This window comes from Crotalus tigris, unplaced genomic scaffold (genome assembly GCF_016545835.1).
Source record: "Crotalus tigris isolate CLP2741 ecotype Arizona unplaced genomic scaffold, ASM1654583v1 scf7180000024361.1375286210:1436186, whole genome shotgun sequence".
NCBI classification, from domain to species: Eukaryota; Metazoa; Chordata; class Lepidosauria; order Squamata; family Viperidae; genus Crotalus; species Crotalus tigris.
Window position 1 is genome coordinate 1,244,157 of NW_024100529.1, and position 128,344 is coordinate 1,372,500.

A 128,344-nucleotide genomic window follows, 5' to 3' on the forward strand; every position below is an offset into this window, starting at 1 on the left:
GTCGTAGGTTGAGGACTACCTGTCGTATATTAGTATGTTATAGTATAATATTATTTGTTATTGTTGTTAAATGCGAAGTCGCATTAATATTATTAACAATAATATTATAGCAGATTCCAAAAGACACTGGCCTGGCGCTAGGGGAGATGCCTCAATAGGACCAGAAGGATTCTGGGAGTTGAAGTCCACAAGTCTTATAGTTGCCAAGATTGAGGACCGCTGCGTTAGAGGAAGCCAGCAAGGCTGAACTTATGTTTGAGTGATCAGGGTAACGAATTCTGACTCATCATGACTCCGGCTGCCGTTTTCAAAGTTAACTATTTGGCTGACAACAAAAGTGATGTTTGATTTGAATTCTCTGAGCTCCAGGCTAACTTTGAGGCCGTGTTTGATCAAAACACTTAACCACATCAGGAAAAGACTTAAAGAGACATGTTCACACAACATGCTAGGCTTGGCTTATCTTGATTTGGTGGCTGGGGTGGCGTAGTGTGCAGTGCGAAGCCAGCCTGTTGAAATAACATAAGGTTCCCTATTTCATGTGTGGGAAGTCAGCCCCCCCGAAAAAGAAATATTTTTGGAAATATTTAAAAGGCAGAATATATTTCCCTGACGGATTTTAAAAGCAGAAACCAACCCCGCCCCCAAGTCTCTCTGTCCCAAACAGAAACCAAGTCAGCAGAATTGCAGATGTGATAATCTTGTCAGAAAGACTGGAGTCAGGAAACTGGGATTAGGAAGAAAGATCCCTAGAATCAACACACTAAAAATCTAAGAGTCATCAGCCCCAGCCCCAGGGAAGCAGGGTATGACCCTTAGGACATAATAGGATTAACCCACAGATGCCAAAGGGCACACCCAGACTCAGGTCAAAGTTCATACCACAGGAACAATTCCAAACAAAAGGCTCCAGAGGGTATAAAAACCCACTCCCTACATGTGCTCTCTCTCTCTTTTCTTCCAGAGCCATCTTTCTGTCTGGCTCTCCTCTTCAATAAACTGCGACCTTCTTTCTAAAGCAGTCTCCATTTCGTTTGGACTGGACCCTGATGAAGACTTTGCCTTCAACCCATGCAAATCTTGGAAATGGGTTAATGCAGAAACTGGGTTTAGTGGGTTGTGTGAACGCAGTCATCAGCTCCTGGGTTCAGTGCTAGGTTGCTGTTTTCTGCTGCTCTTAGGGGAGGTATCATCCTGCCGTTGCCACACTCCACCTAGCAACGGCTGCCTTACAGGGAATCGGAGAGAAGCCGCCTGTGTGTACAAAACAGCAGCTCTTTCCCTTGGAGACCAGGAGAGCTTTTCACAGGAGCAAAGCTTCAAGTGATCTGGCCAGCATCCAGACAGTTGCCAAGCGCACACCTTCCCTCTGGTGTCAGGAGGAATTCGGGAGATGGGTGTGCTGTGTGTGAATCAAGCGCACCATCTGCTGGCCTCTCTCGAAATAACTCCCAACTGTTTCTCACGTCTTCATAAGGCAACCATCATCTGCTCTGTTCACACAGGATTTTTAACAGAGGAAATAAAGGCCTGGTTACCTAGTAGATGCCACGTAGTGTGGATCCAGAATAGTGGTTAATTCAGGAACTGGGATAGGAATGATGGATGAATGCAGGAATGTACTAACCATAGTTGGTTAGAGCCATTCAGAGAGGTAGGGAAAGGTGTCTTCCTATCCAGGATGATTCAAATAATGGCTTGAGAAAATTCCATTAGGCCCACCAATTTTTTGCTTTGGAGGAGGAGGAGGAGGAGTGGTGTGTGGTCTGGACCAGATCTAGCAAAGTGCTTCTCAAACTTACAGTAGCAACTATAAGATATATGGAGTGCCATTCCCAGAATTCCCTAGCCAATGCGCTGCCTGGAGAATTCTGGGACCTGAAGTCCACACATGCTGGCTGAGGAATTCTGGGAGTTGAAGTCCACCCATCTTAAAGTGGAATTAAGGAGAAACTTCCTGACAGTGAGGACAATTAACCAGTGGAACAGCCTGCCACTAGAAATCATGGGCATTCCATCACTGGAGATTTTTAAGAAGAGACTGCACAGTTACTTGTCTGAGATGGTATAGGTTCTCCTGCTGGAGCAGGGGGCTGGACTAGAAGACCTCCAAGGTTCCTTCCAGCTCTATTCTATTCTAAAGTAGTCAAGTTTGGGCAACCTAGCAGGTTTATTTTCGCAGGAGGTTCATCCTGGTTAGTGATGACCTCAGTTATTGGTTTCTGTAGTTTGATGAAAGTAGAAAATGTTTCAATTGAATAAAATAGATTCAGGGCATTGGAAAAAAATGGCCCAGAAGGTGAATGAAAAACAAAATTCAAATAAAAAATAAGAACAAGATTATGTTAAAAAATATATATTTTTTTAAAGGCAAAGGCAGCTTTTCTCAGCCAGGCTCACCATGGCTGACTTTGTCAAGTTAAGCAGATTGGGCTGAGACATACAAGACCTCAACTTACAACGACTCATTTAGTGACTGAACTGGCAATGGCTCTGAAAAAGTGACTTATGGCCATTTTTCACACAACATCCCTGTAGCCAAATTTGGATGCTTGTCAACTGGCATGTATTTATGACAGTTGCGGTGTCCCAGAGTCACATTATCCCCTTCTGCGACCTGACAAGCAAACTCAACGGGGGGAAGCCAGATTCACTTAACAACCGTGTTACTATCTTAACAACTGCAGTGATTCGCTTTACAACGGTGGCAAGAACAGTCACAAAATGGGGCAAAACTTGCTTAACAACTATCTTGCTTAAATTAATGTGGGGTGAGTTGTGGTCGTAAGTTGAGGTCGTAACTCTAATTGGATAGGAGACCACCAGGAAACTCCAGGACTCAGCAGCAGAATCACCTCTTGGAAAAGGCAGTTCCCAGCTAGGCCTGATCGCCTTGTTAATCACAAGTGGATTCCCATAAGTCTTACTTCCATGTAAGCCTGCTGTCCTCCAGAGAGGCTGGGAGTCCCAGAATCCTGAACCCACATAACGGGGACGGCTGTGGATTATGGTATGCACCAGGGTTTGGGAGCACCAATTTCTACAGTTTCTGCCACATCCAGACTGGATCCTTGCAATGAAAAAAGTTAGCCCAGAATAAGAAGTTCCTGGAGTTACAATTAAGGATCATGGATGACCAGGAACCACCTCAGATGCTGGGCAGTTTCCCAGAAAATTGTATATTTGCCTAAAACACATTTTAAGATAGGTGGACTTCAGCTCCCAGAATTCCCCAGCCAGCATGACTGGGGAATTCTGGGAGTTGAAGTCCACCGATCTGGAAGGGGACCCAGGTTTCGAAAGGATGTCATTTCTTAATAATACAATTATTATAATAAATTTCATTTGATTACACCAAAATATTTTATAACAACCTATTTCATTTTCCTAGAATAATTATTATGCCACAGATAATAACGATTGAATATTAATTATCTTCAAAGGGCAAAAGGGATATAATACTTCTGAAGGACACTGCAAAGTTTGTTGTGGTAAACCAGAGTTTCTCAACCCTGGCAATCTGAAGTTGTGTGGACTTCAAGTCCCAGAATTCCCTAGCCAGCATGACCAGTGCTGAGAATTCTGGGAATTGAAGTCCGCCTATCTGGAAAGGGGACTCTGATTTCAAATGGGTGTTATTTCTTAGTAATAGAATTATTGTAATAAAATAAATATATTTTATACTTTATTTTACTAGAATAATTATTATAGATAATGATTGAATATTATCTACGAAGAGCAAAAGGGATTTAATACTTCTGAAGGACCCTGCAAAGTTTGCTGTGGTAAACCAGAGTTTCTCAACCCTGGCAAACTGAGGTGTGGACTTCAATTCCCAGAATTCCTCAGCCAGCAGAGCTGGCTGGGGAATTCTGGGAATTGAAGTCCACAGAGTTTCAAGCGGCCAAGGTTGACACTGTTGTAAACCATCAATTTATTAATTTCGCTATTTCCTTATTGATGGAACTGCTGGGTTTGCCTCGCCTCGCCCAAGCCCAAACAGAGAAATCAGCCAAGCGGGAGCCCCGCGGGAAGCCGCCGTTGCAAACATGTTGCAACCGTTTGCGCGCGGCAGCGGCTGCCTTCCCTAGAGTCGGGGAGGAGTTTCCCGACGCGGCCTCTGCGCCAGGGATTTTATTTATGGCTCCAGCTCGGGAAAAACAACGGCTAAGCCCGCTGCGCAAAGGCGCTGAGGCATCCCTTAATGGCGACTCCCCTTGAAATTCTTCCCTTCCCCCCTTCCGGGGCCTCTCTTTGAGGGAAAATTCCCCCCCCCGTGGGATTGGCTAGGAAGGTTTGGAAGGACAGGCCGAGCAGCCATTTGGAGGCAGGTGACGTCACCGGGAGAGGCTTTCATTGGTCCGAGAGGGCAGATTTCACCCAGCAACAGCTGCGCCAACCGCTTCGCTTCCCGCCTGAACCAGCGAGCAGAAATGGCGCCTCAGCCCGAATCGGCGAGTCGTGTGGCCGAGCGGAGTCGTCCTTGTTGGGTTTCGTTGTCCGCTGGCGGAGCCGTTCCCTCGAGGCAGCAGCTGAAATGGGGAAGAAAGAGAGAGAGGAAAGGAGGGAGAGCGTCTCCGTCTGCCCGGGATGCGCCCGTGTCTTCTTGGGGTTGGCGTGTTGGCTGCTTCGCACGACGCGATAAACTAGAAAGCGGGGCGTTCCGAATCTGGCCCTCGGAGTCGGTTCAGAAGCCCTTCACCAGGGTGTCCAGGATAGTTTATTTATATGTGAAATTTGGAGATGGCCCATATTCCTCACAATCCTTTGGAAGGCCCCAACTGAGGAAATTTGCAGGCCATTTAAGGCTGGGCTGCCCAGGCAGGGCGAAGAGGAAAGGCAGAGGAAATGAAGGCCACACTCGCCATGGTTTCTGGCAGGCAATTAAGACTGGTGAAGTGGAAGTACCAGTGAACCATGTGGCAGGAATAGACCAGCTACCCTGGTATCTGATATTTGCTTGGGCACCACAGTGAGTAGGCAAGGAATATCTAGCAATCAAATGCCACAAAAGATGCGAAAGGTCCACTAAAGGAAAAGACAACATCCAAGTACCACCAAAGGATCAGGTCCTGAAGAGCCAACTCAATGAGAAGAACAAGATCCATGCCATCAACACGTATGCCTTGCCAGGCATCAGCTGCCCTGCTCAATGGGAAGAACGTTCCACACTATCAACATGTGTGCCCGTCATCAGTTACAATGCCAGTGTAGTGATCTGGCCAATGAAGGACATGGAAACTACCAATGTGAAGACCCAGAATCTCCTCACAATGTATGGAGGTTTCCATCCCAAGCCTAACATCCAGAGACTGTACACCAGCTGGAAAGAGAGGAAGGTTGGGTGTCAAAGCTAATGTCCTGGATGAAACCCAGAGCATCCAGGAGCACATCACTAAGAGGGTATCCAAAGATGAGCTGTGAAGAGGATGCTTGAGGCAGCAGCAGACGAGGAAGGTCAAACATAGGACCTGCCTTGGCAAGACAAGACGGTGCATGGGAAGTTCCATTGACAGATGGCTGACATTGGAAAATCGTACCAGTGGCTGCAAAGGCCTGGACTAAAGAGCAACTGAGGCACTGATTGTGCAGCACCAGAACAGGCACTAAGCCCCAGGTCCATAGGAGCAGGGGTCTACTGTGTTAGGCAGGAAGGATGTAAAATGCAGGCAGAAACGGCATACACTGAGCGCCACAATCAAGTACCTGGTACTTTGTATAAGAGTATGTGCACTAGGTCCTCTGAAGTCCAGATGGGAGATTCCACAGAATTATGGAGACTTAAGAGGGCTCAGATCCTGTGCGACTTCCAAATCCAGAAGGACATGCAGGTACTGGCCAATCGACCAGACATGGTAGTTGATAAGAACCAGAAGACAACAGTGGTGATGAGTACAGCAGAGCCAAGCGACAGCAGCATCATGAAATATGAGAAGCTGGAAAAGTACTAAGGCCTGAAGGAGGAACTAGAGAGAATGTCGATATAAAGGCCAAAGTGGTCCCAATAGAAGAGGTAGGGAACATTTGGAGCTATGGCTTGAAGGAGTGGGCCTGGCCCAAGTCAACCGAGGAGGATTTGAACCTGGGTCTCAATGATTTTACTCCACTCCTTTCCTGTTGTACCACCTCAGTCTATCCCTTGAGTTCCAATTATTGGAAAAATAGAAATGGGTAAAGTTGAAAGGTTAAAAGATAAAAGCGATGGTAGTGATCGGGGTGTACAGGAGGATCAAAACAGTCCTATAGTTATGACAAACTAACATGAAGTATTAAGGAAGTACTGATATATAAAATTAAAGGAAAGGGGAAAATATAAAGTGAGGACAAGTCATTTGTATAAATGAGATTATTAAAAAAAAATAAAGTCGGCATGGTGGCTACATCTGTGTGGTTGAGGTCTTGCCCTTTATGACAGGTATCGTGGTTGCAACCACTACCTTGATTTTTTGAGACCCTCTCTTTGGAGATGGCACACACAATCTGTTTTGGGGAATCTAATGTTTAACGCAATCCATGGGTGATAGCAAGTTCTAATATGCTTGAGTTATTTGGACACAACCTGTATGAACAGGTGTTGTGGTTCTTTAGATCACCAGTTTCACCATATCCAGTGAAACTGACCAATGAAAGGGTAAATAGGATGGCCTCAGATTTTCTTGGAGGTGGAAAGGAATCTTCTTTGGGTATCTTTATGGAAGTGGATTTTTTATTTCATTCCTGGAATGGATGGGTAGCCCTCTGGTGTACTAGCTGAGCGATAGAATCCCAGAAGTTTTGCCTGATGTCCCTTTCAGTATTAGCCAGAATGGGATGGGACAAGGATGCCCTCCATCTCTTCTGGTTCCCCAGAGGGAAGCTACGGAAGGGCAAAACTGGTTTGTAGTGGAGGGAGGGCAGCAAGGAGGCCTGATCCTCCAGTTGCTTCTCACCCATGGAGCTGAAGGGTCTGGTTTTCCCCTAATAGAGTGAGCGAGGCCTCAGTCCAGGCATGGACACACCAGTGGAGTATGGGCAGGGTCCTCTCTGGCCATGGCTGCCAGCTGCTCCCCCAATCTGGCAAGGGGGCCAAAACCCCTACCATTTTGCTGGCATTCAGTCAAAGCCACTTCCTTCTCATTCAGTCCCCCACAGCCACTGCTGCTAGGCCTGCATCATTTGGTCAGCAAGGGGTGGAGATGCATAACTGAGTGGGAGGGAAACGCTCTTCTGGGACATAATCCTTTGCCTGGTTCTTCATTTTAAGTCTGGGAAGGAGGTCCAAGGAGCTGGACAGCCCTGTGAGACCTCACAGCGCTTTCCTGGAGGGAGCACTGATGAGAGCAAGGCGCACGGACTTCATGCCCTCTCTATACATTTCTGAAAAGCATGTGGCCACCTCTCTTTGGGCACCCATCTGAGAAGATCACAGTGTGAGATCTGAGTCCTGCAAGATGATCTAGATAAAATTTATTATTTATTTAGTAGGCTTACATGTCATTCATCCTACCTAGATGGTCTAAATAGATAGAGCAGATGCAGGATCTATGTTGAATCCATATCTGTTAGGGGGAGGGGGACACAAGGAACCTGTTCCCATTAATTGCCCTCCATCCTCTCTTACAGGGTTCTCCAGAGATCCACAACAGGAAGAGAAAATCACACACAAGAGAGATGGTAAAATGTACATGTCCCTCTTTCTCAAGGATGCTCCAATCAGCCACAGAAATGGCTCATTTTGTCCCATTTTACCCATTATCCCAACTCCAAGGTCTCATGGCTTGCTTCATACAGCACACCCTGGTTCATGAATTAAACCATTGAAATATAAAGTAATGAACCAAAAAGGATTGTTTACATGTGGTTTATGCTACAAATGTTTGATAGGTGCAAATGGGATCGAGGTCTTTCTGGTGTTTCTAGTTCTGGCATTGATGCCCAAGAGTTCCCTGTAGGAATTCTTCTAGGGCAGATGTTTTCAGACTTTTTCAGCCTGCAGAAGTGTTAAAAAAAATAAAAATCCCCGGAAGCCTGAATTAGAGGCAGAGCTCAAGTGCTAGAAAATTGGCTGTGGTTGAGTGAACTTGGGTTTTTGTTTCTCTTAGTTTCTCATGGAACCCATCAAGTTCTCATCAAATACAATTTAAAAACTCCTGTTGTAGGGCACAGTCAGCTGGGCAATTGACCCTTCTAGTCCCAGCCCCTCTAGAGGGTGCTAGATTGGAAAGAGCAGATTGGAGAATGAGTAATTGTTTCGTTCTGAATTTCTGTAATTGAAAATAATTGAAATCGCTGCTTAAAAATAAGGAGAGTGCTTTTGAATTACAGTGCAGCTACTGACATCTAGCGGCCAATTGTGTTGTGTTTTTTTTTTTAATTATAAACCATTGATGGGTATAAACTCCCTCCCAGAATTATCCTGCTTGCATGTTTGGACTCTTAACTCTTAAAATTCCCCAGCTGGTCTATTGGCTGGATGCTAGAGAATTTTGGGAATTGAAATTCTTGCATCTTAAAGTTGCTAAGGTTGAGAAATATTGCATTAAAGGACAATTAAGGCAGCATTCAAAGCGCATCTCCGATAATTGGTGCAAGTCATTTGTCAGTGTGAACACTCTAAAAGGCAGACTGAATGCATGCAATCAGGAAAAAACTGATTGAAAGGATATTTAACTTTTTCCCTTTATGGCATTTCTTTGCTCCAAATCTTCCTCAGGCAGCTAGTCAACCATCCAAGTTTAAAGCATGTAGCTAAGTTGGGAGACAGTTCCTTGAGGCCAAATCCAAGCACAATCAATGTATACAAACTGGAAGGGTCTACAGATTACTTCATGTCATCTGAGGGCATAATTGGTGACCCGTGAAATATGGGATCTTGGTGTTCCCAACATTGCATGCTTGAACTATCCAGCTTATCTATATTTGTCATCCTTCTCAGAGAAGAGATAAGCAACCAATATTGCACTGAGGCCACTTAAAGTTGATGCCCATTTCCTGCCTGTGAGAAAACAAGGTTCTATCTACAAATTTTTAAGTCAGAATAATGAGTTCCTGGTTCCCAGAAGGGAAAAGGAAAATGTTTATGATAGTCCTTTGGAGAATGCTGCCAGCATATACAACATTCAAATTTTTTTGGGGGGGGGGGGAGAATGTAGGGTGAATTTCAGAGTGGCTAAAGTTCCCTCCAGTGCTCTGGTAGGCAACCTTGGCTCTTTTATGACTTGTGGACTTCAACTCCCAGAATTCCTGAACCAGTATGGGGGACCTATGACCCCCTTCATGACTCGTGGACTTCAACTCCCAGAATTCCTGAGCCAGCATGGGGGACCTATGACCCTCTTCATGACTCGTGGACTTCAACTCCCAGAATTCCTGAGCCAGCATGGGGGACCTATGGCCTCCTTCATGACTCGTGGACTTCAACTCCCAGAATTCCTGAGCCAGCATGGCTCAGCTTGAAAACTTCTCCCTTTCCCCTCAGCATGACTGGCTCAGGAATTCTGGGAGTTGAAGCCCACAAGTCATAAAAGAGTCAAGGTTGCCTACCCCTGCTCTAGACCCTTTATTTTTTTCTTCTAGTAATTTGTTTAGTTTTCATTTGGTACAACTCTGAAAGTTGACCCTCCCCCCCATGGTCTGAAGGAAAGTGGTCAACATACGGAGTTAGTCAACATACGAAACAACTGTACTGATATGTACATGTGCCTCATTGTACAGCTTTTATTAGAGAATGTCCTCCAGAAACACACATAATGAAAACAGGAAAATCATTCATACAATACTGTATCATACAAAATCAATACATGGAACATGGGCATAAGCACAAACATGGAACATATACAAATCACAACCTTGTCAGCTCTTTTTCGATGACTATGTTTCTTTTCGCTAGTCAGTTCAAGGATCAATATATATTAAAAATTTACAAAATGTAAAAGATTTTACCACAGATTAAAAAAATTCTAGTTTAAAAAAATTAAAGTTTCTGTAGTTCAGACATGTCAAACACAAGGCCCGGGGGCAGGATGCAGCCCACGAAGTGGTTTCATGTGGCTCGCAAACTGTCCTGGAAACAGTGAGGGAATGGCCCCCGTTGCCTTGGCCCTGGCCCAGGCGGGCCGGGAACCAATGTACAATTTTATGATGCTATCTATGCTGAAACGCATTCAGTCTTAGCTCCACAAGGCCATCTGGAAACAGTGAGGAACCAGCCCCTGCCACGTCAGCCCCACCCCCTGGGTGCATGCTGGAGAGGTGTCACCTTTGTGAGGAATGAAGAAATGCACCATCGTGCTGGCCACTTCCAGGCGATGGTGCATTTCTTCATTCCTCACGAAGAGTGACACCTCTCCAGCTGTGTTTTTTTGCCTATTTTTCTTCCTCATCTCAAATATTTTCCCACCACTCTCTACTTAGGAAAGAAGGAAAGGAGAGGGAGGGTCTGAGGGAATTCCTGCCTTCGTTCTGCCCTGCTGCCCTTTTCACCATCCCCTTGCCCCCTCCTCCTGGCCTATCCTGGGGGTCTCCCACCCTATTGCTAAGGAAGCTTTGGATACAAAGCCGGGTCTCCTTCCATGGAGAGGGAATGGGCCTCCCTCTGACTTTGCCCTCGTACCCATCATGAGCAACCTGGCTAAGGAGAGCAAGCACAGCAGCAGCAGCCTTGAGGAGGAGATAAGTGCAGCTGGGCGCCCCCTTGGGGAAGTGGGGCTCGGCTTGGTGCCACAGGTGCTCGAGGGCCAGGCTGGGCGTTTGACCTCTGCTGCCCAGGGCTCTGGGCAGCCCACAGCACCATCCAGCCTCCCCCCGCATGGCCTAAGAGGAACAGTGAGGCTCCTCCAGTGGACCATGCCTTGGCACTTGCCCTGGTCCTTCTGCCAGAGACTCTTAGATCTGTCCCACTCCTGCCCAGGCCCCCACAGGCACCCTTGATGGGAACAATGTAGAGCTGACCACGCCTACCCAGTAGGCCACACCCACTCCATCCACGCCTACCCAGTAGGCCGCACCCACCCTGGCCACACCCACCCAACCCCCAGAGGGCATCCGCAATACTGATGCGGCCCTCAATGAAATTGAGTCTGACAGCCCTGCTGTAGCTCATTTAAAAATTTAAAATTTTCAGTGATGAATAGGATTTAAATACAAGTGTGCTTGCTCTGTAGGTAAATTTATTAATCCACAGATGTATAAAATCCACATGTATAAAATGATAGATGAATATGCAAAATAACAGATGAGTAAATAGATGAAAGAAAAACAACATTCCAACTGAAAGGAATAATGGTGTCTCTGCTGAAAATAAACATATAATATCAGCTTGTAGTTAATGTGAAAAGTGCCTAACCCCAACCCCCCCATAGGGCAACCGCAATGCTGATAATACAATCCACATTTATTCAAATACAGTCATGATATCATCTGGAATATCATCATAAATCTCCAAACCCTGAATTCCATCCTGAATTTCTTGAGACGCCTTTTCTTGTAGAACCATTGGCCCCAATCTCATATTCAGCAATAGCGGTCTTCTTAAAGGACCATTTCTTGTCCATGTAGCCTGCTTGTGGAGCATTGCCAACACAGCTGTCAGTGATTCTATCCCATGAATTCTTCACCCAAGTCACAATCTATGGCAGGCCAGGCTTCACAAAGTTTCCATGCTGATTTCTCTGCATTCTATTTCCAGTGTAGTCATTGATTTTCATGCACAAATGGTCCTCGAATGGCGCAGCAGTTAGAGTGCAGTACTGCAGGCTACTTTAGCTGACTGTGTTCAGCAGGTCAGCGGTTCAAATCTCACCGGCTCAAGGTTGACTCAGCCTTCCATCCTTCCGGGGTAGGTAAAATGAGGACCCAGATTGTTGGGGGCAATGTAAATATATATATACATTGCTTACTGGTGTACACCGCTTAGAGAATGTTTGCACTTAAAGTGGTATATAAGTCTCATAAATAAATAAATAAATAAATTTTTATTGCAATATCAAGAGGGTGGAGATAGGCAGTCATTCCTGCAGGAATCATTATTTGATCTGTTCTTTCTGCAAGGAACCTCTTCATGTCTTTAACCTGGTGAGTACTGGCTGAATCCCAGACTAGCAGACCTCTTTGGCCATCTTGCAAAACAAGCGTCGATCCACTTCCTTATAACAGCTTGTGTGCACCAGGCTTTTTTTGTTTCAAGAAATAAATGCCTGAAACAGGTTTAATCTTATCTTTCTTGCCCTTAGTAGTGGTGATTAGAAGTGGGGCTTGCTTTCCCACCCTTGCAGAAGGGATGGGGAAGCTATGGAAATTGGGCCACGCGAAGAGGGTTCTACAGCCAGGAAAGGTGGTGTGCCCTAGCTGAAACAGCCTGCGTCCTTTGTCATTCTTGAAGCTGACCCTAAGAGGGGAGGCATTGGGGTGGAAGTAATCCATGAAGTGATCCCCACGAAGGTCTTGTAGCGAAATCGGGAGAATCCCACAAAGGTCTTGCAGCGAAATCGGGATAATCTTGGTTGGGGTATGAAATGTCACAAATGGGACTTTGAGGTTGAAAGACCGGATGTTGTTGGGGCAGGTAAATCTGGCCATTCCCGTCACGCCTAATTATGAAATCTAGGTCATGCCTGCAAATTACTTCAGTTCAGGATAGTTCTAGATTCTTGCAGCTAAACCAGGGGAGAATCTTGGTTGGGGTATGAAATGTCACAAACGGGTCGGATGTTGTTGACCAGGTAAGCCCGGTCACTCCCGTCACGCCTAATTATGAAATCTAGGTCATGCCTGCAAATTACTTCAGGATAGTTTCTAGCTTTTGGATACTTCTAAAAATAATTTAATCTGCATCCAAAATGGAGTTTGAATCTTCTTCTAGTTTAGGAGAAACCAGGAATGGCTATTTTTTGTTTTGTTTTTTCACACAATGGAATGAAATTTGCAGACATGCTAAAAGCTTAATGGACATATGGAATCTTTAAAATTTCATAGAAAGCACTGCAGGAAGTTTTGAACTCTGCGCCTTTAAAATCTGATTTTAAACATTTGTTTTGGGGCATAGTCAACTTGACAGCTCTCATCGCTGTCATATTCCTTGGTGGGAACACTAGGTCCATTTTTCAAATAGGCAAATTTAGAGATTTGGGAAAAATAGGATTACCGGATATCACCAAAATAAAAGAACATTCTTCTTTTGACTACCATCTAATGGTTGTCTGGCATTTTACAGTTGGTAATTCTAAATCTATGCAAAGACTAAGGAGAATGGGATGATTAACTCCACAAGTCCTTCAGAATGGTCTTTTCTATCAATCTTTTCTTAAGCTGTCCGAAAAGAGAGATACAGATCTTATATGTCATGATCTCATGCGCAGATTTCTACATTAAGAACTATATAAACGTGGACTACATATATCATTCTTCTAAATTCTAGATATTCCTTCGACTGAGTCTCAGGAGCTGGATACCTCTTAAAGCTACTGCACTGTCGGTAGTCCTCTAAATTGTGAAGGTCCGTAATTCAATTCACAGTGGAGGGTTTCAACTGCATAGAATAACATCTGGCTATTTATCTTGGATGGTTCCTAAATAGGATGAAACTAGTCATAAAAGAGCCTCCAGATGGTCAGTGTAATTGAAAATAACTCCATGAGTGGTTGCCTCTCAACTAAAGATCCCTCAGATTGGAAGACACAATTCCCTGAATTCAATACTCCTTCTCTTCTGGTGAATGCTACTTGGAGATTGGCAAAACTGAAATTGCTGTGGGAATTAACTTCTTGTTGTTAATTGCGAAGTCGTGTCCGACCCATCGCGACCCCATGGACAATGTTCCTCCAGGTCTTCCTGTCCTCTACCATCTTCTGGAGTCCATTTAAGTCCACCCCTACTGCTTCAGTGACTCCATCCAGCCAACTCATTCTCTGTCGTCCTCTTCTTCTATTGCCCTCAATCTTTCCCAGCATTAGGCCCTTCTCCAGTGAGTCCTTCCTTCTCATTAGGTGGCCAAAGTATTTGAGTTTCAACTTCAGAATCTGGCCTTCTAAAGAGCAGTCGGGGTTGATCTCTTCTAGGACTGACCGGTTTGAACCCCTTGCAGCCCAAGGGACTCGCAGGAGTCTTCTCCAGCACCAGAGCTCAAAGGCCTCCATTCTTTGGCGCTCAGCCTTTCTTATGGTCCAACTTTCACAGCCATACAGTGCAACTGGGAAAACCATGGCCTGGACTATATGCACTTTTGTTGGCAGGGTGATGTCTCTGCTTTTTAGTACGCTGTCTAGATTTGCCATAGCTTTCCTGCCCAGGAGCAAGCGTCTTTTAATTTCTTGGCTGCAGTCCCCATCTGAGGTGACCTTGGAGCCCAGAAAAATAAAATCTGTCACTACCTCCATTTCTTCCCCATCTATTTGCCAGGGATTGAGAGGGCCGGATGCCATGATTTTGGTTTTCTTAATGTTGAGTTTCAAGCCAACTTTTGCACTCTCCTTCTTCACCCGCATCAAGAGGCTCTTTAGTTCCTCTTCACTTTCTGCCATTAGAGTGGTATCATCTGAATTAACTTACCAAACCATTTTCCAAGCTCCTGTTGGAATAGTCCCACGTGAGGGAGCCAGAGTATCACCAATCATTTTCAGCAACAATGCTATATCACTCCTAAAAATAATGCACACGAGAGCATAAGCTTTGGCAAACCTAGGGATGATGTTCACAAGACATGCTGAACAACTGGGTTACATTTATCACTATATGGGATGCCTGCCCACTTATGTTCAGAACTAGGGCATAATATGAACTATTGGCTTGTTTGAATTCTTCCGGCTAAAGTTGAAGATGAAGGGCTGACACAAGTATCTGAAAACTGGCAAGCAATAAGACACCAGCAATTAAAGATCCTGACTGAATCAGTGAGATCTTGTTCAGATATGGCGGCTGATTCTGGCAGGATTTTTATTTTATTTTGTGTCCAGATCAAACTTTAAACTGCCAAAACGAAGCCACCTTTTTGGCTTTATTGTTGGCCAGAAACAATCAGCTTTAGGTGCATTCTACTGATAGTAATCGACAGACCAACAAATGGTCAGATTCTGCGTCTCTCCACATTCACACAGCATGTTATCTGCCAGTAACCCACACTTGAGCATATTCGGTTTAGGCACTTCCATCCTCAACCTATTCAGTACCCTCCCAAGTCAGGGATCCCCATCCTTCAGTCTGCGGTCCACTACCAGGCTTTGAGCCTTTGGGAACCATGGTTGTGGAAGTGGTGGGTGGGTGCGCGTGCTCATCCCCACTCGCATGAGCAGCAGGCATGCACGTGTGTGCCATTTGCATAAGTGATGGAAGTGCGTGCCCGCTGCTTGCACAAATGGAGCTGTGGGTGCACGTGCACTTGCTCATCACACATGTGGAACCATCCCCTCCCTCCCCAAGCCACTATTGTGTAGTGGATTTCGTAGGCAATGACCAGACCGGCATGGTACAACGGTGTTTATTAAGTCAAAACAGAACTGTGTAAAACTGGCAAATGCCTGCAATTTATACTTTCTGCCTCTAGGGCGTTAGCCAATCGTAACGTTAGCTCGCTCCCGCCCAAACTTGAACTTTTGAAGTTTCCCTCCAAAACAGTTGGAGGTACATTAGTTTCATAACATTAGTACTTAATACATAACAATAATGACGCAGCAATTTCTCACCTCCCGGTTTGTTGTTAAATCCAGCCTCAAGTAATCCATTTTTGGTTCTAAGGAGCGAGCATTTGCAAACAGAATAGATGGAAGAGACACTCTGTACGGTCTAGCTTTTAGCCTAGATGCTAGGCCTCCGTGTTTGCCACGTTTCCTCTTACGGTCACACCTCCTCCTTTTCTTCCGAAGATGGTCAGCAACAGAGGGAAACTTCCCAGCTGCAATGGCTGCTCCTCCACTCTGCCCCTGCAGCCCGAAACGCTGCCTTCCCTGCTCAAAACACTGAGCACGATGCTGTTTCCGCCTTCAACAATTTCCTTTTTTCTTCCCCGCTCCTCGTTGATTTTCTCCTCCATAATAATCCGAGGCCATGCAGACTCTCGCGAACAGTTTTCTCCACCGTTCCTTTCACGCTGAATTTCTTCATCTCCCATATGGACTGACGTTCATGTGAAAGTTTAGCAGCCCAACTCTGCTTAGTTGTCCCTATTTCTGAAAAGTGTTTCAGTCCGGATCGTTGATTTCCCTCCCTAACCCCCACACTTTTGAGAGCTTGAAGCAGCCGCAGCCAAGCAAGGCGCCACCATATTCTAGTATCTTATTAGCTTGGTAGTTTCTTCCTGTTGTTCTAAATTTCTTCTCATTTCGGACACATTTGCAGCATCGTGACCAAACTGCATACTTGATATTTGAATTTTTTTTCACACGTTATGATAACTTGCTACTACTTTTAAGTATGCTGCTGTGTGTGCATTTCCTGAAGTATCAATTGTTTCTGCAATTGTTTCTGTTGTTATACAAGCACATACAATAGGATCATTGTGGACATTACTCCACCTGTCAAGACTTAGGCTAACAATTTTACCTTGTGGAACATCGTCATAACTCTCCAAACCCTCAAATTCCAACCTGAATTTCTTGTGACTCCATTTCCTATAGAACCATTGGCCCTAATCTCTCATGTCCAGCAATAGAGCTCTCCTTAAATGAACACTTCTTGTCCATGTAGCCTGCTTGTAGTGCATTGCCAACACAGCTGTCAGTGATTTTATCCCATGAATTCTTCACCCAAGTCACGACCTCTGGCAGGCCAGGCTTCACAAAGTTTCCATGCTGATTTCTCTGCATTTTATTTTCAATGTAGTCATTGATTTCCATGCACAAATGGTCCTTGAATGGCTTGTTTATTGCAATGTCAAGAGGCCGGAGATAGGCAGTCATTCCTACAGGAATTATTATTTGATCGTCTCTCTGCAAGGAACTTCTTCATGTCTTTAGCACCTTATGTCATTCTTGAAGCTGACCCTAAGAGGGGAGGCATTGGGGTGGAAGTAATCCATGAAGTGATCCCCACAAAGGTCTTGTAGCGAAATCAGGAGAATCCCACAAAGGTCTTGCAGCGAAATCGGGAGAATCTTGGTTGGGGTATGAAATGTCACAAATGGGACTTTGAGGTTGAAAGACCAGGATGTTGTTGGGGCAGGTAAACCTGGCCATTCCCGTCACGCCTAATTATGAAATCTAGGTCATGCCTGCAAATTACTTCAGTTCAGGATAGTTCTAGATTCTGGATAGTTCTAGAAATAATTTAATCTGCACCCAAAATGGAGTTTGAATCTTCTAGTTTAGGAGAAACCAGAAATGGCTATGTTTTTTTTTTTTCCCACCAGAATGGAAAGAAATTTGCAGGCATGCTAAAAGCTTAATGAACATACGGAATCTTTAAAAGTTCATAGAGAACCATTGCAGGAAGTTTTGAACTCCGCTCCTTTCAGATCTGATTTTAAGTAAGTGCTGCAAAGACATAGTGCTTGGCTGATTTTTCCTTGTACAGATTCCACCACACCGCCCTACTCTGACTCCAAAAGAGGCTTGCTCAAGGAATGTCTGCTTGAGAAATGGTACGAGGGTCATAATAATTTAAAAAGCTTCCTACCAATACGCATTTTCACTTCTTCCTGTTGAGGTGCTCTGTCTTTCTAGGGCAGGAAAGGGCCAGTTCCCTAATCTTTCTGCTGTGATCAGCTGGCCATCAGGGAGCTGCAAAGCTGTCCTGCAAAAGCTGCCCCCTGCATAAAAGGTGGCAGCTTCAGGACCAGCTTCCCAGAACCTTTTGCTTGCCTAACCCCTTGCACCCTTGCCCTGGAAAGCCACATTTCTTCAATAAACAAAATTAAAAGCTGGGAGGGACTGACTTGTTGACCTCTCCCCTGCTCCCATTAAGTGTTCAAACTACACTTATTCCCTCTGCTCTCCAATCTCCTCCCTGTTAAAAACTTTCCTTGACTCCAAGCTGAAGAGTAAGGAACCCAGCAAGCAAGGAGAGAAAACCTTTCTGCAGTTTTTTTCCTTTGAACTGGAAGAGTAAAGAACCAAGCAAGCAAGGAGAGAAAATCTTTCTGCATGGCTTTCCCCCCTTGAAATAGAAGACTAGAGGATCCCAGCAAGCAAGGAGAGAAAAATCTTTCTGCAGCTTTTTTCCTTTCAACTGGAAGAGTAGAGGAAAGAACTAAGCAAGCAAGGAAAGAAAATCTTTCTGTGGCGTTTTTCCCTTTGAAATGGAAGACTAGAGGAATCCAGCAAGCAAGGAGAGAAAATCTTTGTGCAGCTTTTTTCCCTTTGAACTGGAAGAGCAGAGGAAAGAAGCAAACAACCAGAGAAAATTTCTCTGCAGTTCCTTTTTCCTTTGAACTGGAGGTGTAGAGGAAAGAACCAAGCAAACAAGGAGAGGAAATCTTTCTGTGGTTTTTTTCCCTTGAACTGAAAGAGGGAAAAAAAAATCATTTCAATATTATTATTCTTTCCAAATAGTTGTTGAGGTCTAATATGCATTTTGCTATGTCTGGATGAACCAAGAAGCCCATTCCATTCTCAGTTATGGTCCCTTCTGAATAAGAAACAAGTATCCTTCGTGAACTTTCAAACTACTACTGTATGTCCTCTGCATCTTATATTGGCTAGCCCCATTATCTTATTGCTCTTTTTTCCATTATTTCTACAATTTTTTTCTATTTTATTTCCCAAACTGGCTGTGTCCAAAGTTCCTATTTTGTAATTTGATGTTCTGTCTTGTCTTCCTTTAACAATGCCGCAGTCGTTTTTTGTTTGATCAGTCCATTTGTATCTCGCTATAATTTCTGTAGCAATATATTATCCATTGCCAGCTTGCTGGGCCTGTCGCAACTTCACCAGAACCCATTTAGCCAGGGTGTTTCTGGGTGATCCAGGTTGGCCTTCATGGCTACCATAATAATCCTGTGGCACAAGGCCTCATGTAACTTCACCTGCTCCTAGCAATCCCTTATTTTGTCCTGTTACTATCTCTCACGACATGGACGCGGGCTTGGACTGAGATTTCCAATCTCTATCTCTCTAAAAAAAATTTATCCCGACTCCAGGCTGAAGAGTAGAAGAACTAAGCAAGCAAGGAGTGAATATCTTTCTGCAGCTTTTTCCCTTGAATTGGGGGGGGGGGGAAACTTCATCTCCAAAAATTAACTGACTAGAAACTTGCATAACAAAATGGAGGACTCTGGGTCTTGAAAGTGTTAGCTGTCCATCTGACAGTCTATAAAGGGCAGTCTACGGTCTAGCCTTTAAGTCCTAGCTTGTTGGGATGTTGGGATGGAAGAAGTTTTATAAAGGATATGTTTACATGTATTTTGAAATTTTGATTTTTTTCATTTTTTCATAGTTACTGGTTTGGGTAAATTGTATTTATCACTCATTTAAGTTAAACATTGCCCCTACTATCTGCTGACCAATCAAAAAATACTTCTGGGAAGGGCAGATGACAAGATGTTCAGCATGTATCAATCAATGTCTCCTTATAGTCTTAAATCCATTCAACAGTTTTGGGGGAGGGACTACAATGTCATGCCAGTTTCGGGGGGGGGGAATGCAGAAGTGAGGTCACTGTTTGAAAGCCCTGTTTCAACAAAAGTAAGCCTTTAAACCCGGGGTGTCAAACTCAATTTCATTGAGGGCCGCATCAATATTATGGTTGCCCTCAACGGGCCGGGTGGGTGTGGCCAGGTGGGCGTGGCCAGCTCAATGCTGCTCACTCAGCGCAGCTGATTCGAGATATCTGGGTCAGGACAGAACAAGTTGCACCGGCTAACTTGATGTAGGGACAACTCGTTGCCCCACAAGCTCTTCACCTCCCCAAACTTCTGGCAGCCAAGCATGTGTGCATGCACACGCATACACACTGTATTCCAAGTTTGGGGACTTTTATCCACAGAGGATGGAAAGGGCCTTCTTCCCAAGCTCAGGCATGATTGGTAGTTTGCTAGCTCAGATGTGGATAGCCTCCTAGTCTCCAAGCTTGGAATGTGTGTGTGTGTGTGTGTGTAGAGTTTCCTTCTTCTGCCTTGACAGATCTCTGGAAAGCAAGAGGAGGCGGCAGGGGAGCAGCATTTCCCAGTCCTGCATGAGGGAGGCTGTCCCTTCTTGAAAGGGAATCCCCATTTCCAATCATGCATGGTAAGGATGCTGGCTTGTTGGAGCAGCCTTCCCTCATACAGCTTCCCTGCCACCTCCTGCTCCTTTCCAGAGATCTTTCAAGGCAGAAGAAGTTGGACTTGGAGGAAACGGCTTCCTGGAAACTTTTGCCACATCGGCATCATGGTTGTCTTCAAAGGGCCAGTTGCATGTAAGACTATTGTATCGTATTAGTTCAGAAGTGTATTATGTCTAAGAAGTGGGGCAAAAAGGATTAAAATTTCAAATATGAACAAATAAATAATTTATTTCAAATAAATCTGCAAAAAAACAAATTTTAAACAAAGAAAAACATGAGCTTTTTAGTTCTCATGCCATTTTGTCCAAACTGGATGTTTGGCCTCTTTTCTTGGCTACAAGTTCATCCATGTTTGGCGTTAGGTTTTGAGCTGTGGATACTCTCAGGATAGAGTGGAGGTGTGCATCCGTGAGCAGGCTTCTGTGTGTGCTTTTTGTTCACCTTCATGACAGAGAAAAGTTGCTCACAGAGGTATGTACTCCCAAACATGCAGAGCATTCGAGCAGCTTGTAGGCGGAGTTGGGGCATTGTTTCAGGGATGAACTGTGCGTGTTCTGGTCCAAAGAAGAGGTCTGCTGTTTTTCTCAGACAGATAAATTCCAAAGACGGACTAATATTCAGATTATTTATTCTTCAGGAATCTCAAACAATAACTTACAGTCAAGAAGAGTTCTTCTGATGAAGGTGTCATAATCTCTCCGTCTTGTGGTGTGAAATATTAAAGGTAGATTCACCCCATATTTCTTATAGAGCACAGAAACCTTGTGTCTGTCTTACACGATGGCTTTTACATACACTTAGCCAGGAAGTACAGTCATAAAGTTTGAGGCCCCTCCCACTGACTAGATAAGAAATGGGTCTGACTAACAGCTAGACTAGATTCCCCATAAGCCATCTCTTAAGGAATTAGCGTTTAATCCTTTAAATGCTAAATGCTCTAATATACAGTTCTTTTAAGGATACAGATTTTAATCCTTTAAATGTTAAATGCTCTAACACAGTACTTAAGCTAATATATGCTTTGGACCAGCACAGTGCAGGTCCTACAGAATCGTACTTTCCCTTCAGCGTGCTATTACATTGGAGTTCTGTCAGCTCCATCTGGATATTTACAACTGCGCTCTCCACTTTGACTGAAAATGGATTGCTGAGCAGTCCAAAACTGAATTTCTGTCTTTCAAAATCAACAATCCATCTGAAGTGTGCTCTGTTTATCAGCAAACTGAGCACTTGAGAACACAGTGGTGGAGACTTGGTTTTTTATTGTGGCAACTGGGAAAGTGACTCAAGTTTCCTTGCTGCATCTGAGTCTCCCACAGTCACAGCTTTACTTGAAAAGCTTTCACAGCATCGTACATGTCTGTGATCACACGGTCCTGTCCCTGAAGCTGAAGGTTTAGTGCACTGAGATAATTAGTAATGTCACATAGAAAACCTAATTCACACAGCCACTTTTCATCCCGCAATGCTGTGGAGTCTTTTCCTTTGCTTTCAATAAACTGACAGATTTCCATATGCAATTCAAAAAAATCTATTGAGCACTTTCCCTCGACTTAGCCATCACACTTCTGTGTGATAAGGGAGATCACCAAGTTCAGAATTTATGTCTTCAAGAAAAGACTTAAATTGACGGTGATTTAAACCTCTGGCTCTTATAAAGTTAACTGTCTGTGTCAGAGTGTGTATTACATGTTCCATTTTCAGGGCTTTGCCGTCTAGTGCTTCTTGATGTATGATGCAGTGATACGCTGTCAGCTCATCTGTGCAATTCTCGCTCTTCATGTTTTCCCACATCCTTCCTATTAATCCACTCTTTTCCCCGCACATTGAAGGTGCTCCATTTGTTGTGAGTCCTATAACTGTCCCAGGGCAGTTTCATATCATTTATACTTTTGGATACTGCTTCAAATATGTCCTTTCCGGTGGTAGTGCCATGCATTGATTTTATAGCCAGAAGTTCCTCCATAATGCATAAACTTGAGTCCACTCCACGGATGAAGATTGTCAGCTGTGCTGTGTCAGAGACGTCAGTGCCTCTCATCCACAGCAAGGGAATAAGCAATAAATTCTTTTCCCTTTTCAACCAATTGTCCTTGTAAATCAGTGGCAAGCTCACATATCCGATTAACAACAGTATTTCTGCTTAGGCTTACATTCAAAAAAGCTTGTTTTTGGTCTGGACACAAGGCTTCACACACTTCAATCATGCAGCGCTTCAAAAACTCCCCCTCTGTAAATGGCCGGGCTGATTTAGCTATCTCTTCTGCCATTATAAAATTAGCTTTCACAGCAGCTTCACTTTGTGATTTTGCTTTTGTGAACATATGCTGCCATGACATCAGGCTCTTTTTCAAGTCTTCCACCTTCTGTGCCTTCTACTCCATGTTCAAGTTTTTGTACTTGTCCTGAAGTTTCGTCTCATAGTGCCGTCTCAAGTTATATTCTTTAAATACAGCCACAGTAGCTCCACAAACAAGGCACACATAATCATAATCCCTGGGCCGTGCAGTCCCCGCAGATGGAGGGGGGCTTGACGGCCCTGGGACCGGTGGGGTCCTCACAGAAGAGGCCATGGCTTAAGCCACTGCCTGCGAAATCATGGCCTGGAGCTGGGCGGTGAATGAAGGTTGTTCTGGGGACCGGAGGCTCGCCGTTGTCAGAGTTAAAGATGCCGATGGGATCTGAGGTGGACCCATAAGGGAGAAACTCCCTGGGGTTCCACAAGCTACTGAGGGAGGGATGAGTTCGGTGCCTGGACCCGGATCTTGGACCTGCATCCTCAGATCCTGTTCAAAGAGAGAAAGATGATCCCTGCTGAATCCAAGTAAGGGACACTGTTCTAGGACCTGTTCGGGGGACCAAACCCATACAAAGAGTGAGTGGCATGGACCCTCAGTTGTAGATGTAAGGGGGGGGGGAAGTGGAGGCAGGTTGGACCTCCGCTGCACGTTGTTGGGCATTGGAAAATGGTCTTTCCAACACCCCATGCCTGTTACCTGCCTGTTTTTCGGCCACCTTAGAGGCCCGTTTAGTCTTGGCCTTGACCTTTGCAGGCGCTTCTTGGTTGGGCGACTTGTGTTTCTTATTTCCACTGGAAGTGGAAGCCTGTGGAACGGTGTTATCCGCCATGTTGAATAAAAACAGGAGTTTTCTAGCAGATCTCTGGAGCTGTCCTGGTCTGCAGGAGATGAGGCTACGGCCCATCTAGGTGGTACAGGCCTACACGAGTGTCTGTGAAATCCGACCCGCCGTTAAGCGCGGAGTCACACTGTGCGATATAAGTCGCGCGTCACCCAGGGAGCTGTCCTCTCCCCTTTCAATTGTCCAGTGTCCTTGGTTTTTAGTACTGTAAACAAATGAGTTATTATTATTTATGTTTATTATTATTTATTATTATTATTTTATTTTATTTTTTTAATGGGGGACCCTCGTGTCTCACTTAGTGGTGGCTAGGACAGCAATTGCCAGTCCACTAGATGCAGACAGCGGAACAGGCAAGGCAAGAAACAACCCAATTTATTATAACTGATTTGTTAGAGCAATCTAGCAGGCAGGAATGTGGAAGGTGCTTAACACTATATATTTAAGGCAAAAGTACAGATAATAACTGAGAACTGACAGATGAACCTGCACAATGCAGAGTAAGATTGAGAAAGCAAAAGAAAATTGATTCAGAAATTCCCCTTGCCAGCCACGTGGTGGCCTAAAATGGCGTCTGTAATGGAGAAGAAAAAGGGCCTGGACACAATGAGGGATATAGGAGCCCCTATATCCCCAGTGAGAGGCTGTCCCTCGTTGATCAAAAAAATTTTTTTGAGAGAAAGCCCCCCCCCCCCAACTGTCCAGATGGCCCACACTGTCAGGAAAGATAACCGGCAAGGAGCAAGTACCGTATATTCCGGCGTATAGGGTGACCCGGCGTATAAGACAACCCCCAAGTTTGACGCCGAGTCGCAAGACAATCGATGCCGAGTCGCATGCCTAGAAAGTCGTCTTATATGCCGGAAACTACCGGTATTTCCAGCGTATAAGACGATCGACACCGAGTCGCATGCCTAGAAAGTCATTTTATACGCCGACAACTACCTTATTTCCAGCGTGTAAGACGATCGACGCCGAGTCGCATGCCTAGAAAGTAGTCTTATACACCGGAAACTATCTTATTTCCGGCATATAAGATGACTCGGTATATAAGATGACCCCTGAGTTCGGCGCCTGTTTCAACGCTCTCAAAAGTCATCTTATACGCCGGAATATACGGTAAAATATCAGGAAAAAAGGCATGATCGCGTGGCGAGCCTCAAAATGGCACCCGCGACAGTCCGAGCAAGAAAAGAAAACCGGAGAGTGTAAATACAAAGTTTTTGAGCTGTAAAGGAAACCGTAGGATAAAGATCTGGCAGAAATCAACTGAAGGAGCCTGGGAAGGCTGTAAGCAAGGGGATGTGATCGCCGTGCTGCGCAAAAAGCGGCGATCGCGACGATCAGCTGGTCAGCGGTAGAAAAACTCGCCAGGCAAGGAGAGCAATGCTGAAATGTAAACTAACTAGTTCACCAAAAAAGGAATGAAGAATCCATGAATGAAATAATACTACCTGTCCTCCTAAGTTATATTTGGGAGACAAAGTTCCACGTCTCTTCTGGGCTGAGACCAAAAAGAAACTGGGGCATGGTCAGGCCCAGCAGGAGCGTGGCAACTTTGATTGATTGGTCTAATTGGGTTAGAGGACTTCTAAAACCCATTCGTGGATTCTACTTTCCTTACATGCTGGAGAACAGCGTCTGGGGTGATGGAGGAGACCAGTGACCTACGCCGACAGCCTTTCCCTCTTGTACCTGGCCTGTCCACGAGCAGAGCATGGCAGCCTGGTTATCAGCTCCGCCAAACAGCTGACTGTCTCCGGGCTGGGCCTCCAAACAGCTGTTCGGCGCAAGGAAGCAGCAGGACGCCGGCAGCTTGCGGCTCTGCCCAACGAGCAGCTGATCGAAGCAGGGAAGGTCACGGAGCTTGGAGACTGTAGCATGTCCTGCCTAGCTGCGCTTATCACCTTGTGTACCTGATGCTGGTTAGGTGGGTGAGGGCTGGGGCCCAGCTGGGGAATGTATATGTAAGGTGCTGGGAGGCGATTGCTCCCAGCGCTGACTTTGTTGTTTATGTAACTAAACGCATGCCAGAAGTTCCTTGATTACTATATGCCCGGCGGGCTGCGATGGCAGCTTCACCTCTGGGCTCACAACCTTCCCGGGCTGGCAGATGGCGGCAGAGCTCCTGTTGTTGTTGTTGCTGCTGCTGCTAAGCGGCAGAGTAGCCTGACTGCTGGGTCCTGAGATGTGAGAATGTGCTGCAGGGGCCAAGCGTAGCTTATTGGATGTCCCTAGCTATCACTGCAGGCCAATGAGCGGTTGAGGGGCCAATGAGCTGCAATTGTTGCTGGGCTCGACCAGCCCATGTGCACTTGCTTCCTGTGCATGTGACCAGGGTGACTGTTCGCCCGTGCTGGGCCCGTGCCAAGGTGGCAGGGGCCGGACCTTCGTCATTTCCAGGACATATGGTGGGCCATTTTTGGCCCACGGGCCTTGTGTTTGACATGCCTGCTTTAAAACAAAAATGCTGTCTTACTACTTTGGGGTCACAAAGATATCTGATGTCATATCATCCAATAATTATTTTTCTAATGGCTGTAATTTGATATATACTTTGTATGTTAAACAGTTGTATGTGTATGTATTATTTATTACTTGGAGACTTGAAATTCACACAAAGCAAAAATATGAAGGGAAATTAAAATATGTCAGGGTGGATGTAGTGACAATGCGGAAGACCATTGTTATTTCGAGGAGTTTAGTGACATATTTTGATTTCTTCTTCGTATTAAGAAAAGTCTAGAAGTCTGGAGCTCATTTTGAGGTAACTCATTTGTTAGACACAAATTTGAGAGTCAAGATGGGATTTTAATTTTTAATCAACTTGTTTTCATGGCAACCATACAGGCAAAATTATAAGAACAATAAAAGGTTAGCCACTTCCAGGATAGCTTTTTAATTGATTTATGGAAGCTGAATAAGAAAAATAATTACATATCAAAGTAAGTAATGAAAAGGAGATCTAAGAAGATGATGAGAATTTTGGATAAAGATCCGGGAAGTTGCCTTTCTGAAGCTATAGAAGGCCTCACAGCTGACGGTAGGACAAAAGCCAATTGCACAGGTTTTTTTTTCTTTCTCTAATGATTGTCTCTGCCCTCGCTGTACTTATAGCCCAGGACTCAGTGGGACAACTGTGATTGTTGTCTTGTAACAGGAGGGAAATCCATGGTATCTTTCTACCAACGATGTGACTTCTGCACCTTGGATTCATTAACTTCAAGGACTCACAGGCTCTCTTTGGCAAATCTCAAAGCTGATGCAACTTCATCTTCTGTAGGTGAATCTCAAGCTTGTGGATGTTCTTGGGCAAAAATAAGAATTCTCCAAGATGTTCACCCAAATCTCTCCTTTCAGACTTGGAGGCATCTAAGCAGAAGGGCTGGTCTGAAGGCTTTACGTGATCTTTGAATGAGAGCCAGAATGTTGCAGTCTCTTCTTTTGGTCATGATTTTCCACCTCCAGTTGTTTTTGTTGGGGAAGAAAAGAGGGATTAATCTCTTTGTATTCAGAGACTGTCAGCTTGCACCTGAGATGTTAAGTAGAGGAGTTAGGGTCAATCCTACTATAGACTTCCATGTAGCACATACCCAACCTCCCAGAGGGAGGACAATGATGCTGAATGATGGGCAGCTCTATGTGATTCACAGAGATGGTGGAGCACATAAATCACAGACGTGAGAAATCTCCTTCAAATGGATATCTTTATTGTTGCCCAGCACCAAAGGGGTTGCTTCTCTCAAAAGAGGAACTGTTTTCACCCAAGATAGAAGAGAAGATAATATCTTTATTGTCATTGTTTAACTCACAACAGGGGGAGGGGGCTCTGAGTCCAGGGAGCACCGCTGTGAAGCGGCCCGCAGGGCAGGTGGCGCCCTCCCGGCTTACTTGTTCCAGGCGGCAGTCTCAGCTGGGGCATCGCTTCCTGGGCTGTCCCCGGGCCGCTCCCTGGGCAGCCGAGCCAGCCACATGTCGCCCCGGGCCAGGCGGCAGTCATAGCTGGTGCGGCGGCCAGCAAGGGCATCGCACCCCGGGAAGCCAAGCCGGCCACGTGCCTCCCCAGGCCAGGCCGGGTGGCAGTCATGGCTGGGCCGGCGGGGGCAGCGCTCCCTGGAAAGACGAGTCGGCCACGTGTCTCCCCAGGCCAGGCCGGGCCGGGCGGCAATCATGGCTGGGCCGGCGGCCGGCAGGGGCAGCGCTCCCTGGAAAACTAAGCCGGCCACGTGTGTTCCCAGGCTGGGTGGCAGTCATGGCTGGGCCGGCGGCTGGCGAGGGCAGCGCTCCCTGGGAAGCCGAGCTGGCTATATGTCTCCCCAGGCCGGGCCGGGCGGCAGTCAGTCATGAAGCTCGCCTGGCTGCCACAGGGCTCTCCACCACCCGGCCCCATTGGTGACGCCTTCCTTAGCCGCTTTCAGGCAGCCACCGCCGCCCTCGGTGCTGCAGGAGGAGACCTTGGGCTGTGAGGCCAGCAGGGCTGGTGGCGATCAGGACCTCCCCTCATCCCCACGGCGGCATTCCCCGTTGCCGGCGCGGCTGCCCATGGTGCACCCGGCCTTGGCGCCCTCCTCTTGCAACGGTGAAGTGGCTGAGGATGCGTCAGGGGCCGGGGGCGGCGGGGACCCTACCATGCTGCAGTGGCCGCCGCCGGAGCCACTGCCTCCCGTCCTGCTCCCCCTCTCCGCCCGTTCGGCTGAGGACGCAGCGGGGGGGGGGGCGGCTGGAGCTGCTGCCTCCAGTCCTGCTCCCTTCCCCGTCCGTCCGTTTAGCTGAGGATGTGGCAGGGGGCGGCGGCTGGGAGCTGCTGCCTCCCGTCCTGCTCCTCCTCCCCGTCTGTTTGGTGCCGTCTGCCTTTTGCTCTCTCTCTCTCTCTCTTCACCTGGAGGGAGAGGGAGAGAGAGAGAAAGAGTGAGAGAGGAAAGAGAGAAAGAGGAAAGGAAGAGAAGAGAAAGAGAGAGGAAAGAGAAAGAAAGTTAGAGGAAAGAGAAAGAGAAGAGAAAGAGAGGAAAGAAAGTTAGAGGAAAGAAAGGAAAGAGAAAGGAGAGAGAAAGAGAGAAAGGAAAGGAAGAGAAGAGAAAGGAAAGAGAAAGAGAGAAAGTTAGAGGAAAGAGAAAGAAGAGAAAGAGAGGAAAGAAAGTTAGAGGAAAGAAAGAGGAAAGAGAAAGAAGAGAAAGAGAGGAAAGAAAGTTAGAGAAAAGAAAGAGGAAAGAGAAAGAGGAAAGAGAGAAGAGGGAGGAAAGGGGGAGAGAAAAGAGGAAAGAGGGAGAGAGAAAGGGGGAGAGGAAAGAAAGAGGAAAGAGAAAAAAGATTGAGAAAAGGGAAAGAGGAAAGAGAAAGTTAGAAAGAGAAAGAGAAATAAGAGAAAGGAAAGAGAAAGAGGAAAGAGAAAGAAGAGAGAGGAAAGAGAGAGAAAGTTAGAGGAAAGAGAAAGGGGAAAGAGAAAAAGATTAGAGAAAGAGAAAAGAGAGAGAGAAAGGGAGAGGAAAGAGAAAAGAAAGAGAAAGGGGGAGAGGAAAGAGAAAAAAGGAAAGAAAAAAGATTGAGAAAAGAGAAAGAGAGAGGAAAGAGGAAAGAAAGAAGAGAAAGGAAAGAAAGAAGGGAAAGAGAAAGGAAAGAAAGAGACAGAAAAAGAGAAAATTAGAGAAAAGAGAAAGAGGAGAGAGAAAGAGAGGAAAGAGAAAGAAGAGAGGAAAGAAAGAGGGGGAGAGGAAAGAGAAGAAGAGGAGAGAGAAAAAGATTGAGAAAAGGGAAAGAGAGGAAAGAGAAATTTAGAAGAAAGAAAGAAAGAAATAAGAGAAAGGAAAGAGAAAGGAAAGAAAGAAGAGAAAGAGGAAAGAGAAAGTTAGAGGAAAGAGAAAGAAAAAAGGAAAGAGAAAGAGGGAGAGGAAAGAGAAAGAAGAAAGAAAGAAGGAGAGGAAAGAAAAAAGATTGAGAAGAGAAAGAGAAGAGAAAGAGAGAGGAAAGAAGAAAGAAGAGAAAGAGGAAAGAGAGGAAAGAGGAAAGAAAGACAGAAAGAGAAAATTAGAAAGGAAAGAAAGAGGAGAGAGAGAGGAAAGTGACAGAGAGAGACCCTTTTGACATCTAAAATGAGGATAATGCTGCATATATCCTTTTTTACCTTTATTTTACACACACACACACACACACACACACACACACACACACACACACACATTAAAGGTAAAGGATATATGCAGTGTTATCTTCATTTTAGATATCAAAAGGGTTTTGCGGCTCCCAGTGTTTTGTTTTCAGTGGGAAACGGGTCCAAGTGGCTCTTTGAGTGTTTTGGGTTGCCTACCCCCGCCCTACAATCACCGCTTCAGTCATTTTGGGAGCCACCACGAATTGAATGAATTCCCAATGCTCACCTCTGTAGATCTTTTTGCTCTGTATGCAAACTGGTGACTATCAAGTGTGTAAGGGAAGCAGGATATGATGTCCCTAGAGATCAGTTTTTCAAAACACTTCCTGATAATAGGGGTGAATGCCACTGGTCTATAATCACTGAGACTGTTAATAAAGGACTTATTTGGTAATGGAACAGTGATGGAGGCTTTCAGACAGGATAGAATAGTGGACTGGGATAGAGACCGATTAAAAATCTTGGTAAAGACCCCAGCCAACTGGTTTGCAGTCTTTAAGCACCTGGCTAGAAATGCCATCAGGTCCAGCAGCCCTCTTTGAGTCCATAGCTCTCAAGGTACTCCACCTCATGCTCCTCCACGGTGAGGGGAGGACTGCGCTGGAGTAGTGGCTGTGGTACAGCTGCCTCTGATGGCTTTGTTTTGAAGTGGACAAAGAAATAATTCAGCTCTTCTGCCAATGAAGCATCCCTGTCAACAGGAGTGATGTTATCGGGATTATAGTTGATGATTTGTTAGATCGCCTGCTGCCTGCCTCGCATCATTGTTATGAAAATGAACTTCAATCTTCCACTTATAATCTGCCTTGGTCTGCCAAATGCCTGTCTTCAGACTGGCTCTGGAAGCCCTGTATTTTACTCCATCACCAGACCTAAAGGCATTGTTTCTGTCATGCAGGAGACACTGGACTTCCTTAGTCATCCAAGACTTCTGGTTGGGATAAATCCGGATACGTTTATCCACAGTAACAGTATTTGTGCAGTATTTAATATAACCCAGAACAGCTATGTTATTATATGATTGCATAGCAGTAGGTGCAAGTAGAATATGTTTATTGCACAACTCTACTTGTTATAGCAATATCCCCAGAAGAGATCACGAAGATAATCGGAGCGGCTAGGGGTGAGGTAGAGGGCTGAATGAACCCCTTTTTCAGGTTCTTGGCAATGAAGTCCTGAAGGGCTGCAAGTTGTACCTCAGTGAGTAAATCCGGCCCATAAGCAGTTTCCTATTTGGAACCAAATCAGTGTGACAAGTCATAGGGCTGATCGGGTAGCCATTGCTCCACTTCCTTCTCCCCCCAAAAAATCGACATACAGTGCATTCAGAAAGTATTCAGACCCCCCCCCTTCACTTTTGTAAATTTTGTTATGCTGCAGCCTGATTCTGCGGTTGTTGAAATTCATTTTTTTCCTCATTAATCCACACTCAGTACCCCAAAATGACAAAGTGAAAACAGAATTTTAGAAAGGTCTGCACATTTATTAAAAAGAAAAACAAATATCACATCCAGACCTTTCACTCAGTACTTTGTTAAAGGACCTTTGGCAGCAATTACAACCTCGAGTTGTTTTGGGTATGACGCGACAAGCTTTACACACCTGGATTGGTGGATTTTCTGCCATTCTTCCTTGCATGTCCTCTCAAACTCAGGTTGGATGGTGACCATCGATGGACAGCCGTTTTCAGGTCCCTCCAGAGATGTTCAATAGGGTTCAAGTCAGGGCTCTGGCTGGGCCACTCTAGGACATTCACAGAATTGTCCCTAAGCCATTCATGTGTTGTCTTGGCTGTGTGCTTAGGATCATTGTCAGGAAAGTGAACCTTTGGCCCAGTCTGGGCTACTGAGTCTGTGGAGCAGGTTTTTACTGAAGATATTCCTGTATTTTGCTCCATTAAGTTTCCCCTCAATCCTGACCAGTCTCCCAACGCCTGCTGCTGAAAAACACCCCCACAGCACGATGCTTCTACCACCATACTTTACTGTTGGGAGGGTATTGATAAACAGAGCCTGGTTTCTTCCAGGCTTGACATTTAGAATTCATGCCAAACAGTTCAATCTTGGTTTCATCAGACTAGAGAACCTTGTCCCTTACAGTCTGAAAGTCCTTCAGATGCTTTTTTGCAAACTCCAAGTGGGCTTTCATGTGTGAAATGACCATCGGATTCTTGGTCACCTTTCATACTAAGGCCCTGGGCCATTAGCTCTAGGAAAAGTCCTGGTTGTGTCAAACGTCTTCCATTTGAGAATTATGGAGGCCATTATGCTCTTAGGATTCTTCAGTGCAGCAGAAATTTTATTATAGCCTTTTCCAGATCTGTGCCTTGCGATAATCCTGTCTCTGAGCTCTGCAGGCAGTTCCTTTGACCTCATGGCTTTTGCTCTACAATTGTCAGCTGTGAGGCCTTCTATGTGTACCTTTTCAAATCATGTCCAGTCAATTTAATTTACCACAGGTGGACTCCAGTCAAGGTTTAGAAACATGTTCGCAATTTCAAGTGTGGTTGCAAAGGGTCTGAATACTTATGCCCAGGGCTTTTTTTCTCATAGAACAGTGTTCTGACACCTTTTTTCAACGGAATTTGCGAAACTAAAAAAACGTTCAGTCAGACCTTCTAACTTCTTGCAAAAAAAAAATAAAAAATCTCACAAGGAATTGGAAGGTCTGACTGAACTTTTTTTAATCCCACAAACTCCGTGTCCCTGCAGCAGAAGACAAACACGCCAGAGCTGGAAAGCAGGTTAGCAAAGAAAGGCTTTCGGAAAAAGGGAGGAGCAGCGCCGGGAAGAGAAGCATTTCCAGAAGGGAGACGGGAGACGTGGGGCAGTGCAGGGCAGCAAGCAAGTGCTGTTCTCTGCTCTGCATCCCTGTGCAGAGCCTCTGCATTCTCCGTTCTCTGAGACAGGCGACAAAGGACTGGCGGAGGGAGGCGGCGGGGGAGGCTTGTGCCACTCGGTCACGGCGCAAACCATGGGAGAGTTGGCAGAGGATGAGGCGGTGGCTGTGCCCAGGCAGGTGATCTGCGGGGCGAAGCTTAAAGAAAGCCCCTCCAGTGGTGCCCAGTGGCAGTGGAGCCATTCACCGTCACTCCCCCCCCCGGCTCCAAAATGGCAGAGGGGGACCAGGCCTACCCCACCCATCCCATCCGCTGTAGCATGGCAGTCCGGCTTGGGAGGGGAGTGAAAGGTTGCCAATCAAGGACTGGCCTGGCGGGGGGAAGGGGGGCTGAATTCCGGCATCTTTTTTCTTATAAAAAAAGCACTGCTTATGCCAATGTGATATTTCAGTTTTTTTCTTTTTAATAAATGTAGACATTTCTTTTTAATAAATGTAGACATTTCTAAAATTCTGTTTTCACTTTTTCATTATGGGGTACTGAGTGTAGATTAATGAGAAGAACAATTAATTTCAAAAGTAGAATCAGACTGCAGCATAACAAAATTGACAAAAGTGAAGTCTGAATACTTCCCGAATGCGCTATAGTCCACGATCTTCAGAGAGAGAGGGAGATCTAAAGCAGGGCTTTCCAACCTTTTCACAGACTGTACCACATTTAGGACATGACAATATTCGAATACCACCAGTGGCTTAGCAAGGTATCAAAAATCTGATGACCAAAAAAAGAAAAAAGAAAAAAGTGATAAAGTACACCCCCTTACCACACTTTTAATGGGAAACTTGTGCCTGTTTCTCTGACATTAATCTTTGCACCCCTGACTGAAGAATGCTTACTGATAGAATTAAGTCAGATTCCAGCTGAAGGCAATTCCTTTCCTTAGTTTTTATACACATTAATGAAGAAAATGCCTTCTCGCGCAAGTATCTGGAGGCAAATGGCAGTAAAGCTACAATAGCTTTCCCCCCCACTTCCGGGTATAGTTTTGCAATTTGGCTCCAGAACCCGATCGCTGTTTTTTCATTAAAAAGTTCCTTCAAATTATCGGTTTGATGTCAATTCCAGAAGTGCTTCTTGCTGTTGAGAGGAAAGGTCAGAGTTCACAACATTGTCCATAACATTGTCCATAACAACAAATTCTAGGACAGTGGTGGCGAACCTTTTTGAGACCGAGTGCCCAAACTGCAACCTGAAACCCACTTACGCATCGCTGAGTGCCAGGGGCGTGGCCACAGTGGGCATGGCTATGGTAGTCATGGTAGCGTGGGTGGGCGTGTCCTGGGTGGGTGTGACCACTTCAATGTTGCTCATGGGGACACCTGTGGGGACCGGACAGGGTTGGGGGAGATCCAGGAGGTCTCTGGCAGGAGGGACGGTGGGCAGGAGGCTCGTCCTGCAGGTGAAGCAAGGCAAGGGCAGGGGTGCCATTGCCACAAGGCGAGGCAGGGGCTGGGGTGGCTGCTGCCTGACACCATCGGCTCCCACACACAGCGAGCGCGTGGGGGCCAACAGTGTCCATCAGCAGCCACAGCCTGCCCGCCCTTCAACCGGTGCACTCTGGGGCTCCGCAGCCCACTGCCAATACCGGGTCAGCCCTTCAGCAGCAGGCAGAGTAGGAGAGGGGGGGGCATGTGATACAGACCGCCAGACGTGCCTACTCCGTCCCATCTATTTTTGCTTACGGTTGGAGAGCAGGTTGCTGCTGGTCATCTCCTTGCCCCCCTCGCAGATCTTGCCCTTGGCCTATACATGGAGCCTGTTCCCCTCGCACATCCGACACACTTTAGCCCCACCTCGGGCCGCCAGTGCCAGCAGCTCATGCAGGTCCATTAGGCTACCACTGCTGCCTGGAGCACCTGGCCCGCCCAGCACAAAGGAGGTGAAACGGCTGGCTAGCAAGCTCAAGTAGAGGTGGTAGAGCATGCCCACGCCCAGCAAGCCAAAGGCTATCCCGAGCGGGGAAAGCCGGATCTCCATCGGCGCCATGGCCCTCCAGTCCCAGCTAGGCTTGTGTGCCTCTCTCCATCTCTGCTGGGTCTGGGTGGCCATGACGCTGATGGGGGATCCGGCTTTCCCTGCTTGGGGTGGTCTTTTGCCTGCTGGCCCTGGGTGTGCTCTACCACCTGTAAGCCTAAGCGGGGCTTTCTAGCTGACTGCTTCATCTGCTGGGCAGGCATGCAGATCTGGCGTTGGCCTAATGGACCTGCATGAGTAGCTGGTAGCCGTGATAAGTACTGAGGTGTGCGTGGAGCGGAGAAAAAAACCCTGATCCCATGTAAGGTGGATTATTTTCTCTGCCATACTTTTAAAACTCTCTTTAAAGTTTACTTACTGCAGAATGTGGATCCTTCCCATTCTGTTGCATCAAGCAAAACAGTCTGGCAGCTGAAATGCACCCCTCTATCCCACATAAGGAGGCTTCTCTCTCCTTGGCTTTTTGCTTCCAGACAGTCTGGCAGGGAACAGTCAAACGGAGTGGAGAAAAAAAACCTGATCCCATGTAAGGAGATTTTCTCGAATACTGCCATACTTTTAAAACTCTCTTTAAAATTTACTTACTGCATGGAGCGTTCTGCTGCCCCCCCGCACAGAGCGTTCTGCTCCCGCAGCCCCAACCCTTGCACGGAGCATCCTGCTCCCGCCGCCCCAACCCCTGAATGGAGCGTCCTGCTCCCACTGCCCCAACTCTTAAACGGAGCGTCCTGCTCCCGCCGCCCCAACCCCTGCATGAAGCATTCTCCCGCCGCCCCAACCCTTGCACGGGGTGTCCTCCTCCCGCCGCCCCAACCCCTGCACGGAGCATCCTGCTCCCGCCACCCCAACCCCCACATGGAGCATTCTCCTGCTGACCCAATCCCTGCACGGAGCGTTCTCCCGCCAACCCAACCCCTTACAGAGTGTCTTGCTCCTGCCACCCCAGCCCTCACATGGAGCATTCTCCCGCCGACCCAACCTTTGCAGAACGCCCTTTCACACTCCACTTGCAAGGCTTTGTCCACTGTCTCTTTTGATTTCCCTTTTTGCCGCTGGATATTTTCCATCCATTCCTATGAGTCAGAGCTTTGGGTGGAGATCGGCCGCTTGTGCCCACCAGGCCCGCCGCCCCACATTGACCATGACCGCCGGCCAGCACTACCTCTCCTGTGACTTCCCCCACGGTTGGGACACAGCCAAGTTTGTCGCTGCTGGCACCTACAGGTTGTCCGCCAAGCGCAGCTCAGCCCATGGAGGGACGAGCTCCTCTTCCTCCTCCGCGAGACCCTGCCCTGCCTGCCCGTAAACGAGGCATATCTGCACTGCTGCATGGGGAGAGGCGGCACCTCCCCAACAGCGGCTCCAGGCTGGCTGGTGTTAGCAAACTTTTAGAGACCACGTGTGCTGGGGCGATGGCGCGTGGCCACAGAGAGGGCTCTGCGTGCCGCCTCTGGCACACGTGCCATAGGTTTGCCACCACTGTTCTAGTATCACATCTTCTTGACACGAATGGAAAATACAACGCAAACTTGGTGTGCAATTTTTCCAAGTGATTTTTGATGGCAGTTTCAATATCTTCAGTGTCAACAGGAGAATTTAGTTCCATAAAGTCTGACACATTGGGAAATGATGCAGTATTTCCTTTCTTTACTTGGCCTATCCACAGGGAGTTTATCTTTGTCTTTCATTATAAACTTGTTATGACCTTGGCCCTGCAGCGACCAATTAAGTTCATTTAGCTTTTTAAATAGTCAAGCCAAATAGTCAAGGCAGGATACCCAGAAGACATTTTCAAACTTTTCTGCTAGGGGTGATGAAACATTTGTCAAGAACAGGTGCGTTCACCCTGTAGCTCGAATAATCTTGATAATCTTTCACCTCTTGACAACCAACGTATTTCTGTATGAAAGAGAAGACGGCTTTCACCTCCTTTCACCCACACATTCGCTAATTGAATGCGTGGCTCGCTAAGTGCACATGAAGTCACTTACCTTGTGAAGATCTGTCTCCAACCTTTCTGTTTCTTTACCTGCTCCCAGCAAGAGCAGATGGAGAGCAGGACGAGCGGGCCCCTCTCTGCTTCTCTGACTCACCACTTCTGGAATGGTGGGCAGCCTCGGTGAATCTTCTCGAAAGGCTTCCAGGCTTGGCACGGAAAAGCATTTGCATGTTTGGAAATTTGGGGCAGCAAAATCATGTTGTTTCCAGCCTCCCATTAGCGTACAAACACTTTGCACACAGACTGGAAGTTTCTGGAGGCCCTAATCTCGCAGGACTTCAGACACCCATTCTCCGAAAAAGTAGATGGGCGCCTAAAGTCACAAGAGATAACAGTGCCCAGAAGCTTCCGGCCTATGGTTGAAAAGTGTTTATGCACCTATGGGGCATCGCTTCAAAGAGCCCCATAGGGCTTGAAAACGGAGCCCCAGAGGGGAGCGTGTTCTGCTCTGTGCGCTTTGTTCTATTTGGCAAAAACCTTGAAAGGCCTTTCCCGACAAAAATGGGAGCCCAGAGCGACGCGCAAATCACTCCTGGCCTCCGTTCTTGGCAACAAAGTCTTTTTGCAAAGATGGCAAAAGGCTTTACAAATGAAGGGAAGGCTTCGATGTTTCAAGCCTTTCCTCCATTTGCAAAAGCCTTTTGCCACAGATCTTGTCCAGGCCTCCATTAGCAGAGACCTAAAGCACCTGTTGTGATTCCTCGCCAGCCAGTGAATCCGGCAGCCGACTCTGAGGACTCAGATGAGGAGGAGAGACCTGGCGTGACATTGGAGTCTGAGAAAGGCTCTGAGGAGCACCCACAGTCAGACGAGGAGCTTGGCCCCTCTACTCCCGCTTGGGCAGACACACAGCAATTTTGGGAGCCTGAGTTGGGCAATGATGAGGAACAGCTGGGGCCAATCCTGGATGCGCGGATGTGCAGAGAGGAGAGGCGAGCAAGACAGAGGAAGGCAATGGGGCGGCTCCAGAGGCAAAAGAAAAGTCATTAAGAAGTCATACCCTGTTTGGACTATAAAAGGGGGAGGTGTGGGAGGTGCTGGTTGCCGAAGGCAACTGTTCACGCTGCGGCTTCATGTTTTTGTTGATTGTGTTGCTTGCCTCCGAAGTCTTGGGCATTGAATCAGGTGTGTAAAAAATAAAAGGGGTTTGTTTTTCTTGCGGGTGCTGCCTGGTTCCATGAAGAGGGGTTCCTCTTCATGAGTAAAACAGTTGAGCAAGTACTCGCGTAGGCTGGGACAGAACAGCACCATGAGATCACGCAAGATCAGTAGCGTGAGATCTTGCACTGATGATCTCATCGCGTGATCTTGAGGTACTTTAGGCCTCCATTCTCTGCGTACATACCAAAGGCCTGAAGCGCCGAAATAGGCCAAGAAAGCAAACACTCTCTAGATCTTCGCAAAGTGAGAGACCTGGCCCGGGGGCGGGGGGAATAGGCAGGGCGAATATTGCGGTCTGCGATCATTCATAAGGGTAAACAACTGCCATAGTGCTGCAACATTTGTAATTTTGGGACTTGTTTGTAAATATGGGTGGGGGCTTATCATATAACTTTGAACATTCGCTAAGGGAACGTTCGTAACTCAGGCCTTACCTGTGTGGGAAAAAGAGCTTATTGTTTTTACAGAAGCTGTAGAAGACATGCTAGCCTGTGAAGCAAATAAATTATATATATTTTAATCTCATGAGCCTAGCTTGAGAATTGTATCCAGGAAAGTCTTGGCTATGCTGAAAACCGACCCTAACCAGAACTTACTGATATGATAGCAACTTTAGAGACAACCCCTAGGAACTAACATAAAAGGTAATTTGTAAATAAGAGAAGGAGGCCTTAAAATTAGAGTAGTGGGAGATGTAATCAGGGGCGGAGATAATGTATTCACTTTAGAAGCTTTGGAGAGGTTGTGATGACATGATTACAATATGATCACTAAGCCAATTAAGAAGAGGTGGGAGGTAAATTTGTAACAGCAATGGAGAATACAAAGAACGAATATTGTAGATTTGGGGTGTGTCCACTGTGTGCTTGCATGCACAAGGAGCACCCCCTTTGCAAAGGAGTACAAATACATTACCATTGTTTTCTCCTGGAAGTTTTGGCTGGTGATTTTTATTTCAACTAGACAATGAATCCTACATCTGTAATAGAAAATACTTGTAGCTTGGATTTTAAATTTTGGCAGTGGTTTGCTCTCCAAGCTTGTTTCAATTTAGTTTCTCACCCACCCACCCATGATCCCCCCCCCCGTCAACACTCACGTGCTGCGCAGTAGGGTGTATTACTTAACAGGGTGAAAAATAATTTTTGCAATTTTTTTGAGTGAGGGGTTCTGTAAAAAAAATATGTGTTTTTACACCAAGAATCCAAATCTGCTGCTGTTTTTGCAATTGCACAACATTTAGCTTAGTAAATCCGTGTTTGAACATGTACTCCGCAAAAGTCTCTTGTAACCCAAATACTGTTAAAAATTACACCTTGTGCTACAAAAATTAAAGTTTTTTTCAGCATGAATCTTATCTAGCTAAGCAAAAAAATAATCCACGCAATCATAAACTAACATGAAAGCAATTATCTGAGTTACAGAAATATTTAAGTGAGTTTCATCAAGTACTTGTTTTAATTCGCTCTTCAACATCAGCCGCCGACTTGCTTCTTGGCTTCGTGACATAACCCTCACATTTCTCATGTGTCCACACTCTGCTTGCTGCCTCTGTGACCTCTCACACATCTCTCTCTATTGATTGGGCACGATGGGGCCACTGTGGTGCTTGCATTGATTCGTCAATGAACTTCTTTATTCCCGCTATAGTCCGCTTGCACATCAAAGGTGGCGCATATAATCCTTCTGACCAGTCAGTCAGCTCCAGTGGAGTGGATGCTCTGATGTTGATTAAAGGTGTTTTTTTTTGCCACGTACAGAGAAATCTCCCAGCACGTCATCGTCTGCATCCCTCAAGTCAATGATCTTTTGCACACCAGTTCTCCCCTCGAATGTCATCTGAACTCAAGAGTGGATTATCATTTCACTGATGAAAGCGTATCGTGCTGAGCGCTGAATGGTTGGCAAAACAGCGTCTATCACTGCCTTCTTTTGCAGCCTCGACTTGCTGCAGCTGGAGCAACGCGCGACGCGGGCCTTCAATCCAGGAATGTTTTACTTTGATGTACACACCAACGATGTATTCCACTATCACTCTTAAATTTTGGAGTGTTTTGCCTTTAAAGCCGTGTTTTGAAACCCATATTCGACAAAGCCTTGTCAACCAGCATCACTGGCTGATGGGGCCAACTTCCATAAAAGCCAAATCTGTGGGAAGTTCTGTCCTTATTGCTGGTGTAATCCTATATCCAGACGCTTGATCAGTAGAGAGATCTTTCACGACGCTGTCACTCAGTGAAATGAGAGGCTCACTAATTGAAACTCTGATGTGTCACGTTCTGTTGCAGTGTCCAGCATGTTGCCAATTTCACCTGCCCATTTGTTGTTAGACATGGGTCTTCCCATCCAATTCTGTGATTTGGTGTCACGGGGGTAACTCATTTGTGTAGAATGCACACTCCAACCAGATCAACCTCTGGTCAAGCTTGCCCTCTGCCCAGCACACGGCACCATCTTCACAGCCAGTATTGACTCCTCCAGTGACCTTAAAGCTTTTGTCAATGTCTTTCTTCTTCATGAAGTACACCAGATTATTGGCAATCCCTTCAGCAGGTTTTCCTGTTTTTGAGCCTTTCGCTGGAGTGAAATAGTAATAGTAGTAAAGTTGGAAGGGACCTTGGAGGTCATCTAGTTTCCTGCTCAGGCAGGAAACCCGACACCATTTCGGACAAATGGCTGTCCAGTCTCTTCTTAAAAGCCTCCAGTGTTGGAGCATTTACTGCTTCTGGAGGCAGGCTGTTCCACTGGTTAATTGTTCTCACTGTCTGGAAGTTTCTCCTTAGTTCTAGGTTGCTTCTCTCCTTGATTAGTTTCCACCCGTTGCTTCTTGTCCTGCCTTCAGGTGCTTTGGAAAATAGCTTAATTCCCTCTTCTTTATGGCAGCCCCTGAGATATTGGAACACTGCAATCATGTCTCCCCTTGTCCTTCTCTTTGTTCAACTAGACATACCCAATTCCAGCAACCGTTCCTTGTATGCTTTAGCCTCCAGTCCCCTAATCATCTTTGTTGCTCTTCTCTGTACTCTTTCTAGAGTTTCAACATCTTTTTACATCGTGGTGACCAAAACTGGATGCAGTATTCCAAGTGTGGCCTTACCAAGGCATTGATGATAAAATGATAAAGATAACTTCCACCTGGCTCACTGCACACAGAATAATGTTCTTCGATGGCATTGGGAAATTGCTGGTCCGAATTGTTTGCTTTCAGCATAACTTTAGCTGCATCTATACAGCCGTCGAAGCAAAGGCATTCTATTTCGCCCTTTTTACAGAGCTCATCAAATTCTTGATCTAGGTAGGGACTTCATAATTTTTTCTTGGGCTCTCTTGACTTTATTGTGGTCAACTACAAGTCTTCTGTGATCAAGGCAGCATCTCTGGTAATAGCAGCAGTGGCACGTAGACCAACATCGTATCTGATGCTCTTCATAGCAACATTTCTTATTTCTTTTTTTTTAAAAAATAATGTTTATTACCATTTTCCTTTATACCACTCTAATACATATTCAGCAGACTGTGTCATTTTTATATACTTCAGATCAACATTCTATACAATATATACACGATATACATTCAATATCTAACTCACAATAGCCTTATGTATATTTCCAATTTTTGTTTCTATTATCTATCCACGTATACCATCCTGGTGCTTCTTCTGGGCTCAGCAGAAGCGCCAGGATCAGTGCTGCTTTCCAGCTGATTGGTGCTTCTTCAGGGCTCAGCAGAAGCACCAGGATCAGTGCTGCTTTCCAGCTGGAGCCTGGCGCTGATCATGGTGCTTCCGCTGAGCCCTGACAGCCCTGAAGAAGCGCTGATTCTGGTGCTTCCAGTGAGCCCTGAGAGTCCTGCAGCTCCAGCCGTCTCTCGCTCAGGCTTGCGCGGTGCTGCCACTGGTTCAGCTCATTCCCCTCCCCCCGCTACCCTTTTCTAGGATGGTTGCGTACCTGCCAGGTGCCAATGTACCATAGGTGGTACCCATACCACTGGTTGAAAAGCCCTGAATTAGAACACAGATATAACCATGTAACAAATAAACTACATTTCCCAGAAGGCTACCCTTAAGGGGACAGCACTTTAACCCTTAAAATGCTACTTGCTCCACACACAATTTCCTAAGCTAGCTTTGCACTCTGGCCAGATGGCTACATACTGGTCCAGCACCGGGTTCCTAGGGGCAAAGGGGGCCTGGCTAATGGTAGGAGCCGAAATGTCTTAAATCAGTGGTTCTCAACCTTTCTAATGCCGTGACCCCATAATACAGTTCCCCATATTGTGGTGATCCCCAAGTGGGTGTGACCACCAATAAGAGGGAGTAGGACAGCTAAGGAAAAGGGGGAAAAATGGCAGACTGCGTGGTTTGGCGACTCCCGTGAAATGGTCATTCGACCCCAAATGGGGTCCCGACCCACAGGTTGAGAACCACTGTCTTAAATCCTTCCACAGCACAGGAATTGCTGCAGATAAAGCTTGTTTTTTAAAAGGGGAAGGGGCTTCTTCCACCACCTTGACCATTTGCACCGTTCCTGCCTATGCCTCAGTCTTCCGCTTCCTGCGCCTTTTTAAAAACTCAAAATGTTGGATTGCGCTTCCCGAAATGTAACAAATCTCAAGACTTTGAAGCTGAAGGAAGGACAAAGCAGATAATACGGCACTCTGCGATTGAGGTTTTCTGTCATTGTTGAAAAATTGAAGTGGCACGTTGAAATTAAGGTCTTTGTGCAGTCTCTCTTTCCTACAAACCATCTTTTTGATATAATTTTACTGAAATAAATATAATTGAGATGTGAGGGTTTGTTTTTTTTCCCCTTTCTCTTTTGTCAGTTTAAATTGCTCTGCTGCTTTCGAAAGCAGGGCTTGCCTTCACTCCCCAAGGCAGCAAACTTTAAAACCAAATTTTAAAATCTCATCCGTTGTGAACTCAGTATGATGTGCCAATGCAGTTTAAGCTTGGAAAAATGTACTTTTTGAGGCGGCCTGAACTGGCTAGATTCTAAACGGGTGCGTAAAAAAAAAAAAAAAAAAAGCAAAGGTATAAAAAGATAAATTTGCCTCGACAGCAAGTAGGCATTCATGAGACACTCTACTGTAGACTTGAATTGAATTAGTTAATTTATCAGATTAACCCATTTCCTGGATTTATCCCCAGCAAAATAGAGATTTATTAATCTCCTACTCATCTTTATTTAGAGAGTTTCTGGATCTGGTCTCTGGGATGCAAACTTGCCTGGTATGCAACTTCTCAAATTATCTTTATACCAACATTGGAAGCCTCAGAATAAAATTCACCCCAGAGTAAAATTTGCAGCAATTTGCATTTCACAACCGATGAAAATGTAAGACAGAAAGTCTGGAAGAAATGTATGAGGCGGTTCAGGTTTTTCAAAGTCTTTGAAAATTATGGTTGAACCAGAGGATAATAACAAATGGATCCTTTGAAGGTACAGATGAAACATCAAAGCACCCAAATAAATGCAGATAAAAACCCTCTTACCTGCAGTCCTCTAAAAAGGAATATTGCTGGCAGAGGCACCGTGATCTCTGCTAACTAATTATTTTCAAGGCATAAATGACTAGATGAGACATTTTAATTGCCGTATTTTCCGGCGTATAAGACGACTGGGCATATAAGATGACCCCCAACTTTTCCAGTTAAAATATAGAGTCTGGGCTATACTCGCCATATAAGACTACCCCTCTTCCAACGCACACCAAATAAAAATTAAAAAACATTAGATTTGATTTCAATATGGTAATTTTAATTCAGATGCTTATGACATGCAGGTACTTAGCAGGAAAACTGTCACTTGTAAACATAAGGCTGTTTGTCATCAAACATGTAAATATAAAACAGTGCAAGTGGATTAAACTTTTCCTAATTCACTCTAAAGCTGAAAGGAAGGATAAGACAATAAACCCATGGGAGCTGCCATGCTGTTTGTTTTCTAAGCTGTCAACCAAACTGGAATTGATGATGATAGGAGGAAGATAACAAACAATAGAGAGAGCAAGTCCCTGGCGAGTCAGCAACGCCCATCATAACTGCAAGCTATTTTTACAGGTTTTGCTGGCATGAGTTTCCCTTTAAAAGCCTTCAAAATCATCCTGTTCGTCATCTGATATCATAAGTACATCAATGACATCTTGTGATACATTTGTAAGGCAGTCATCGTATGGATCGAATTCCGTATCAGATGGTGTGGTCTCAGCTTCGACTTATTTATTTATTTTATTTTTAAAATTTATATGCCGCCCAATCCCTTCCTCTTCATCTTGCCACAAGTAGTCGTCCTCCATACCATCTAATGAATTTGATATGCCACACTTCTTGAAAGACTTGATTACTGTTTCTGCATCAATATCCTTCTAGGCTTTTATGACAAACTTGCACAAAACATCCAGCTGTTGAGCACGCATGTTTCCTCTTTTTGTGAATGACTTTTCGCCGCTAACCATCCATTCATTCCACTGTTCTCGAATGTGATCTTTAAATGGCTTGTTTAGGCGCACATCCAGTGGCTGTACCAACGATGTCAATCCTGCAGGAATAATGGCCGCATCTGTGTTTATTCTTGCAAGCCTTTGCTTGGTGCTAGGAGTTAAATGAACCCTGAACATATCCCACACCAGTAGACTACGTTTTTGAATAAATCCACCTGGTCACCTGCTCCATACATTATCAAGCCATAGCTTTACCCCTTCATCCATCCAGCCTTTTTCATTCACATGTACAAAACAACCAACAGGGAACTTGAGTTTCGGCATTGTTTTTCTTTTAAAAATAATCATTGATCTTACTTTGGCACCATCAGCTGTGTAAACTAGTACTGCTGTAAAACTGGATTTCTCATGTCCTGTTGTTTTAATTAAAATTGTTTTTTCATCTTTTTGATGGACAGCTTTATTTCCAACCATATCAAAATTCATTGGAGTTTCATCCATATTTCCAATGCTACTTAACGCATAGCCATGTTTAGTGCGCAGTTGTATTACGTATTGATGGAAACTATTTACTTTGCTATCAAGATCTGCAGCTAATTTTTGTGCAATTTTCGTCTTTTGCCTCAGGACCATATTATGCCTTCCCAAGAATCTAGTACAGGGCTTTTCAACCTTTTCACTCATTGTACCACTTTTAGGATAAGGCAATATCCGAGTACCACCAGTCGCCCAGCAAGGTATCAAAAACTTGACCAAAAAAAAAAAAAGTTCTGGCCAATGTGAGGTGCCTCTTCTTAATGCACACTTACCCCTTGGCATACTCTTTAATGCTTTTTCATTTGCTTTCCAGTCCCGAACCATCTTTTCTGTTACTCCATATTGTCTTGCAGCAGCGCAGTTATTATGTTCCATGGCAAAGTTTACAACTTTGAGTTTGAAACTGGCTTCATATTTCTTTCTTCTTGCTGGTGGAGCCATGATGGGGTCTTGACTGTTGGACGTTTGTATTACTGTACTGTATGTACTGGTGCTGTACTGTATGAACTGGTACAGATACTGGTGCTGTACTGTATGTACCCAGTATACAACAACCAGCCAATCACGGCAAGCGATGTACCTTACCGGTGATTGGCTGGTTGTTGTATACAAAGCCTGCTTGGATTGGGTGGGTCAGATCTCCCTGCCTGCCCAGCCCTCCCTGTCTCCAAGACGATCCGAGCGGTAGTGCAATGTGATAGAGAGCAGGGAGAGGGGGCTGCTTCAAGGGAGTCTGTCACCTGATCTGAGCATTTTAGACCGCTCAGATCAGGTTATAGACTCCTTTGGCCACATTCCAAAAGTACCGTACCTTTATTAGTGCTGTCCTTCGCCAAGATCTTCCAAAAAAGACTTATGATGAGGTCTGGCAAGTGCCCAGGGGCAGCGTTAGTGCAGCAAGAGCGGCGCTGTGCCCAGAAAAACATGCCTCTTTCACCCGTCTAGCCCGCCCTTGCAGCACTAACGCGCCGCAGATTCTCCAGTCCGGCTCGGTAAGTTTCAGCACCGGCCCTATAAGATGACACCCGGCGTATAAGACAACCCCCGACTTTTGAGAAGATTTCATTTTAGATGTCAAAAGAATCTCTGTCTCTCTTCTCCCTCTCTCTCTCTTTCTCTCTCTCTCTCCCCTCTCTCTCCCTCTCTCCAATCTTCTGCTCACCTGGCAAGCTGGCTTCAAGCTGTTCTCCAACAAGCTCAGGGGTAGGCAACCTCGCTCTTTTATGACTCATGGACTTCAACTCCCAGAATTCCTGAGTCAGCATAGCTGGGCTAGCTAGCTCTCTCCTGCCTTTCCTGCTTCCTGCTTCCTGCAGAGACGCAACAAAGGGAGGAGCCCCACCCAGTAAGCTTCTCAGCTCCTTGGAAAACACCGTGAGTCCACTCTTTTTCACAGAGAGAGAGAGAGAGAGAGAGAGAGAGAGAGAGAGAGAGAGAGAGAGAGAAGGCAAGTGCCTCTCTCTGTCTCTGTCTCTCTCTGCAAATGGCAGAGGAGGCTGGGAGCCGCAGGGGAAGGCTCAAAGAACCACATGCAGCTCTGGAGCCGCAGGTTGCCGACATGTGGTATAGGGTTTCCTGCCTGAGCAGGGGTTTGGACTAGATGACCTCCAAGGTCCCTTACAACTTTATTATTGATGGATCATCGCACAGTCAGCTAGATGTTCAGACTGGATTTGGCATTTTGTCTACTTATCGAGTCCTTACCCAGGACCTGGGATAGGCAGATGTGGATGCTTGATGGTATTACAGGTATCGTTGCAGGATGGAAGCAGTTCCTAGTAAGGCTGCCTTTTGCAATTGACTAATAGCAAATTATTATTATTATTATTATTATTATTATTATTAACTCCTCAGAATCCAAATCAAACATACAGCCACCCAGGGACAACACCGACCCTCAACCAACCCGTGCAATCCCCCCCCCAACCAGCATCTCCCAAGGACTCTGACCTGATACCTCCCCATCACAAGGCCCATCACAAGCCTCGCTCTGATGACTCCCACCTGACCCCAGACCCATCACGAGACCCTCGCTCCGGCGCAGCCACCCCTGAAGCCCTTATAAACAGAATGGGATGAGAGTTAGTTAGATAGAACAATATTGTAATAGTGTGGGAATTCAGGGCTTTTGAGGTAAGAGATGGCAAGATGGAGTAATGGAGGGAAAGCCTGCATTTCAGATTAATTGGAGAATGTGATTTATGACTGTAAATTAGAGGGAGGGAATTGTGCTTTGATCCTATGTGTTCAGGAGAGGTGATTTCAGATTTTGGCTTTGGCTATGTTCGGGCCAATGCTGTGCCACTCCAATAAAGATTCTTTAAGGCAGTGGTTCTCAACCTGTGGATCGGGACCCCATTTGGGGTCGAATGACCATTTCACAGGGGTCGCCAAACAAGGCTGTCCACCATTTTTTCCCCCTTTTCTTTGGCCACGCCCCTGGTACCCGGTGATGTATAAGTGGTTGGGGGTCACCACAACATGGGGAACTGTATTATGGGGTCACAGCATTAGAAAGGTTGAGAACCACTGCTTTAAGGTAAACAATGCCTCAAAGTTCTTTGAAGAGTTTCATCTGTCGGAACCAAGACCCAGAAGAACACTGACACAGACACCCCCCTATACTCCGCTGATGATGTTACCTAACCTGGAGACAAAACTTGTGCAAGCCAACCCACAAGCTCGGAGAACAGACCTTTACCCTCGTCCTACAGCTGAGTTACAGATATTCGCCACTATTGCAAACCTCAAGAGTTTCTCATAACATCTCGGCGGTGCTGGATTTGGCTACTCATGGACTGACCACAGGGGGAAGGCTTAGGGCAGTGGTGGCGAACCTATGGCACGGGTGCCAGAGGCGGCACTCAGAGCCATCTCTGTGGGCACGCGTGCCGTCGCCCCAGTCCTAGGCCTTCAGCTGGGTTTTATAAAACCTTTTCGCTTTAGGCCTCTGCCGCCGTGTACAAAAAAAAAAAAGGTTCAATCAGTCAATTTCAACTTCTTGCGGGGAAAAAAAATCTTGCAAAGTTGGAATTGATTGATTGAACTTTTTAGTCCCATCCAGTCTGCCGTTACCACCGCAGCCATGACCACCCAATGGACCACGCCCACCCGGCACTTGATGATGCATAAGTGGGTTTTCGGTTGCAATTTGGGCACTCAGTCTCTAAATGGTTCGCCATCACTGGCTTAGGGAAACCAGGGGTTTTAGATTCCGCTTGACTCTCTTGCAATCCGCATCTCTTCATAAAAACACCTTTTTCACATCAAATGCAGTAGGGAGTTTCGCTCCCCTCAGGGATCAGACTGGGGAAGGTCTGACATGGCCGTTCAAAGTTGCGACCAACTCAAGAAACCCACATTTGCAGCATCCTGGGGGGACGTAACCACATTTAACAACGGTTTTGTGGGAAACCAGGCCCATTGGTTCGCTTAATGACTGCAGTGATTTCACTTAACTGCTGCAAAAAGTCTAAAATTGAGTCAGTCATGTAACAGGCCCGTTTTACGACCATTGCGACACCATCTTAATCGGTAGGGTCCGTTACAGTCTAATAATAACAATGTTGGAAGGGAGCTTGGAGATCATCTAGTCCAACACCTTGCTCAGGCAGGAAACCCTATCCCAGGGGTAGGCAACCTTGGCTCTTTTATGACTTGTGGACTTCAACTCCCAGAATTCCTGAGCCCGCCATTCTGAGGGGAAAGGGAGAGGTTTCCAAGCTGAGCCATGATGGCTCAGGAATTCTGGGAAGTAAAGTCCGCAAGTCATAAAGGGGCCATAGTTCCCCCAGGCTGGCTGAGGAATTCTGGGAGTTGAAGTCCGCAAGTCATGAAGGGGCCATAATTCCCCAGTGCTGGCTGAGGAATTCTGGGAGTTGAAGTCCACGAGTCATAAAAGAACCAAGGTTGCCTACCCCTGCCCTATCCTATTTCGGACAAATGGCTGTCCAGTCTCTTCTTAAAAACTTCCAGTGTTGGAGCATTCACCGCTTCTGGAGGCAGGTTGTTCCACTGATTAATTGTTCTCACTGTCAGGAAATTCCTCCTCAGTTCTAGATTGCTTCTCTCCTTGATTAATTTCCACCCGTTGCTTCTTGTCCTGCCTTCAGGTGCTTTGGAGAAGAGCTTGACTTCCTCTTTGGGGCAGCCCCTGAGATATTGGAATACTGTTATCATGTCCCTCCTCGTCCTTCTCTTCATTAAACTAGACATACCCAATTCCAGCAACGGTTCCTTACGCCAAGGACTACCTGTATATCAAAACAGCATGGAAAAGTTTTAGTAGATAGATTCATTGCCTAAAAGAATGGTTGTTAAGGAGAGAGGAGGAAGCTGTTAATTGGAACCGAGCAAAAAGAATTAAATTACAGACCTGTAAAATCAAAAGGCGCCTGGAAGCAGTTTTTCAGGCGAGCAAATATATTCCCAAGCAGATGTCTTTGTGATTTGTAGCTAACGCAGATCGGGCTGGCTCGTCTCCTCAATAATTACCAAAGAGTGCAATTATGCCAACAAGGAACGCAGTATTAGATGTTTACATGTTGCACTGGGACACTCAGGTCAAAAGAGGAAGACAGTCCTTCAAATGGGTACACCGAGACTTGGACATGTGCGAAGAAAAGGAAGTTCAGCTAGGCTTTTGGATTGCTAATCAGTAAAAAAACAACAACAACAAACCACCATCCCTCTTCCTGTGAGCCATGAATCTTGGCTAGCTGCAGAGAGATTCAGAATAGAGCTTGGAGGTCTTCTAGTCCAGCCCCCTGCTCAAGCAATCATGTGCAAGGCTCTGTTATTGCCGCAGATAAACATCTTACTCTGATTTTCTGATGATGATAACCTTTATTGTCATTTTTTTTTACTGCGGGCATAACGGCACTCCTTAAAAATGAAATTTAGCTGCTTGCTCACAGTGTGCACATGCATAACACACCTTTAAACGTACTATATACAACATATGTATAGAAGACCTACACCCTTACGTATAAGTAACGTATAAATATATAATATTTATGATCTGGTTATCTAGTGCAGCGGTCTCCAAAGCTGGCAAGTTTTAAGACTTGAATAGAATAGAGCTGGAACGGAGATCTTGGAGGTCTTCTAGTCCAGCCCCCTGCTCAGGCAGGAAACCCTATACCAGGGGTAGGCCACCTTGGCTCTTTTATGACTCGTGGACTTCAACTCCCAGAATTCCTGAGCCAGCCATGCTGAGGGGAAAGGGAGAGGTTTCCAAGCTGAGCCATGCTGGCTCAGGAATTCTGGGAGTTGAAGTCCACGAGTCATGAATGGGGTCATAGGTCCCCCATGCTGGCTCAGGAATTCTGGGTGTTGAAGTCCACCAGTCATAAAAGAGCCAAGGTTGCCTACCCCTGCCCTATACCATTTCAGACAAATGGTTGTTAAAACTTTAAAAAAAAAAAATGTTGGAGCATTCACAACTTCTGAAGGCAGGTTGTTCCATTAGATTAATTGTTCTAAATGTCAGGAAATTTTCTTAGTTCTAGATTGCTTCTCTTCTTGATTAGTTTCCATCCGTTGCTTCTTGTCCTGGAGACTAAGTTGACCCTCCCTCTTCTTTGTGGCATCCCCTCAAATATTGGAAGTTGGCTATCCTGCCCCCCCCCTCGTCCTTCTCTTCGTTAAACTAGACATACCCAATTCCACCAACTGTTCTTCACATATTTTATCCTCCAGTCCCCTGATCATCTTTGTTGCTCTTCTCTGCACTGTTTCTACTCCTATACCAGTGATGGCGAACCTTTTAGAGACCGAGTGCCCAAACTGCAACCCAAAACCCACTTGTGCATCATCGGGTGCCAGGTGGGCGTGGCCCATTGGGTGGGCGTGGCTGTGGTCATAATGCAGACTGGGTGGGACTAACAAGTTCAATCAATCAATTCCAACTTTGCAAGATCTTTTTTTTTCCCGCGAGAAGTTGAAATTGACTGATTGAACCTTTTTTTTTTTTTGCACATGGTGGCGGAGGCCTAAAGCGAAAAGGTTTTATAAAACCCAGCTGAAGGCGTAGGACTGGGGCGACGGTGCACGTGCCCACAGAGAGGGCTCTGAGTGCCGCCTCTGGCACCCGTGCCATAGGTTCGCCACCACTGCCCTATACCATCTCAGACAAGTGATTGTCCAGTCTCTTCTTAAAAACCTCCAGGGATGGAGCACCCACGATTTCTGGTGGCAAGCTGTTCCACTGTTTAATTGTCCTCACTGTCAGGAACTTCCTCCCTAATTCCAGGTCGCTTCTCTCCTTGATCAGTTTTCATCCATTCTGTGCTGCCAAACTGACGACTCTCCTGCTTCTCTTTACGGGTGTCGTTCCCATTTTCCTCTTACACGTAAACTTTGTGTTGCCTCACTCCTGGTCACCAGAGGTCCCTCTAAGCGTAAACATGAGAAACCCGAAGCTCTTCTTGGATGGTAGAAGAAGGGGGGGGGGAGATGACTTTTAAGACTGGTGCTGTTCAGGACGTCTTCGTCAAGATCAAGACTGGGGACGAAAAGAAAACAGGAGCCAACGGAGATGTTACCACTAGTGTCCTCCACTTACGACCAGGAAGACAATTTCCCTTGCTAGGCCAAGCGTTTGTGAAGTGAGTCTCATTCAGTTTTATGCAGATCAGTGCAGTTGTTTGAGAGCGGGCAACTAAATTTCATGTTTCTTTGATGTGTGCCGTTGTGCCCACAGTAAAAAAATGACAATAAAGGTTATCTTATCTTATCTTATCCTATCTTATCTTATCTTATCTTATCTTATCTTACCTTACCTTACCTTACCTTACCTTATCATCTTATCTTATCTTATCTCATCTCATCTCTTATCTTATCTCTTATCTTATATTTTATCTTATATCTTATCTTTTATCCTATCTTTTATCTTATCTTTTGTCTTATCTTATACCTTATCTTATATCTTACCTTATCTTATATCTTATTTTATATCTCATCTTATCTTTTATCTCTTATCTTATCTTATCTTATCTTATCTTATCTTATCTTATCTCTTAAGCTTCCCCCACTGACTTTCCTCATCCGAAACCAGCTAGGAAGGTGGCAAACTGCAATAGCCCTTAGACTTATATACCTCTTCACGGGGTTTTACAGCCCTCTCTAAACAGGTTACAGAGTCAGCTTATTGCCCCCCCCCCCAACAATCTGGGTCCTCAATTTACCGACCTCGGAAGGGTGGATGGATGAATCAACCTTGAGCCCATGAGAATCAAACTGCTGGCTGTGGGCAGTGAATTAGCCTGCAATACTGCATTGTGAAGGAAGGAAGGAAGGAAGGAAGGAAGGAAGGAAGGAAGGAAGGAATAGCAGTAGCAGTAGCAATAGCAATAGCACTTAGACTTATATACTGCTTCACAGGGCTCTACAGCCCTCTATAAGCAGGTTAGAGAGTCAGCATATTGCCCCCCCCCAACAATCTGAGTCCTCATTTTACTGACCTCATAAGGATGGATGCTTGAGTCAACCTTGAGCCGGTGAGACTGGAATTGCTGGCTGTGGGCTGTGAATTAGCCTGCAATACTGCATTGTTAGGAAGGAAGGGAGGGAGGGAGGGAGGGAGGGAGGGAGGGAGGGCGGGCAGTAGCAATAGCAATAGCACTTAGACTTATATATCGCTTAGACCAGTGGTTCTCAACCTATTTAATGCTGCGACCCCCAACCGGTCGTAAGTCGAGGACTACTCAGCCGGTCGTAAGTCGAGGACTACTCAACTGGTGCAGCACCGATTGCAGAATGGGACTTTTGGCGGGCTCAGCAGGGCAGAGACAGCCTGGACAATTCCTATTGGCTTTGGAAAGCCAATAGAATTAGGCTCTATTCAAGAGAGTCTATTCTATTGGCTTTCAAAAGCCAATAGAATAAAAGGGAGTAGTACAGCTAAGGAAAAGGGGGAAAAAAATGGCGGACTGCGTTGTTTGGCGACCCCCATGAAATGGTCGTTCCACCCCAAATAGGGTCCCGACCCACAGGTTGAGAACCACTGGCTTAGACTTATATATCGCTTCACAGGGCTTTACAGCTCTCAGGTTTTTTGCATTTGGTGATTTTTTTCTCCAATTCTTTCCTGGCTATGCTGCTCTCTCCACGTACTGCCCACCTCCGCTATCTCCATTTTTGTTGTCTTTCTTATCCACAATGGTTTAGTCTGGGGTGTTATCAAATTTATTTCCTGCCCATCTTGTGGTTCAAGGCCACTCTGAGTTTTAGATCGGGTATATTTCTGCTCTGTCTGTTACAGAGGTGTCTACAGGATATGGTCAAATAAAAACAGGCAGGGCTTCAGTTGTCTGGTGGCAGCTATAATCTTGACTTTAGAATAGAATAAAGCTGGAAGGGACCTTGGAGATCTTCTAGTCCAGCCCCCTGCTCAAGCAGAAGAACCTATACCATCTCAGACAGGTGATTGTCCAGTCTCTTCTTAAAAACCTCCAGTGATGGAGCGCCCACGATTTCCGTTGGCAAGCTGTTCCACTGGTTAATTGTCCTCCCTGTCAGGAAGTTTCTCCTTAATTCCAGGTTGCTTCTCTCTGATCAGTTTTCAACCGTTGTTTCTCATCTTCCCTCTCTGGGGTTTTAGAGAACAACCTGACCCCCTCTTCTTTATGGCAGCCCCTCAAATACTGGAACACTGCTATTATGCCTCCCCTGTTTCTTCTTTTCTTTAAACTGGCCAAATCCAAGTCCCGCAGCCGTTTTTCATACGTTTTAGTCTCCAGGGCTTGAATCATCTTAGTTACTCTTCTCTGAACTTTTTCCAAACTCTCAACATTTTTTTTGTAGTAGGGTGACCAGAATTAGTTGCAATCTTCCAGGTGGAATCACATGATATAGGTATCCCACACTAAGACAGGGGTAGGCAACCTGGGCTCTTTTATGACTCGTGGACTTCAACTCCCAGAATTCCTGAGCCAACCATGCTGAGGGGAAAGGGAGAGGTTTCCAAGCTGAGCCATGCTGGCTCAGGAATTCTGGGAGTTGAAGTCCGCAAGTCATAAAAGAGCCAAGTTGCCTACTCCTGGGCTAAGTCCTCCTGTTCTAAGTGGTGAGCCTCGTAGACCAAGAATAGGCAACCTTGGTTCTTTTATGACTCGTGGACTTCAACTCCCAGAATTCCTGAGCCAACGTGGGGGAACTATGGCCCCTTCATGACTTGTGGACTTCAACTCCCAGAATTCCCGGAGCCAGCATGGCTCACCTGGAAACCTCCCTTTCCCCTCAGCATGGCTGGCTCAGGAATTCTGGGAGTTGAAGTCCACGACTCATAAAAGAGCCAAGGTTGCCTACCCCTGGTTTAAGAGAACCAAATTAATCCTCATTTCCAAATCAATACAAGTAGCCCTCAATTTATGAACATAATTTATCCCTGCGGAACGCTTTGAACTCATGGCAGTCGTTGAGCAGATCGCCACAAAACCACTCCCAATTTTACGACACTTTTTTGCAGTGGCTGATAAATAAACACCGTAATCGTTAAAATGAACCAATTATACTCAATGGGCGTTTTTTGTTGTTGTTGTTGTTGTTGTTTTGCCAGGAACCAGATTTAAATGCTAGTTTCTGGCCGAAAAGCCAAAAATTGTGGTTGCATGAGTGTTGAACATCGCAAATGGCTGCACATGCGGGTCTGTTGCCAATTGCCCAAAATGTAAATTATAGGTAGTTCTCAATTTACAACAGCTCATTTAGTGACCATTCAAAGTTACAACGGCCCTGAAAAAAAAGCGATTTATGACCGTTTTTCACACTTATTGCAGCATCTCCGTGGTCACATGATCACAATTCAGACGCTTGGCAACTGACTCGGATTTATGACGGTTGTACTGTCCAGGGTCACGTGATCCCCTTTTGTGACCTTCGGACAAGCAAAGTTCACAGGGGAAGCCAGATCCACTTCACAACCGGGTTACTGACTTATCAACTGCAGTGATTCACTTAACAACTGAGGCGAGAAAGGTCGTAAAACGGGGCAAAAACTCTCTTAATAAGCGTCTCACTTGACCACAGAAATCTTACTGTGGAAACCCATAGAGAAAAATCCGCATTTTCTAGGAAGGAGGTGAAAACCTCCAAAGAGCTGGATCATTTTAATACAGGGGTGGGGGGATGGTGGCCCCTTTATGACCTGTGGACTGCGACTCCCAGAATTCCTGAGCTAACATGGTTTAATGTGACATAAGGCCTGATTTAATGTAACATAAGGCCTTTTCTAAGCTTTTCAGGTTATTCAGAAGCACGCTGAGCTGGGGAATTCTGGGAGCCGGAGTTCACACATTTTAAAGCCAACTGGGGGATTCTGGGAATTGAATTCCACACATCTTCAAGTCAGTTAGGGATTTCTGAGAGTTAGAGTCCACATGTCATAAAGCCAGCTTGGGAATTCTGGGAGTTGAAGTCCACACATCTTAAAGCCAACTGAGGAATTCTGGGAGTTGAATTCCACACATCTTCAAGTCAATTAGGGACTTCTGGGAATTGGAGTCCACACATCTTCAAGTCAGTTAGGGAATTCTGAGAGTTAGAGTCTACAATGTCATAAAGCCGGCTTGGGAATTCTGGGAGTTGAAGTCCACACATCTTAAAGCCAACTGGGGGATTCTGGGAGTTGAAATCCATACATCTTAAAGCCAACGGGAATTCTGGGAATTGGGAGTCCACACACATCTCTTAAAATTGCTGCAGGTGAGAGATTCTGTTCTGGGGGAAAGCACAATTCCGGAAGGATTTTTCCTTTTGTGTTCACACAATAGGCGAAGTTGGTGTTCACTTAATGTCGTACGTTTGTGCCTTACCCGGTCAATAACAGCCACACTTGCTAAGTATAATGATTTGTTTTAGTGACCAGGAAAATGGATCCATTCAGTAACTAAGTTAAGCGTATTGGGTGAAATCTGGCTTCCCTGTTGACTTTGATTGCGAGAAGTTCGCAAAAGGGATTCACACATGACTCCGAGACAATGCAACCGTCATAAATGTGAACTGGTTGCCAAGCCTCTGAATTTTGATCACGTGACCTACGGGGATGCTGCAAAGGTCGTCACCATGAAAAATGGTCATAAGACACTTTTTTTCAGTGCTGTCGTAACTTTGCACTGTCCCTAAATGAACCGTTGTAAGTCGAGGACTATGTGTGATTGCCCATTGGAAAGGGAAGAAAAAAGAACTGCAAAACCAATCGCATGGGATGTTGAAAAATACAGAATAAGAAAAGAATTGGAAGGAACCTTAGAGGTCGCTTAGTCAGGTCTTAAAGTAGCCAAGGTTGGGGACCCCTGTTCTAATCCAGAGGTGCTGGCAGCCCGGAGGGAAAGGGAGTAGCTGGGAAATTTGCACACGCGTGTGCGGAAACAGGGCCATGCGCACCCACACGGGGCTAATGGCCCCTTTGTGTATGAGTGCAGGGGCTAGCTGTTGCTGCTAGCCACACGCACATGTGCAAATGGGCCGCGTAATCTGCATGGCTCCTAGCGGCCCCATTTGCACATGCACACAGGCGTTGGCTGCCGCCACTAGCCCCACGTACATGCGCAAATGGGCGTGCGTGCTGTTTCTGCAGGCATTAGCCACCGCTGCTAGTCCCCACGCGCATGCGCAAATGGGCTGCAAAACCCTATGGTGCTACCGCCCCATTTGTGCCTGCGTGCAGGTGCTAGCCACCACTACTAGCCCACCATGCATGTGCAAATGGGCCGTGTGACCCGCATGACTGCTAGTGGCACTGTTTCTGCAGGCGTTAGCCACTGCCGCTAGCCCTGCACACATGTGCAAACGGGGCCGCAGGTGCTAGCGGGAGTGGGGGGATGTACACACTAGCCAGCTTGACCCAGTTGTGGGCTACGGCCCATAGGTTGGGGACCCCTGTTCTACTCCAAGCCCCTGTTTGGGCAGGAAAAACCATACTACTTCAGCTATAAGAATTTTGCTCACATCAACTTTCCTTATTCTTCTGTATCAATGGGGCACTGGGGACAACTAAAGCCTAACAGAGCCTGTTAATAGCTAATTTAAAAAAAAAAGAGGGGGGGGGAGATTCAAATCAGATTTTAAAAGCAAGACTCAGGGATGTATTTAAACCGCTATTGGTTGGAGTCGGGCAGTCTGAAATGGAAAAAGAGATCATAACCTGTAAGTGGATAGCTGGATAAAAAAAAATCTGCTGACATTCAAGGCCCTCCAGATCAAGGTGGAAAAAAGGGCAAAAAGATAAATTGGAATGGGTCCATTAAGAAAAAATATACGCCTGTCTCCAAATAACAAGATAACGGTTGGAAAATGTCCTATTTCGTAGACCACTTGCAACAACTATAAACCTGTAGCATTAAATCAAAGTTTCCGAGGATCTTTTGCTTCAGAGGTTTGTTATAAGATTCCCAGTATGTGTATTATTACTCAGTTCACACAAGAGATTTAAATTGGTTATTGACTTAATCCTCGCTGTGGCTTCATACTGGGCAAATGCAGTTGTTAACATCTGCAAGGCGCTTGGTTAAGGGCTAGAGTTGCGTTTGTGTGTCAAAATGTCCTCACCTTGTGGTGCTGAAAAAAAGACCCAGTTTTTCATTTCTAACAGTAGGGACTTCAACTCCCATAAAGGGCTGTGGGTTCTGGGTTGCAAAAAAACCCCAACCAGTTAACCACAACATAGTAGGAAAAACACACAACAAAGCCATTGCTCGCGCTGTAAGAGCAACAAAGATGATTAGGGGACTGGAGGCTAAAACATATAAGGAACGGTTGCTAGAATTGGGTATGTCTAGTTTAATGAAGAGAAGGACAAGGGGGGGACATGATAGCAGTATTCCAATATCCCAGGGAATTAAGCTATTTTCCAAAGCACCTGAAGGAAGGACAAGAAGCAATGGGTGGAAACTAATCAAGGAGAGAAGCAACCTAGAACTAAGGAGAAACTTCCTGACAGTGAGAACAATTAACCAGTGGAACTACCTGCCTCCAGAAGCAGTAAATGCTCCAACACTGGAAGTTTTTAAGAAGAGACTGGACAGCCATTTGTCCCAAATGGTGTAGGGTTTCCTGCCCGAGCAGGGGGTTGGACTAGATGATCTCCAAGATCCCTTCCAACTTTACTACTACTACTACTACTACTACTACTACTACTACTATTATTATTATTATTATTATTATTATTATTATTATTATTATTTAACTAAGAAAATTTGTCTATTGGCTGGCTGAGGAATTCTGGGAATTGAAGTCCACAAATCTTAAAATTGCCAAATTTGGAGACCCCTAGTTCAAACCGTACGAGTCCAATTTATGACGAGGGAGGGGTTGGTTTCTGCCTTTAAATCCTTTAGGACAGGGCTTTTCAACCAGTGGTACGGGTACCACCTGTGGTCCATTGGCACCTGGCAGGTGATACGCGACCATCCTAGAAAAGGGTAGAGGGGGAGGGGAATGAGCTGAACCGGTGGCAGCACCGCACAAGCCTGAGCGAGAGACGGCTGGAGCTGCAGGGCTGTCAGGGCTCAGCGGAAGCGCCAGGATCAGCGCCAGGCTCCAGCTGGACCTCGGTGCTGATCCTGGCGCTTCTGCTGAGCCCAGAAGAAGCACGAATCAGCTGGAATGTTGCAACATCTCCAGGGTCTTGTGATTTAGATTCAGATGCTTGGCAACCGATTCATATTTATGATGGTCACAGTGTCCCAGGGTCTTGTGAAGTGACCAAAACCTGCTGCAGCCACCCAGCAGATGGGGGGAATAAAAACCAAACACCCTCCCCATCCCACCCCCACTGCCAATCCTCAACAGAAATGCTCACAACAGTGAAAACCTCGGACAGGAAGAAGAGCGCGGGCGGGCGGGCGGGCAGGTGGCTTGGGGGGCAGTTTTTTCAGTGCCATTTTAACTTCGAACAGTCACTAAGCGAACTGTTGTAAGTTGAGGACTACGTGTACTTTATAACTTTTTTTTTTCCTTTTTTTTTTTTTTTTTTTTTGATCATCAAGTTTTCGACACCTTGCTAGGCGACTGGTGATCTTCGGATGTTGCCATATCCTAAAAGTGGTACAATGGGTGAAAAGGTTGAAAAGCCCTGCTTTAGGAAAATATATTCTGACTTTTAAATATTTCCAAAAATATTTCTTTCTCGGGGGGGGGGGCGGGGATGACTTCCCACCCACGTAAGATTTTTTCGCAAGAATACGAAAATGGTTTGGCATTGTCTTCTTCCTGGATATTTAAACTGCCTGATCTAGCCTACTGTTTTGGGATCGCTGAGTGGTCTCCTGCCCTAAGCCTCAACCGATGACCAAAATGAAGCCCGACATTTTTGTTACTAAGCGAAACGTTTGTTTAGGTAGTTTGGCCCCATTTTACGACCTTTCTTGCCACCGTTGTTAAGTGAATCACTGCAGTGGTTAGAAAGTGGAGCTAGCCTCCCCGCCGTTTGTCAGAAGTTCCCCGAAAGGGGAATCACCTGACCCCGGGACATTGCAACCATCATAAATACGAGTCAGTTGCCAAGCGTCTGAATTTTGACCACGGGGACACCGCAGTGGCCGCAAGTGTGGAAAAAGGGTCATTAAGTCACGTCGTTTGGTGCCGTTGTAACTGCGAACGGCCACTAAACAAACTTATCGAGGACAGATCCAGCCTAGAACCAAGGAGGAATTTCCTGACAGGGAGAACAATTGACCAGTGGAACTCCTTGCCTCCAGAAGTTGTGGGTGCTCCAACACTGGACGTTTTTAAGAAGAGACTGGACGGCCATTTGTCTGAAATGGCATAGGGCATTGATGGGGAACCTTTTAGAGCCCGAATGCCCAAACTGCAACCCAAAACCCACTTATCTATCGTCAGGTGCCGGGTGGGCATGGCCCATTGGGTGGGTGTGGCCAATTGGATGGGCATGGCCCATTGGGTGGGCGTGGCCGTGGTGGTAACGGCAGACTGGGTGGGACTAAACAGTTCAATCAATCCATTCCAACTTTGCGAGATCTTTTTTTTCCCCACGAGAAGTTGAAATTGATTGATTGATTGAACCTTTTTTTTTTTTTTTTTTTTTTTTGCACACGGCAGCGGAGGCCTAAAGCGAAAAGGTTTTATAAAACCCAGCTGAAGGCCTCGGACTGGGGCGACCGAGAGGGCTCTGAGTGCCACCACGGGCATAGGGTCTCCTGTCTGAGCAGGGGGTTAGACTAGAGGACCTCTAAGGTCCCTTCCGACTCTGTATTTCTGTATTCTGTAATCTCCCAGCCTCTTCTGCCCTGAGCAACCTCTCTCTATTGATTCCCTCTCCTTGGGGGGGGGGGGAGGCTGTCACAAATCCCTGGCTCATTAACCTCCCTTTGGGCGGTAGATGGCTTCTCGCTGCATTAAACACACAACCTGACCTTTAATAAGCTGCGCAAGGCCGCTTTCTCTGGGCAGAGCTTGAAATTGGCAGCTTCCATTTTCGAAGCGTCCTTCCTTTTCCTGCCGTGTCAGGCCAATTTTATAGTTTTCTTGCTGCCCAGGGATTAGTCCTGGCACCGCATGGAGACTTTTCACAAGCGCCAGCCATCCCTGAAAGCCAGGCCAACCTCCCTCTTCCAGCACTGCGCCCGGAGGAGAAACATGTGTCTTTTGAACAGGATTTTCCTCCCTTAGCTGATTCTGTCTGATCGCAATTACCTGAATAGTGTTTGGATGGGAGACCACCAGGAAATCTTCCATTGATAGGACGAAGGGGGACATGATAGCAGTGTTCGAATATCTCAGGGGCTGCCCCAAAGAAGAGGGAGTCAAGCTATTTTCCAAAGCACCTGAAGGCAGGACAAGAAGCAACGGGTGGAAACTCATCAAGGAGAGAAGCAACCTGGAACTAAGGAGAAACTTCCTGACAGTGAGAACAATTAACCAGTGGAACTCCTTGCCTCCAGAAGCTGTGAATGCTCCAACACTGGAAGTTTTCATGAAGAGACTGGACAGCCATTTGTCTGAAATGGCATAGGGTTTCCTACCTGAGTGGGGGGTTGGACTAGATGACCTCCAAGGTCCCTTCCAATTTTGTTGTTGTTGTTGTTATTAATCTTAAGCTGCTAAAATAAAAATTCCACCCCTGGAGAGATCCGGGGCAAACTCTTTGCAGATTGCTGCTAAAAGAAGCTCTACAGATGTGTGTATTTTGCTACCAGCTCAGTTCCAAGAAGAATTTAATCTTATTTTATTAAAGCAATTGAGTTTTAAACAATAGCTGAATAATATAATCTGAGAGAGGAGGGCTTTGCAGCCCCTTATTTCCCGAACTCTCAAAATCCGGATGTGTAATCAGCATTTAATCTCTTTTTCTCCTGCGGTTCAAAACCAAACCCTTCCCAAAGCAGATGTAAACTTAAATTAAAAATACTAAATGGCATCTGTTGCTCTAGTATCTAAGTCACTCTAATGAGAAACCAATTAAAAAAAAATCCCATGCTAGTTTGCTCAGGAGAATCAGCTGAGGATCTTATAATATTTTATAAACAAATTAAGTTTAGTCCTAGGAAAAGCCTGCTAGCCCAGTTCATTAACCAAATAATAATAATAATAGTAAAGTTGGAAGGGACCTTGGAGGTCATCTAGTCCAACCCCCTGCTCAGGCAGGAAACCCTACACCATTTCGGACAATGGCTGTCCAGTCTCTTCTTAAAAACTTCCAGTGTTGGAGCATTTACTGCTTCTGGAGGCAGGCTGTTCCACTGATTAATTGTTCTCACTGTCAGGAAGTTTCTCCTTAGTTCTAGGTTGCTTCTCTCCTTGATTAGTTTCCACCCGTTGCTTCTTGTCCTGCCTTCAGGTGCTTTGGAAAATAGCTTAATTCCCTCTTCTTTATGGCAGCCCCTGAGATATTGGAATACTGCTATCATGTCCCCCCTTGTCCTTCTCTTCGTTAAACTAGACATACCCAATTCTCGCAACCGTTCCTTATATGTTTTAGCCTCCAGTCCCCTAATCATCTTTGTTGCTCTTCTCTGTACTCTTTCTAGAGTCTCAACATCTTTTTTACATCGTGGTGACCAAAACTTGGATGCAGTATTCCAAATGTGGCCTTACCAAGGCATTGAAGAGTGGTATTAATACTTGTCAATTCACCAAATGTCAGAAAGGGATCAATTAATTTTCACAAAGATTTGACTACAGGTACCCCCCGAATTACAGCAATTCATTCTGTCCTGGTTCTGACAGATGAAGCTCTTCGAAAGAACTTTGAGGCATTGTTTACCTTAAGGAATCTTTTATTCGAGTAGCATAATATCGGCACTACATAATCGAAGCCAAAAACTGGATTCCCCTCCCTTGAGCACATAGTATCTAAGCACAATTCCCTCCTCCAATTAACAGTCATAAATCACATTCCCCAATTAGCTTGAAGCGCAGGCCTTCTCTCCAGTTCTCCAGCCCGCCAATTCCTTATCAGCTCTGGTTACAATAACCTTGATTCTCACCCTCAGTTTAGTGTTGTTATGTTTAGCTAGACTCTCGTTCACATCCCCCCTCCCAGCATCAACTAACTCTAAAAGCAAAAGGGAAAAAATGGGCTCCATTTCCCTCTGTTGTCAGTGCAAAAACGTTAGCAGCGTTGACACGTTTAGTGAGCGTTTGAAGTTACAGCTGCACTGACTTATAACAGTTTCCCACACTTACGACTGCTGCAGCATCCCCGTGTTCACGCAATCAAAATTCACCCGCTTGGCCTGTATTTATGACAGTCACAGTGTCCCAGGGTGTGTGTGTGTGTGTGTGTGTGTGTGTGTGTGTCACGTGATCCTCTCTTGCGACCTGCCAAGCAAAGTCAATGGGGAAGGCCGATTCACGTAACAACCGTGTTCCTAATTTAACAGCCGCGGTGACTCGCTTAGCGACGGTGGCAAGAAAGGCCATAAAACGGGGCAAAAACTCACTTAACAAATGTCTCACTTAGTGAGAGAAATGTTGGGCTCAATTGTGGTCACAACACGAGAACTATCCGTGGTCAGGACAGGGAGGACCACACACAATTCAAGGAAATTCCTTGTGTGTCCAGTCACACTTGTCCAATAATAACTATTAGAATAACAATAACAATAATAGTAATTATTGTTACAAGCTTTTCTTGTGTATCGAATCACACTTGGCCAATAAAGAATTCCGTCCTGTTCTATTTCTATTTCTATAGATAATCTTTATTGTCATTTTTCACCATGGGCAAACTGACACATGTGAGACATGAAATTCTGTTTGCCTGCTGTCAAAAATGTACATCTAGATAATACAGATATAAACATGCTATATGCAACATATGTATATGCCTACACCTTTACATATCAATACATATAAATATTAATCACCGTTTCATCTTAAATACATAACGGAAAGAGGAAGTTTTAGAGTTCACAAGGTTTTAATACTGCAGGGAACGAAACTGTGACTGAATGTGGATGTTCTGCTTCGGATACCACAAAGCCAGCCTCCCCGCCCCCCACACACACAAGAAGGTAGCAAGGCAAACAGATCGTGGAGAGGATGTGTAATGTGCCAGACAATCCTGCTGACCTTGCTTGAGAAATTTCTATTTCTATTCTGTGCTGTCCTGTCCCGTTCCATTCCATTCATTTTCTATAATTCCTATTCTTTTCTGTTCTGTTTAATTCCATTCTATTCATATTCTATTCTATTCATATTCTATATCGTATTCATATTCTATTTTATTCATATTCTATTCATATTCCATTCTATATTCTATTCCCTATTACCCATTCCCCATTCTATTCTATATTCTATTCTATATTCTATTCTATTCTATATTCTATTCTATATTCTATTCTATATTCTGTTCTATTCTACATTCTATTCTATATTCTATTCCCTATTCCCAATTCCCCATTCTATTCTATATTCTATTCTATATTCTATTCTATTCTATATTCTATTCTATATTCTATTCTATATTCTGTTCTATTCTACATTCTATTCTATATTCTATTCCCTATTCCCAATTCCCCATTCTATTCTATATTCTATTCTATATTCTATTCTATATTCTATTCTATATTCTATTCTATTTTCTATATTCTATTCTATATTCTATTCTATTACATCCCTATTCATATTCTATTACATTCCTATTCTATTCTATTCTATTCTATTCTATTCTATTCTATTCTATTCATTACATTCCTATTCCTATTCCATTCCATATTCTGTTCTATTCTGCTACACTATTCCATTCCATTCCGTTCTCCTTAAATCCTTGCACTTCATTCAAATCAGAGTCCAGTGAAAATCTAAAGAGGAGATTGACTTTTCCCCAGTTACTTTTTGTTTCGTGCAGGTTTCACTCTTAGGGCATAAAAACAGAATAATCATATTATGGCAATACTTTTTACTACTTTAACTGTAAAATAATTGAGAGCCAAGTGGGGTGGAAACTGTATTTTTTTTCCCGTTTATACCCAAATGAAAAAAAAAAAATCCCAATCTCGAGAAAGGCTAATTCTTTCCAGCTCTATTCTGATCGATAGATGGATGGATGGATGGATTGATGGATTCGCCCGGGAAGCGCTCATCTGAAGCCCCCGCCGAGACCTGCGGGGGAAGCGGCCGCTAGGGGGCGCGGTAAGGCGGACACGCCCCCTGGTGGCGCTTTAAAAGAGCGGCCGGACCGGTTTTCGCACGCTGCCCGAGCTTCGCTTTCGACGGGCGACCGGGCAGAGGCTGCCGACCGAGCGAAGACCCCCCTCCCCGTTCCAGCCGCACAAGGGGGGGCGTCTCTAACACACCTGGATCCGGACAGGTGAGTCCCGGGGCTGCCGTCCGCCCTCCAGCCAGCCAGGCGCTCCGGCCGATTCCCAGCCTCGCTCGAGGGGGCCGGCACTCTGCACGTGCTCAGAGGCCGGGGGCCTTCCTCGGGAAGGACGCGAGACGGGGGGAAGGGGGAAGAGCGCGTTTGGACGGCTGCAAGGATGGCTGGGGCTCGCTCCGGCGCTTGCCTGCAGCCACGAGGCATTGGGGATTTTGCAAGGCGGAAGGGGATGGATCCAAGCCGGGATCCGGGGAGATCCCGAAGAGATCCGGGGCTGGGAGGAGGGAAGCAAAAGCCCCGCTGGACGCGCAACCTGGAAAGCTGGCGGCCGGACCGGACGCTTGAATCGCTGGCTGGGCTGCGCCTTGACGCTGGCTGGTAACAAAATAAGGGAGAATATTTGCAGTTGTGGGATGAAATAAAGGGTTGTTTTCTGGCAGACGTTTCCTGAGGAATGGAATGGAATAGAATAAAATAGAATTATAAAAAATGAATGAAATGTAAACATAGAAAATGAATGAAATGTAAATATAGAAAATGAATGGAATAGAATTATAGAAAATGAGTGGAATGTAAATATAGAAAATGAATAGAATAGAATAATAGAATAGAATAGAGAAAGAATAAAATAGAATAGAATAAACAGAATAGAGAAAGAAGAGAATAGAATGAACAGAATATAGAAAGAATAGAATAGAAAGAACAGAATAGAAAATGAATAGAATAGAATTGTAGAAAATGAATGGAATGGAAATAGAAAATGAATAGAATAGAATAGAGAAAGAATAGAATAGAAAGAACAGAATAGAGAAAGAATAGAATTATAGAAAATGAATGGAATGGAAATAAAGAAAATGAATAGAATAGAATAGAATAGAATAGAATAGAATAGAATAGAATGACAGTTGGATGGGACCTTGGAGGTCATCTAGTCCAACCCCCTGCTGAGGCAGGAAACCCTCTACCATTTCAGACAAATGGCTGTCCAGTCTCTTCTTAAGCTTCCAGTGTTGGAGCATTCACCGCTTCTGGATGCTAGTGGCTGATGATATTATATAGTTGGGTAATGAAACGTCTGCAAGAAAACAACCAAGCTCAGAGATCACCAAGGGCTTCCTCATCCTCCAGAAGGTCAGGCCAGAAGCTCTGGGGGGTCCAGAGCCTCCAACTGGGAACGCACAACCTTAAATTTTGAATTTCTGAATGGAAGGTTTCTTTCCCCCCCCCCCCCATTGCTACCATGCTTCAGTCTCCTGTCTCTAAAAACGGGAACGGAATACCTACTTCCTTCTTTACGACAAGCCTGTGAGGTAGGCTAGGATGGAAGGCTGCTCTGGTGACCTCTTGGGAAACACCAGAAGATGGCTGTTCCTCAATTGTGACCTGCAGGAAAACCTCTCCACTGCACGGCACATTTCTCCAAATACAATTCTGCCTTCAGAAAAATGAGACTTCCATCGTATTTAAACGGAAAGGATGGGAACTGTAGTCCAGCATATTTGGAGGAGGGTCGATTCCCTCGGCGTATCCCCTGGGTGCTGCGGGAAGCACAGATGGGAAGCTTAGCAATTGCTCCAAGCGCAAGTCTTGCAAACACAGCCTCAAGGACGCCACTTGAGATTAAAACCGCAGTGCTCCGTGCATGTCTAGAGTTTTATTTCCTCCCATCCAGGCTGGATTGAGAGACAAGCTGTAAAAATTGCAGGAATAATTGGAAGGTCAGAAGGCGTGTCTGTTTCTTCCTTCCCAGATCTGGATTTATGCCTTGGTGCAATCTCTCTCTCTCTCTCTCTTTTCCTGGAAATTGCAAACAGCCTTCAAAATGTGGAACGTGACACATTTAAGTTGCGGTTGGACAAAAAAGAAAGAGAAGAAGCTTCGAAGCTGGTGATGTTGACACGAATCACGGTAAGTTCCCAGGATTTTGCAAATGGTTTGGTGCAGTAAGCAGAAGTTTTAAAAGGGGAGGAGAAGATAGAGGAGCTGGTAGTTTTGTAGCCTGGAGTCATATTAACTGAGCCGATCAAGGAGAGAAGCAACCTAGAACTAAGGAGAAATTTCCTGACAGTGAGAACAATTAATCCGTGGAACAACCTGCCTCCAAAAGCGGTGAATGCTCCAACACTGGAAGTTTTTAAGAAGAGACTGGACAGCCATTTGTCCGAAATGGTATATAGGGTCTCTGCCTGAGCAGGGGGTTGGACTAGATGACCTCCAAGGTCCCTTCCCGATTCTATTTCTATTTCTATTCTATTCTATTCTATTCTATTGTCTGAAGTGGTGTAGGCTTTCCTGCCTGAGCAGCAGGTTGGACTAGAAGACCTCCAAGGTCCCTTCCAATTCTGTCATTCTATTCCGTTCCATTCCATTCTATTCTATTCTATTCAGTCCATAGGGCAGGAATAATTCTATTCTATTCTATTCTATTCTATTCTATTCTATTCTATTCTATTCTATTCTATTCAGCCCATAGGGCAGAAATGTGCAACCTTGGCAACTTTAAGACTTGTGGACTTCAACTCCCAGAATTCCCCAGAATTCTGGTGGGGGAATTCTGGGAGTTGGAAGTCCACAGGTTGTAAAAATGCAAAAAATGCATATCCCTTTGATCCAGGGCACTCTTTCTCAACCTTTGCCATTTTAAGCTGTGGAGAGGCTTCAGGTAATCCTCGACTTAACAACCGTTCATTTCGCGGCTGTTCCAAATTATAACAGCACCGGGGGAAAAAAAACGGCTTGCAGTCAGTCCTCTCTCTTAACAAGCTGTGCAGAATTCCCGGGATCGGGTGATCCAAATTTTTATGAAGCTGGCAGGGTCCCTGGGTCCCATGATCTCCCTTTGTGATCTTCCCCAGCTGTCTTCCAGCGAGCAAAATTAAGGGGAGAAGCCAAACCCGTTTAACAGCCGTGCGATTCACAAGTGTGGCCAAACAGTTTTCAAAAATCGGGCACGCCTCACTTCACGATTGCCTCGCTCAGCGATGGAGATGCTGGTTCCAATTGTCATAAGAGGAGGACTGCTAGAAATGCATGCTCTGTATTACTAGGTAAAAGTAAAAAAGTTAACGGTTGCCTGTTGTTATCTTATTCTATTGAGCTTAAATAAAATAGGGTTAGCCATTGAGAAGTCGATGCTTTTCTTCTTTTTTTCCACCCCCCTCTTTCCCCCGACATTTTTCCCTTTTTCTTCCCCTGCCGTTGTTTTCAACAAATTTTTTTTTCTATTTTCTATTTCGATAAACTCGTAAAATTTGTAATACCGGACGTTGAGGGCCACCTGTATGAGATTCCTTAAAAAGCAAACGGGCGATAAGGAACGAGCAAAGGCAGGAATGGGGAACAAGGTTGCAGAAACGGATTTAGAGTAGAATGGAGCTGGAAGGGACCTTGGAGGTCTTCTAGTCCAGCCCCCTCAAGCAGGAGAACCTATGCCAGGGGTAGGCAGCCTTGGCTCTTTTATGACTCGTGGACTTCAACTCCCAGAATTCCTGAGCCAGCCATGCTGAGGGGAAAGGGAGAAGTTTTCAAGGTGAGCCATGCTGGCTTGGGAATTCTGGGATTTGAAGTCCACCAGTCATGAAGGGGCCGTAGTTCCCCCATGCTGGCTCAGGAATTCTGGGAGCTGAAGTCCACGAGTCATAAAAGAGCCAAGGTTGCCTACCCCTGACCTATATCATCTCAAGACAGGTGACTGTCCAGTCTCTTCTTAAAAATTTCCAGGATGGAGCGCCTGCGATTTCCGAAGCTGTTCCACTGGTTAATTGTCCTCCCTGTCAGGAAGTTTCTCCTTAATATCAGGTTGCTTCTCTCTCTGATCAGCTTCCAACAGGTGTAATAGATTTAATCCACCCCTGTTTATTTATTTATTTGTATCGATGCATGCATATAATAATAATAATAATAAAAAAGTTGGAAGGGACCTTGGAGGTCATCGAGTCCAACCCCCTGCTCAGGCAGGAAACGCTATACCATTTCAGACAAATGGCTGTCCAGTCTCTTCTTAAAAACTTCCAGTGTTGGAGCATCCCCCACTTCTGGAGGCAGGTTGTTCCACTGGTTAATTGTTCTGTCAGGATTATTTTCTGTGTTTCTGTCCCTGCCATCCTCAGCGTGGCTCCTGTCGATCCGAAATGCCAATAATCGAATAAGTGCAGTAAAAACCTACAAGTCTTCAAATCAGCCAGCTTGCTGCAAAATGCAGATTTGCAGAGGTTTTCTCTCTGCACCCAAATTTTTTGGGGGGGAGGGGGAACCCTTCACTCTCTTCCCCAAATTTTAACTACAACTCTCATTGTTGGTAGAATTATGCCTAATTTTAAGGGAGCAGAACAGAACCGTGCAATGACGTGGTAAATCCTGGCAGGGGAAGCGTTTGGCTTGAGCCAAAGACAACCCCCCCCCCGACACACACTGCCTCCCCTGCAACATTTTGTTGCTGTCCCACTGGCTGCTCTCCCCAGCAGAAAGCCTCGATTGGGTATAGGATTCTGCTGCTTGAGCAGAATCCTATTCTATTGTAAAGAGGGTCATGCTGGAAAAGAGGAGAAAAAAAAGTTCTCTCGCCAAACTGCTGGGTCTTGAAATGTCAATGCCGACGCCGTTTTTTGTCCCAACGTAGCCAGCGTCTTTGGGGATGCTCCAGATGTGTTTCCTCTTGAGAGCAACAAAGGGGCAAGCTTGAAGCATTCGATTCCAGAGACTTGTCTGCAACTCCCATCCAGAAAGCAAAAATATTCTTGTCCATCAATGCCGATCTCTTTAGAGGTGAGAAACGGTAAAATGGAGAGACCACAAAAACTGCTTTGGAATATTTGTAAATATTTGCAGCTAGCGGTGGGTGTTTGACGGATGTCCTGCATCGATCGATCCGTCAATCAGAATAGAAGTGGAAGGGACGTTTGGAGGTCTTGTAGTGTTGGAGCACCTACAAATTCTGAAAGCCAGCAGTTCCATTAGATAATTGTTTTCACTGTCCGGAACAGAACAGAACATAAAAGAATAGAACAGAACAGAATAGGAGCTGGAAGGGACCTTGGAGGTCTTCTAGTCCAGCCCCTGCTCAAGCAGGAGATCCTCTACCATTTCAGACAAGTGGCTGTCCAGCCTCTTCTTAAAAAACTCCAGTGATGGAGCACCCGCAACTTTGGATAATGCAGTTTCATGTTTCCGACGCAATTCGCCCGCAGGCTCTTGGTAGGTTAAACAATGTTCTTCTTTGCATGTTATCACAGACTCGTATTATTTGTTTTTTTAAAAAAATCTCTTAAGACACTTAAATGATGGTGGCTTTTTGGTTGTCTGTAGTGAAATGTGGGAGATAATTGCTCTTATTTTTTAAGCGCTAACCGGTCTCCGGTTCCCACTTGGAGTGTGCAGCAGCTGTGAAATGTAGAATAATTATGGATGATGCTGCATCGTTGATCTCTTTCTGATTTGCGTCTCGCTCTCTTTTTTTTTTCCTTTAATAATATCCTGGTGGGTTGTGGGCTTCCTTGTTCCATTCTGCTCCTGAATATGCGTGATCTTTATTTTTTTAAAACAGCCCCACATATTTATTTGTACTCGGCCACGCAGAGAGCCCCGTGGTGTCTTCTGCTCTCCAAACAGTCTGAGGTTACGGTCCTTATTTAGATTTGCTTCTCCCATAAAGTTCAAAGCATTCTTGCTGGTTAAGATTTTCTCAACAGATAATTACACTTAAAGATTTAAATCTATTTTTCCCATGTAAACTATCTCAACACTTTTACATTTCTTAAAGAATAGGTAAAAAACAGTAAAGAAAAGGATAAGATAAAATAAAATAAAATAAGATATAGTATAGGGGGTACCTTGCTCAATAGTAGTAACTGTGAGAGGGACCTCGGAGTCCTAGTGGACGATCCCTTAAATAGGAGCCAGCAGTGTGCTGCAGTGCCAAAAAAGCCAACACAGTGCTAAGCTGCATTAACAGAGGGAGAGAATCAAGATCATGTGAAGGATTAATACCACTTTACAAGGCCTTGGTAAGGCCACACTTGGAGTACTGCATCCAGTTCTGGTCACCACGATGTAAAAAAGATGTGGAGACTCTAGAACTAGAGTACAGAGAAGAGCAACAAAGATGATTAGGGGACTGGAGGTTAAAACATATAAGGAACGGTTGCTGGAATTGGGGATGTCTAGTTTAATGAAGAGAAGGACGAGGGGGGACATGATACCCATGTTCCAGTATCTCAGGGGCTGCCCCAAAGAAGAGGCAGTCAAGCTCTTCTCCAAAGCGCCTGAGGAGAGGACAAGAAGCAACGGATGGAAACTAACCAAAGAGAGAAGCAACCTCGTAATAAAGAGAAATTTCCTGACAGTTAGAACAATTAACCAGTGGAACAACCTGCCTCCAGAAGCGGTGAATGCTCCAACACTGGAAGTTTTTAAGAAGAGACCGGACAGCCATTTGTCCTAAATGGTATAGGGTTTCCTGCCTGAGTAGGGGGTTGGACTAGAAGACCTCCAAGGTCCCTTCCAATATTATTATTGTTGTTGTTGTTGCTGCTGCTGCTGTCCAGTCTCTTAAATACAACTTCTGGAGGCAAGCAATTCCACTGGTTATTTGTTCTTACTGTCAGGAAATTTTTCCTTAGTTCTAGGTTGCTTCTCTCCTTGATGAGTTTCCACCCGTTGCTTCTTGTCCTGCCTTCAGGTGCTTTGGAAAATAGTTTGATTCCCTCTTCTTTATAGCAGCCCCTGAGATATTGGAATACTGCCATCATGTCCCCCCCTCGTCCTTCTCTTCATTAAACTAGACATCCCCAATTCCAGCAACCGTTCCTTGTATGTTTTAGCCTCCAGTCCCTTCATCATCTTTGTTGCTCTTCTCTGCACTCTTTCTGTGTTTCTATCTTTCTGTTCCTCTCTCGCTACCACCTGTTTGCTCTCTCCTCTCCTTTGGGGCATCCAGGGGGCTGGAGAAGGACTTTTCCGGCTCTTGAGCAGAGTGTCCAAAACATCAGCCCTTTTTGGCCAAAGCCATTTCCCCAAAAGTTACTTTTAGAAAAAGAATGGGTAGCCCAGGGGTAGACAACCTTTGCTCTTTTATGACTCGTGGCTGCAATTCCCAGAATCCCTGAGCCAGCATGGCTCAGCTTGGAAACCTCTACATTTCTCCTCAGCATGGCTGGCTCAGGAATTCTGGGAATTGCAGTCCACGAGTCATAAAAGAACCAAGGTTGCCTATCCCTGGCCTAGTCCATTTTTTCTGCACCTCAGCAACTTTAAGATGTGTGGACTTCAACTCCCAGAATTCCTGAGCTAGCCATGCTGAGGGGAAAGGGAGAGGTTTCCAAGCTGAGCCATGCTGGCTCACGAATTCTGGGAGTTGAAGTCCACGAGTCATGAAGGGGCCATAGTTCCCCCTGCTGGCTCAGGAATTCTGGGAATTGAAGTCCGCAAGTCATGAAGGGGCCATAGTTCCCCCATACATGCTGAGGAATTCTGGGAATTGAAGTCCGCAAGTCATGAAGGGGCCATAGTTCCCCCATACATGCTGAGGAATTCTGGGAGTTGAAGTCCGCAAGTCATAAAAGAGCCAAGGTTGCCTACCCCAGGCTAGAGAAAGAAGAATTAAGAGTAACTGAACTTGTTTGAGCAGGGAATGGCCGTCCCTCAGCATTATAATTGGTTATTATTTTTTTAATGTCAGATACTGTATTATATATATTCCTTATTATTCTGCGATTTTACGTTAGTTTTAACTAATCAGAACGATGGGGGGGGGTGTTAGCGTTTTTTAAATGCATCGTTGCTCCTTATTTATGATAGGCAGTCCTCGACTTAAATGAGCACAATTGAGCCCAAACTTTACGTTGCTAACTGATTTTTGTCCCCTTTTACAACCTTTCTTTGCCACAGTTGTTACGCGAAGCGCAGCTGTTAAGTTAGTAACACAGTTGTTAAGTGAATCTGGCTTCCCCCCCCCCCCATTGACTTTGCTTCTCAGAAGGTCGCAAAAAGGGGATCACGTGATCCCGGGGGGGACGCTGCGACCGTCATAAATACGAGTCAGTGGCCGAGCATCTGAAGGTGCGACCGCGGGGACGTCACAACGGTCGTCAGCGTGAGAAACGGTCATGAAGTTGCTTTTTTCCACGCTGTTGTTAACTGTTCGAGCAGTCACTAAACGAAGCGTTATAAGTTGAGGCATAGCTATACGGAAGGTTCTGGATATTTAAAAAACAATATTCTCCTATTTCCCCCCCCCCTTTCTGCTGGTTCATGGCCGCAGTCAAGTTACGTGATTAGATTTGGAAAAAAAAAAAAGAATGGTGCATTTGCTTTGCGTCAGAGATAAAATACGATTGATGATGCTGGTGCATGTCCCCCCCCAGCCTCTCTCCCCCCCACCCTCTTATCTCTCCTTCCATCAATCAAAGGGATCTAGGTGGAGTTTTGCGGCTTCAGTTTGGACTGGTAACATTAAAAGGGCTGGAAGAGGGGGCCTTGGAATTCACACACACACACACACACAGATACACATCAGCAAACCCATTGCGGTTGGCAGCTTTGAGATGGGTAGATCACAGCTTTGAGTCATTTTCCTATATGGGGGGAGGGGGCTGCAGCACAATCAATGCATCAAAAGCGATGCTGACCTCCATCCAGTGTCGCTGGCTGTGAGTTGGGTGGCTCCATCAACCTGTTTAATTAATAATAGTAATAGTAATAATGATAATAATAATAGTAATAGTAATAATAAAAGTTGGGACTCCTTTTGCAGGTAAGAAACACCTGTGTAGGGTAGGATAGGATAAGAGTAAGAATAGAAATAGAATTGAAGGCTCCACACCCATTTGCACCACCCAGGTGACCCTGAGGACATATATAAAACTCCAAATGGTCTTAACAACCCTCTAAAACAGTGGTTCTCAACCTTTTTAATGCCGTGACCCCCAACCGGTTGTAAGTCGAGGACTATTCAACCGGTCGTAAGTCGAGGACTACTCAACTGGTGCAGCACTGTTTGCAGAATGGGACTTTTGGTGGGCTCAGCAGAGACAGCCTGGACACTTCCTATTGGCTTTGGAAAGCCAATAGAATTAGACTCTATTCAAGAGAGTCTCTTCTATTGGCTTTCAAAAGCCAATAGAATAAAAGGGAGTAGCACAGCTAAGGAAAAGGGGGGGGGGAATGGCGGACTGCGTTGTTTGGTGACCCCCGTGAAATGGTCGTTCAACCCCAAATGGGGTCCCGACCCACAGGTTGAGAACCACTGCTCTAAAACAAGGGTCTTCAGACTTGGCACGCTGGCTGAGGAATTCTGGGAGTTGAAGTCCACAAGTCATAAAAGGGCCAAGTTTGAAGACCCCCTGCTCTAAAAGAAGGCAAATGACCAGCGGTCTGCAAGGCATATAAATCCTTCCATTCCCCACCGTCCAGTCAGAGCTGAAGAAGCTTCTGGGATGAGAAGCGAAACGTCTTCAAAGGAAAAATAAGGAAGTCCAGTTGCCTAATGAAAAATAGCAGCTTTGGGACAAACCCTGACCTGGATGACTGAGAATCTGTCCTCTATATGTGTGTGAAAGAAGATACATGATGCTTTCTATTGCTCACTTCTAGGAATATATACAGCATCCTAAGCTGAATTGGAGTTAATATTCTTTAATTTTTGTGTGTGTGTGTGATTTACTGTGCTGGTAAACTAAGGGATGTGGAAAACAAATGGGGCGTTGATCCGATGGGCATAGCTGCCATCTTGACGGTTTTACCTTAATCTGGGTGTATTCCTGTGGTTAGCTGATAGTTCAGGCACAATCAAATCAATTTAATAGATCACTTGAGAGTAGAAATATCTGTTGATTCCCTAGTCTGTTCAATCCAGATTTATGTTGCTGGTAAAATTTATGTCAGTTGTGCCGAGATGCAATTTAAATTTACATCTTTTGCTTAAATCTGCATCCTTTACCTTATAACGTACATCGGCAAATGACAAACAATTTCAGCCAATATAAAAAGACCGGCTGCAAAACATTACACCAGTATTATAAATGAGCCGGGATGACATATCCTAAATCATGTATGGGTCTCTTTAGGGAATGTGGTGGTAGTTTGAGGATGAAACCAGAATGACAAATGTTTTCTCCTGCCTCTAAAATCTGCCAAATGGTGGAGATTCAGAAAAATCACAAGTCTTGCTTTATTTCGCAAACTCCTCAACTGGATCAAGTCGTTAATTAATCCAGGGATTTGTCCAAAGCTGGATTTTGATTACGACCGCTGTCGTAACTTGGAGCGGTCACTAAAAAAAAATAGTGGCAATAAGGGACTCCCTGTACAGGAAATTGGCGACCAATGTCTTTGACTTACGACCGCAATTGGCACAGGAACCCTCACTATAAGTTGTAGTTGCGAGTTGAGTAGAACCGATTTTACAAGTTTTTTTTTCCCAGGGGTCCTTAAGCGAATCGCATGGTTATTAAGCACATCACATGATCTCTAAGTGAATCCTGCTTCCCCAGTGGGTGTTATTTTATGTTTTACTGGAAACCGGGGAAAAAAAAAACCCAAACCCAAACAAACCCACAAATTGTGATTTCCTGACAGTTAGACCGATTCATCAATGGAAGGGAAGTGGGCCTCCAGCAGTTATGAGTGCTTCATCGCTGGAAGCGTTCAAGAAGAGATGGGACAACCTTTAAAGGGGAAAAGAAAATGAATCATCATGAATATGTTTGATTTATGGATTAACCCAGGCAGTATACCGGTGAAACTCGAAAAATTAGAATATTGTGCAAAAGTTTATTTCTTTCAGTCATGCAACTTCAAAGGTGAAAGTAATATATGAGATAGACTCATTACATGCAAAGCAAGATAGTTCAAGCCGTGATGTGTCATAAGTGAGATGATTATGGCTTACAGCTCATGAAAACCGCAAATCCACAATCTCAGAAAATTAGAATATTGTGAAAAGGTTCAATATTCTAGGCTCAAAGTGTCCCACTCTAATCAGCTAACACGTGCAAAGGGTTCCTGAGCCTTTAAATCAGTAGTTCTCAACCTGTGGGTCGGGACCCCATTTGGGGTCGAACGACCATTTCACGGGGGTCGCCAAACAACACAGTCCGCCATTTTTTCCCCCTTTTCCTTAGCTATGCTACTCCCTTTTATTCTATTGGCTTTTGAAAGCCAATAGAATAGACTCTCTTGAATAGAGTCTAATTCTATTGGCTTTCCAAAGCCAATAGGAATTGTCCAAGCTGTCCCTGCCCTGCTGAGCCCTCCAAAAGTCCCATTCTGCAAACAGTGCTGCACCAGTTGAGTAGTCCTCGACTTACGACCGGTTGAGTAGTCCTCGACTTACGACCGGTTGGGGGTCGCAGCATTAAAAAAGTTGAGAACCACTGCTTTAAATGGTCTCTCAGTCAGGTTCAGTAGGAATCACAATCATGGGAAAGACTGCTGACCTGACAGTTGTGCAGAAAACCATCATTGACACCCTCCATAAGGAGGGAAAGCCTCAAAAGATAATTGCAAACGAAGTTGGATGTTCCCAAAGTGCTGTATCAAAGCACATTAATAGAAATTTATGTGGAAGGGAAAAGTGTGGAAGAAAAAGGTGCGCAAGCAGCAGCGATGACCGCAGCCTGGAAAGGATTGTCAGGAAAAGGCCATTCAGAAATGTTGGGGACTTTCACAAGGAGTGGACTAAGGCTGGAGTCAGTGCATCAAGGGCCACCACACACAGACGGATCCTGGACATGGGCTTCCAATGTCGTATTCCTCTTGTCAAGCCGCTCCTGAACAACAAGCAACGTCAGATGCGCCTTACCCAGGGCTAAAGAAAAACAGAACTGGTCTGTTGCTCAGTGGTGCAAAGTCCTTTTTTCTGATGAGAGCAACTTTTGCATCTCATTTGGGAACCAAGGACCCAGAGTCTGGAGGAAGAATGGAGCGGCACACACTGCCAAAAGCACCGAAACCTGGTTCAATGACTGTGGGATTACTGTGCTTGATTGGCCAGCAAACTCACCTGACCTGAACCCCATAGAGCAGTGGTTCTCAACCTTTTTAATGCCACGACCCCCCCCCCCAACCGGTCGTAAGTCGAGGACTACTCAACCGGTCGTAAGTCGAGGACTACTCAACTGGTGCAGCAGCACCGTTTGCAGAATGGGACTTTTGGCGGGCTCAGCAGGGCAGGGACAGCCTGGACAATTCCTAATGGCTTTGGAAAGCCAATAGAATTAGACTCTATTCAAGAGAGTCTATTCTATTGGCTTTCAAAAGCCAGTTGAATAAAAGGGAGTAGCACAGCTAAGGAAAAGGGAAAAAAATGGCGGACTGCGTTGTTTGGCGACCCCCGTGAAATGGTCGTTCGACCCCAAATGGGGTCCCGACCCACAGGTTGAGAACCACTGCCATAGAGAATCTATGGGGCATTGCCAAGAGAAAGATAAGAGACACGAGACCGACCAATGCAGAAGAGCTGAAGGCCGCTGTTGAAGCATCCTGGTCTTCCATGACACCTGAGCAGTGCCACAGGCTGATCGCTTCCATGCGACGCCGCATTGAGGCAGTAATTGCTGCAGAAGGGGCCCAAACCAAGTACTGAGTACATAATGCATGCTTATACTTTTCAGAGGTCCGAGATGGTTCTATGTACAATCCTTGTTTTATTGATTGCATGTCATATTCTAATTTTCTGAGATTGTGGATTTGGGACTTTCATGAGCTATAAGCCAAAATCATCTCCCTTATGATCCATCACGGCTTGAACTATTTTGCTTTGCATGTAATGAGTCTATCTCATATATTAGTTTCACTTTTGAAGTTGCATTACTGAAAGAAATGAACTTTTGCACAATATTCTAATTTTTCAAGTTTCACCTGTATGTATAACGGTTTTGATTTAATCAAAGGGGATATTGTATTATGAAGTAGATGATTGAATATGGTGGGAAATAGAGAACTTTTAGGAAGTAGAACAAGATTCCATTTAAATAGGTAAAATGTGTATTTTGGCTATTATAGTTTGTTGTGAAGTGAGATGAGGGAAATCTTGGTTACCCAACGTCTGAAAACTATGGATATTGAACGGTTAAATTGGAATATGGATGAGAAATTAAAAATTATGTAAACATTAATAAAAGGATATGGATTGTTTATGAAGATTGAATGTAATTAAGATATGTACAAGCTAAAAATGTATTGATAAATGTAATAATGATGTTTTTATTGATATGATTAGAATTGCACTAGCTTGAATAGGAGACAGTGAATGTTAAGGTAAAAAGAGAAGAAATATCTGATACTGTAATCTGAGATTTGCACTGAAGGTTTTGTTATTGAACTATTGATTAACCCAGTCACCAGGTTAATAATTAGAAAATTAATTAAAAAAAAAAATTTTTTTTAAAAAAGAAGAGATGGGACAATCATTTGTAAGGAAATGGTAAAAGTTCTCCTGCTTGAGCAGGGGGCTGGACTAGAAGACCTCCAAAGTCCCTTCCAGCTCTTGTCATTGTGATAGTCTGATCCTAGCCTTCAGATTCGCCCACACATCGCTCACTGTGCTTCTCTTCTTCCAGTCTGAAGTCATCTCCTCATCTTCTGCCAACTGCACCAAGCTGGACTTCCAGTTCTCCCCCATGGAGCTGCTAAACCCGGCGGCTTCTGGAGACGTGTGCAACGGCAGCACGCCGGAGGGGAAACCGAGTCCCTTCAACCCCGAGGTCCTAAACATGACAGCCGAGGAACTGCGCCTCCGATACCTGGGACCCCGTCGGTCAGGTTTTTTCGTTCCCGTCTGCACCACCTACCTGCTGATTTTTGTGGTGGGAGCCCTGGGCAACCTCATGACCTGCTTGGTGATCATCCAGCACCGCTTCATGAGGACGCCCACCAACTATTACCTTTTCAGCCTGGCCATCTCAGACCTCCTGGTGCTTCTGCTGGGCATGCCGTTGGAGATTTACGAGATGTGGAGCAACTACCCCTTCCTCTTAGGGGCCGGGGGCTGCTGCTTTAAGACCCTGCTCTTTGAGGCCGTCTGCTTCGCCTCCATCCTCAACGTGACGGCCCTCAGCGTGGAGCGCTACATTGCTGTGGTCCACCCGCTCAAGGCGAAGTACGTGGTGACCAAAAACCACACCCAGAAGGTGATCGTCACGTTGTGGGTCCTCTCCATTGTCTGCTCCATCCCGAACACAAGCCTACACGGGTTACAGACTCTCTACGTGCCCGGATGGGGTGTGGTTCCCGACTCGGACACCTGCACCCTGGTGAAGTCCCCGTTGATCTACAACCTCCTCATCCAGATCACCACCGTCATCTTCTTCTTCATCCCCATGGCCATCATCAGCGTCCTCTATCTGCTCATCGGCCTGCAGCTGCGGAAGGAGAAGCTGCTGGAGGCTCTAGAGGCCAAATCAGGAAGCTGGTCCGACTACCACAACGTCCGCCTCCAGCAGAAGAAGGCTCGGCGGAGGCAGGTGACCAATATGTTGTGTAAGTTGAAGGGGAAGGGCCCCAAGGGTCGAAAACTGGGATCGGGCATCTGAGGAGGCTTCCAACTGGGTTGACCTGTGGGAAAAGAACAGGCTGATGGGGTTGGTTTCTGAACATTTCATTACCAGGCTAGGTAACACCATCAGTGCTAGAAGGGAGGAGGAAGGATTGTGGGGTCCTTGGCGCTCTCTGAGCTTGCTTGTTTTCTTGTAGACGTTTCGTTACCCAGCTAGGTAACATCATCAGTGCTAGAAAGGGGTGGGGGGGGGAGGAAGAGGAGGACAACGACGATGGCTTTGGAGTCCATGCTGTTCTCTGAGCTGAGTTTATAAGTGGGTTTTTTTGCAGAACTTTTTTTTTGTATATATTTTATTAATTTTTATAGAATAACATTCTTCAGTATTTAGCAAACAGCACGTTGTCTGGATTCGTATTTAAAAAACAATCAATAATAATTAGTTTCTACGTTTTGCTAATCAGTATGTTAGTTAATAATATGTTTCTTACATCTTCATTTCACCCGATGGTCTTCTTCTTACTAATACATATTTAATGTTACATGGTACATATCACGTTCCTTTTTCTCTAACTCATTTTTCTAGCCATAGATAAAAATCATCCCATGTTCTAAAGCCCCCGGTCCGTGGATTGGCACCGGGCTGCAGCATGCCAGCAACCGATCTGCACAAACAAGGAAAGCCCCATCCACAGGATGCAGGCAGCACATAAAACCACACACACACATTCCGGTCCACGGAAAAACCTCTCTCCGCGGAACCGGTCCCTGGTGCCCAATAGGTTGGGGACCTCTGTTCTAAAGTATACTGAATCTTCTTTCTCTTTCATCTTCAATGTCAGCCTGTCCCTTTCTGCACAATCTAAGATTTTCTTAATTAGTTCTTCTTCCGTTGGTAGGTTTTCATTTTTTCCAATATTGAGCAAACACTCATGATTGAACTCTCGGTGGTTTGCTTGCAGACGTTTCATTAGCCAACTAGGTAACATCATCAGTGCTAGAAGGGTTTGTGGAGATGAAGAGGAGGAGGAGGAGAACTGTGGGGTCCTTGCTGGTCTCTGAGCTTGACTGTTTTCTTTCAGATGTTTCATTTCCCAAACTAGGTAACATCATCAGTGCTAGAAGGGAGAAGAGTTAGCACTCAGCTTTGCAGCACTGGTGACGTTACATAGTCCGGTAAAGAAATGTCTGCGAGAAAACAAGCAAGCTCAAAAAGTATCAAGAATTCAACAGTTCTCCTCCTCCTCACTGCACACCCCACTCCCTTCTAGCACTGATGATGTTACCTAGTTAGGTCATGAAACGTCTGCAAGAAGTCAACCAATGTCAGAGAACCACAGTACAACCTTGCGCTACAGAGATTCTCTCCTACCAAGACTGGACATCCCTGGAGTAGACGATTCTCCATAATCTCTTCCAATTCTGGAGTTCCAGGTGAGATTTTCCCCAAATACCCCTGGAACAGGATCACCAAACTCCTCGTTAGGACTGACTTCCCCATGTCTGCAGATAATCCTCGACTTAATAACCATTCATTGAGTGAGAGTTCAAGATACAGCTATCCTGGTTCCGCAGATGAAACTCTTTGAAAGAACTTCGAGGCATTGTTTACCTTAAAGAATCTTTATTCTGAGTAGCGTAACTTCAGCACTTCATAATCGAAACCAAAAACTGAATTCCCCTCCCCTGAGCACATAGTACCAAAGCACAATTCCCTCCTCCAATTAACAGTCATAAATCACATTCCCCAATTAGCTTGAAGCCACAGGCTTCCTCTCCAGCTCTCCAGCCCACCAAGTCCTTATCAGCTCTGGTTACAATAACCTTGATCCTCACGCTAGTTTTAGCATTGTTATGTCTAGCCAGACTCTCATCTAACTCTAAAAGCAAAAGATAACAGAGGGCTACATTTGTCTCTGTTGTCAATGCAAAAACATCCAATGTTGGCAGCGTGACAAAAGCAGCATTGAAAAGCATGACTTAGAGCTGGCCCTCGCCACTTAATGACCGTCGCAGTATCCTCGTAGTCATGTGATCAAAATTCAGGCAACCAACATACATTTATGACAGTTGCGGTGTCCTGTGGACACACAATCCCCGTTTGCGACTTTCCCAGCCGGCGTCCGACAAGCAAAGCCAATGGGGCCAGCTGGATTTGCTTAACGACTGCACGATTCGCTTAACAACCAGGCCAAATAAGGTTGTAAAATGGGTCATAGTTCACTTAAGAACCACCTTCCTCAGCCATGGAAATTCTGCTCCTAGACGTGGCATGAATCAAGAGCTACCTGTAGTATTCCCTCCGGTGTTTTATCTATCAATCTTCTAACCTGGTTATTTATTTATTTATTTATTTATTTATGAGACTTATATACCGCTTTAAGTGCAAGCACTCTCTAAGTGGTGTACACCAGTAAGCAATGTATATATATATTTACATTGCCTCCAACAATCTGGGTCCTCATTTTACCTACCCCGGAAGGATGGAAGGCTGAGTCAACCTTGAGCCGGTGAGATTTGAACCGCTGACCTGCTGAACACAGTCAGCTAAAATAGCCTGCAGTACTGCACTCTAACTGCTGCGCCACCTCGGCTCTATTCAGTTATTCAGTTCCAAAGCTTGCCGAGAACTCCGTTCTGTTCCGAGCAGAATGAAGCCTCAGTGAGCGACGAAAGGGAGGGAAATTGTGAACACGATATCGGAGGGCAGAACTAATGAGCAATTTGCTGCCACGCTTCAGCACACACGCTCACCGCTATAAGTATTATCGAATGCAAATGCACGGAAAACACTTATCCACTTTCTATTTTTATAGTGCCATTTTAATACTTAAGACAGGGTCTCTTTGTATCGTATTTTCTAAGTGAGCCGCTAAGAGTCAATTTGATGGTGCAGGCATACAAATGTGCCTATTAAATGCATCCAGTTTTGGTCAGCTTGCTATGAAAAAGATGCTGAGACTCTAGAACAGTGGTTCTCAACCTGTGGGTCGGGACCCCATTTGGGGTCGAACGACCATTTCACGGGGGTCGCCAAACAACGCAGTCCGCCATTTTTCCCCCCCTTTTCCTTAGCTGTGCTACTCCCTTTTATTCTATTGGCTTTTGAAAGCCAGTAGAATAGACTCTCTTGAATAGAGTCTAATTCTATTGGCTTTCAAAAGCCAATAGGAATTGTCCAGGCTGTCTCTGCCTTGCTGAGCCTGCCAAAAGTCCCATTCTGCAAACGGTGCTGCACCAGTTGAGTAGTCCTCGACTTACGACCGGTTGAGTAGTCCTCGACTTACGATCGGTTGGGGGTGGCGGCATTAAAAAGGTTGAGAACCACTGCTCTAGAAAGTGCAGAGAAGAGCCACAAAGATGATTAGAGGACTGGAGGATAAAACATATAAAGAACGGTTGCTGGAATTGGGTATGTCTAGTTTAATAAAGAGAAGGACGAGGGGGGACATGATAGCAGTCTTCCAGTATTTCAGGGGTTGCCCCAAAGAAGAGGGAGTCAAGCTCTTCTCCAAAGCCCCTGCAGGCAGGACAAGAAGCAAAGGTTGGAAACTAATCAAGGAGAGAAGCAACCTAGAACTAAGGTGAAACTTCCTGACAGTGAGAACAATTAACCAGTGGAACCACCTGCCTCCAGAAGCGGTGAATGCTCCAACACTGGAAGTTTTTAAGAAGAAGAGACTGGACAGCCCTTTGTCTGAAATGGTGTAGGGTTTCCTGCCTGAGCAGGGGGTTGGACTAGATGACCTCCAAGGTCCCTTCCCACTCTGTTGTTCTGTCATTAGTGTACCTTTCAGCAGGAAAGCAAAGCGGCTGATTTGAACAGCCTTTCAAGTACATGTCACTGCTGGAATTCTGTTTCGCCCCTACAGATTAGTTTCCCCCCTGCAGGAGGGAGAGGAACGGGCGACAGATTGAAGCGTGGCAATCAGGCAGAAAATTAGAGGCTGCTGGCAGACCCCAAAACCCAGCATTGTGCAACCTCTTTGGCAATTTCACAGCCTACGTCGAACAAGCTGAACCTGGTAATTGAATTAACCCCGGCGTCCCTCCGTGCGATCGATGGGCGTTTTTTGACATTTGACGTATAAACGTAAAAATACCCACAAATCAACCTCGTTTTCCCTGAGATGGCCCAATGCGGGGAGCCGTAGAGCGACAAACAGGTTGGATTTGCACCACACACCAAGAGGTACACACCCTGAGGAAGACAGCCCAAGGTTAATAAGTAACCTTTACACAGCGGGGCTGTGTAAATGCAGATTTGGAGATAACCTTTGCCTCCAGAAGCTGTGGATGCTCCAACACTGGAAGTTTTTTAAGGAAAGATTGGACAACCGTTTGTCGGAAATGGGATAGGGCTTCCTGCCTGAGCCAGGGGGTTGGACTAGATGACCTCCCAGGTCCCTTCCAACTCTGTAAATCTGTTAGATGTTAACTGACTTGGGCTGGGCTCAATTTATTTTTTTACCACCAGCCAAAGAGTGGGCACAGTAGAAGTGAGGGACTTGGCAGACAAGAGAAAAGATTTCCAGGAAAACTATAGAGTTCCTGCTTAAAGAGACTCCTTAAGAGGATTGTGTTCTTTACACAACAATCAATGTGTGCATGGACCTACAGGTAGCTTTCAATTTACCAGCATTGGCTTAGTGCAACCTAGAACTAAGGAGAAACTTCCTGACAGTGAGAACAATTAACCAGCGGAACAACCTGCCTCCAGAAGTGGTGAATACTCCAACACTGGAAATTTTCAAGAAGAGACTGGACAGCCATTTGTCTGAAATGGTATAGGGTTTGTTGCCTGAGCGGGGGGTTGGACTAGATGACCTACAAGATCCCGTCCGAGTGTGTTATTCTGTTCCTTCCTTCCTCCCTCCCTCCCTCCTTCCCTCCCTCCCATCTCCAACACTGGAAGTTTTTAAGAAGAGACTGGATAGCCCTTTGTCTGAAATGGTACAGGGTTTCCTGCCTGAGCAGGGGGTAGACTAGATGACCTCCAAGGTCCCTTCCAACATTATTATTATTATTATTATTATTATTATTATTATTATTATTATTATTATAGTGAGCATTCAAAGTTGCAACAGCACTGGAAAACGTGATTTCGCAATCAGTCCTCGCCTTTATGACTGTTGTAGCACGGTCACACGATGAAAAATTGGGATGCTTGGCGACCAGCATGCATTTATTACAATCATGTGATCACCATTGGCGATCACCGTCCCAGCCAAGCTTCCGACAAGCGAAGTCGGGGGGGGGGGGGATCTGGATTCGCTTAATGACCAAATGATCTCCTTAACAACTGCAGTGACTCCTTAAAAAAAAAAAAAGGCACAAATTGCCTGCAAGTCAACTTAACAACTGCCTCACTTAGCAGAGGAAACTCCACTGTGGTTCCAATTGTGGTTTGTTAAGTTGAGACCTATCTGTATGTCTATAGCAGGACGTTGTCAGAACGTCAGATAAGATGTGTCACCAGAATATTAGACTTTGGCTAGGACAGTGGTTCTCAACCTGTGGGTCGGGACCCCATTTGGGGTCGAACGACCATTTCACGAGGGTCGCCAAACAACGCAGTCCACCATTTTTTCCCCCTTTTCCCTAGCTGTGCTCCTCCCTTTTATTCTATTGGCTTTTGAAAGCCAATAGAAGAGACTCTCTTGAATAGAGTCTAATTCTATTGGCTTTCCAAAGCCAATAGGAATTGTCCAGGCTGTCTCTGCCCTGCTGAGCCCGCCAAAAGTCCCCTTCTGCAAACGGTGCTGCACCAGTTGAGTAGTCCTCGACTTATGACCGGTTGAGTAGTCCTCAACTTACAACTGGTTGGGGGTCGCGGCATTAAAAAGGTTGAGAACCACTGGGCTAGGAAAAGGGAAAAAGGGAGAAGTTGAGAGATAAGGGAAACTTGAGTCACCTAAATATACAATACTTAGAAATCATAAATAATAGTGGTAATTGGAAGATTGATGGAAAATTAAAGCCTGGAAGGGGGGGGGGGAAGCAATAACAAGACATTAATTGTATACAAGGATGAAGTGCAAATGCAATTAAGATACGTATATACCAGTGATGGCGAACCTTTTAGAGACTGAGTCCCCAAACTGCAACCCAAAACCCACTTATGCATCGTCGAGTGCCGGATGGGTGTGGCCTATTGGCTGGGCATGGCCCATTGTGTAGGCGTGGCTACGGTAGTAACGGCAGACTTGGTGGGACTAAAAAGTTCAATCAATCAATTCCAACTTTGCACGATCTTTCCCCCCCCCCCCCCCCGCAAGAAGTTGAAATTGATGATTGAACCTTTTTTTTTTTTTTTTTTTTTTGCACACGGCGGCAGAGGCCTAAAGCGAAAAGGTTTTATAAAACCCAGCTGAAGGCCTCGGACTGGGGCGACGGCACCCGTGCCCACAGAGAGGACTCTTGAGTGCCGCGTCTGGTACCCGTGCCATAGGTTCCCCACCACTGGTATATGCTAAAAATTATTGATAACTGTAATGAATATGCTTTTATCTAGTTGATGATGATAATAACAACAACAACAACAACAACAAAGCACCCCAGACTTAACAATTGTCGATAAGAAAGACAAAAAAGTCTGGATAGTGGACGTGGCAGTGCCTGGAGACAGCAGAATAGAAGAGAAAGAATTGGAGAAGATAACAAAATACAAAGACCTACAAATAGAAATAGAAAGACTGTGGCAAAAGCAAGCAAGGGTAGTACCAATAGTCATAGGCTCCTTGGGTGCAATCCCAAAACAACTGGAGCACCACTTGAACACCATTGGCATTGACAAATTCGCTATTAGTCAATTGCAAAAGGCAGCCTTATAGGAACTGCTTCCATCCTGCGACGATACCTGTAATACCATCAAACATCCACATCTGCCTATCCCAGGTCCTGGGTAAGGACTCGATAGGTAGATAAAATGCCAAATCCAGTCTGAACATCTGGCTGACTGTGCGATGATCCATAATAATAATAATAATAATAAAAGTTGGAAAGGAACTTGGAGGTCATCTAGTCCAACCCCCTGCTCAGGCAGGAAACCCTACACTATTTCAGACAAATGGCTGTCCAGTCTCTTCTTAAAAACTTCCAATGTTGGAGCATTCACCGCTTCTGGAGGCAGGTTGTTCCACTGGTTAATTGTTCTAACTGTCAGGAAGTTTCTCCTTAGCAGATATTAATGGAAAAAAAGAGGAAATATTTGATTTTGTAACATTTATCCTTAAGACTTATGTCTGGATGCAGGTTGTTCCACTGGTTAACAGTTAGAACAATTAACCAGTGGAACAACTTGCCTCCAGAAGTTTTTAAGAAGAGACTGGACAGCCATTTATCTGAAGTGGTATAGGGTTTCCTGCCGGAGCAAGGGGTTGGACTAGATGACCTCCAAGGTACCTTCCAACTTTTATTATTATTATTTACACTATTGAACTATTGATCAACCCAGCCATCACACTGCTTTTTAAATACCCAACTGCAAAATGAGAAAAATCAATAAATTGAACTATTGATCAACCCAGCCATCACACTGCTTTTTAAATACCCAACTGCAAAATGAGAAAATCAATAAAATATTATCAAAAGTAGCCATGACGATCCCAAAACATACATGGCAATGTCATGTATGAAGTCACGTGCCCTGCTTTGCCTCTCCCTGTGGATGCTCAGGGCAAGGGCCCAAATGTCAGAAAGGCCACCCCTTTCCCACGAACTTGCAGGCAGCAACATAAAGCATGTGAGAAAGGACCAAGCTAGAGGTGAACGACTTCCATATTTTTGCCAGCAAAACTTGTTGGGCTAGGTCCATGAAGAACCAGGGTTTGAATTTTATTTTATTTTTGTTTTATTTCTTTGTGTCCCGGCTCTATTATTTTGATAAATCACTCGGCAGTGAACACGATCCAACTCATCTTCCTCCACTGATTTCCCCCCCCCCCCAAAATGACAACCCTGTAAGGTGGGTTGGGCTGTGAGAGTGCATGATTGGCCCAAAGTCACCCAGCTGGCTTTCATTCCTAAGGCGGGACAAGAACTCACCTTTTCCTGGTGATTGGCCCAAAGTCACCCAGCCGGCTTTCATGACTCAGGCGGGCCTAGAACTCACAGCCACCTGGTGATTGGCCCAAAGTCACTCAATCGGCTTTCATGACTCAGGCAGGACGAGAACTTACAGCCACCTGGTGATTGGCCCAAAGTCACTCAGCCGGCTTTCAGGCCTAAGGTAGGACGAGAACTCACAGTCTCCTGGTGATTGGCCCAAAGTCACCCAGCCGGCTTTCATGACTCAGGCGGGACTAGAGCTCACAGCCACCTGGTGATTGGCCCAAAGTCACTCAGCCGACTTTCAGGCCTAAGGTAGGACTAGAACTCACAGCCACCTGGTGATTGGCCCAAAGTCACTCAGCTGGCTTTCAGGCCTAAGGTAGGACTAGAACTCACAGTCTCCTGGTGATTGGTCCAGTGTCACCCAGCCAGCTTTCCTGCCTAAGGTGGGACTAGAACTCGCAGTCTCCTGGTGATGGGTCCAAAGTTACTCAGCCGGGTTTTCAGCCTGAGGTGGGACTAGAACTCGCAGTCTCCTGGTGATTGGTGCAAAGTCACCCAGCCAGCTTTCATGGCTAAATCAGGACTAGAACTCACTGTTCTGGTGATTGGTCCAAAGTGATTGGCTCTACAATCCTCCTCCTCCTCCTCCTCCTCCTCCCGGCATTGATCATATTACCTAGTTGGGTAATGAAATGTCTGCAAGAAAACAGACACACCTCACAGTTTTAACCTTGGGCTAGCTTCTCCATTGATTGGCTAGAACGGAGGAGGCTCTTCTCCTTTAGCCAATCAGTCCCAAGCTTTTCCTCCCCAATAACTCTGCTTCCCTGTCCTTGTCCCCCCAGTCGTGCTGGTGGTCGTGTTTGGCATCTGCTGGGCCCCCTTCCACACCGACCGGCTGGTCTGGAGCTTCGTCACTCACTGGACTGACCGGATGCAACACATGTTCCAGTACGTTCACATCATCTCCGGGGTCTTCTTCTACCTGAGCTCGGCCGCCAACCCCGTCCTCTACAACCTGATGTCCAGCCGCTTCCGCGAGATGTTCAAGGACGTGATGTGCCAACGACGCTTCCAGAAACTGGGCTCCCACAGGTGCTCACCTAGCAGTGTACGCACCACCATGCGCAGCACCGTTTTGGAACCTCTCCCAGGTGGCCACGGGCTGCCCGTGTCTGACCCGGAGGACAATGAGGGGGACCTTGTGGGGGACAACGTGGACGAAGGAAAAGACCCGTACCTCTGAAGGCTTTCCCCAACCGGTCGCATCAGTTGCCTTTCACGCCAGGCGCTGAAGTTTGCAGCTGGAGTATGTCCTGGACTTAACAACAGTTTATTAAATTACAACAGCGCTGAAAAAAGTGACTTAGGACTGTTGGGCTGTGGGTTCGATCTCCGAGCTTGGCGTTTTGGCTGCAAAGATTTTGTCTCCGTTCGGGGTGGAGGGACATTTTCAGCACACTTGGAATCGTGCTCGTTTGTCAGAGCACTGGCCTTTAAATACCTTTATGTCTGATGTAAATTGGTACAATTGACTTAGGACCGTTTTACATATATGACTGTCGCAGCGTCCCCAGGGTCATGTGATCAACATTCAGATGCTTGGCGACTGACTCGCATTTATGACGGTTGCAGTGTCCTCCAGAGTCACGTGATCCCCCGTTGCGACAAGCAAAGTCGACGGGGGAAGCCAGATTTGCTTAACGGCTGCGGCGATTCGCTTAGCCACTGTGGCAAGCAAGGTCGTAAAACGGGGCAATGCTCTCTTCACTGTCTTGCTTAGCGGTGGAAATTTTGGGCTGGGCGGCAGTCGTAAGCCAAGGACTTAACTGTACAGAATAACAGAGTCGGAAGGGACCCTGCAGGTCTTCTAGTCCAACCCCCTCGTTCAGGCAGGAGACCCCTATATACCAGTGATGGCGAACCTTTGAGAGACCGAGTGCCCAAACTGCAACCCCAAACCCACTTCTTTATCGCAAAGTGCCAACACGGCAATTTAATCTGAATACCGAGGTTTTAGTTTAGGAAAAAAAAAACAACTCGTACCTTAACTTCTTTTGTCTTAAAAGAAAAAACGAATAACAAATCTTTCAGTGATACAAACAGCTTTTTACCGAAAGGTAAACCGTTTGCGTTTGGCACGCTTTTGAACAATTAATGTGATTTTTGCTGTTGTATGCCTGCTGATCATTTGCCTAACCTTGGCTCATACTTTGTAAGTTTGAGAGCAACACACGCAGCACTCCGGTCATCTGTTCGTCTTGTTTCTGGTGTCAGGTTTGATATAATTCAAAGCTGAAAACAGCGCGCTCGCTCCGGAGGTTTGCTTTGGCTAGGAAGGGGCTGCGAAAACTTAGCCAAAGAGCGAGGTGCACATGCCCACAGAGAGGGCTCTGAGTACCCCCCTCTGGCACGCGTGCCATAGGTTCGCCACCACTGCTACATACCATTTCAAACAAAGGGTTGTCCAATATCTTCTTAAAAGCCTCCAGTGATGGAGGACCCACAACTTCTGGAGAGAAGTTTTCGCTCTATAAATTGCACCCATCCACGACGAACCAAATTGATAGAGCAGCTAGGCCGGTAACAAGCTTTAAACTAACCAGGCACGGCAGATTGTGTGAACGCAATTGTGTGACTCCTTAACTGAATTCAAGGTGACGCGGGAACACGCACGAGGGAATGTAAACACTTGAAGGGGGAGGGAAGGACAGAATCCCGATAGTTTGGCTTATTGCGATTCCCAAAGTCAGAGAAGATGGCTGGCATCGCATACCGAATAAAGGACCCATTCGTGTGAAAATTGTGTCGTTCTTCCTTTACGGGGAGCCCTCTACTCAACACCCTTTTCATTTAGTGACCGTTCAAAATTACAACGGCACTGGAAAAAAGTGACTTAGGACCGTTTTTCACACTTACACCCACCTCGTGGTTGCGGCATCCTCGTGGTCACCGGATAAAAATTCAGACCCTTGGCACCTGACTCGTATTTATGACGGTCGCAGTGTCCCCCAGGGTCACACCGTCCCGTTTTGCGGCCTTCTGACAAGCAGTGTCAATGGGGAAGTCAGATTGATTTAACAACCGTGTTCCTAACTTAAAAACAGCAGGGATTCGTGGCAAGGAAGGTGATAAAATGGGGCAAAATTCACTTAACGTGTGTTTTGCTTAGCAACAGAGAATTCAGGCTCAACTGTGGCCCTGCGTTGAGGGCTACCTGTCGCTCTCATATTATTATCTTCACCCTTAAATATTTTGCAGGTGACTGTTAATTGTTAAAAGGGATTGCTACCTATTCTCTTTCCAGATTGAAAACAAAGCTTGATATTCTTTACAGCTTGTGAGATTCATCTGTTTCCAAAAGGAATGGAATGGAATGGAATGGAATGGAATAGAATAGAATAGAATAGAATAGAATAGAATAGAATAGAATAGAATAGAATAGAATAGAATAAAGGAATAGAATAGAATAGAATAAAGGAATAGAATAGAATAGGAATAGAATAGAATAGAATAGAATAGAATAAAGGAATAGAATAGAATAGAATAGGAATAGGAATAGAATAAAGGAATAGAATAGAATAGGAATAGAATAAAGGAATAGAATAGAATAGGAATAGGAATAGAATAAAGGAATAGAATAGAATAGAATAGGAATAGAATAAAGGAATAGAATAGGAATAGGAATAGAATAAAGGAATAGAATAGAATAGGAATAGAATAAAGGAATAGAATAGAATTAGAATAGGACATAGAATAGAATAGAATAGAATAGAATAGAGCTGGAAGGGACCTTAGAGGTCTTCTAGTCCAGCCCCCTACTCAAGCAGGAGAACCTATATACCATCTCAGACAAGTCCAGTCTCTTCTTAGCAATCTCCAGTGATGGAGCGCCCACGATTTCTAGAGGCAAGTTGTTCCACTGGTTAATTGTCCTCACTGTTAGGAAGTTTCTCCTTAATTCCAGGTTGCTTCTCTCTTTGGTCAGTTTCCAACTATTGTTTCTCGTCCTTCCCACTGGTGCTTTGGAGAATAAATTGACCCCCTCTTCTTTGTGGCAGCCCCTCAAATACTAGAATGCTGCTATCATGTCTCCCCTACTTCTTCTTTTCTTTAGACCAGCCAAACCCAAATCCCGCAGCCATTCTTCATATGTTTTGGTCTCCAGGCCTTGGATCATCTTAGTTGCTCTTCTCTGAATTTTTTCCAAACTCTCGACATCTTTTTGGTGATAATGGTGACCAAAATTGGCTGCAGTATTCCAGGTGTGGCCTCACTAGGAGGGGGGCTGCAGGTCCTAGCTACAAGCCTCAATATTACCACTCTTCTCAAAATGTTAAAACGAGTTTCTCACCACTCTTTTAGCATCCCCATTGTAATGAGACCCCAACGGTTGTTCCTGTTTCTGAGGTAGTACAATTGCAAAATAATAATAATGAGAGAGATCAAATGGTTGTTTTCATTCTGAGTGCAGAACCAGAGGGAATTTCAGCATTTTTTTTTTTTAAAGATAACATAATTGTAGATCAGAGGTTGCTTGCATTCACGAGATCAGTAATGAGTTAGCAGCTTTCCACACACACAACAGAAAGGAAGGGGGAAAAAAGAGAGAAAAAGAAGGACATTGTGATTCTGTCAGTCTTGAGTGGGTTTTCATTTCCTCACTTCAGAAGGGATTGCAATCCTCCTCACTGGATTTTCAATACAAAAAAAAAAAGAATAATGTGAAATATTAAGACCAGAATAGAAGAGCCTAACGCCGGTTGCAGCTCAGCATTGTGACTCTTCTTGGCTGACCCAACCATTTCTGGAAAGTTTTTCCTTTATGGGGTGACTGCGTTTTCTGTGGTGCCTATTGGAAAGGCCTGTCATGTGGTTTGAAAGGTGTCTGGTCCTGCTTCTCCTCTAAAGAATCTGAGAAAATTATATAGAATGTTGGTAATTTGTCTTAAAAGGGGAGGGTGGACTCATGAGCAAAGGGGATAATTCAAACAAAGGTGCTATCTACCTACCTACCCATCTATCCATCTAGCATGTCTTTATCATTATCTATCTATCTATCTATCTGTCTATCTATCTATCTCCATCTAGCATGTATTTATCATATCCACCCACTCACCTACCTATCTACCTAACTACCTACCTACCTATCTATCTAGCATGTTTTTATCATATCTATCTATCTATCTATCTATCTATCTATCTATCTATCTATCATATCCATCCATCATCTATCTATCTATCTATCTATCTATCTATCTATCTATCATCTATCATATCTTTATCATATCTATCTATCTATCATCTATCATATCTTTATCATATCTATCTATCTATCTATCTATCTATCTATCTATCTATCTATCTATCTATCTATCTATCTATCTATCTATCTATCTATCTATCTATCTATCTATCTATCTATCTATCTATCTATCATGTCTTTATCATCTATATCTATCCATCTATCATGTCTTTATTTATATCTATCCATCTATCATGTTTTTAACATCTATCTATCATGTCTATTATCTCTCCATATCTATTCATTTATCATGTCTTTATATCTATCCATCATGTTTTTAACATCTATCTGTTATCTATATCCATCTATCGTGTCTTTATCATGTATCTATCGTTCTATATATATCCATTTATCATGTTTTTATCTGTCTATATCATCTATTTGTGTCTGTCTATATCATCTATTTGTCTATATCATTATTTAAATGAGATTTCTTCCCCCACCTGTGCTGCAAACGGACGATGACTTCTAGATTTTAATTCTTCTTCTTTGTTATCTTCCTGATCGGAGGTTATGGTAGACGAGGGAGCTCTTCAGACTAAGGACACCTAATGTATTCAGGTTATGCAACAATAGTGATTAGCGTAAGATTCAGGATGAATGAAAAACTGCAGATTTTCATCACCGTGACCGTCTTATTTCTGAATAATTTCTTCCTACTCTTTAATTAGATCCGATTGCAGCTCGTTCCTCTCCTGTGTAATTCCCCAGCTAAGAAACAGAAGCTGCCCCTGGTGATTTATGTACAAAGGGAAAGAACTCAATCTGCACCTCACCCATCGCCTAGGCCAGGGGTAGGCCACCTGGGCTCTTTTATGACTCGTGGACTTCAACTCCCAGAATTCCTGAGCCAGCCATGCTGAGGGGAAAGAGAGAAGTTTCCAAGCTGAGCCAGGCTGGCTGAGGAATTCTGGGAGTTGAAGTCCACGAGTCATGAAGGGGCCACAGTTCCCCCATGCTGGCTGAGGAATTCTGGGAGTTGAAGTCCGCGAGTCATGAAGGGGCCACAGTTCCCTCACACTGGCTGAGGAATTCTGGGAGTTGAAGTCCGCAAGTCATGAAGGGGCCACAGTTCCCCCATGCTGGCTAAGGAATTCTGGGAGTTGAAGTCCGGGAGTCATGAAGGGGCCATAGTTCCCCCACGCTGGCTGAGGAATTCTGGGAATTGAAGTCCACCAGTCATAAAAGAGCCATGGTTGCCTACCCCTGGCCTAGGCTTTGCATGGGGGAATATATATATATTAGCAATCAGTCAATATTCATATTTATGGAACGTTTTAGCTGTTGTGAAATCAGAAGATCCCTTCCAGCTCGTATTCTGAATCTAAAATCTAATCTGTATGTGTTGCACTGTGCAATCTGACAGACCAAGCAGAAACTAGCTCATCTTTGACTGTATGCCTCTTTTTTAAAAAAAATGCTTTTGACAACTCCATCAAAGTCTGATTTCTTCCTTTGTTCATTTTGTTTTTTTTAAAAAAACTAGCAATTTTATTCTGAGCCCTCAAATACCGATCAGGAAGCATTTATGGGGTGCGTTGCAACGTACTGATTGTTAAAATGCTAACGGAATAACAAGGATTTCAATCAGAATAGAGCTGGAAGGGACCTTGGAGGTCTTCTAATCCAACCCCCCTGCTCAAGCATTTCAGACAAATGGTTGTTCAGTCTCTTCTTGAAAACATCCAGCGATGGAGCACCCACAATTTCTGGTGGCAAGCTGTTCCACTGGTTAATTGCCCTCGCTGTTAGGAAGTTTCTCCTTAATCCCAGGTTGCTTCTCTCCTTGATCAGTTTCCAGCCATTGTTTTTTGTCCTGCCTTCTGGTGCTTTGGAGAATAAATTGACCCCCTCTTCTTTGTGGCAGCCCCTCAAATACTGGAACACTGCTATCATGTCACTCCCATTTCTTCTTTTCTTTAGACTAGCCAAACCCAAGCCCCACAGCCGTTCTTGGTATGTTTTTGTCTCCAGGCCGTCAATCATCTTAGTTGCCGTTCTTGGCAATTTATTTGGGATTTTATATTCCACGCTTCAGCGGTCGCTTGCGAAAGCTTAAGATCTGAATGTTTCCTACGTTTCAGCTTTTTCTTTTCTTAAAAGATCTAAAAAACAGGGTTGAAAGTGGGCGGGCCGTGCCCTGTAAAATTTCATGAGCTGAGAAGTGAGAAGCTGCAGAAAAATCTCCAAGAAAGGCAATAATTCAAAGGCGAGCATTTACTGGCCTTGAGAGAGACTCTTGGCTACCCTGAGAGAGAATTTCCAACTGTTGTAAATATTGCCAGGTTTTCGAAGTTTTAACACGCCATTCAAAAAAGTGCTGTTTTAAATATATGTAGTCCTTGATTTATAACCTAATAATAGTAATAATAATAGTAATAATAATAATAATAAAAATAGGCTCCTTGGGTGCAATCCCAAAACAACTGGAGCATCACTTGAACACCTCCATCGGCATTGACAAATTCGCTATTAGTCAATTACAAAAGGCAGCCTTACTAGGAACTGCTTCCATCCTGCGACGATACCTGTAATACCATCAAACATCCACATCTGCCTATCCCAGGTCCTGGGTAAGGACTCGATAGGTAGACAAAATGCCAAATCCAGTCTGAACATCTGGCTGACTGTGCGGTGATCCATAATGATGATAATAATAAAGTTGGAAGGGACCTTGGAGGTCATCTAGTCCAACCCCCTGCTCAGGCAGGAAACCCTATACTATTTCAGACAAATGGCTGTCCAGTCTCTTCTTAAAAACCTCCAGTGTTGAAGCATTCACAGCTTCTGGAGGCAGGTTGTTACACTGGTTAATTGTTCTAACTGTCAGGAAATTTCTCCTTAGTTCCAGGTTGCTTCTCTCCTTGGTTAGTTTCCATCCGTTGCTTCTTGTCCTGCCTTCAGGGGCTTTGGAGAAGAGCTTGACTCCCTCTTCTTTGGGGCAGCCCCTGAGATACTGGAAGACTGCTATCATGTCCCTCCTCATCCTTCTCTTCATTAAACTGGACATACCCAATTCCAGCAGCCGTTCCTTCGTATGTTTTAGCCTCCAGTCCCCTAATCATCTTTGTTGCTCTTCTCTGTGCTCTTTCTAGAGTCTCAACTTTTTTACATCGTGGTGACCAAAACTGGATGCAGTATTCCAAGTGTGGCCTTACCAAGGCCCAGTAAAGTGGTATTAACCCTTCACATGATCTTGATTCTATCCCTCTGTTGATGCAGCCCAGGACTGTGTTGGCTTTTTTGGCAGCTGCAGCACACGGCTGGCTCATATCTAAGTGATAAGGACTCTCAGATCCCTCTCACAGTTAGTAATTAGTAATAGTAGTAAAGTTGGAAGGGACCTTGGAGGTCATCTAGTCCAACCCCCTGCTCGGGCAGGAAACCCTACGCTATTTCGGACAAATGGCTGTCCAGTCTCTTCTTAAAAACTTCCAGTGTTGGAGCATTTACTGCTTCTGGAGGAAAGCTGTTCCACTGATTAATTGTTCTCACTGTCAGGAAGTTTCTCCTTAGTTCTAGGTTGCTTCTCTCCTTGATGAGTTTCCACCCGTTGCTTCTTGTCCTGCCTTCAGGTGCTTTGGAAAATAGCTTAATTCCCTCTTCTTTATGGCAGCCCCTGAGATATTGGAATACTGCTATCATGTCCCCCCTTGTCCTCTCTTCGTTAAACTAGACATACCCAATTCTAGCAACCGTTCCTTATATGTTTTAGCCTCCAGTCCCCTAATCATCTTTGTTGCTCTTCTCTGTACTCTTTCTAGAGTCTCAACAACTTTTTTACATCGTGGTGACCAAAACTGGATGCAGTATTCCAAGTGTGGCCTTACCAAGGCATTGTAAAGTGGTATTAACACTTCACGTGATCTTGATTCTATCCCTCTGTTAATGCAGCCTAGCACTGTGTTGGCCTTTTTGGCAGCTGCAGCACACTGCTGGCTCATATTTAAGTGATTGTCTACTAGGACTCCGAGGTCCCTCTCACAGTTACTACTATTGAGCATGGTGCAACCTATGCTGTACTTGTGCATTTGGTTTTTCTTGCCTAAATGTAGAACCTTGCTTTTTTCACCATTGAATTTCATTTTGTTAGTGCCCAGTGTTCAAGTCTGTCCAGATCCTTCTGTATCTGGAGCCTGTCTTCTGGAGTGTTGGCTATTCCTGCCAGCTTGGTGTCATCTGCAAATTTGATGAGTTCCCCATCTATCCCTTCATCCAAATCGTTGATGAAGATGTTGAAGAGTACTGGGCCCAGAACAGAGCCCTGGGGCACCCCACTACACACTTCCCTCAATAGTTGCTACTATTGAGCAAAGTACTACCTATACTATACCTGTGCATTTGGTTTTTCATGCCTAAATGTAGAACCTTTATGTCCAGGATGTGAGGGATATTTTCATACCCTTCTCTCTTAGTGGAAGGCAGGCTGGTTGCAACTGTTTTTTCTGCAGTCCTAACTATCCGTTGAAGTCTGCGTCTGTCTTGTTTAGTTGCAGATCCAAACCAGACAGTTATAGAGGTGCATATTGCAGACTCAGTAGTTCCTTTGTAGAACTGTATCAGCAGACTCCTCGGGCAGTCTGAGCTTTCTGAGTTGGTGCCGGAAGAACAGTCTTCGTTGTGCTTTTTTGATGACATTTTTTGAGGTTAGGTGTCCATTTTAATCTGGAGATATTCTAGAACCCAAAAACTTGAAGATCTGTACTGTTGATATTGTGTTGTCTAAGTATTGTAAGAGATTGTAGACTAGTAGGGTTTCTCCTAAAGTCTGCTGTTGTTTCTACAGTATGGCTGGCTGAAAAAAAAAATCCCCACATTTTTATTACTTCTCCAAAAAGCCAGGGAAGGTTTTAAGTGTGATCTATGTCATCCCTTGGCTGCCAAAATTATGGAGAATCACTAGAGACAAAAAAAGGAAAAAAAAGTGGTTTTCTTTTCTTTCTTGTAACGCTTCCCTGAAAAATTGCAGTTGCTGGGAATATTGTAGCCGACCTGTGAGTGACTAGTTACAACGTCACTGGGGGTTTTTGAGAAAAAGATTGGACAGCCATTTGTCTGGAATGGTGTGGGGTTCCTGCTTGAGCAGGGGGTTGGACTAGAAGACCTTACAAGATCCCTTCCAAACATCTACTTTAATGAAGAGAAGGACGAGGGGGGGACATGATAGCAGTGTTCCAATATCTCAGGGGCTGCCCCAAAGAAGAGGGAGTCAAGCTATTCTCCAAAGCACCTGAAGGCCGGACAAGAAGCAATGGATGGAAACCAATCAAGGAGAGAAGCAACCTGGAGTTAAGGAGAAACTTCTTGACAGTCAGAACAATTAACCAGGGGAACAACCTGCCTCCAGTAGCAGTGAATGTTCCAACACTGGAAGTTTTTAAGAAGGGACTGGACAGTCCTTTGTCTGAAATGGTTTAGGGTTTCCTGCCTGAGCGGGGGGTTGGACTAGATGACCTCTGAGGTCCCTTCCAACTTTATTATCATTATTATTACTGTTTTCAGTGCCGTTGTAACTTCGAACTGTTGCTAAACAAGTGGTTGAGCACTATCTGTATATTGTGTCAGGCAGGCAACTCCTCAAGATATGACCACAATTGAGCCCAAAATTTCGCTGATAAGCATTGTTAAGTGAATTTCCCCCCCATTTTACGACCTTTCTTGCCACAGCTGTTAAGTGAATCATGGCAATTGTTCAGTTAGCAACAACGGTTGTTAAGTGAACCCTGCTTCCGCCATTGACCTTGCCTGTCAGCAGGACGCAAAAGTTGGTCACATGACCCTCCTCCCGGGACACTGCAAACCATTATCAAGTGGCTGAATTTTAATCACGTGACCAGGAGGGCTGCAACGTGTGAAAAACGCTATACAAACCGTTATAAGTGGGGGACTACCTGAATTGTCCAGTAGAGAAGAGAAGAGGATAGAATGGAATGGAATGGAATAGAATAGAATAGAATAGAATAGAATAGAATAGAATAGAATAGAATAGAATAGAATAGAATAGTTGGAAGGGACCTTGGAGGTCTTCTAGTCCAGCCCCCTGCTCAAGCAGGACAACCTATACCATCTCAGACAGATGACTATCTAGTCTCTTCTTAAAAATCTCCAGTGATGGAGCACCCACGATTTCTGGTGGCAAGCTGTTCCACTGGTTAATTGTCTTCTCTGTCAGGAAGTTTCTCCTTAATTCCAGGTTGCTCCTCTCTTTGAAGCCCCCTCCCCATCTAAAACCAACCAGGGTTAGTGTTAACCAAGGTTAGCCCGCTCTGCAGACGAAGCCATTTGCTTTTTAACTGGTAAAGCGGAGTGTCTCTCCGGATCGCGGCAATGTGGGTTGTTCACTAATTCCTCATTTGGCAAATCACCTTTTTAAATGTTGTGTTTATTTGCACTCCCTGTTTGCCATCCCTGACAACCCTACTGTGGTTTTCAAATATTAGTTATCCGGAATTTGTTATTCCGGGTATTGCACAAGTTCTAACTGGAAATTGCACGTATTAAGCAAATAAGGTAACAGGCGCTCATAGCAAAATATCAAGTCTGTTATTAAACAGACTTGATATCTTCCCATTAGTGCCTGTTACCTTATTTGCTTAATTCGCAATTCCCAGGTAGATCTTGTGCAATATCTTTAATTGCCTGGCGGCTGAATGCCACACAACTAGACAGTTATATGCCTTGGTGGAACCTAGTTAAGCAATTTCCTGCAAGTCAGGCCAAATAAAACTAAATGAAAATATTCCCTTAACATCAATGGGAGAGTTCTTATTTTTATTCCCTCCAAGCAGACCCGCATGAAACCCAGGTAGTCAGTCCTCAAGTTACGACGATTGTGGAGACTGCCATTATCAAGAGTCAGAAATCCTAACGGTCCTAAAGCTACAATTGCCACAAGTTGTTAACTGTGGCCACAAAGACGTTCTAAATTGGCTTAGTCCTGCGACCGATTCGATTTTACAACTGGAGATTTTTAAGAAGAGACTGGACAGCCATTTGTCTGAAATGGTGTAGGCCAGGGGTAGGCAACCTTGGCCCCTTCATGACTTGTGGACTTCAACTCCCAGAATTCCTGAGCCAGCCATGCTGAGGGGAAAGAGAGGTTTCCAAGCGGAGCCATGCTGGCTCAGGAATTCTGGGAGTTGAAGCCCGCAAGTCATGAAGGGGCCATAGTTCCCCCATGCTGGCTGAGGAATTCTGGGAGTTGAAGTCCACCAGTCATGAAGGGGCCATAGTTCCCGCATGCTGGCTCAGGAATTCTGGGAGTTGAAGTCCGCGAGTCATGAAGGGGCCATAGTTCCCCCATGCTGGCTCAGGAATTCTGGGAGTTGAAGTCCACCAGTCATAAAAGAGCCAAGGTTGCCTACTCTTGCCCTAGGCCTAGGCCGCTTTATGAGTCATGGACTTCAACTCTCAGAATTCCTGAGCCAGCCATGCTGAGGAGAAAGGGAGAGGTTTCCAAGCTGAGCCATGCTGGCTCAGGAATTCTGGGAGTTGAAGTCCACGAGTCATGAAGGGGCCATAGTTCCCCCATGCTGGCTCAGGAATTCTGGGAGTTGAAGTCCACGAGTCATGAAGGGGCCATAGTTCCCCCATGTTGGCTCAGGAATTCTGGGAGTTGAAGTCCACCAGTCATAAAAGAGCCAAGTTTGCCTACCCCTGTCTTAGTGATTCATTTAACAGCTGTGGCAAGAAATGTCATCCAATGGGGCACAGCGCTGTCTCACTTAGCAACGCAAATTTTGGGCTGAATTTTGGTCATAAGGGGAGGACCGCCTATAATGCGAGTTGTGGATATTACAGTTCGTCACCATTTGATCTCTTTCCTCTTCTCTGACTCTCTTTTTCCCCCCTCTGGGTCCCGTTCACCGTGTGGATTGATGTTCGCTGAACTCTGTTTATCGACTGATAAATAAACATCCATCAAGCTCTAGTTTGTTTGTTTGCTAGCTGAACCGAGCAGCTTCTCTGATCGGAGAGGTGTCTGGTACCAATCGGACTTGAAAATTACCCCTCTTGTCCTTTTGCAATGGAGACAAACCGCTTCCTAGGTTCTTTCCAGATTTTCTGCAGGGAAGGGAGCCCAGATTATGCACAGGCCTCCCCGCCAGCAGTTGCTTGTTAGCAACAGAGGCTTTGTTGTTGTTTTTTCCTTTTTGTTAATTCCAACAATTTCCCTTCTGCCAAATCCTCCTGGAACAGGGAGATAGGAGACCTGACTATGCTCCTGGTTGGAAGGATGGAGCAGATGTTTCTGCTCGGGAAAGAGCGAGGGGCGAAGGAGGATAATCCCAGCATCCAAATGGCCGGCTGATCAGGAAAGCAGGGGAAGAGAGAAAGAGAAAGATCCGGAGACAGGCCAAGGCTGGAGGACGTGCTGGCGGCCTGTCTTTGTCTGTCTGTCTGTCTGTCTAATTTGTTTATGAAAAGTTTTACAAAGAACATGAAATGAAACTAAAACCGATGGATGAGTGGATGGATGGATGGAAAGAAAATGGGAAAAAGACAGAAAGAAGAAATAAGGGAGTGTGAGAGGGAGGAAGGAAGAAGGAAGAGAAAGAAAAAAGCGAGGGAGAAAGGAAGGAAAAAGAAAAAAGGAAGGAAGGAAGGGCAAGAAGAAAAAAACATGGGAGGAAGGAAGGAAAAAGGAAGGAAGGAAGGAAAAAGAAGAAAGGAAGGAAAGAAGGAACGCAGGAGATAGGAATGAGAAGAAGGGAAGGAGGAAAGAATGAAGAAAAAGAAGAAAGCAAAGGAGGGAGAAAGGAAGGAAGAAAGAAAGAAAAAAGGGGGAAAAAGAAAAAAGGAAGAAAGGCGATGGGAATGAGAAGAAGGGAAGGAGGAAGGAATGAAGAGAAAGAAGAGAGAAGAAAGTAAAGGGGGAAGGAGGGAGGAAGGGAGGAAGGAAGGAGCAAAAGTGTAAAAAGAAAAATAAATAGAAGAATAAATTGCTTCCAATTGCCACAGCGGCAAATATTAGTACAATCACAAAATTATCTCCTGCTGTATCATTACAAAAAATCCCATTTTGTCTACTATTACACTTGTTTCTAATCCTCCAAAGCACAAATTGTAAGTGCATTCTTTTTCCCCATTTCATGGGAAAAAAGGCCATAAAAGGGGGTTTCCAGTCAGCCATTCAGGTAGTTTTTCCTCTGAATAAAGAAATTAATTTAGCCCTCTCCATAAGTTCCATCCACTTTATGAAAACCTCCCTCCGCTGTGCGTATTGTCGAATCCTTCCACTTCTGCGCGTATAATCCTACTCTCGCAGCAATTGTCCCATGACTTTTGCCCGGTTGCTGGTTCATTAGTCCCCAATATCCAAAATTTTCTGGGTTTTTTTTTTTTTTTAACCAAACATGTCTTTTGTACCAATCACGTCATTTCAATGCCACTGAAAAGAGTGACTTATGACCGTTTTTCACACTTAACGACCATTGCAGCATTCCCCCATGGTCACGTGATCAAAATGGAGACACTTGGCAATGGGGTTCATATTTAGACAGTCGCAGCTTCCCCGGGGGGGGAGACAAGGGATCTCATTTTGCGGCCTTCTGACAAGCAAAGTGACTGGTTCGCTTAACAACCGTGCGACTAACTTAACAACTGCAGTGGTTCACTTAACGACTTTGGCAAGGAAGGTTGTAAAACGGGGACAAACTCACTTAACAATTGTTTCACTTAGCAACATACATTTTGGGCTTAATTGTGGCCATACCTGTGTTGTGTGTGAAGCTAGATCAGTGACTCCATCGGAGAGAAGCTGCAGTTGGCACAACACGCAAAACCTTCAAAAGGATTTCACAACGGCTGTCACAGTTACAATCTCCAGGATTTGGAGGAGTGGGCCTTGCTGACAGCCAAGATTGGATCCCGGGTTTGGAAACAAATTACCTGACAACTTGATAAATGATTGGAAGGGAACAAAAGACATCCACAGGGTCTACCTGCAGTCGATCACAAATTTTTCCAGCTGTTTGATTTCAGGGCATTGAGATGTGAACATCGGCAGTTTATTCTAGGGACTAAGGCAGGACTAGAACTCGCCGTCTCCTGGTGATTGGCCCAGAGTCACTCAGTGGGCTTTCATGGCTAAGGCGGGACTAGAACTCACTGTCTCCTGGTGATTGGCCCAGAGTCACTCAGCGGGCTTTCATGGCTAAGGCGGGACTAGAACTCACTGTCTCCTGGTGATTGGCCCAGAGTCACTCAGCGGGCTTTCAAGGCTAAGGCAGGACTAGAACTCACCGTCTCCTGGTGATTGGCCCAGAGTCACTCAGCGGGCTTTCATGCCTAAGGCGGGACTAGAACTCACCGTCTCCTAGTGATTGGCTCAAGGTTGGCTAGCCAGCTTTCATGCCTAAGGCAGGACTAGAACTCACCATCACCTGGGTGAATGGCCCAAAGTTACCCAAGTAGCTTTCATATCTGAGGGAAGATTAGAACTCACCGCCTTTGGTTTCTTAACTACTAGACCAAACCTTTCCAGCAAATTCTTGTCAGAATCTGCCAAACCAGGGGATGGTCAGAAAAGTCAAAATGGCAGCCACGACGATGCAGACAAAATCCCACCCCGTTTTGAGGTGCCCTACGTCTTGCAAACAGGTCTGCCCTCAACAGAACCATGAAATTAAAAGATGGAAAACTCATCCGGAGAGCTAATGAACCATACACACTGCCTGAGTTTAGAACCATTTTAAATATTTAAGGGAATGTCGATAACGACAGCCAATTTTGGCCTATAGCAGGAGTAGGCAACCTTGGCTCTTTTCTGACTCGTGGACTTCAACTCCCAGAATTCCTGAGCCAGCATGGCTCAGCTTGGAAACCTCTCCCTTTCCCCTCAGCGTGGCTGGCTCAGGAATTCTGGGACTTGAAGTCCACCAGTCATAAAGTAGCCTAGGCCTAGGCCAGAGGTAGGCAACCTTGGCTCTTTTATGACTGGTGGACTTCAACTCCCAGAATTCCTGAGCCAGCATGGGGGAACTCTGGCCCCCTCATGACTGGTGGACTTCAACTCCCAGAATTCCTGAGCCAGCATGGCTCAGCTTGGAAACCTCTCCCTTTCCCCTCAGCATGGCTGGCTCAGGAATTCTGGGAGTTGAAGTCCACGAGTCATAAAAGAGCCAAGGTTGCCTAACCCTGACCTATAGGATTCATGTTTTATAGGTGCTGGAAATGTCCTTAACAGACCAAACTTAGTCCTCGGCTTACGACAACAATTCAGCCCCAAATTCACTTTGCTAAGAGTTTTGCCCCATTTTGCCACCTTCCTTGTTAAATGAATCGTTGTTAAATTAGTAACTTGGTTGTTAAAGGAATCCAGCTGCCCCATTGACTTTGCTTGTCAGAAGTTCGCCAAAGAGCGCCCCGTGAGCCCGGGACACTGCGACCGTCCTAAATGTGAGACAATTTACGACGCTTGCGGTGCCCCAGGGCCGTGTGATCTCCTTTTGTGAGCTTCTGACCAGCAAAGCCAATGGGGGGGATGCCCGATTCATTTAACAACCGTGTGTGCTTAATTTAACCAGGACAGCCCTTCACTTAACAACTTCGGCAAGAAAGGTCGTGAGATGATGGGGCCAAGCTCACTTAACAAGGGTTTCGCTTAGCAACGGATTGCGATTGTGGTCATAAGGTCGAGGACTACCCGTATCACAAAGGGGCTGTGGCATTGTGTAGCTCAGGCATTCGAAACCTCGTCGAAGGTGGAAGGAGAGTCACGTTAAGTCTTTCGGGCCCAACACTAAGAGGCACTTGGGAGCATTTTTCCGACTCACAAATTTTATTCAGGTGCCTCGTACCGCCTTCCCCTTCAAAGCTCCGTAGGAAAAGGGCGGGGATGATTTAACGTGGCATGTAATGGACAAAGCAGGGCTGTGAGGAGGAAATAATCGCATTTCTTGCCACCTTGCAAAGTGCCCGTGCAGTTTAAAGCAACGGTTCTTTTTGTCCCCAATGCAAGGAATTGCACAGAGTGCCCATCTAGCGGTGAGGGCACCAGGCCGGAAACCAGGAGACGGTGAGTTCTAGTCCCACCTTAAGCATGAAAGCCGGCTGGGTGACTTTGGGCCAATCACTAGGAGAGTGGGAATTCTAGTCCCCCCCCTTAGGGATTGAAGCTGGCTGGGTGACTTTGGGCCAATCACCAGGAGAGTGGGAATTCTAGTCCCCTCTTGGGGATTAAAGCTGGTTGGGTGACTTTGGGCCAATCACCAGGAGACAGTGAGTTCTAGTCCCGCCTTAGGCATGAAAGCTGGCTGGGTGACTTTGGGCCAATACCAATTCCTTCCTTCCTTCCTTCCTTCCTTCCTTCGATTTAATCCATTTCTGCAGCAACTCTGGTCTGGTTAATTTGGGATTAAAAAACTCAGCTACAATGAAATAAGATAAGATAACCTTTATTGTCATTTTTTTACCGTGGGCGCAACGGCACACATCAAAAATGAAATTTAGTGGCCCGCTCTCCAAAGTAATAAATAAATAAATAAATATCGTAATAAATCTTCATCATGGCAACTGAGGACGGCAACAATTATTTACAAACGGCATATCCATCTCCCAGGCCCAATTAAACTCTGATTTCCTTGCCTGGAAAAATAGCCGTATTTTTAGCATTTTACAAAACCTCGGACAAAAGAGGCCAGTTTATCACCTGTAGGCACCCACAGATGGGTGAACCTGAACTCGTTCCCGACTGATTGTCTTGCCGGCTTCTGAATAATTCTGCTCCTTTGTCTAAATAACCACCTTTGAAAATAGCAATTAGGTGTCTTTGGAATGTTCTCTTACAGAAACATAGAAAGTAAACGTTGGGAAAAAACCTCCTAGATCACTTTGCCCAGTGTTTTCCAAATTTAAGAGGGGTGGACTTCAACTCCCAGGATTCCCCAGCCAGCACAGCTGGCTGGGGAATTCTGGGAGTTGAAGTCCACCCCTCTTCAAGTTCCCAAGTTTGGCCAACACTGATTTAGCCCAACGTCTGCTCAATGCAGGAACCCCGATGGCCAACTAAATCTACTTTTGTGCGGATTCAAAGCAGGGTAAGGAACGTGTTAAACTCAACCACGGAGAAAACCCTCCAGAATCGCATGTATTTCTCAAGAGGTTGTAGAGTTCAAATGCGCAATTGGCACAACATGAAAAACAAAACAAAGGCCCTACGTCTGTGAGAAGAGGATCCAGAAAAAATGATGGTTTCCTGGCTGGATATTTGATGGAGGGTCATCTATCTTCATAAAGAATCTTCCAACTGTTTCCATCTTCTCTTTGTTGCATTCTCCAATCTTGATGGACATTCCTACGGTCTCGGCCAAAGTTGGAGACCTCATCTTGACGTTCAGTGGTCATTTTTTTCCCCAAGCAGATTAAAATTGGGGAAGCTTTCCCATCCTTGTAGGGTTCTTTTTTTGGACCTGCTGTTCCTCCTTTGTCATTTTTCTTTTTTTTTTTTTTATGCTGGAGAGCAACACGCTGCATTTCAGCCCAAGGATGATGTGAATGCAAAATTCAGCCCAAACTGACATTCATTCTCTTTGGAACATTCCAAGATTTATTTTTTTCCCATGCAGCAAGAATTGTTGGGATAAACTGTCATGGCTGGGTATATATATATATATATATATATATATATATATATATATTCCACTCTGTCTTGCAAAGAAAAATGCCAGAAGTTGAGAGAGGGTGTGTGGAATGAACACCGTGGCTGTATTCACACAACCATGCTTGCAGGCCCGAGATAATTTTTAATAATAATAATAAAGTTGGAAGGGACCTTGGAGGTCATCTAGTCCAACCCCCTGCTCAGGCAGGAAACCCTATACCATTTCAGGCAAATGGCTGTCCAGTCTCTTCTTAAAAACTTCCAGTGTTGGAGCATTCACAGCTTCTGGAGGCAGGTTGTTCCACTGGTTAATTGTTCCAACTGTCAGGAAGTTTCTCCTTAGTTCTAGGTTGCTTCTCTCCTTGGTTAGTTTCCACCCGTTGCTTCTTGTCCTGCCTTCAGGTGCTTTGGAGAATAGCTTGACTCCCTCTTCTTTGGGGCAGCCCCTGAGATACTAGAACACAGGTATCATATCCCCCCCTGGTCCTTCTCTTCATAAACTAGATATTCCAAATTCCAGCAACCGTTCCTTATGTGTTTTAGCTTCCAGTCCCCTGATCATCTTTGTTGATCTTTTCTGCACTCTTTCCAGAGTCTCAACATCTTTTTTACATCTGGATACAGTATTCCAAGTGTGGCCTTACCAAGGCCTTGTAAAGTGGTATTAACACTTCACCTGATCTTAATTCTATCCCTCTGTTAATGCAGCCTAGCACTGTGTTGGCTTTTTTGGCAGCTGCAGCACACGGCTGGCTCCTATTTAAGGGATTGTCCACTAGGACTCCGAGGTCCCTCTCACAGTTACTACTCTTGAGCAAGGTACCCCCTATACTATACCTGTACATTTGGTTTTTCTTACCTGAATGGAGAACCTTACTTTTTTCACCATTGAATTTCATTTTGTTAGATAGCGCCCAGTGTTCAATCTGTCCAGATCCTCCTGTATCTTAAGCCTGTCTTCTGGAGTGTTGGCTATTCCTGCCAGCTTGGTGTCATCTGCAAATTTGATGAGTTCCCCATCTATCCCCTCATCCGGATCGTTGATGAAGATGTTGAAGAACCCTGGGCCCAGAACAGAGCCTTGGGGCACCCCACTATACACTTCCCTCCATGGAGATGCGGTTCCATTGAGGACCACTCGCTGAGTACGACCGGTCAGCCAGCTACGGATCCATCTGGTGGTGATGCTGCCTAACCCACATTTTTCTATCTTATCGAGAAGTAGGCTGTGGTCTATTTTATCAGATGCCTTACTGAAGTCCAAGTAAATGATATCCACATTTTAGAGGGCGCATTCAGAAAACCTGCTAAATGATCTTAAGTATAAAACTGTTATTTATTGACCTTGGTCAGAAGGTTTTTTTTTTTTTGCTGTTTTAATATGTGGTGTAATATGTCGTATGTTCTCCTCTTCTCTTCTGTTTCATCTTCTCCTTTTTCTCTTCCTTTACTGTTGCCACCATTTCTCCTGGAAGGAAAGGAAGGGAGGGGAGGGAAGAGAAGAGAAAAGAAGGGAAGAAAAAGGAAGAGAAAGGAGGATAGAGGGAAGGGTGGTGGGAAGGATGGAGGGACGGATTTCCCTTCCCTCCATTCTTCCCTCTATCCTCTTTTGCCTTGCCTTGCCTTGCTCTCTTCTCTTCTCTCCTCTTCTCTCCTCCTCTCCTAGTTCTATTCCTATTCTATTGTATTCATTCTCTCTCCTCTCCTCTCCTCTCCTCTCCTAGTTCTGTTCTGTTCTATTCTATTCATTCTCTCTTCTCTTCTCTTCATTCTCTCTCCTCTCCTCTCCTTTCCTAGTTCTGTTCTGTTCTATTCTATTCTATTCTATTCATTCTCTCTTCTCTTCTCTCCTCTCCTCTCCTAGTTCTATTCTATTCTATTCTCTTCATTCTTTCTTCTCTTCTCTTCATTCTCTCTTCTCTTTCTTCTCTCCTCTCCTCTCCTCTCCTAGTTCTATTCCTATTATATTCAATTCTATTCATTCTCTCTTCTCTTCTCTTCATTCTCTCTCCTCTCCTCTCCTAGTTCTATTCTATTCTATTCTATTCTATTCTATTCTATTCTATTCTATACATTCTCTCTTCTCTTCATTCTCTCTCCTCTCCTCTCCTCTCCTTTCCTAGTTCTATTCTGTTCTCTTCTCTTCTCTTCATTCTCTCTCCTCTCCTCTCCTAGTTCTATTCCTATTCTATTGTATTCATTCTCTCTCCTCTCCTCTCCTCTCCTCTCCTAGTTCTGTTCTGTTCTGTTCTATTCTATTCATTCTCTCTTCTCTTCTCTTCATTCTCTCTCCTCTCCTAGTTCTATTGTATTCTATTCATTCTCTCTCCTCTCCTCTCCTCTCCTCTCCTAGTTCTATTCTATTCTATTCTATTCTATTCTATTCATTCTCTCTCCTCTCCTCTCCTCTCCTCTCCTCTCCTAGTTCTATACCTATTCTACTCTACTCTACTCTACCCTCCCCTCCCCTCCCTTCCCCTCCTCTTCTCTGTCTCCTCCTCCTCCTCTTCTCCCTATTTACAGAGGGAGCCTTAGAAACGAGGGTGAACTTTCAGATTGTACAAACTGTCACACACACAAAGCAGTTTTGATGATCCTCTAATTTGAGGATCGTCGGGCAGCCAAGCGTTAAATGGATTCTGCCCCAGAGCGCGGGGTTGGACTAAATGACCTCCAGGATCCCTTCCGACTCTGTGATTCTAAACCAACCGCCTTGCCATTTGTTAACCTGCAAACTTTTCCCATTACCCCGTAGCGAGGCGCGGGACTCTTGTTTCTGCTTTGCGCAGGAACATATCGCAAGAAGGGGCGTCCAAAACTCAACGCGCCACACAAACGGACCCGAATTCGTCAGAGCCCGAAGGAAAAGAGCGACACGTTCCCACCGTTCTGCATTTCCTATTGCGCGGATTGGGCCCACCGGCAGCGCACCTGCCAGGCAGCCAGGCCCAGGAAGCTTGCAAAAAATTTCCACGTGTCGCTTTGAAGGATCAGACCTTTGCAATTATTAAACAGGGCACACAGTGTGTGCGCCACGAGCCAGCTCACGGCTTCGTGCCCCAGTTAAATATGCAGGAGACAAACAATTCCAAATGCACGATATACGTTATGATTGGCAGCCAAATTCTCCTGATACAATTCTCCACCTGCTCCATCCCCAAAGCCTTCTGTAAATAATTGCTCGGCCCAATTTGGATATTTGAGAAATATCCACGGAGGGGAAACGAGCCTTGCTTCCCTTGCCCAGAAACCTGCTTGCTGTTTGGTTTCTAAGCGTTAACCGACATGCCTGGTGGGAACCAAACTGTACCGATCCCCGTTTTAGCTGGAGGCAGACGGTTCTCTTCTCAGCAGAAATCTGCAACAATGGCCCCAAAAATGGTCTATGAGCTGGGGAGAGCATGTGTAACGGTTGCACACCGTGCCAAATCGGGAATCTGGGTTTACAGAACGCCGCTGTTGTGTTGGCAAACCTGACCCCAACGAATCTGAGTTAGGAATTTCTATGACAGCCTGCTTCAGAGAAGACGGTACATGGTATAGTAGTAGTAGTAATAATAATAATAACAACAACAACAACAACAACTGGAGCACCACTTGAACACCATTGGCATTGACAAATTCGCCATTAGTCAATTGCAAAAGGCAGCCTTACTAGGAACTGCTTCCATCCTGCGACGAGGTCTGTAATACCATCAAACATCCACATCTGCCTATCCCAGGTCCTGGGTAAGGACTCAGTAGGTAGACAAAATGCCAAATCCAGTCTGAACATCTGGCTGACTGTGCAATGATCAATAATAATAATAATAATAATAATAATAATAATAATAATAATAATAATAATAATAATAGTTGGAAGGGACCTTGGAGGTCATCTAGTCCAACCCCCTGCTCAGGCAGGAAACCCTATACCATTTCAGACAAATGGCTGTCCAGTCTCTTCTTAAAAACTTCCAGTGTTGGAGCATTCACCGCTTCTGGAGGCAGGTTGTTCCACTGGTTAATTGTTCTAACTGTCAGGAAGTTTCTCCTTAGTTCTAGGTTGCTTCTCTCCTTGATTAGTTTCCATCCGTTGCTTCTTGTCCTGCCTTCAGGGGCTTTGGAGAAGAGCTTGACTCCCTCTTCTTTGGGGCAGCCCCTGAGATATTGGAAGACTGCTATCATGTCCCCCCTCGTCCTTTTCTTCATTAAACTAGACATGCCCAATTCCGGCAACTGTTCCTTATATGTTTTAGCCTCCAGTCCCCTGATCCTCTTTGTTGCTCTTCTCTGTACTCTTTCTAGAGTCTCAACCTCTTTTTTACATACAATCAGTTTAAATTATTTTATGCTTACAAAACTGAAACTGAAATTTGTGATGCTCAATCATGGCTTCTGGGTGGGCTTCAACTCCCAGAATCTTTGACAAAGTGACTAAATTAGTAGATTGGGGAAATGCTGTGGACATAGTATACTTAGACTTTTCCCCAAGGCCTTTGACAAAGTAGACCACAACCTACTTCTCGGTAAACAAGAAAACTGTGGGATAGACAGCCAGACCACCAGATGGATTTGTAACTGGCTGATTGATAATACTCAGTGAGTAGTCCTTAATGGTACTACATCTGCATGGAGAGAGGTAAGCCGTGGGGTACCACAAGGTTCCGTCTTGGGCCCAGTACTCTTCAATATCTTCATAAATGACTTAGACGATAAGAAGAGAGAAACAACCTAGAACTAAGGAGAAATGGTATAAGGCAGACATGTCAAACTCGCGACGTCACGTGACGTCGCGCAACGTATCGGAGCTTTATCACCATTGCCGGCAATGGGGTGGGCGCGGCTCCAATATGATAAAACCAGCCCGCAGGCTGGCAGTTTGACACCCCTAGTATAAGGTCTCCTGCTTGATGGGGGGGGTTGGACTAGATGACCTCCAAGGTTCCTTCCAACTCTATTATTATTATTATTACCTCATAATATTGTCATGGTTTCGACAGATGAAACTCTTCAAAAAAACTTAGAGCAGTGATGGCGAACCTTTTAGAGACTGAGTGCCCAAACTGAAACCCAAAACCCACTTATGCATCGACGAGTGCTGGGTAGGTGTGGCCCATTGGCTGAGCGTGGCCCATTGGCTGGGCGTGGCCCATTGGCTGGGCGTGGCCCATTGGCTGGACGTAGCTGCGGTGCTAACAGCAGACTGGGTGGGACTAAAAAGTTCTATCAATCAATTTCAACTTTGCAAGATCTTTTTTTTTCCTGCGAGAAGTTGAAATTGACTGAACCTTTTTTTTTTTGCACATGATGGTGGAGGCCTAAAGCGAAAATGTTTTATAAAACCCAGCTGAAGGTGTAGGACTGGGGCGACGGCGCGCGTGCCCACAGAGAGGACTCTGAGTGCCGTCTCTGGCACCCGTGCCATAGGTTCGCCACCACTGACTTAGAGGCATTGTTTACCTTAAAGGATCGTTTATTCGAGTAGCATAATATCAGCACTGCATAATCGAAGCCAAAAACTGAATTCCCCTCCCCTGGGCACATCGTATCAAAGCACAATTCCCTCCTCCAATTAACAGTCATAAATCACATTCCCCAATTAGCTTGAAATGCAGGCTTTCCCTCCAGTTCTCCAGTCCCACAGATTCTTATCATCTCTTATTTCAATAACCTTGATTCTCACCCTAGGTTTAGTGTTGTTCTGTCTAACTGGACTCTCATTCACATTTCCCCCCCCTCCCAGCATCGTCTAACTCTAAAAGCGAAAGGGAAAAAGAGGGTTCCATTTCCCTCTGTTGTCAGTGCAAAAACATCCGATGTTACCAGCGTTGATACCAACATTGCATTATTATTATTATTATTATTTTCTCCCCCTCTCCGGTGCATCGGTTTCCTCTCTGGCAACAAGCTCGCTCTCTCTATTCATAAATTTATTTAGATGACTCCTCCGCTTAGGGAGCAAAGCGCAGAAACACCAGGCCCACATCTGTAGCCACAGTGTGAATATTTGTCACGGGATCGACCCAGCTGGGAACATAAATGCAGTATCTCAGCCATCCAGAGCCGTAGAAACGCCAGGAAAAAAAGTGCCTGGCGACCGTCCTGCCTGCAGTCGAGGATAAATCACTTTTAAAAAGGCCGAACAGCCTCCGTATGTTATTGGCAGCCGTGTCTCCATTGGCAGAGCCATCAATGTCTCCCATAAATAATAGGAGTAGAAATAAATCCATGTTTAATGACCCTGTAGATTTCAGGGCTCTGATTAAAAAAAAGGGGGGGGGAACGGGTCTTTTGGCGTCCATTTCGACGTCATTTGTTCCCCCCCTCCCCCGCAGAGATAACCCACCCATTGACTCCTTCGATCCACAGGGGTCTTGATTCGGCCCCATTCCCCCCCCCTTTTTTTTCCGCCTCCGTGCTTTTTCCCTTCGTGCTAGGGAATTTTCCTTCCCCTGTTAATGAGGTCCCGGCAGATTCTAAAAAGACAAGGCAAAGGAAAGTAATAAATAAGGATAGCGAACGAAAAGAATCGAGATCACGTGAAGTATTAATACCACTTTACAAGGCCTTGGTAAGGCCACACTTGGAATACGGCATCCGGTTTTGGTCACCACGATGTAAAAAAGATGCTGAGACTCTAGAAAGAGTGCAGAGAAGAGCAACAAAGATGATCAGGGGACTGGAGGCTAAAGCATATAAGGAACGGCTGCTGGAATTGGGCATGTCTAGTTTAACGAAGAGAAGGACGAGGGGGGACAGGATAGCAGTCTTCCAGTATCTCAGGGGCTGCCCCAAAGAAGAGAGACTCAAGCTATTCTTCAAATCTTCTGAAGGCAGGACAAGAAGCAACGGATGGAAACTAATCAAGGAGAGAAGCAACCTACAACTAAGGAGAAACTTCCTGACAGTGAGAACAATTAACCAGTGGAACAACCTGCCTCCAGAAGCGGTGAATGCTCCAACACTGGAAGTTTTTAAGAAGAGACTGGACAGCCATTTGTCTGAAATGGTATAGGGTTTCCTGCCTGAGCAGGGGGTTGGACTAGATTACCTCCAAGGTCCCTTCTAACATTATTATTATTATTGATCATTGCACAGTCAGCCAGATGTTCAGACTGGATTTGGCATTTTTGTCTACCTATTGAGTCCTTACCAAGGACCTGGGATAGGCAGATGTGGATGTTTGATGGTATTACAGAGATCGTCGCAGGATGGAAGCAGTTCCTAGTAAGGCCGCTTTTTGCAATTGAGTAATAGCGAATTTGTCAATGCCAATGGTGTTCAAGTGGTGCTCCAGTATTATTATTATTATTATTATTATTATTATTATTAAGAGCTGTGCGTGGGGTGCAAAAATGTACATTTTCACCCTCTGGGAGAAGTGTGGAGGAAGAGCGTGGCTCAGTTTCCCTCCTGCTGATTGTTCCTTGGGAATGAGGACTAGAATTTAGAAATTTAATCAGTTGAGAAATGCGTGACATTTATGCTACGGGTAGTCCTCAATTGACAATTCGTTTAGCGACGGTTGGAAGTTACAGCAGGAAAAAAAGAGACTTATGACCGTTGTTCACGCTTACCACCCCTGCAGTGTCCCCAGGGTTACGGGATCGAAATTCGGATGCTTGGCCACTGACTCGTATTTACGACGGTCGCAGCCATCCCTGAGGTGTGTCACGTGATCCCCTTTTGTGACCTTCTGACGAACAAAGTCAGCGGGGAAACCGGATCCGCTTAACGACCGGTGTTACTAACTGAACAACAGGAGCCATTCACTTGACAAATCTCCAGCATGTTTCATTTTCAAGCCGCAGAGGGAAGAAGAAAAGGGGCGGGATTACCCAGAACATAAGAATAACTGAGTGGGAAGGGACCTTGGAGGTCATCTAGTCCAACTCCCTGCTCAGGCAGGAAACCCTATACCATTTCAGACAAATGGCTGTCTGGTCTTTTCTTAAAAACTTCCAGTGTTGGAGCATTCACAACTTCTGGAGGAAGGTTGTTCCACTGGTTAATTGTTCTAACTATCAGGAAGTTCCTCTTTAGTTCTAGGCTGCTTCTCTCTTTGGTCAGTTTTCATCCGTGGCGCTTTGGAGAAGAGGGGAGGGGGAGAGCCAGACCCTGTTTGCTTCCCCCCCCCCCAGGGCTGGCATGTCCCAGGCCACAATAACCTCCAGAAAAAAACAGAGCAATTTAGGTGAATAGTTATAGCTCAGGGTTGAAATGAGGGGTCCTTGCTGTTCTCTGAGCTGGGTTGTTTCCTTGCCGACGTTTCATGACCCAAAGTAGGTACCATCATCCTAGCCCTGATGACGTTCCCTTGCTGGGTCATGAAACGTCTGAAGGAAAGCAAGCAAGATCAGAGAGCACCAAGGATCCCACCTTCCTTTTTCTCCTCCTCCTCCACCACCACCATCATTATTCCTCCTCTTCTTCCTCTTCTCCTCCTCCTCCTTCTCTTCCTCCTCCTCCTCCTCCTCCCTCTTGCACTGATGATGTTCCCTAGTTGGGTCATGAAACGTCTGCTGGAAAACAACCAAGCTCAGAGAGCACCAAGGACCCCACAGCCCTCCTCCTCCCTTTCTTTCTTTCTTTCTTTCTTTCTTTCTTTCTTTCTTTCTTTCTTTCTTCTCCTCCTCCTCCCTCTTGCACTGATGATGTTCCCTAGTTGGGTCATGAAACGTCTGCCAGAAAACAATCAAGATCAAAGAGCACCAAGGACCCCACAGCCCTCCTCCTCTTTCTTTCTTTCTTTCTTTCTTTCTTTCTTTCTTTCTTTCTTTCTTTCCTTCCTTCCTTCCTTCCTTCCTTCCTTCCTTCCTTCCTTCCTTCCTTCCTTCTTTCTTTCTTTCTTTCTTTCTTTCTTTCTTTCTTTCTTTCTTTCTCCTCTTCCCTCTTGCACTGATGATGTTCCCTAGTTGGGTCATGAAACGTCTGCCGGAAAACAATCAAGATCAGAGAGCACCAAGGACCCCGGGCAGAGAAATTTTCATGATCTCCATCCTAGCCAAAATAGGCAGGCACACACACAAAGACACACAAACAAACACGTACATGTCACCCACCCCAACTACTTCTCTCGCGATTGCTCGCTTGATTATCCTGGTTGGGCAGAATCACCCAATGCACCATAAATATTAAAATCCAGCAGCTTCAGCACTAAGAGCCATAAAACGAAGAGCGGAGCAAAACAGTATGGCAGACTTAAGAAAGCATCCGCAGGGAAAAAAACCCATAGAAATAAAGTAGGTACTGAACCGTCAATAACGCAGATTAAAATAAGTCTCACTAGGATTTCGTGCCTAGATCTTTCTTCTGCTTCTGCAAAATATATATATATATTTTAAAAAATCATCTAAAAATTTTAAAATATATATCGGTAGCGTGCTGCTCTTTTCAGTTGCAAAAACGAACATACTTGATGGAGTTTTTAACTTATAGAGAGATATTTATTTCTTAGATTTTTATCCCACCTTTAGCATAGTGTGTAAGTAAGTGAGGATGGTGAACGTATTTCCTTCTCCTATTTTCCTGAGAACAACAATCCTGTGAGGTGGGTTCAACTGAGGGAGAAGGACGGGCCCAAAGTCACTCATCTGGCTTTTATACTTAAGGTGGGACTAGAATTCACAGTCTCCTGATGATTGGCCCAAAGTCACCCCGCCAGCTTTCATGCCTAAGGCGGAACTAGAACTCCCAGTCTCCTGGTGATTGGCCCAAAGTCATCCAGCCGGGTTTCATGCCTAAGGCGGGACTAGAACTCACTGTCTCCTGGTGATTGGCCCAAAGTCACCCAGTCGGCTTTCATGCCTAAGGCGGGACTAGAACTCCCCGTCTCCTGGTGATTAGCCCAATGTCACCCCGCCAGCTTTCATGCCTAAGGGGGGACTAGAACTCCCCGTCTCCTGGTGATTGGCCCAAGGTTACCCCACCGGCTTTCACGCCTAAGGCGGGACTAGAACTCACTGTCTCCTGGTGATTGGCCCAAAGTCACCCTGCTGGCTTTCATGCCTAAGGCAGGAATAGAACTCACCGTCTCCTGGTGATTGGCTGTTTCTTCATGGCACTCAAATCTGGCAGTTCAGAATTATCAAGATCAGCACAGCTCTGAGCCATTTAAAAAGAAAGAGAGAGAGAGAGAGAAAGAAAGAAAGAAAGAAAGAAAGAAAGAAAGAAAGAAAGAAAGAAAGAAAGAAAGAAAGAAAGAGTCCTGCACAATGATAGGCAGTGCATTTCTGCATGTGTGAATACGGGGACAGGCCGAGCGCCGCCTGTGCCTATAAAACACGGAGCCTTTCGGTGCCTCTGTGAAAAACCCAGAATCAGGTGCCGATGTTTGTGATGTTCCCGTCAGCCGGAAAAATAAAGTAAAAATCCTCCCGGGATTCCATTCCTGAACTGCAGTCAGCCCAGTGAGATAAGCCGAGCAGCCGACCGGAACGAGGATTTACAGACTTATCTGCAAATTGCAACGCATGCCACGTTGGCCTGAAAGCTTTCAATGCAGGGATGCCAAATTCGCAGGGTCAGTCTCCAAAGCTGCGTGTCTCAACCTTGGAGAGGGGGACTTTTGGCTCCCAAACTTTCCCCTAGCCAGTGCTCGTTTTAATCTGCGGTTAGTCCCGACTTACATCCATTCATTTAGTGACCGTTGGAAATCGCAACCGCCCTGGAAAAAGGGACTTAACGAGCATTTTTCACACGGCCGCTGCAGCCTCCCTGTGGCCAGGTGATCAAAATCTGGATGCTTGGAAACTTTGACTCGTATTTATGACGGTCGCGGTGTCTTGGGGTTACGCGGTCCCCTTTTTGCGACCTGAGAAGCAACGTCAAGGGGCAAAGCAGATTCACTGAACAGCTGGACTGTGTAGAAATAACAGCAGCAGCAGCAACAACAATAATAATAACAATAATCCCAGCTGAGTAGAACTGATCCTTCTGACCAAGTTTCTTTCATTTTTATCCATCCCAGGAGCGACGTGATGAACATCGTAGCTCTCCGCTCTCGGCAGGACCGTCTTCCTGCTGCAGCAGGTAAGAAAGCCGAGCGAGAAATTAATTCAGGCAGAAAAATGGAGATGCGGATGAGAATCTCCCCTAAGCCACCGAGGGCTTCCAGAGCAGCAGGACAAGTTGAGAATAGTTGTCTTGCTTTTACACGCCAGCCCAGCGTTGGCAGGAGATGCATTTCTGCCGCACAATTACTTTCGGTGAGCAACAGACAACCGCTGGGGAGACGCCGTTAAATCGTATTAACTAAGATCAAAAGGGAGTAAGCAGGTCTGTGGGAGGCTGTAAGGGGCCTTTCAAGTGCTCCGATTTTTCTATTCTTCCCAATTTCAAAAATTAAGGTCATCTTCCGAACAGGCAGGATGAATCCGCTCCGGTATACGTTGGCTGCTTCTGTAGGGAAGCAGAAAGTGGTAGAGGTAATCCTCGATTTAACGACCACAGTTGAGCTCAAAATTTGTCTGAAATGATATAGGGTTTCCTGCCTGAGCAGGGGGTTGGACTAGAAGACCTCTAAGGTTCCTTCCAACTATCTATTCTATTCTATTCTAGTCTATTCTATTCTACTCTACTCTACTCTACTCTATTCTATTCTATTCTATTCTATTCTATTCTATTCCATTCCATTCCATTCCATTCCTTTTCTATTCGATCCCATTCCATTGCTTTTCTATTCCATTCCATTCCATTCATTTTCTATATTCTATTCTATTCTATATTTTATTCTGTTCTGTTCTATTCTATTCTATTCTATTCCATTCCATTCCATTCCATTGCTTTTCTATTCCATTCCATTCCATTCCATTCATTTTCTATATTCTATTCTATATTTTATTCTGTTCTGTTCTGTTTATTCTATTCTATTCTATTCCATTCCATTCCATTCATTTTCTATATTCTATTCTATTCTATTCTATTCTATTCCATTCCATTCCATTCCATTCCTTCTCTATTCTATTCTATTCTATTCTATTCTATTCTATTCTATTCTATTCTATTCCATTCCATTCCATTTCTATTCCATTCCATTCCATTCCATATATTCTATTCTATTCCATTCCATTCCATTCCATTCCATTGCTTTTCTATTCCATTCCATTCCATTCATTTTCTCTATTCTATTCTATTCTATTCCATTCCATTCCATTCCATTCCTTTTCTATTCCATTTCATTCCATTCATTTTCTATATTCTATTCTATTCTATATTTTATTCTGTTCTGTTCTATTCTATTCTATTCTATTCCATTCCATTCCATTTCTATTCCATTCCATTCCATATATTCTGTTCTATTCTATTCTATTCTATTCTATTCCTATTCTATTCTATTCTATTCTATTCTATTCTATTCCATTCCATTCCATTCCATTCATTTTCTATATTCTATTCTATATTTTATTCTGTTCTGTTCTATTCTATTCTATTCTGTTCTATTCTATTCTATTCCATTCCATTCCATTTCTATTCCATTCCATTCCATATATTCTGTTCTATTCTATTCTATTCTATTCTATTCTATTCTATTCTATTCTATTCTATTCTATTCTATTCTATTCTATTCTATTCTATTCTATTCCTATTCTATTCTATTCTATTTTATTCCATTCCATTCATTTTCTATATTCTATTCTATATTTTATTCTGTTCTGTTCTGTTCTATTCTATTCTGTTCTATTCTATTCTATTCCATTCCATTCATTTTCTATATTCTATTCTATTCTATTCTATTCTATATTTTATTCTGTTCTGTTCTGTTCTATTCTATTCTATTCCATTCCATTCCATTCCATTTCTATTCCATTCCATTCCATATATTCTGTTCTATTCTATTCTATTCCTATTCTATTCTATTCTATTCTATTCTATTTTATTCCATTCCATTCATTTTCTATATTCTATTCTATATTTTATTCTGTTCTATTCTATTCTGTTCTGTTCTATTCTATTCTATTCCATTCCATTCCATTCATTTTCTATATTCTATTCTATTCTATTCTATATTTTATTCTGTTCTGTTCTGTTCTATTCTATTCTATTCTATTCCATTCCATTCCACTCCATTTCTATTCCATTCCATTCCATATATTCTGTTCTATTCTATTCTATTCCTATTCTATTCTATTCTATTCTATTCTATTTTATTCCATTCCATTCATTTTCTATATTCTATTCTATATTTTATTCTGTTCTGTTCTATTTTATTCTATTCTGTTCTATTCTATTCCATTCCATTCCATTCCATTCATTTTCTATATTCTATTCTATTCTATTCTATATTTTATTCTGTTCTGTTCTATTCTATTCTATTCTATTCTATTCTATTCTATTCTATTCTATTCTATTCTATTCTATTCCATTGCTTTTCTATTCCATTCCATTCATTTTCTATATTCTATTCTATTCTATTCTATTCCATTCCATTCCTTCTCTATTCTATTCTATTCTATTCTATTCTATTCTATTCTATTCTATTCTATTCTATTCTATTCTATTCTATTCCATTCCATTCCATTCCATTCCATTCCATTCCTTTTCTATTCGATTCCATTCATGTTCTATATTCTATTCTATATTTTATTCTGTTCTGTTCTGTTCTATTCTATTCTATTCTATTCCATTCCATTCCATTGCTTTTCTATTCCATTCCATTCATTTTCTATATTCTATTCTATTCTATATTTTATTCTGTTCTGTTCTGTTCTGTTCTATTCTATTCCATTCCATTCCATTCCATTTCTATTCCATTCCATTCCATATATTCTATTCTATTCCATTCCATTCCATTCCATTGCTTTTCTATTCCATTCCATTCCATTCATTTTCTATATTCTATTCTATATTTTATTCTGTTCTATTCTATTCTATTCTATTCTATTCTATTCTATTCTATTCTATTCTATTCTATTCCATTTCTATTCCATTCCATTTCTATTCCATTCTGTTCCATTCCATATATTCTATTCTATTCTATTCTGTTCTATTCTATTCCTTTTCTATTCCATTCCATTCCATTCCATTCTATTCCATTCCATATATTCTATTCCATTCCATTCCATTCCATTCCATTGCTTTTCTATTCCATTCCATTCCATTCATTTTCTATATTCTATTCTATTCTATTCTATTCTATTCTATTCTATTCTATTCTATTCTATTCTATTCTATTCTATTCTATTCCATTCCATTCCATTTCTATTCCATTCCATTCCATTCCATATATTCTATTCTATTCTATTCTATTCTATTCTATTCTATTTTATTATATTCAAGTCTCTCCCTCTTAGATCCAGCCGACATCCCTGTGGGATTATTTCCACCCACAGCCACCCCTCGATCAAAATTGCACAGCAGTGACTAAGACTGACTATCCTGGACTGAGATGCTCATCAAGCAATTGGAGCCTGCCAGCCATGACTTCCTTAAGTGAAGCTGCAGGATAAGCAGATTTAAGAAAGAAAGAAAAAAAGATGTTCAGACATATAGAGGTACGTTTGTGCCCTTCGGTCACGCTTCCTCGCTCTTACTTTTCAGCTTTTAATTAGGATAAGCCGGTTTCTTGCACACTACATAAAGATTTTTCTCTGCTGCTCTCTTTATCCTGTGCCTCATCTTGGGATTAAGAAGGGGAGCGTGAAATTGACCAGAGAGAGACACACACAGGAAGAAGATTGCGTCATGGACCGGAGGGTGCAAAATTTGAAGGGAGGGAATTGATATCTTTGAAAGCTATGGGTAACCGTGCCAAATTCCAAAAAATGGCCAACTTTTTCGAGTAGTCCTTGACTTACGGCCACAATTGGCACCAGAATTTTTGTTGCTAACCAAGGCAGTAGTGAGTTGCCCCCGATTTTATGATCTGTTTTACTATGTTTGACAGGCGAATCCCTGCAGTTCTTAAGTGAGTCATGCAGTCATTAAGCAAATCTGGCTTAATGAAGAAAAGGAGAGAGAGAGAGAGAAGGAAGGAAGGAAAGAAAGAAAGAAAGACAGACAGAAAGAGAAAGAAAGAAAAAGGATTTTAGTATATGAACAAAAGAAAAAATGAGAGATAGAAAGAAAAAATAAGAGAAAAAGAAGGAAAGAAGAAAATTTATTTAGCATGTGAATAAAAGAAAGAAAAAAAGATTAAAAAATGAGAGAAAGAGAAGGAAAGAAGAAAAAGAAAGAAGAAAGGATTTATTTAGCATGTGAATGAAAGAAAAAGAGAAAAGGAGAGAAAAAGAAAAAAAAGGGAGAGAGAGAAAGAAAGAAAGGAAAGGAAAGAAAAGAAGGAAGGAAGAGAAAGAAAGAAAGAAAGAAAGAAAGAAAGAAAGAAAGAAAGAAAGAAAGAAAGAAAGAAAGAAAGAAAGAAAGAGAATCGCACATGGGGATCACTAGAACCCAGGACAGTGCAATTATCATTAAATACACCCTGATTGCCAAGTGGCTAAATTTTGATCTCATGACACTTGGGATGCTGCTATAGTCCTAAGGACCAGTGGCTGGGGAATTCTGGGAGTTGACGTCCAGCCCATCTTAAAGTTGCCAAGGTTGAAAAACAACCAGATAAACGGTTCTTGGAACTGAAGGTAAAAGATAATAAAATTCTGATGAGGCTTTAAATCCCGAAGAGTAAAGATAATACAAAATACATGGTCTTTTTTCCTGTCTTTTTTTAGCATTTTTATGGTAAGGATGTTCAGGCTGCTTGGATTGCCCTTCAAGTGTCTAGTCCCCAAGGAGGAAGGCATTTTTCACACCTCAGCAGAAAAGATCTCCCGACCCTGTCCTATCCATGCTGAACTACTAGACGATACAAGGCAGCATAAGGAACATACAGAAGGAAACATCGAGTGAGAACTGTTAACCAGTGGAACAGCCTGCCACCAGAAACTGTGGGCGCTCCAACGCTGGAAGTTTTTAAGAAGAGACTGGACAGCCACTTGTCTGAGATGTTATAGGTTCTCCTGCTTGAGCAGGGGGTGGATTAGAAGACCTCCAAGGTCCCTTCCAGCTCTATTCTATTCCATTCCATTCCATTCCATTCTATTCTGTAATTCTATTCTACTCTATATTCTATTCTATTCTATTCTATTCTATTCTATTCTATTCTATTCACTGGCTGACGAGGAATCACAACAACTCCCTCTTCTTTGTGGCAGCCCCTGAGATATTAGAACACGGCTCTCATGTCACCCCTCGTCCTTCTCTTCATTAAACTAGATTTACCCAATTTCTGCAACCGTTCTTTGTATGTTTTAGCCTCCAGTCCTCTAATCATCTTTGTTGCTCTTCTCTGCGCTGTTTCTAGAGTCTCAACATCTTTTTTACATCGTGGTGACCAAAACTGGATGCAGCATTCCAAGTGTGGCCTTACCAAGGCCTAGTAAAGTGGTATTAACCCTTCACATGCTCTTGATTCTCTCCCTCTCTTGATGCAGCCCAGCACTGTGTTGGCTTTTTTGGCAGCTGCAGCACACGGCTGGCTCCTATTTAAGGGATTGTCCACTAGTACTCCGAGTTCCCTCTCACAGTTACTGCTATTGTCACAGTTGCTTCTTGGAAAAAAATATATATACCTGCTGTTTGGAGCAAAGACAGAGCTAAATTGGTGCCATAAATGCAAATTTACCCAAGATCTGGCCATTTTAATGAAGGCCCATCAGCCATGCGGCTGTCACCAAGCTTGCATCTTCCAGAAAGTGAGGTCTAAAGTTCACCACTCTCGTCGGCTGCCACTTCTGCGTCAGCGCCCGGTGCAATTAGAGGGAAGAGAAAGTTAGCAAAAGTTTCACGCTCCGAAGAAAACAAGGCGCTAATGATCACCTGCAGCTAACTAAGGAGAAGATTAAAATTTTCCCTAGCAGCGTCTGAAGTTTCGTATTCAAATATGTGTCCTTCCTTCTGTGGTTTCCATCTTCCCCTTTAAAATATTCACCGAATCCACGACGGCCTGAGATTCTGCATCTCCCTGAGATGATTGACAGTCAAGCCGAAACTAAGTTAATCGACTGAAATTAGCAAAGTTCCTCAAATCCCCCCAGATAAGTGACTCGGACCCAATCCTCATATCAAAGGAGACGGTCTGCAAACACAAGAGTTAATTGGCCCAGCGGAAAAGCACACCCAATACATAATTAGCATATCGCGATGCGGTAATAAACAGAAGCGGCAGCTTTATGCACCGGGTAGTCACAAAAGTCAGAATGGCCCCTGTGACCTCACAATTTAATTGAATTTTTTGTGCTCAAAAGTGGGAGATGGTGAGTTATAGTCCCAGCTGAGCCGTGGAATCTGAGTGGGTGACTTCGGGCCAATCACCAAGAGAAGGTGAGTGCTAGTGACCAGGCACTTTTTTCAGCATCGTTGTAACTTTGAACGGTCGCTAAATGGACTGTTGTACGCTGAGGACTCCCTGTACTGACTAGGGGTGGAAATCATAAACTGTAATTATCAGCAGAATTGGACCCTTCCCTTCTTCCAAAAAAGATGTTGAGGCTTTGGAAAAAGTGCAGAAAAGAGCAACTAAGATGATCCAAGGCCTGGAGACTAAAACATACGAAGAACGGCTGCGGGACTTGGGTTTGGCTGGTCTAAAGAAAAAAAGAAATAGGGGAGACATGATAGCAGCGTTCCAGTATCTGAGGGGCTGCCACAAGGCAGAGGGGGTCAAATTATTCTCCAAAGCACCAGAGGGGAGGATGAGAAACAACGGATGAAAACTAATCAAGGAGAGAAGCAACCTGGAACTAAGGAGAAACTTCCCGACTGTGAGGACAATTAACCAGTGGAACAGCTTGCCACCAGAAATCGTGGGCGCTCCATCACTGGAGATTTTTAAGAAGAGAGTGGACAATCGCCTGTCTGAGATGGTATAGGTTCTCCTGCTTGAGTAGGGGGCTGGACTAGAAGACCTCCAAGGTCCCTTCCAGCTCTATTCTATTCTATTCTATTCTATTCTATTCTAATTCTAATTTTATTCTATTCCTATTCTATTCTATTCTATTCTATTCTATTCTATTCCTTTATTCTATTCTATTCTATTCTATTTTATTCTATTCTATTCCTTTATTCTATTCCTATTCTATTTTATTCCTGTATTCTATTCCTATTCTATTCCTATTCTATTCTATTCTATTCTATTCTTCATTTACAAGGCCATCTCCATTCTCCTGGTCTTTAACACAGCTTTGCCTTCCCTCTGCTGGATAAATAGAAACATCGCATTTCGGTGAATCTATCTTTTTCTTTAATTAAATTACTGACAGCGAGAGGGCGGAAGGCAGAGTCTTTGATAAAGCGTTTTTGAATTTGCTTTTTTTAAACAAAAAAATGTTTAGTGTCAAAGACAACATTTCCGGCTTCCTGGTTTACGACTCGGCAGCCCGAATCTCTTGTAATTGTGGTTTGTGAGCCGTGATTGTTGGCATATTATTTCTCTATGGATGGGTGCATTTACAGTAATTTGTGTTATGTTTTAGAACTGCTGCACGGCAGAAAGAATATTTTCCATCTCTCTGTTCAGTTTCTTCGGGCTTCCGGGAAGCGAGTTCTCCACGGCACGGACCCTATTTCACCTAAAATGTCGGGACAGATAGTCCTCGGTTTACGACCACATCTGACCTCCAAATTTCCGTCGCTGAGCAAGACAGTTGTTAGGTCGGTTTTGCCCTGTTTTACGACCGTTCCTGCCACCGCTGTTAAGGGAATCACCACAGTTGTTAAGTTAGGAACACCACTGTTTAAGGGCTTAATTCACTGTGCTGGTCAGAAGGCCAACAGTGATAATCACGTGACTCCGAGACACAGTGACCGTCATAAATATGAGTCAAATATATTTTTAATCATGGTCAAAAAGAATAAGAAATTTTGGGAATGAATATATCAGCGGTTCTCAACCTGTGGGTCGGGACCCCATTTGGGGTTGAACGACCATTTCACGGGGGTCACCAAACAACGCAGTCCGCCATTTTTTCCCCCTTTTCCTTAGCTGTGCTACTCCCTCTTATTCTATTGCCTTTTGAAAGCCAATAGAATAGACTCTCTTGAATAGAGTCTAATTCTATTGGCTTTCAAAAGCCAATAGGAATTGTCCAGGCTGTCTCTGCCCTGCTGAGCCCACCAAAAGTCCCATTCTGCAAACGGTGCTACAAGTTGTCTGCAGCGAAGGCGAACTGTCTGGAAGTTTCCACCCCTCCCTGCTGAGCAACTACTAAAAATGGAAGTAAAAGAGGGCCAGGGCTGGGAGGTGGGAGGCCGGCGGGTGCAGGGAGGGTTGCTGGCGCGCATGGGGCCTGGCGGGTGCCTTACCTCCCTTGGGCTGGGCCAGCTGGTAGCCCAGCTGGTGGTCGCCCTGCGCCGTCGCTGCCCCTTGCCAGCTATGCCTCGGCCGGCGCAGGGGGCAGCACCACGCATGCGCGGCGCTCCCGGGCAGAGAAAGTCCTCGATTTACGACCGGTTGGGTAGTCCTCGACTTACGACCGGTTGGGTAGTCCTCAACTTACGACCGGTTGGGGGTCGCGGCATTAAAAAGGTTGAGAACCACTGCCCTAAGCGCATCACTGGCCATCAGGGGTGGCATCTAGCCATCTTCTGATGGCCTTTTTCTCAATCTTAGGGTCTTCTCCAAAGTTGTGGGTCCAAAGATTTACCTCCTTCTTTGTGTCTGTGGAGATTCTCAAGTCATCCAGGTTGTGGTTTGTCTCAAAGGTGCTTTTTCACGAGGCAACTGGATTTTCTTGTTTTTCCTTTGAAGACGTTTCGCTTCTCATCCCAGAAGATTCTTCAGCTCTGACTGGATGGTGGGGGAATGGAAGGAGTTATACTCTTTGCAGACAGATGGTCATTTGCATTCTTTTAGAGAGCTGTTGAGGCCACCTGGAGGTCATCTAGGTCAAAACTGGACAGCCCTCCCTCAACAGAGAGGGAGGGATATGACACCATCTATCTCCAGTCTACAACACACAGTCCTTTCAGCGGTTCCAAGAAGGCTCCACCCCCATTTGCACCACTCAGGTGACCCCGAAGACACAGATAAGCCTCCAAGTGGCCTCAACGACTCTCTTAAAGGATGCAAATGATGAGCTGTCTGCAAGGAGTATAAATCCTTCCATTTCCTCACCATCCAGTCAGAACTGAAGAAACTTCTGGGATGAGAAGCGAAACGTCTTCAAAGGAAAAACATGAAAGTCCATTTGCCTCCTGAAAAAGCATCTTTGGGCCTCCTTTTCTGTGCGTTCAATGAATACACAAGCAACATTGAGACCAGATTTTTCTATTGCTAAGCAAAATGGCTGCCTAGTAAGTTGCATCCAATTTTACAACCCTGGATATTCCGGTTTTAAAGCGAACGCGGTGGTTAAGTGAATCAGGTGGTTGTTCAGCGGATCTGGCTCCGTTGATTTTTCTTGCTCGATGGTCACATCACAAATGGCGATCAGGTGACAACAGGAAATGGCAACCGTTCTAAATAGATGCTGGCTGCCAGCCGCCGAAATTTTGGTCACGTGACTTGTGATTGGCCCAAAATCACCCAGCCAGCTTTTGTGTCTAAGGCGGGACTACAACTCCTTGTCTCCTGGTGATGGGTCCAAAGTCACTCAGCTGGTTTTCGTGCCTAAGGCGGGACTAGAACTCCCAGTCTCCTGGTGATTGGTCCAGAGTAACTCAGCTGGTTTTCGTGCCTAAGGCGGGACTAGAACTCCCAGTCTCCTGGTGATTGGTCCAGAGTAACTCAGCTGGTTTTCGTGCCTAAGACAGGACTAGAACTCCCAGTCTCCTGGTGATTGGTCCAGAGTAACTCAGCTGGTTTTCGTGCCTAAGACAGGACTAGAACTCCCAGTCTCCTGGTGATTGGCCCAAAATCAGTCAGCCAGCTTTTGCGCCTAAGGCGGCACTAGAACGCCCAGTCTCCTGGTGGTTGGGCCAAAATCACCCAGCCAGCTTTTGTGCCTAAGGCGGGACTAGAACTCCCCGTCTCCTGGTGATTGGCCCAAAGTCACCCAGCCAGCTTTTGTGTCTAACGTGGGACTAGAACTCCCAGTCTCCTGGTGATTGGACCAAAATCACCCACCCAGCTGTCCTGCCTAAGGCTCAATTGTGGTCGTAAGTCAAGGACCACCTGTATTTTAAATTAAGGGTTATTTCAAAGAGTCAGTTTCACATAAGAGTAAAATGTTCATATCTTTCCCAGTTACATCTAAATCTGCCTACCTGCTTTTAATTCTGGCGTTCGATGACATTCTGATTATAGTTCGAATCAAGTTCTTGCTTGACGGGATTTTAAAGCTTTCGGCTAATAACTCTCTGGCATTGCCCACCGTAGTACATGTTCAATTTCATTTTGATTTCAACTGAAAACAGAAGTTTAAAGATACCTATCCACAGTGGTATAATTGAAAAGCAGCCATCCAACTTTTTATTACTAACTTGCCAGTTAGTTTAAAATCTCTAAAGGAATTATTGCCAATTTCTCTCTTAAAAGATTTACCAATCATGGGTTTTTATTGACTTTTACAACATTTATTTCTCCTCTGTAGATTTCTGGATATTTCCTAGCAATGCCGGATCTTTTAAAATCTGGCTCGTGTCTGTTATTAAAGACATGTCGTGAGAAAAATTACCCCAGGTGTTTCAGAGAGAATTCAAGGAGTAAACAATTTGAACGGTCCATAGAAATACTTGTTGATACAAATAACAAATTGGATTGGCTCCAATTTTATTGCAAATTCAGAAAAGTTACCTTAAGGATGTACATACCTTCCACCAAACGTTTGAGTTTGGTTGAAGGATTCAAAATAAACTTTGTGTTTAACAGTGGCCACCTTCAACAGAGGAAGTCCTCCACTTACGACTTCAACTGAGCTCAAAATTTCTGTGGCTAAAGGAAACAGCGGTTAGTTTTGCCCCGTTGCCAATATTGTTAAGTGAATCACTGCAGAGCTGTTAAGTGAATCCGGCTTCCCCATTGACTTTGCTTGTCAGAAATTTTCAAAAGGGGGTCATGTGACCCAAGGGACACTACAGCTGTCATAAGTACATGTCAGTTGCCAAGCATCTGAATTTTCATCGCGTGACCCCAGAGGAGGATGCAATGGTTGTAAATATGAAAAACAATTGTAAGTTTCTTTTTACAGCATTCATGTATCTTTGAACGGTCACTAAATCGACTGTTGTAAGTCGAGGATGACCTGTAACGGGGCTTCTTGTTACTTATTCGGCGTTCTTTTCTGCCCTCTGCTTATGCTCAGGAGCCTAGCGTCTCAAAGGGCTCCCGCCGAGCTTAAAGCTCTGACAATCCCACGTCCAATGGGCCTCAATCGCCATGAACAAATCTCGCATCTTTACCCATCTTCACCATTTCAAATTTCAAATTCAAGCCATTCCAATTGCAGAAGGGAGATTTAAATCTTCAAATCTCCCGTTTGCACTTTGGGGGGAATCGGCCAGAGGTGTTTAGCCGAAGCTATCATTAGTTAAGCAGAAGGAAAATAAAGATTAAATACTCGACCAGAGGGGAATCACAGGGCCCAGCCATTAAATTTAATGGGGATGCAATTAAATCGAATTTAAGGCTGCTAATTTTTACCTGTTAATTTTGACGAGGGCTGGACTGGGCTTTGGTGGAGATGAGGGAATGTCGAGTTATAAAGATTGATGTTTCCTATTTTTATGAAT

At 44.8% G+C, this 128,344-nt stretch overlaps 1 protein-coding gene and 1 pseudogene across 7 annotated transcripts; one reads left to right on the forward strand and one right to left on the reverse strand.

Moving 5' to 3' along the window:
* Positions 1 to 19,203: 19,203 nt before the first annotated feature.
* LOC120300886 lies at positions 19,204 to 24,086 on the reverse strand (annotated as a pseudogene).
* A 39,520-nt stretch (positions 24,087 to 63,606) lies between these two features.
* Positions 63,607 to 121,613, forward strand: NMUR1 (neuromedin U receptor 1). 7 transcript variants are annotated; one of them, XR_005554766.1, is made up of 6 exons: positions 64,257 to 64,624; positions 66,061 to 66,154; positions 77,803 to 78,705; positions 116,652 to 116,713; positions 119,974 to 120,174; positions 121,348 to 121,613. XR_005554766.1 is itself a non-coding variant. In XM_039327417.1 (5 exons), the coding sequence occupies exons 1-5, from the start codon at positions 64,407 to 64,409 to the stop codon at positions 120,041 to 120,043; spliced, it is 1,347 nt and encodes a 448-aa protein (XP_039183351.1). In that variant the 5' UTR covers positions 64,257 to 64,406; the 3' UTR covers positions 120,044 to 120,664. The 7 variants fall into 7 exon arrangements, 6 of the variants coding, with proteins under 6 accessions (XP_039183354.1, XP_039183351.1, XP_039183349.1 ...); XM_039327417.1 differs by lacking the exon at positions 121,348 to 121,613 and having other exon boundaries at positions 119,974 to 120,664; XM_039327419.1 differs by lacking the exons at positions 116,652 to 116,713; positions 119,974 to 120,174; positions 121,348 to 121,613 and adding exons at positions 68,865 to 69,010; positions 87,638 to 88,626 and having other exon boundaries at positions 64,611 to 64,624; positions 77,803 to 78,721.
* Positions 121,614 to 128,344: the final 6,731 nt, after the last annotated feature.

Excerpts from the sequence above, each read along its gene's own strand:
- NMUR1 (XM_039327415.1), top strand. The coding sequence starts at position 64,407 with ATGGCTGGGGCTCGCTCCGGCGCTTGCCTGCAGCCACGAGGCATTGGG. Across the intron at positions 66,155-77,802 it reads TGATGTTGACACGAATCACG|TCTGAAGTCATCTCCTCATC; the intron begins GTAAGTTCCCAG and ends CTCTTCTTCCAG. Across the intron at positions 78,722-87,637 it reads GCAGGTGACCAATATGTTGT|TCGTGCTGGTGGTCGTGTTT; the intron begins GTAAGTTGAAGG and ends TTGTCCCCCCAG.